The sequence below is a fragment of the Cheilinus undulatus genome, linkage group 16, assembly GCF_018320785.1.
Source record: "Cheilinus undulatus linkage group 16, ASM1832078v1, whole genome shotgun sequence".
NCBI classification, from domain to species: Eukaryota; Metazoa; Chordata; class Actinopteri; order Labriformes; family Labridae; genus Cheilinus; species Cheilinus undulatus.
Window position 1 is genome coordinate 6737287 of NC_054880.1, and position 121896 is coordinate 6859182.

At 42.1% G+C, this 121896-nt stretch overlaps 1 protein-coding gene across 1 annotated transcript; it reads right to left on the reverse strand.

The window, feature by feature from the left end:
* Window positions 1–29344: 29344 nt before the first annotated feature.
* On the reverse strand, window positions 29345–121659 carry LOC121523325 (zinc fingers and homeoboxes protein 2). Its single transcript, XM_041808155.1, has 4 exons — window positions 121545–121659; window positions 60204–63488; window positions 56255–56438; window positions 29345–31314 (listed from the first exon to the last, which is right to left on the reverse strand). Exons 2-3 carry the CDS (start codon window positions 63146–63148, stop codon window positions 56258–56260), a joined length of 3126 nt encoding a protein of 1041 aa, XP_041664089.1. The 5' UTR covers window positions 63149–63488; window positions 121545–121659; the 3' UTR covers window positions 29345–31314; window positions 56255–56257.
* Window positions 121660–121896: the final 237 nt, after the last annotated feature.

Below are 121896 nucleotides of genomic sequence, written 5' to 3' on the forward strand. Positions count from 1 at the left end.
AAAACATTCCATCCTCTGCCTTTGACAGTGATGTCATCCTTTACAGTTCTAAAACACTCCATCCTCTGCCTTTGACAGTGATGTTATCCTTTACAGTTCTAAAACACTCCATCCTCTGCCTTTGACAGTGATGTCATCCTTTACAGTTCTAAAACATTCCATCCTCTGCCTTTGACAGTGATGTCATCCTTTACAGTTCTAAAACACTCCATCCTCTGCCTTTGACAGTGATGTCATCCTTTACAGTTCTAAAACACTCCATCCTCTGCCTTTGACAGTGATGTTATCCTTTACAGTTCTAAAACACTCCATCCTCTGCCTTTGACAGTGATGTCATCCTTTGCAGTTCTAAAACACTCCATCCTCTGCCTTTGACAGCGATGTCATCCTTTACAGTTCTAAAACACACTTCATCCTCTGCCTTTGACAATGATGTCATCCTTTACAGTTCTAAAACACACTTCATCCTCTGCCTTTGACAGTGATGTCATCCTTTACAGTTCTAAAACACTCCATCCTCTGCCTTTGACAGTGATGTCAGCCTTTGCAGTTCTAAAACACTCCATCCTCTGCCTTTGACAGTGATGTCATCCTTTACAGTTCTAAAACACTCCATCCTCTGCCTTTGACAGTGATGTCATCCTTTGCAGTTCTAAAACACTCCATCCTCTGCCTTTGACAGTGATGTCATCCTTTGCAGTTCTAAAACATTCCATCCTCTGCCTTTGACAGTGATGTCATCCTTTACAGTTCTAAAACATTCCATCCTCTGCCTTTGACAGTGATGTCATCCTTTGCAGTTCTAAAACACTCCATCCTCTGCCTTTGACAGTGATGTCATCCTTTACAGTTCTAAAACACTCCATCCTCTGCCTTTGACAGTGATGTCATCCTTTACAGTTCTAAAACATTCCATCCTCTGCCTTTGACAGTGATGTCATCCTTTACAGTTCTAAAACATTCCATCCTCTGCCTTTGACAGTGATGTCATCCTTTGCAGTTCTAAAACACTCCATCCTCTGCCTTTGACAGTGATGTCATCCTTTGCAGTTCTAAAACATTCCATCCTCTGCCTTTGACAGTGATGTCATCCTTTACAGTTCTAAAACATTCCATCCTCTGCCTTTGACAGTGATGTCATCCTTTGCAGTTCTAAAACACTCCATCCTCTGCCTTTGACAGTGATGTCATCCTTTACAGTTCTAAACATTCCATCCTCTGCCTTTGACAGTGATGTCATCCTTTGCAGTTCTAAAACACTCCATCCTCTGCCTTTGACAGTGATGTCATCCTTTACAGTTCTAAAACACTCCATCCTCTGCCTTTGACAGTGATGTCATCCTTTACAGTTCTAAAACACTCCATCCTCTGCCTTTGACAGTGATGTCATCCTTTACAGTTCTAAAACATTCCATCCTCTGCCTTTGACAGTGATGTCATCCTTTGCAGTTCTAAAACATTCCATCCTCTGCAAACAAACATTTCTAGAAAGAGATGGATTTCACATCACAGTGAGAGAGAATTGACGGACATCAGCTGAGGAAACGACCAAGATCAGGGTTGACTGTGACAAACCAGACTAAACCAAACTGGACTAAATCAAACTGGACTAAACCAAACTGGACTAAACCAAACTGGACTAAACCAAATGGGACTAAACCAAACTGGACTAAACCAAACGGGACTAAACCAAACTGGACTAAACCAAACCAGGCTAAACCAAACTGGACTAAACCAAACTGGACTAAACCAAACTGGACTTAACCAAACTGGACTAAACAAAACCGGACTAAACCAAACGGGACTAAACCAAACTGGACTAAACCAAACCAGGCTCAACCAAACTGGACTAAACCAAACTGGACTAAACCAAACTGGACTAAACCAAACTGGACTAAACCAAACCGGACTAAACCAAACCAGACTACATGTGAGTGTTGTCTGACCCCGCCCCTTCAGAGTTTAGACGGCTTTAGAGGCTTTTAGTCAAAGTCTGCTGCTGTTTCTATGTGAGCTTTTTACACTTTTTAGGCCATGAGGAGTTTCTACTTTCAGGACTCAGAAGCAGCTTTAGGTTTTCCCATGTTGACCGGTTGGCAGAGCAAACGGCACAAAACTTTGGCGTTTTGCTTTATCATCTGCAAACAACCCGTAGGATCGGTGCTATGTAAGTAGTCTACATGATAGAAGAGCTAAAATAACAGCAGGCTAAGACTGATAGTTCCTAAAATAATAATAATAATAATAATAATAATATCTTGAATTTATATAGCGCCTTTCAAGAAACCCAAGGACGCTTTACAGGAACACATAGACATGGACAAACTATGTGAGGGTAGGATGAGTGTAAGGGGTGGTTTAGTGAAGACTGTAGGCTGTGGTGAACAGGTGGTGCTTCAGACGTTTTTTGAAAATGTCCAGAGATGGAGCGCTACGGATGTCTGCAGGAAGAGTGTTCCAGAGGGTGGGAGCTGCAGCACTGAAGGCTCTGTCTCCATAGGTTTGGAGTTTGGTTTTGGGCATGGAAAGTAGGCCAGTGTCTGAAGATTGAAGGTTGCGGGATGGTGTGTATGGATGGAGGAGATCAGAAAGGTACTGGGGAGCCAGAGCATGGAGAGATTTCTCTTCTGCTCTGTCTTCTCCTCTTCCTCTCTGAACATGAAGAGTTAATAACTGATACTATAAATATGATCCTTTACTGATGATCCAGACCCCATTAGATCCTTAAAAGACCTCAGAAACAACCCTTGGAAGTGACAAAATGTCCAAAAGCAGAGTCACTAATCCCTTTAAATGCATCCTATGAAATATGAAATGAAAAGAGGAAACAGGGGCCTTAAAAACAGACCAAACCTGTGTAAGACTGGATCTGTTCCTCACGCTGAGAGCATTTATAATTGAAAAGCGTCTCAAAGTGAGTCCAACGATCCTCCTAGGAGTTTTAAGTCGATTCTGGAGCCTGAATATTTATGATCGGTAAAATACAGCGCGGGGATTCGCTCCAGGCTTCACTAAAGTCTTAACAGCTGCTCTGGTGGATCCACTCAGTGCTGACCAGTTACAAGCTGTGGTTTTAATGGGAGCCTCCCAGTATGCAGCTGTGCTTATTATGGGATGTTCCCAGTGTGAATGTGCTGCGCTCTCAGGTTAAAGAATAATAAAGAGCATCAGGATGGCTCATCGTAGGTTTCTTCAATATCTCATCAGACGGGGAAACCGCCTCTCTGTTGACGAGCAGCCGCACATAAACGCCAGATTCACGCGGCGGTTAAACTTTTGATTAAATTTCTCATTACACACGCCCTCCGTCTCCTATACAGGAGCAGGAAGACTGCTCTGGAGCAGGACTGGATCATTTCTGACAGAAACATTGCTCCTGATGTAGGCTAATTAGCTGGACTATCTGATTTAGGGAGAGGGTTTGTGACTCTAATTTTTAAATAAAGTTATTTATCAAAACTTTCCTCACATCAGTAACCAAATGATTATTTCTCTAAGCTCTGAAACTCACATTCTCTCCCTGTGCTGTGTTCCAGGTGTGCATCGCTTTGTTCTAACACCGGCGGTCGTTCCTGGAACTGTGAGTTCATACAGGAGGAGTGAGTGAACAACAGAACGGCTGATTTTATGTTCATTCTAACAGTCCAGAGCTAAAGCTGCAGCACCAACGATGACAGCGCCAAACTTTAACATGAGAACACCAAACCAATGAGATTTAAGGAAGTAGAGAGGAAGGAGCGCGAACACGGGCTGTGACTGTTCAGATTTATCAGGTTACCTCTTTAACGCAGGAGTTCTCTACCTTTTTGGCCCGCGACCCCCAAAATAAAGGCACCAGAGACCGGGTACCCCCACTGTACCTGAAGGTGGTTGAACAGCCATGAATGTCATGTACAGACAAGGCCGTCCATAAGGGGGGATAAAGGGGGAGGTTTCTGGGACCCAGCCAGACTGGGGGTCCATGGAGGTCAACAAAACCATGGTCTATTGTAAAGTTAAGCTGTGAAAACAATGTTTTGTATTTGACCTGAATAAGAACCACTCTTATCAAAGCAACAAATATGCCTCTGCCTCTGGAGTCCCACCAACCTCAAGGTGTAGGATCCTCCAGAGGCTTGCAGTCGTGTATAAACCTACTATTCAGCCCCCCCTAACCAATGCTCACAAGCAGAAACGGTTGCAGTGGGCCCAGAAATACATGAAGACTCATTTTCAAACAAAATTTTTCTTGTTGACTGATGAGTGCGTGCAACCCTGGATGGTCCAGATGGAGGAGTAGTGGATGGTTGGTGGATGACCACCATGTCACAACAAGGCTGTGACATCAGCAAGGAGGGGGCGGAGTCATGTTCTTGGCCGGATTCATGAGGAGAGATCTGATAGGCCCCTTTCGGGTCCCTGAAGGTGTGAAAATGACCTCAGCAAAGTATCTAGAGTTTCTGACTGACCACTTTCTTCCATGGTACAAAAAGAAGAACCGTGCCTTCCGTAGCAAAATGATCTTCATGCATGACAATGCTCCATCTCATACGGCAAAGAACCCCTCTGTGTCATTGGCTGCTATGGGCATCAAAGAAGAGAAACTCATGGTGTGGCCCCCATCCTCCCCTGACCTTTAACCCTGCTGAGAACCTTTGGAGCATCCTCAAGCTAAAGATCTATGAGGGTGGGAGGCAGTTCACATCAAAACAGCAGCTCTGGGAGGATATTCTAACATCCTGCAAAGAAATTCAAGCAGAAACTCTCCAAAAACTCACAAGTTCAATGGATGAAGAATAGTGAAGGTGATATCAGAGAAGGGCTCCTATGTTAACATGAACTTGGCCTGTTCAGATGTTTTTGATTGAAATAGCTTTGATTTCAGTAAATATGACCTCCTAATGCTGCAGATTCAACACATGACCATTTTCAGTTCTTTACAACCTATAAAATCTTTAAAAACTCTTTTGTGCTTAATGATGTGGAACAGTTCATTTTGAGGTTTTTATTTTTTAAAAATTATGGTTATCATTATGAAGTTTGTTCAGAAACATTTGAATTATGCTCTAACAGCTGATGACTTGAAAAATACTCTGTTATTTGCATGAAATATTTAGAAAAATAAGAGAAAAATGTAATTTGCATAATAATGTGGAATGCGGTGTATTTATTTATTTGTATAGTAAATGTCATAAACATTAAAAAAATGCAAAAATTGGTTAATAATGGCAAAAAATGGTGGAAAAGGTGATGAAATTTGATTTTTATGGAACATAAATGTTTTTAAATTGGATAAGTGTTAAAAATGGGCACAAACAGCAGTAAAGGGGCTTAAAAAAGGTTGAAATGGCTTTTACAGTGCACAAAATTGGTGGAAATTTGGTGAAAAATTGATATAAACTGGCAAAAACCTTTTCAGAAAAGTTAACTGAAATGTTTGGGGACTATTTGAGGATATTTAGGGGTAGTGATATGAAATTTGGGTAGGGATTTTTTGGGAGGATTTTTTTGCGGACATTTTCCAGGGAATTTAGGCAGAAATAATTTGTGGGTTTTTGGTACTTTGATTAGAAAGTTGAAGTGGAATTTGCTTTGAAATTTGGGTTAATCTGCCTGGAAATATCTCAGGACTCTTCATTAAATCTTTGGTGAAAATGTCATCTCTTGGTGTTTTTTCATAAGAAGTTTACTGAAATGTTTGGTGATTATTTGACGACATTTCGGGGTATTTTAGAAGGGATTTTTGGAATTCTACAGAAACTCTAAGTAAAGTCTTAAAAATCTGGGGGGAAGTCAGGGGTTGTCTTGATTTAAAAAAAACCTGGAAAAATTTTAAAGGGAATTTCTGAGACCTTAAAAACTTTTTGTAGTAATTTTACATTTCTATACACTCCATTTAAAAAAAAAAAAAAAAAAAAAGTAGATGGAATGAAATGTCGTGTTTTGTAAGCCTGTTGATTTGATTTTTATAGGATACAAATGCGTTAACGTGGCAAAAATTGGATATAAGTGTTAAAAATGGGCACAAACATCGGTAAAAGGGGCTTAAAAAAGGCTGAAATGGCTTTTAAGTGCAAAAAAATGGTGGAAAGTAAGTGGACTAGGATGAAAAATTGATATAAACTGGCAAAAATGGGTGAAAAATTAGTGTAAAAAGTGGATGATGGAGAGCAGAACAGGCAGAAAGTGGCAATAATTAGTTTTGAAGTGGTAAAAACAGGCAGAAAAAAGTGATGGAAAGGGTTTAAAATGGACAAAAATAGGTTTTAAGTGGCACAAACGTGTTTAAATTGGTGTTAAAAGTGATAAAAAAGGATTCAAATTTGGTCAAATTGGTGTAAAGTGGCAACAGTGTATAGCAATTTAAAAATATTCTTAGTTTTTTTTAAGGCATCTGGTGACCCCCTCTCAGTGTTTGGGACCCCAAAGGGGGCCCTGACCCCAAGGTTGAGAACCCCTGCTCTCATATTGATATGAAGACAACAGTATTTCTGATTCTGCACACTTTGAGCATCAACAACAGCAGATCGGCTGGTTTCAGATCCTCGGTTTGGTTTTGTTGTGTTAAACTGAAAGATTTAAATTGGTCCTCTGCGTTTCCACCCTTCCTCTCTCGTGTTTCTTCTCATATTTACCAACGAGCACAAAGGTTGTTTTCTTCAAGCTTCACTTTGGTTTCAACACTGAATTCTGAGAAAACTCTGAGAGCACCAGTCCCTGGACGTCTTTAAATCACAGAGGGATGAATTAAGCAGAGACGGGTTATTATTACTGTGATTATTGTTATCCAGACTCATTCATGAGCAGGTGGACGTTTAAGATCACTGTTAACGCCCGTCAGCACATCTGCACACCACGCAGCTGCTGCAGCAGAAATGGGGATAAATACCAGGCTGATGTCTTCAATCATTCGCCATCAGCATGAATTAGATTTTCTGATAATTTCGGGCTGGAACATCTGCGGCAGAAACAGAAGTGAGGAGGACGGCAACGAGGGTGTCAATGAAAAGTTGGACAAAAAAGTTTATCAACCTTATCCATGCTGAACATGAGACCCCGATCTCTGATAAGTATGACACATGTATGTTTAGGTTTCTTCATGACACACCTCCTGGGGTCAGCGGGTGGTGGTCTTGCGCCCCAGCCGGGGGTGATTAGGCCCCCGACTTGTGTCCCAGTAGTAACCCACGGATCATCCCTCTGTGGCTTCAGTAGCTGATTTGATGTCCTTTTTTCTTGGCTGCCCCTGTGACGCCCAGTCGGTCGAGGACTTTGCAGAGTGAGCGTCCTGCAAAGCCTCTGCGACCAACTTCTGTGGGCTCGTAGAAGGTCCTCCAGCCCCTTCACCAGTTCCTGGTACTTGGTGTGTTTCCTCTCATTGGCTTCCTCAACCCGGTCCTCCCAGGCCACTGTGAGTTCCTGCGTGATCAGGTGTTATTATCATGTCTGGCTGGAGGGATGTTGTTATATGCTGGGGGAACCTCAGCTGTTTTCCCAGGTCAACCTGCAGCGACCAATCAGGGGATGTCTGAGGCCGTGCCCGAGGTTTCTCTACAGCCTTGATGAAGGGGACTGCCTTCTCTGGAGCAGGGTGTTTGCTGGTCCTGATGGCTCAGGCTATAATCTCAGCATCACTGGGCATGGCTCCAGCGATAGCGCCCATCAGCCTTTGGGCAGGAAGAGGAGATGTTCTAAGGAGCCTCTTCTGGAGCAAAGGGGGCAGGAAGGTGTCCCACTCTTGCACCAGACATGGAGGTTTGCAGGGCTTGGGAGGGCATTGTAGACAGCCAACACAAGGAACTGGACGCGATGGAAGTCTGCCTGCATGATGTTTGACCGGGTGACTTGGCGCTGCAACATGATCTCCCACCTTGTCCTCACTCCATGCCGCCGGAGCCCCAGTGCACTGCTCACTCGCTCTTCCTCACCTCTTCCTGGACAAGCTGGCGTCTCTCCTTCTTACTGACCTGGGTCTTTGGGAAGTAGCCCAAGCCTGCTCTTCCTGTTGCCAGGGCCCCCACCAGTACCTTTTTCCTGAGGCGTGACTCTGCCACCTCCACTGCCTTCTCTGCCGTCCACTTTCTTCCATCCTGTACGGCTTTTGGCAAAGTTGTAAATGTTTAGTGTTTGAATCTTTCTGTCTTTGTTGAACCATTCAGATGAGTGGAAAAAGGATTTTAAAAAATCCTGTTCTGATCAAATGTGAAGCTTCCATAAATCCTGACTGTGTTAGCGTTTCTGCAGCCTGTCAGCAAAGCACCAGTTTTACACTTTTTCAGGCTTTTCTAACAAAAATATGTGCCCCTGTCCACAACCCCCCCAAGGATCAGATATAAACTTGTCTTAAAGGGTCAAATATGTGACCCCTAATGTTAAATAGATCTTTAGTTTCTGCTCCATTGTTTTCTCCCCAGAAGTTATTTCTTCAGATGCATGATGGGAAATAATCTCAAAAGGAATCATATTTTAGTCTTGTGGTTAGAGACCCACAGTCTTTATAAAGTCTTAGTCTGAGACTGAAAACTCAGTGTGCCGTGCTGACAGCAAGTCTTAAAGGGATACTTCAACATTTTGGCAAATTTGTCCATTGCCATAATTCCTATAGTCTTAGTAATTGGTTCGTTTCCTTTAGTTGTCGGTGCAAGCTGTTTTTAGATCGGCCGCTGCCGACTTCGGACCTGCTGTGCCAACTCAATGTAAGCAGACGGTATTCCGGCTTTCCCTCATCAAACTCATCAAATACACAATCCAACAACTCAAACACTCTCATGGACAAGTTGTGACCTGCACATTCACCACGCTATGAAATAATAACGTATAATTATGTAACATTACGACACATGAAGCAAATACTGGGAACTATTTCTTGAGTAAACCACTGGGCGGAGTGACACAGTGCAGCAGCCATGTCTGGAGTGTAGTTCCGGCTTTGCATTTAGCTTTAAAACATCTCCGACTCCTAATGTTCCATGATTATTTCATAGCGTGGTGAATGTACAGGTCACAACTTGTCCATGAGAGCGTTTGAGTTGTTGGATTGTGTATTTGATGAGTTTGATGAGGGAAAGCCGGAATACCGTCTGCTTACATTGAGTTGGCACAGCAGGTCTGAACTCGGCAGCGGCCGATCTAGAAACAGCTTGCAACGACAACTGAAGGTAACGAACCTATTACTAAGACTATAGGAATTATGGCAATGGACGAATTTGCCAAAATGTTGAAGTATCCCTTTAAGGCCTGAACATACTCGAGTGTACTGTGAGTGGAGCGGACTACGCGTGGAATGTCTGCAGTCATCAGAGCTTCCACAGTTAAGTGCACTGCCGCGTAGTAGTTTCCTGTGAAATTTCCGCGAAATCCTACATTTCCCACAGTGTGCGTTGTTTACATGTTTTTGTCATGGCGTCCTACACTAACGAAGCCTGCTGGCTTTGCAAAGCAGAGACAAGGTATGTACAGCCATTAAATGCCACAAGAGATGAGGAAGGAGAGTATGCCATGTTGGTGAAGGACATGCAAAGTACTGATGTGGAAAAAACATTTTCAATGGCACGTAAAACGTTCGGTGATCTAGTTGGGTGCCTAGCCCCACTCCTTCTCCACCCTGGGAGTCACCGCTCACCCATCAACACTGCAAAGAGGAACAAAATGCAGGTTGTGTCACATTTAATGCGGGTCGATGTGAAAATACAAGCCGAGCAGTGTTTTGTGTGGCACCAGTACGCGGACCGCAGTCAATGCGGTCGTAAATTTGAAATTGGCGCGCACAGGCCTTGCAGACGTCCGCTTGAGTCTGCGCTGACCTCTGTGGAGTCTGTTCCACGTACGTTCCGCCTGAGTATGTTTGGGCCTTTAGATGTGAGACGGTCTCAGACGTCAGTGTTTTGAAAGTTCTAGCTAAGTCGTCTGGTGTAAATCTGTTTAAAAGCGCTTTAAATAAAATGTCATTTTCACAGGGGGCTAATCCATCCTTATCTTCTAGTATAACAGCAGGACCGTCAACACCCCAGGCTTTCATTAGGGCACAAACGTTCCTTTAAGTCAGTGTGACTCAACCCTGCTCACCCAAAGAGCCAAATAGTTGAAAATTACCTTTGCAAGAGCCACACTCTGAGTGGTGAAAAGTGGCAAAAACAGCTTGAAGTAGCAATAAAAATAAGTTGAAGGGGGGGACCGAGTAGCAGCATTCGGCATGAGCTCCAGCATTTTCAGTGCAAAAATCCTGACTTTTTACCTTTGATGCAGGCTAAGCTGGTATTCAACATTAGTAGAGACGTATATGATGTCCTTGGAGTACTACTGGAGCAAATCAAACAACAAAATGGCATCTAAATCTGCTTAAAAGACCCAGCGGCAAGCTCTTGCTAGCATTGCTGACAAAACACAAGACGCAAGGCGGAAGCCGTGAAGACAGAGCTGCTAAGTCCTACTTTGGCCAAAGCAATGACCACAATCATGGAGAATATCTCAGGAATAATGGAAACAAAGTTCGACTCCTTTCTTCAAAATATCAGAGATATAGTAAAACAGCTGCAGGATAATGTCCAAGCGTGCTGACGAAGCTGAGCAACACGTTTCAGCAGTGGAGGACCAATATCGAGACAGAGAAGCGTGTTTCATACCTGGAAAAAGCCGTGGCATTGCTACAGGAACGGCTGGATAATCAAGACGATTGAGGAAGATGAAAAAATCTTAGGATTGTTGGCTTGCCATAATCCTCGGAGGGCACGTCAGCGCTAAACATCATGGAGTCATGGATCCCCAGAGTCCTGGCACTCCCTACCAGGGCAGGTAAAATCAAACTGGAGAGGGCACACGAGGAGCCGGGTCCCGGACTTCTTATCCACGGGTCATGATTGTGAGGTTCCATAATTTCAGTGACGGGGCTCGAGTGCTGGAGGAAGCTAGAAGGGTGAAAAAAAGTCCAGTTTGAGGGAAACCGAATCTTCTTTTTCCAAGACTTCTCCAGTAGAACTCAGAGGAAACATCAGGCTTGTGACGAGGCCAGGAAGAAGCTCCAGTCAATCGGAAAACATAGCTACGGCCTAAGCTATCCTGCTACCTTGAGGATCACCACAAACAACGCTACAAAGTCGTTTGATAAGACACACAAGGGATATCTCCCTCCATTTTATGGGAGACATGTAAGGCATACTCCCGGGGTTAAATTATATCTTGTGGAAAAAGTAGAAAAAAGAAGAGTCAGGAAAATCAAGTTAAAGGTGGCAAATATGCTCAGAAAGAAGCAAAAAAGGATGAAAAGGATGGAAATGGGGAGAAAAAGTGGAAAAAGTCAGAAGGTAGCAAATATTGGTGAAAAGTTACAAAAAAATGAGTAACAGGTGGCAAAAAAAGGTCCCAAAGTGGCAGAAACAAAAGAGTTGAAAGTGACTCAAATGGGCAAAAAATAAGAAACAAGTAGTATTTAATGGCATAAGGATGTTTAATCGGGCAAAAAAACAGTTAAAAGAGCAAAAATGGGATTAAAGTGGTTAAAAAGAAGTGGTAAAAATTGACAAAACAATGGGAAAGAAAAGGGTATTTATGAGCAAAATGTAGTTTAAATGGGCGAAAAGTGGAAAAGATGGTGAAAAAGGGCAAAAATTAGAAAAAAGTGGCAAAAAAATGGTAAAAAAGGGCTAAAAGTAACCCTTTTTTAAGGTTTGTCAGGGGAATAATATTTAGGAATCAGACATAAAAGCACCATAAATCATCACAAAAGAAAGCCGCTCGTTGAGGATCACTGCTTTGCGTCATGCTAGACCTGGACCTCTTCTCCAGTCCGGACAAACATCAGAAGTCTGTCTGCGGCAGGCGTGTCTATAGGAAGGTTCAGGTTTCGATAACGTGCAGAGAAATCTCTGCAGGCTGATGCAACAATAACGCCTATGAAAGCAGAACTGCATTGTGGGAACTCTCAGTTACACCATGGCCGACTGTGTAATCCTCTCTGAGAGTCATCTCCGGCCGCCGTCCTGCACGCCTCTGACATGCAAAGAAAATGGCGTTTGTGTCTCAGCAGCCAATTAAGACACAGAGGCGTTATGTAAGGGTGTTTACTCCATACAGCAGCATCTGTCTCCCCGCCAGTCACCTTCTGTTTGCTAATTTGACCGCTGATGTCTCAACTTTCTTCTGATTTCAAGAGCAAATGAAGGATTTCAGACGGTGGCAGCGACACAGCTGGGAGTGTGTCAAACATTTTGAGCGACAGAGCAGCGAACAGACGCTCGTTTTGAATCCCTGGAGTGTGCAGAGGAAATCTACGTGTATTTTTCTCACGGGACACCAGAGCTTTTTTTTTTCTCTCTCTCTCTTTAGTTTTTATTCATGCCGGGGAGCTTATCTGAGCGAGCGCCGTGTTTCTCAACAACATCCTGATTCACATTCACACACTTTCACTCCTTCACACCTGGGAGCTGCAGAGTACAAACGCAGGCTGCTGCTGAGGAGCCTCTGAGGGGGGAGGAGGGGGAGACGGGGGAGGGGACGCCTCGATCTGAGTCCCAGGCGGAGGAGGGGGAGGTCTAAACCAGCGGCCCACCGTGTCTGAGGATGCAGGTGTGAAGATTCAGCTCAGGGGAGATTTAATGCAAAACACAAAAAATGTAAAAATATGTCAAATATTCACTCTGAAATAAATAAGAAATGACTAAACCTTTAATATATATCCTGTAGCTACTGTAGCCAGGCCTTCTGATGTTCTGTCTAGATATTAGAGGTCAAAGGTCAAGGTCATTTTGCCTCATACTCTGAGCATGTTAAAGTCTAAATAATAACCTCAGTGTGAGGAGGGCAGAAAAGAGACTGAGAGGGTTTAGAAGCTGGATGAGAGAAGTTTAGAACAAGGCTTTCAAAGGGAGAATAATCCAGTTTTAGTTTAGGGAGGGTTAAGAGACTGGGATTAAAGATGGCGGGAACTCCACCACCACAGCCAGTCTGCTGGTATGACTGGGAGCAGACGTATTCATCCTGCTGGAGCTCTTCTCTCAGGGAAGGAGAGAAAAGAACACTCCAGCTAGAGTGCATGCTCACTCTTGGATTAGAGAACACGTGCACTCTATGACCGCCTCCAGCATGAACGCGGTAGGGCCTTTTTAGCTGCTTTTCTCCCTCATTTTGAGAAAAGTATGAATAAAAACAAAACATCAGATTTCTGTTGAGTAAATTTGCCTTATGAGGTCGTGTTTTTATCGAACAGAGTGCTCAGTTTAAAACCAGACGTCAACAGCATCGCTGCTCTGTACGCGTGATCGTTCTAGTGGAGAGCCCCCTGGTGGCTGAATTTTACGTATTGTTCATTTAAGGGACGGCGTTGTAAATAAGCTCAAGCTACACATGCTGTAGTGTGGCAACAGTTTACCTGCTTCAAACGTGACCTTATACAAATAAACATTAAATAAATAAAATAAAATGTTTGGTATTATTATTTATATATGATCTTATTGACTGTCTCTCTGTCTCATGGAGGTGTGATTATAGATCAGTGTATTTATGCTCAGACGATCTCTGATTTGAAATAAGAAATCTAAAATCAAGAAACAAGCCGTCTGATCACCATTAAAGAATAAAAGGCAAACATCAAAAATACGAGATTAAACTGAGAAAACTGACTTTAGATTTCTGTCTCTTTTTTTCTTTTCTCCGTTTCTCTTTTCTGATTTTTATTCCAAAAGAAATGAAGACAAGAAAACGGTTCATTTTCATCTTATCAGTTTTTCTGTTTGGATTAAAAGAAGGGAGGATTCAGGTACAGAACACTGGGGCTCTAACATTCTTCTCTTCACAACACCTGCACCACGTCACACAAATAGAAGAAAAGAATGTTGTGGCATTAAGTTTTTGTTCTTTGAGCTTCCTTTTTTATCCAAATGTAAAAATGAGAAGAAAACAGAAAACAAAAAATAAAAAACAGCATGTTGTTATCGTAATGTTTCCAAGACTGGATCACTGAACTAGACACTATATAACATTCTTTCATTCAGCTAAAACCCACAGAGAACAGAACATTGGGGCCTTAACATTCTTTTTTTTCACAAAACCTGCACCAGGTCACACAAATGAGAGAATGTTGCATAAACAATGTTCTGTTTTTTGTTTTTATCCAAAGAAGAAGAAGAAAAAAAAATCAGCTCAATATGGAAAACAACAATGGAGAGACAGAAAATGATAAACGACAAACAGAAAATGAAAAATTACAGACAGGTATAAAAAGGTTTTTGTTTAATTATTTTTGTGGAATTAACAAAAGAAATATCAAAGAACTACGGAGCCCTGGAAGGGACATGGGGCAAACGTCAAAAATGATGATGGAAAAATAATGGATGCATTTTGCGAGATCTTGCAAATGTAGATCTTACCCACCTAGAACCCATTTTTCAGCCCACTTGGGCCCCACACAAGGCCCAGTAAGATCTTTCTTCAGGCAGAGATGGGGCCTATATGGGCCCCATACAAACTGCCCAGATAGGCCCCATGTAAAGCCCAGGTAGATCCCACTTGAGGCCCAGATGGGGCCTCCATGGAACCTGCGGACAAACCCACTTGGGACCCATATGGGGCCCACATGGACATGCTGGCTGGGTAATGACGTAGCAGTGACTTCTTCCAGGTCAAATCAACCAAAACAATAGAGGGCCAGCATCCTCATTGAATTTCACTCGGAAATTGGCCTGAAATAAAAAAAGACATTTGATCTGTGCTGAGTCATCGATACGCTGTTCGTATCAGCGGAAGGCATTTGAAGAGAATTTTGGGTGAAAAGGGGACTCTCGCCACGTAAAACTCAGATCTGTCAGATCTGGTCGAATTCATCAGCGAACAGTTGTAATCCTTCAGACAGCTGCACGTATTCTGAAACGAAATCAAATAAACAAGAAATGATGCGTCTTTTTGACTTTTGCTCTTTATGTTGGGATCAAAGAGTTTAATATGAAAAAACAGCTGTAAGCAGTCAATTTGATGGCAATATTGATTTGGGTATCATTGTGCAGGTGTTGTGCTCAGAAAAGCACAACAGAGAATCACATGCCCATCGCTGAGTAGTTCCGCTTCCTGTAATGACATACGGGAACACAAACACCGGCACTGGGTTAGGCACACTCACACTAGGCAATCTGTACTGTGCCTGGGTACGTTTGGGCCTAGAAGTCCAGTACATCTGACCAGCATGAGTACACTCTGCCGTGCTTGGACGCGGCATGCTTCCCTGGCTCCGACACGAAGGACAAGGTAGGCCAAAGCATGGCACGAATGCAAATGAAGGAGCACAAGTGCAGGACCGTGACGGTGTTTGTGTTCCATATATCGTTCCAGGAAGCGTGAACTCCTCAGCGATGGGCATGTGATTCTCAGTGTGTTTTTCTGAGCACAACACCTGCACCAGGTTATAAAATTAATCCTGAAATCATACTAACTGCTTACGCCCCTTTTTTCATATTACATTCTCTGATCCCAACATAAAGAGCAAAAGTCAAAAAGGCGCATCATTTCTTGTTAATCTGATTTCGTTTCAGAAATGAAAACAAGAAAATGAACCATTTTTTCATTATTTATTATTCAATTATCAATCAAATATTAAATGAATGAATGATACACGGACTGAAAATGATAAAGCGTCATGCTTTAAGTTTAGATAAAAAACGAGAGATCAAAAAAAAAAAACAGGTGACGTAACATTCTTTATCTCAGGACGACGGCACGAGTCCTACAAAAGCAGCAAAAGAATGTTACATCACTAGCGCGCCATTTCTTTTCTATTCTCTTGACTCTAAATTTAACCCTTAAAGCTGAATAATAGCCAGAGAAATTATCTGTTTTTGTAACTGAAATAATATTTAACATTCTTTTCAAATCCAAAAACAAAAAAGAGAAATTAAAATAAAATTACATATACATGTTTGGTATCACTTTTGATACATTAAGGTGTTTTTGGCAACCGCTAATCCACTGAAGGGATTTTTTTATAATTTATCTGCCTGTACTAAAAATATTTTAAGTTATTTATTGATCATTTTGATTAGATAGAGTTCCCATAAATGTGTGTATCAAATATAATACAATAGGCATTTAGGGGTGAAGGTCAAACTGCCTGAATCTTTTAGTTTTCTGTTTCTAAATGGTGATTGGAAACTGGTGTGTTCCTAAGTTTGACGTTTCTCATTCAGAAACAGAAATCAGTTCAGAGTCAAACACCCTGACTGTGAGGCCGGTATCTCTGGATCAGTCAGACTGAGCATGTCTGTGCATCTACAGGCAGAGAGGTGACACTTTCACATGAGTGTGACTTTTTAGAACCACGTAGATGAACCAGTCTCCGTATAAAGGTTTGGATTGTGAAGCAGTATTCTGGGAAGGTGACAAAAACAGTGTTTGAAGAGAGAGCTCATATTTACCTGATTTCCCACGGGGCTTGAACACAGCTTCATACACAAAGAGTGTGTTCTGTAGGATCTTTGCAGGTCGATTTATCTGCAGAGACACGAGCTCGCACCCCAAACACTGAAACACACCCTGGATGTTTAAACACACATCAGTGGAGGAGGTGCACACCGCCACGGCGAGAGAGAGAGCGAGCACTCTGAGGCTACGACAGCTTTCAATCTGCCGTGTGCTGCTATCAGCCCTGAATATGATTCCTCACCTTTCTTCTGATTCAGTTTTAATTTTTTTTACAGCCCCCTTCATTCTCATTGTGATTCCAAAGGCAGAGCTTATCTTAAATTAACACCAGCGCTGCGATATCCTCGGAGAATACCGACCTGATATTACAGAGCGCCGAGGACGGCCTCGCAAACGTGGAGAACATCCAGAATGAAGAAAACGCCTCCTCCGCCTGCTCTGTAAAGCGTTGACAGTTTCGAGGCCGTGCAGGTTTATTTTGCCTTCCTCTCCTCCATGGTCTCCTCTTCTTCTGACTGGAGAGGGTTTAGCGGGTGAAATGAGCAGAGGCACGCCGTGTTAACCTCACTTCACCGGATCAGGCTGACTGGAGGACGGGGAGAAAGAGGGGTCAGAAATGTTTGGAGTTTCTTATTTCCTCAGAAATGATTGAGCGCTGGGTGAAAAACAGCAGCAGTGTTCAGAGCTGCAGTCCAAACATTTCCTTTAATGCATTTCTAAGACGTCCAGGAGGGGGCGGTCTTCAGGATGACATTGTTCACTGATGATGTTCCGGTGTCTTCTTCAGGCTGTGGTCTGAGTGGGAAGTGGTCTGGAAGTATTCCAGCTCCTCCAGGTCTTAGCTGTGAATGCAGGATGAGACGTGTTGTTGATGTCGAGGTTTATGTTCAGGAGTCTGTGCAAAGTTGACCGTCTTTCTGTTTGTTTGGATCGATCTGCCCTATGTGGATTAAAACGGTTTGGAGTCTCACAGTGCTGAAGTTAGACCTGCAGCATATCTGCAATGGAGCAGAGCAGAGCCGTGCTCGAGGAGCGTGCCGGCGCCGGACTGGAGCACGGGCAGTGGAACTGCTCCATCTGACTAGAGAGGGAGCGATCTGCTCTGCAGTACGATTTCACTGGCAGACCACGGTGCAGAGGACGAGGTCAAACCGAGCATATGGCCGACCACATCTATCAGGGACGGCTGCTGAAGTGCCTGACTGAAGTGTGTGTTCTGGCAGAGTGATTTTTAGTTGGGGTGTGTAACTGTCCTGTCTCTTAATGTCATGACAACTGAAGGATCCTAAAAGTTTAAAACATAAAACTCTCAGCAGGAAACAGCTAACTTGACACACCAGATCCTCTCATATCTACGATTTTATCTGACATTCACCAGGGAAAGCTCATACAATAAATAACACTGCTTTGGCAAAATATTTCCCACATAAATCAAACTCTAAACTAGTGTGACTCATCCCTGCTCAACCAAGGAGCCAAACTGTTGAAAAAATACCTTTGCAAGAGCCACAGTCTCAGTGGCAAAAGGTGGCAAAAATGAGGGAGAAAAGAGGTAAAAAATGAGTTACAGGTTGAAAATGTGCCAAAAGTGGCAAAAAATGAGTAACAGGTGGCAAGAAGCTGCAAAAATGAGTGAAAAGTGACTAAAATGGGCAATAAAGCTTCAAAAAGATGGGAAAATGGGGAAAAGTGGCATTTAATGGTAAAAAGCAGCTTAAATTGGCAAAAAATTGCAAAGAATTAGGATAAAAGTGGCTAAAACTGATGAAAAATGGCAAAAATGGGATAAAAATGGCAATAATGGTCGAAAAGTTGCTACAGAGGTGGTAAAAATGGGCTGAAAGCAGCAGAAATTGATTAAAAGTGGCAAAAAATGTAAAAAAAAAAAAAAGGGGACAAAAATTTCACATTAGGGCTAGGAAAAAGAGAAAAAATAAAGGTTGACAATAAAGTTTGACCATTAAAATCGACCATTATCCCTCCTCCACCAAACTTCACAGTCAGGTAGCGTTCTCCCAGCATCCTCAGAACCCAGACAGGCCGCTGTGTGCGTCTCTTTACTCCACTCCATCCAGAGCTTGGCGTTGGACTTGGTGATGTGAGGCTGGCATGGAAACCCATCCATGAAGCTCCTGCTGCAGTTTTAGTGTTTACATTAATGCCAGAGGAAGACCAGAACTCTTCAGCCATGGGATCAGCAGAGACTTGGAGACTTTAGCGGTCGTTGACCTGGCTTTGTGACTTACAGAGCTCTGCTTCACGGCTGTTGTTTCTAAACTCTTCCACTTTCTGATAACATCGCTGACTGTGGAATATCCAGCAGGGATGAAGTTTCACCAACCGTCTCACTGCAAAGGTGTCATCATCACAGAACCACGCTGGAAGTCTCTGAGCTCCTCAGAACGACCCGTATGTATACACCTGTGGGAGCAGGTCTGATAGAAACACCTGAATTCAATAATTAACAGGTGTGGGCATACTTCTGTCTACATAGCATATGTCCTGATAGAAAAGAGTGAGGCTGTGGAAACACAAGCATGTTTAGGGTTTACTGGGACAAACTGTAGTGAACCAAACAGGAAGGCTTGGTTTGAATAGACTATCTGACTTTAGACCAGTGCTACTCAACCCTGTTCAACCAAAGAGCCAAACTGTTGAAAAACACCTCTGCAAGAGCCACAATCTAAGAGGTGGACAGTGGCAAAACAGCTTGAAGTAGCAATAAAAATAAGTTAAAGGAGGCAAAATGGTCAACAAGCAGCAAAGACATGGATGGAAATGGGGAGAGAAAGGGAAAAACGGTCAGAAAGAAGCAAAACTGGTTGAGAAGTGACAAGAACATGAGTAACAGTTGGCATAAAATGGTCCAAAGGGGACAAAAACATGGCAAAAAGAGAGTGAAAAGTGATTAAAATGGGCAAAGAGCAGTGAAGAGTGGCAAAAATGGGCAAAAAAAAAAAAAAAGAAACAAGAGGCATTCAGTAGCAAAAGGTAGCTTACTTGGGCAAAACATGGTGAAAAGGGATAAAAATTGATTACAAGTGGCAAAAAAGTGGCAAAAATGGCAAAAAAATAAAGGAAAAAATGGGCATTTAATGTCAAAAGGTAGCTTAAATGGTCAAAAAGTGGCAAAAGTAGGTATAAAAGGGGCAAACATGGCCAAAAAAGTCAGAAAAAGATGGTATTTAATGGCAGAAGGTAGCTTTATTGGGTGACAAATGGCAAAAATGGGCAAAAATAGGAAACAAGTGGTATTCAAAGGCAAAAGGTAGCTTAAATTGGCAAAAAGGGATAGTAGTGGCAAAAATAGAGGAAAAAATGGGCATTTAATGGCAAAAGGTAGCTTAAATGGTCAAAAAGTGGCAAAAGTAGGTATAAAAGGGGCAAACATGGCCAAAAAAGTCAGATAAAGGTGGTATTTAATGGCAGAAGGTAGCTTTATTGGGTGACAAATGGCAAAAATGGGCAAAAACAGGAAACAAGTGGTATTTAATGGTGGCTTAGTTCGGCAAAAAATGGTGAAAAGGGGCAAAAATGGGAAAAAAGTGGGGAAAAATGGCAAAAACTTGCTAAACAATATGAAAAAAAGTGGTATTCAAAGGCAAAATGTAGCTGAAATTGGCAAAAAGGGATAAAAGTGGCAAGAAATGGCAAAATTGGCAAAAATATAGGGAAAAAGGGGCATTTTATTGTTATTTTTTCTTCCTTCTTCTCATATTTTTCTATGGATCCCCCTGGGTCTGAAATAAAAAATGTGATTGGTTGATTGATTGGCATTTAATGGCAAAACATAGGTTAATTGGGTAAAAAATTATTAAAAAATGGGCAAAAATGGGTTAAAAGTGGCAAAAAAAATGGCAAAAAATGGGCAAAAAAATAGGTGAAAAATGGGTATTTAATGGCAAAAGGTAGCTTAATTGGGCAAAAAAATGGTGAAAAAGGGCAAAAATAGGATAATATTTGGAAAAAAGTGGCAAAAATGGCCAAAAGGATAGGAAAAAAGGAGCATTTAAGGGCAAAAGGTAGCTTAAATTGGTAAAAAGTGGCAGAAATAGGTATAAAAGTGGCAAAAAAGTAAGAAAAAAGATGCATTTAATGGCAGAAGGTAGCTTTTATGGGTGAAAGGGGGCAAAAAATGGTGAAAAAGGCAAAAGAGTTACCCTTGTTTTAGGTTTTCTGGGGGAATAATATTTCAAATATAGACATAAATGAGCCATACATAATCACAAAAGAGCCACATGTGACTCCAGAACCACAGGTTGAGTACCACTGCTTTAGATGGACAGCGTGACCTGTTTTAACTCTATAACTGCCTGAATGTGTCACTGCTTACAGGGTATAAAAGTCTCTTTAGATTGCTTTTCTTCTTTGCTATGTGACCGGATAGCACAGCTATAAAGAGCAGAAAACATTGGCAGAAATCACTTCCTGCTCCTACCCAGAGTTCTTCACTGTGACCATCACCTGCAAACCCATAACCCCACCTTTACCTAAGAGCATGTCTTCATGGATTTCTGTCTTCATGGAGCAGAGCAGGCTCAGGTAGAAACGAGACAGAGAGCGGTGTACCCTTTAAAAAGGCTGTGTTTTATTGAAATACAGCAGACATCAACAGATTGTTTTGCTGGCCTGGGCGACACAAACAGGGCGTGAGTTCTTTTCAAACAGTGTAAAAACAAATATCCATGGCTATTTTCTCGTTTAAGTTAAAAACCTTCAGAGACGCTCTCAGCCCGATGTCCAAACTGAGGAGACGGCCCCTCTTTGGGCCCAGAGCTGATGAAGCTCAGCGACTCTGTCACTGTGAGAACCAAAGTGAACCTTTCAGTTCTGATTTGGACTTTAAAAATGCTGGTATGTGACTTTAGAAATGAAACGCACCTCTGGGTTTGAGAGAGCGCTCAGGCCTGTTTGTGTGCCCAGACTGGTTGTTTGATAGTAGCAGTAGTAGAAGAAGCAGAACCTCAGTTATGAAGCAGGGCTGGCCTCAACTCCTCTTTAAAGACAGACGGTGCGTCTGGTTTTCCTAAAAGCGATCACAAACCGACCTCCTGCTCCGTTACTGAGAGTCTTTGCAGCCTTAGCAGGATTCTTAAGAGCTCGGACATTTCAAATCCTTAAATTCTCTCCTCGTGAACGTGGTTGGGTGTGTAGATGGCGTCTCTTTGTTGTGTCTTTATCAGTCGCGGTTTAATCTACACTCAGCTCTCCAGGGAAACACGTCCGACTTCAGAGAGATCTGAAACAAAAATATCTTTTAATCAAAACGCGGCCAAATAAAGGCCTCGTGACTTGTCTTTTTTTATCCCGCCGTTGATGTTTGAAATCTTTTGAAGAGCTCGAGGTGTCTAACCAAACCTCCCTAAAAACTAAGAGTGCCTTTTTGGATCTTTTTTTTTCATTCCAAATGTTTGTTCATGATTGTAATTGTGCAAAAGATTCTACAGGAGTTATCCACAGTGATTTCAAATGCAGCTGGTGCTCAGCTTGCATGATCCCTGTCAGTGCCAAACACACCCGGCTCTGTCATCGCAGAAAGTCTGAATCAAACACGACAGCACGCTCTTTTTTTAATATGTGCAACTTTAAAATCCTCTGTGCAAGTCAAGCATTCATTCATTCAAGCCTAAAAAATCTTTACGATCCTAAAGTGCAAATTTACAATTGCTCTCTGATTGGTCCACTCACCTGCCAATCAGAGAGCCCCCTATTACAGCAAGACAAACCGTCACCTGGAATAATAATAATTCAAGAGCGCATTCTAAGGTTTAAACTGACTTCCTGTTTGGGTATAGACCTGCTTTTATTTTGAAAAAAGGAACTTTGTGTAAATTGAAGATTATGACATGAACTTGGAAAAAGGAGTTTGTTATGGATTGAAAAGGGAATAAATGGATAGGTAAAGGTCTGTCTGAGTTTTTAAAGGTAAATGAGGCATTAAGGAGCCACGGTGGACTAATTTTACATCACTGTAGCTGCAGGGAGACATCACAATTAATCAAATTTAACACACTTTAATGCAGACAGACCTAAAAACACAGAAAAGACTATGGACTGATAAAGCTGTTATTTGATTATTGCTCGTATGAGATGCTTCAATTTATCAAGACAGTCTGGCTGAAGACCGTAAAAGAGATCCTGATCTGAAGGGACTGCCTGGTTTATTAAAGTTTAAATAAATCTCTGACAACTCACAGACCGTTCATCTCAGATTAAACTTTAGGGTTAGGATCCCAAAAGTTGAAAACCGGATTACTAAACGTTAAATTAAGCTGAGCAAACAGGAGAAAAGTTAAGTTCCTCCATGAACACATTCTTACACATCCAGCCAAACAAACCATGACTCTATTAGCTGCATAAACTATGTAGATAATGTAGCTAAAGCAAAACTCACAACGCAACTATGTAAGCTAAGGAGCTAAAGCTAATGTAGCCAAGCTAGATAGCTAACATAGCTAAAGCTAAGCTTACAAAGCAGCTATGAAAGCTATCTATCTACGTTTTCTAAGTGGCTAAGTTAGCTTTAGCTACATTTTCTAAAGCTCATATTGCTAAAGCTAGATGATGTAGCTATGTAGTTAACATAGCTCCATAGCAAAGTTCACAAAGCAGCTATGTAAGCTATATATCTACATTTTCTAAGTGGCTAAGTTAGCTTTAGCTACATTTGCTAAAGCTCATATTGCTAAAGCTAGATGATGTAGCTATGTAGTTAACATGGCTCAATAGAAAGTTCACAAGGCAGTAGGTATGTAGTATTCAGAGCTACGTTAGCTGTAGTTAGGTTTGCCAAATCTATGTTGCTAAAGCTTATGCTGCTAAAGCTAAAATAGCATAGCTAGCATAATTTAACCCAGGATTAGACCTCTGGGCTTGATTTCTGAAATGTTTAGTCTGTGATGTTTGTAACTGGGATATTTCACGAATGAAATGGCCAGACTCTGTTTATAAACCTATCAGTAACGGCATTTCTTTTGAGATATACGGCGCCTCAGATGAACGGTGAGAGCACCCGTTAGAGGTGAATCCAATCTATTGTACAGTTTATCATGCAGGTCGGGAAAAGTTAAAGGAACATATCACAGGGAGGCAGACTGACCCATAAAGCCTTAGTCTGTCTGCAAAACAGCACATCTAAAATTAGTGAAACAATGGAAACCAGACTCTCCTACACAGTCTTCAATGAATCTTTGCATAAAATATCTTTCTAGGTTTTAAATTGAAATTCAAATCCATGTCAGATCAACATTTCTGAGGCTCTATTCAAAGCGAGATGTTGGATTAAATCTAAAAGATTCAAGTTTCTAAAGTCTGAGAGGTTTTTACTCCATGTGATCGATTCTGTCATCTGAACAATCTCGCTGAGTTGCTGCAAAAGGACCCGATCGCTGTTTTAGAAAAACCAGACGCACGCCATAGATAGATAAATATATTTTATAGTGAGCAAACAGAGCGACTTTAAATGAAGCAGAGGAAAGACTCGAGCACACCAGTCCTTCTGTACATGACCTAAAATCTGAGTCTGAATGAGCTCAGGACATCACTAATCTCATCAGGATTATATTTAAAAATATTAAATTATAAATGTTATCAAAAAAACTTGACCGTGCATTCAAACCTGGTCATCCTGTGAAAGTAAAGAGGCGTAGTGATGTAGTGACTATCTGGATCTATCTAGATCAGCAGACGTGTTCCTGTGGCGCCATCTTTGAGATCGAATCTCTGCTCTCTTTTTGTTCAGGAGTAAAAGGAAACTTTATTTTTTAACTGCTTTTCTCCCTTTACTCCAACGTTTCCTAAAAACCCAAAGAGCTCAGACATTTCTTTGTGGTGAGCTCGAGTCGTTCTCTGTTCGAACATTCAGACGGTTAAACCCACGACATTTACTGAACTCCTCAAAGCAAATACATTCAATCATTCATCGGTAAAATATTCACTTAAAAACGGTACACCTGCAAAAATAAGTCTCTGTGAAGCTTTCTAAGGCTGTGCGAACACCAGGAGCAATGCTGCGTCTCTCTCTCTTCCACGTGCAGCGGAGACTTTTAGTGATGCTGAACGCCACAGAAACAATATATGCGGACTCGAAGCGAAGAAACGAGCAATATATCGACAGATTCGGACCAGCTGTGGACGGCGTTAGACCCCCCCCCCCCCCCCCATTGTTGTTATTTCTTCATGTGTTGAGGCCAGCCCTGGTATGCATTTGTAAATACAGTATCTCAGATATATGTAGTATTATCTTTAAATCTGACCAGGACACTACAGCGGCAGAAGCAATACATAAAGAAGCTCATATTTGTTTTTACTATTATTCTTTTTTGTCGGAATGGAACTAGTTTCAACTAAGCCTACCAAGCCAACATGTAGTTATGTATTGAATAAAAGGCTATTTATCTTTTTTTGTAGGTTTTTGTTTTATTACAGGTGTGTACGATGGTGTGCAGGACGACAAAGAGAGACTGAGAAAGAGAGAAGAAGAAGAAAGGGTGTTTTCACGTTCTGGACCATACCCGAGCACGACTGCCCCTGTAGATGGTTTGTAAATCAACCAGGAAGAGGAAAGAAGCAGCAACCATGGCAGTCACTGGTGTCACTAACTCAGTGTTATATGATGCCTTCAAACAGGGTCATGTTTACGCTGTTCAAAAAAGGGGACCAAAAGAATGCCACCATCTTACCCTGAGATTCCACATAATCCGTCTACACACTGTTCAGAACATGCCGATTATATCTCATGTTCAGGCCAAAGTTTTAAACAGCACAGCCTGTGCTCAGGAGCTAGCTAATCTGTTAGCACGCGTTTTACAAGACAGTCGTGATGAGAGGAGAGCCAGAAATAATCTCAGATTACAACAAAGCTACAGAAAAGGATCAGAGCCACTGGAAATACGTTTGAGACCAACCTTCTCTTGTTTCAAATTTTAGAAACAAAGTCAGGATTCTGAGATTACAATGAGAATTACGAGATCAAAGTCAGATCTCTGAGATTAAAGTCAGAATTCTGAGATTAAAATCAGAATTCTGAGATCAAAGTCAGAATCATAAGATTAAAGTCAAAATTCTGAGATCAAAGTCAGGATTCTGAGATTAAAGTCAGAATTCTGAGATTAAAGTCAGGAATATGAGATTAAAATCAGGATTATGAGATCAAAGTCAGAGTTTTGAGATTAAAGCCAGAATTCTGAGATTAATGTCAGAATTATGAAATCAAAGTCAGAGTTTTAAGATTAAAGTCAGAATTATGAGATTAAGTCAGAATTATGAGATTAATTTCAGGATTCTGAGATCAAAGCCTGGATTTTTTTTTTCTTAGAATTAAAATGAAAAATCTGGATTTGAAACATTTTAGTTGCGTTGATCCTCTTCAGGATTCGGGCTACAGACCGGCAGAGAAAGCTGTTGTTTACACGGCCCCTGTCTTGTGGTCTTGTAATTCTTGTGTGATCTTTTGTCACTTCAGAAACGGCATCCAGGGCGAGAGAAGACGCTGCAGTCAGACGAACACCAGCAACCATAACACTGTGGATGTGGAGTATGTGGAATTTCAAGGTGATGACATTGACAGCATCATAAGTTGAAGTTTTCAGGAAGCTCTGAGTTCTCGACGCCTGTTTGAAGGCAGCATTAGTTTATTAGAGGCCATCCTGCTACCAGGGATGTTTTCATTATTATTGGGACACCGGCATTGATCTTCTTACTACTTCTGCATGGAGCTCAGAGGATGAAACGGGGCCGTGCTACACAGACACAGAGGAGACGAGAATCATACTCCAGCATGGCTGCCTTCACATGACCACCTCTTTAAGTGGACTTGAGCTGATCAAACGAAGCAGAATTTGGGGTCAAGCATACCCAAATCTGTCCCTAATGTGAAAGCACCCTAAAAAAAACGAGCAACAAATGTAGAAATAAAAGACAGAAGAGAGAGAGAAACCAGGAGAGGATGAGGAAGAAGGACGAAGAAAAAGAGAGATAGAGAGATTAGAGTACGATTCAGGCAGCATGATTCTGGATTGTGTTTTTACTGTCAGAGCGTGAGTTGTATGGTCGTTACCGTTGAATCCTTCTGCGCTTTGCCACCATTTGAACAGTTTCTCAACTGCTTTTTTGTTGTTTTTTTTCACATAGTTGTTTGTTCCTTATCGGTTTGAACAAAAAATCCACGACAGTCACTTGGTCATACAAGCATGTTCGTCGGAACAAGAAGTGCAGATTGGCTTAAGTTTCGTGTATTTTTTTTTTCCTTTTGTTTTTCTTCAAAAAAGGGTTCCAGACAGAGTGGCTACAATAATAATAATAATAATATAATATAATAATAGCACTTGACTTCACTTCAGCACAGTAAAAAAAAAAGAAAAAAGGTCCAAAGGTGCTTTTTTGTTTTTTAAATCTGATTCGATGTGAAGCGAAGGCCCCCCCCCCCCCCCCCCCCTCCTCCTCCTCTCAGCGGGGCGGTGGCGGGCGGAAGTCCAGTGCCGGTGAGATGAAGAAGAAGTGACTGAAGTATTGCCAACTGGTCCGTCTTTTTTTTTTTTCTGTTTTTCTTTTTTGTGGTCGTCGTAGTGGTTCTACTCTGGTTCAGTACAAAAACAGAGAGACGGAGGAGAAATACAAAATAAACGGATGCTGGCACCGTTTGTTTTCAGAGTCCATCAACAGAAAAAAAAAAAAAAAAAAAAAAAAAAAAAGATGAAGATGAGCAGAAAAATCCAGAACGAGAGAGAGAGGGGAGTTTAGAAACTCAAACCAGGAGGGCTTCGGGGGGACGAGTTGCTCCCATTTTACAAAATGTAACAAATTTCTTTTCCGCAAAATTTTACAAATCTGTAGCAATACAGGAAAAACAAAACAAAACAAACAAACAAACAAATATATCCTATTTACAAGAAGAAGAAGAAGAAGAACCCTTTTTTTAAAGTGTAGTGAGAATGCAGCAGATCCCAGCTTTGGCACTCGGCATTGTTGTTGTTGTTTTTATGGTTTTGTTTGTTTGAATCGGTCGGTTTGTTTGTTTTTGTGTACAGTCGAAGATCGCTGCTGCAGGCACACATTCAGTGCTCCGGTTCACCCTCCTCCTCCTCCTCTGTCCTCACGGCACCACGGGCCGCGCACAGCATCACCTCGGCCACAAACGTCCCACCGTCAGAGGTCGCGACCCACTAATCCTCGTCTCACAAGAACAACGCCGCTGCCGTCGCCGGATTTAGAGCCCAGATTCTTATTTTATGAAATCTTGATCTGAATCTTTGTGAAACTTCTTTAACTGGAATAAAAACGTTTGAAGTTCAAGAAACAAGCATGATTAAAAAGAAAGCTTCGCTCTCATGGTGAATGTTTGGAAAAAAATACACACATTCCATGTTTTAAAGGGAAAGTCTGCAAAGAAATCAACGCTTTTAAATCAGAATAACCTTGACTTCATCATACGGCATTTTCATTAAAGGATTTTTAACCAAATTGGAACCAATTTACAACCAAATCTTAAAACTTCAATAATGTGGAGCAGATGAAGCAAACTGCAGAAATTTACTTTAAAATTACGTTAAATAAAAACCCAAAACCAGCAATTCTACATAAACCATGCAGAAAAAACCAATCCGATCTTAGCCATAACTACCAGGGAAGCCAGAATTCTCCGATACTTTTTGATGCAGCATTCAAAAACATAATTAACGGATAATTTTAAAAAATATTAATGCTGTGTGTAGGAAAGGAATGCATCCTTTAAAAACTGCAGGTAAAATCCTGCACCAGTTTGCCTGCATTTATTTCTTTTGCTCCTCATGTTAAAAATCTGCAGAATTCAAGGCTCATGGGGGCGTTTGCAAATAATGTGGAGTTTTTGTGAGGCAGATGAAGCAAATTCTGCAGAAATTAACTTTAAAATTTACCTGAAAAACATGATGCAAGTAAGAGATTTAGTTCCAAACCTAAAAGCAACATTTCTACCTGAACCACACAGAAAAATCCAGTCGATTTGTACGATTTCACTCAAACATTTCCCCCTTATCTGGAACTCTGATAACTGCTACGGATGCTGAGATTCTCTGGTGCTTTTTGATGCAACAACCACATTTTTAATTGCTCAATAAAATTCAAAAGCACCAAATCTTAATGAAGACATTTATTTTTTAAAATGTGTGTGTAGGAGAGAAAAACTCTGCACCAGTCTGCCTGCAGTTTTTCTAAAGCCTCTAACCTCGATGCTTTCCTGCAAAAGCTGCAGAAGCAAAGTTGATTTGAAACACTCAGAAGTAGATAAAGCAGATTTTATAGAAACTTTAAAGTCACATTAAATTAAGGCTTGAGAACATTTCTACATGAACCAAGCAGAAAAACAAACTTCTCTCAAATATTTCAGCACTAATTTTTAACTATGACAACCATCACAGATGTTGAGATCTCTGATACTTTGGGATACTGCATAGTTTTTAGTCAGGCAGTCTTATTTCTAATCGGTAGATGCTGTATAAAAATCCAGATGAGGAGATTCTCAGACACGTTTTAATGCACCAATCGGATTTTAATTGATTGTCGAAAGCGTTAATTTTGGCAGCTATTTTTAATTTTCAGCACTAATTTTAGTCTTTAAATGAAATGCATTTTCATGTTAGTCACATTTTAGTCCTTTCTGCCCTTTTTAGTTTTAGTCCATAAAAGTCCTCACATTTTAGTCTTTACTTTTAGTCAGTTTAGTTAGTTTAGCATTTACTTTCTTGCCTAAATCTGGTACTAAATCATGGTAGTGTGTTCTCTGCCAAACCTGGGGTCCCTGCTTTCTACAGCTGAGAGGCAGAATAGATACAGATGCATTGTTTTTGACAGATTTACCCACAGTGGAGAAATATCACAGATTTAGAGTATCTGATGAAAACAACATTACATTTTAGTCTAGTTTTAGTCATCTTGGTGAAAACTAAACTTAGTTTTTGTCAGTTTTAGTCATCACAGATTTATTTTTGTTAGTGGTAGTCTAGTTTTTGTCATGGAAAAAAAGGCTGTAGACCAACATTTTTAGTCATAGTTTTAGTCGACCAAATTAACACTGATTGTCAATATTAGAAAGTACTAAAGCTTAATGAAGAACCTCTGTTTTATAAAATGCCTGCAAAGGAGAGCAATAAACCCCTATGAAATTACAGGAAAACTTTTGTACAATTTTTCTTTTGCCTGTCATGTTGATGCTCCCTAAAAAGATTCACATTGATTTTATCACGTTAAATAAAGGCCTAAAAGAAATTGAAACCATATGAAGAATATGACTATCATCACTGATACTGCTTGAGGATGTCAGGATTCTCCGATACTTTTAAAGCATTTTTGTGATTGACTGATGATAGCAAAAAGTACTTGAGCTTCATAAATAGCATCTATTTTATAGAGTGTGTGCATAGGAGAGGAATGCATCTATCAAAAACTGCAGGCAAACTCTTGCATGACTTCCTTTCTTGGCTCACATTAAAGCTGCAGAAGCCTGCATTTATTTTGTCGCTCCCTTAAAAATGGGCAGAAATAAAAGGCTCATGAGGGCGTTTGTAAGTAATGTGGGGTTTTTAAATTCTGCAGAAATTAACTTTAAAATTTCCCTGAAAACATGGGAAACCACGCACAAAAACATGATGCAAGTAAGAGATTTGGTTCTTGTTAATGCTCTCCATAATAAGTTATAGAAGCAGAGTTTTAATGGAGCAGGTGAGGCGAATTCTGCAGGAATAAACTTAAAATTCACGTCAAATAAAGGCCTAAAAAACATGGAAACCGTGTGGAAAACATGGTGCATGTTTAAGGTGTGGTTCCACCTCAAAAGCAACATTTCTACAAGAAAAACTGAGACGATTTCATCACTAATATTTCACTGATACGGCTTGAGGATGTCAGGATTCTCTGATACTTATAAAGCAATTTTTAATTGATTGATGATATCAAAAAGTGCTTAAGCTTCATAAATAACATCTATTTTATAAAGTGTGTGCATAGGAGAGGAATGCATCTATCAAAAACTGCAGGCAAACTCTTGCATGATTTTCCTCTTGTCGCTCACATTAAAGCTGCAGAAGCAATCAGACGCCAAACACTCAAATCTTTTTAATCTCCAAGGTGTTATAAATGAATATTTGTCCTCATTTCTACTGCTTTCTACTGATAAAAGAGTGAACAGTAAGGATCTAATCTGAATGCATTAACTTGAAGAGGTTTTTAAAGGAGCAGTGCTATATTTTTTCTAATCGCTGCATTAGTAAGACATGTTTGCATCCAGCTCAGTTAAAAAGAGCTTTCCATAAAGATGTGAGGTGGTTTTTTGGAAAGTTTAGGGCTTGCATGATCATGCTTTATTGTTGTAGGTGCAGCTAATTCACCTCAAAAAGGTGCCTTGAGGAGTTTTGGGGGTTTAAAAAGAAGCTGAGGACACTTTTAGAGCTTAAATCCCAGACTTGGATTGATTACAACATTTCTGGAACTCTGCTGCGGCTTCTTCTCTGACGTCTGATTCTGCGAATACGAGGTGAAGATGTCTGTGGTATTGTGGCGCTGTTGTTAAAGTGAATAAAGGGGATAAAAAGGGTCGATATGAGAGGGAAATTTCAATTATCTTCACAGATCGAGGCCCTGAATTCTCCCTGCACCCTCCAGAATTTAATTTGTGAGCCTCTGTCTCGTTTGAACTCATCTTGCGGCCGTGAGCCGGAGGGGTCACTTCGGGTCGAGACTCTGACGAGATTACGGGGCCGGCGGAGGAGGATGCTGTGCGTGATCCAGGCTGCGACAATCAAGAGATAAAAATCGGTAAAAAAAAAAAAGAAAAAAAAAAAAACAAAGAAAAAATACAATATCTGATCATTAAAAAAAAACTCTTCTTTTTGTTGCTCCATTCTGCGTCCACCTCATTTCTCCAGCAGCAGGCGCGGCCATGGCGGCAAATCCTGTTCGCACCTGAAATGGACAGAAGAGAGAGAGAGAGAGAGGGGAAGTATTAAAAGCTGTCAAATGTTTTTAGCACAATAGAAATGTCACTTCCACACGACCCGAGATCATTCCCACATTAAAAAAAAACACAAAGAGAGAGGGATTAAAAAGCAATCGCCGTGCCAGGAGCCGGCGTTCGCGGCGGCCGGGTGCTGCTGGGAACTGGGACACGTTGTGAAAGAACGGCAACGGCGGACCTGGACGGGCGGCCGGCGCTCTCTCTCCTAATCCGTGTAAGAGGGAAAGTGTGTTAAAGTTGTGTTTGTGTGGGAGTGATTAAAGGAGGCCGGGGCTGTGATTACACACAAACAGGACAATGGACAGTAACACAGATGGAGGCGCTTTGTTACAAACAAACAAACTACTGTTAATTCTCAAACACTGTCCTTAAAGGGGCCGACAGACGGCCCCGACGCCTCATTCCTCCTTATTTAGAAGAAATCTCTCTCCAAATGTACCAGCATGCATCTCTTCTTTATTAAACACTCATTATTCCACTCTCTCTGAAGGCTGGCTTTACTCCAAGTCACACAAAAAACACACTTCATTTCGAAAATCCTCATTTCTCTTTCTGTGCTGCTCAAACATGGAGCATCCTTCAACATGTGTTCGACTTAATCCAGCCCTATACATCTGTTTAAGACCGGGTTAGAAAATACACTTTCAGCCTCTTTATTTCCCTCAGAATTATGAACGTTTTCTATAACTCTGAGGGAATCACTGAAAATGAGAGCAGGCCCTCCATGAGGCTTTGAGTTTAAATAAAGGTTGAATGATCCATCAGTGAGAAGACTTTTAGATTCTCTGTGTGATGGATATTACACTGAATTAAAGAATAAAATCTGAGCATCATATTTGACTATTTCAAATGTCGTGAAGAACACATTCTACTGATTGTCTTTGGAGTGGGTAAAAAAATGAGACAAAAAAAGGTAGAAGTAGAAAAACTAGGGATAACTGATTACAGGCACGTTTGGGATCAGATATCAGCAAAGAAAATACTGGCAGCTATCAGCTATAAATACCATCATGAAGCTGGAAAAATCAGCCCATAAAGGCTCTAAAAATCTGTCTATATCAGCTGTTATTATTGGCCTACATCCGGTGTTAAACTTCATCTGTTTCCACTGTGACTATTTCCCTATTACAGCTGTTATTATAGGCCCACATCAACTGTAAAAATAAGAATATATCACCTTTTAAATATCAGTCCGTATCAGCTGTAAATATCAGTCTTTATCACCTATAAATATCAGTCTATATCAGCTGTAAAGATCAGTCTCCATCAGCTGTAAATATCAGTCTGTATCAGCTGTAAATATCAGTCTATATCAGATGCAAATATCAGTCTATGTCAGCTGCAAATATCAGTCTATATCAGCTGCAAATATCAGTCTACGTCAGCTGCAAATATCAGTCTATATCAGCTGCAAATATCAGTCTATGTCAGCTGCAAATATCAGTCTATATCAGCTGCAAATATCAGTCTATATCAGCTGTAAATATCAGTCTCCATCAGCTGTAAATATCAGTCTATATCACCTATAAATATCAGTCTATATCAGCTGTAACTATCAGTCTCTATCAGCTGTAAATATCAGTCTATATCACCTGTAACTATCTGTCTATATCAGCTGTAAATATCAGTCTGTATCAGCTGTATATATCAGTCTCTATCAGCTGTAAATATCAGTCTATATCAGCTGTAAATATCAGTCTCCATCAGCTGTAAATATCAGTCTATATCACCTATAAATATCAGTCTATATCAGCTGTAACCATCAGTCTGTATCAGCTGTAAATATCAGTCTATGTCAGCTGCAAATATCAGTCTATATCAGATGCAAATATCAGTCTGTCAGCTGCAAATATCAGTCTATATCAGCTGCAAATATCAGTCTATATCAGCTGTAAATATCAGTCTATATCAGCTGTAAATATCAGTCTATGTCAGATGCAAATATCAGTCTATGTCAGATGCAAATATCAGTCTATATCAGCTGCAAATATTAGTCTATATCAGCTGCAAATATCAGTCTATGTCAGCTGCAAATATCAGTCTATATCAGCTGCAAATATCAGTCTGTATCAGCTGTAAAGATCAGTCTATATCAGCTGTAAATATCAGTCTCCATCAGCTGTAAATATCAGTCCGTATCAGCTGTAAATACCAGTCTATATCACCTATAAATATCAGTCTATATCAGCTGTAACTATCAGTCTCTATCAGCTGTAAATATCAGTCTATATCAGCTGTAAATATCAGTCTATATCAGCTGCAAATATCAGTCTATATCAGCTGCAAATATCAGTCTATATCAGCTGCAAATATCAGTCTATATCAGCTGTAAATATCAGTCTATATCAGCTGTAAATATCAGTCTATATCAGCTGCAAATATCAGTCTATATCAGCTGCAAATATCAGTCTATATCAGCTGTAAATATCAGTCTATATCAGCTGTAAATATAAGTCTATATCAGGTTTAAATATCAGTCTCTATCAGCTGTAAATATCAGTCTATATCAGATGTAAATATCAGTCTCCAACATCTGTAAATATCAGTCTATATCAGCTGCAAATATCAGTCTATATCAGCTGTAAATATCAGTCTGTATCAGCTGTAAATATCAGTCTGTATCAGCTGTAAATATCAGTCTATATCAGCTGTAAATATCAGTCTGTATCAGCTGTAAATATCAGTCTATATCAGATGTAAATATCAGTCTGTATCAGCTGTAAATATCAGTCTATATCAGCTGTAAATATCAGTCTATATCAGCTGTAAATATCAGTCTATATCAGCTGTAAATATCAGTCTATATCAGCTGTAAATATCAGTCTCTATCAGCTGTAAATATCAGTCTATACCAGCTGTAAATATCAGTTTATATTTGCTGTAAATATCAGCCTCTATCAGCTATAATTATCAGAATATATCAGCTTTAAAAAGCTTAGATTGGCCTACATTGGCTGTAAATGACAGCTATAGAAATCTTAAATTGGCTTCAAAGTTTGACCTACAAAGGTAGAAAAATTTGGCTTGTGTGGGTTTAAAATATCAGCTTTTATCAAGTGAAAATTTTTGCCTATAATAGCTACCTTTTGTCATATGTTTAATGTAAATAATGGCTTATATCAGATTTTAAAAGCTTAGAGTACGGGCCTATAAAGGCTAAATTTTGTCTTGTATTTATAGTAAATAATGGCTTGTATCAGCTTTTAAAAGCTTAGCCTATAATTTAAGGGCTGTAAATATATTATATCTCTGATCTCTATGGGAGTTTGTCAGCTAAATAAGGGTTAACAGACCAGATGAGAGAGCTTTTCTTACTGTTCCTTTGAGATGAAGTTCTCTTAAATTTAAATGTACCACCAGATTTTTTGCTGAAAGCTAGGGAAGCTTCAAACAGAATCTCCAGCACCTTTTCACCAGCGTTTGGGGACTGAATGACGTTGGTCTGAAAAACCTGCCAAGAAGAACAGGATGATAATGGACCCAGACTTTGGGGTCAAGTGTACTCAGATCCAGGTCCTGATGTGAAAGTCTTGATGTGGATAGAGTCTCTCCACAATCCTGCGTTATTGTATTTCAGCAGATTTAAAAATGTAAGTAGGAGTCAAGGTGGATATTTTGGTAAGATATGAGGCTAATAAAGTCTCCAGGATAATAAATCCTTCAATAAATAAACCGCCTTTAAAGCTCCACTCTAACAGCGTTTCTCCGTGTCTCACGCTCAGATGTTTCCGCCTGCGTTCCTCGAGCAGAGCGAGGTAAAAAAAAAGCCTTTTCTCTGTTTTCATTCAAGCTCTCTGTCTCTGCTCTGAACTCATATTTCCAAACTAACAGACAAGAAATCATCGTCTGTGAGCTGGAGACAGAAAAAACACCAGCGTTCATCTGGACGAGCCGCGAACAGCTGTCCCATCAGCTGCACAGTCAGACGCTGTTACACAACACCGACCGTCCAATATGGCCGACAGAGACGGCGTTTCAGGCCCTCAGCGGCACAAACGAGAGCTTCAGCTGATGAAGGTTAGGAGATGTAGAAACACTTTTACTATCTAAAGAGAGTTCAATGCTTACAGTTCAGACTTCTGCAGGAACCTGACGGGGTGTTAGTGATGTAAAAGATCATTGCTTCGCTTTTTATTTCAAGTTTTCATCATTCAAATCAAAGATGACTTAAAAAGATTGGCTGAAACTCAAAGGAGCATACTGAAGTAGTCATTGATCAGCCAAGCAGAGCCTGATGAGACCAGATCGGTCTCCACAGGTGCTTCCTGGTTTGACAGCTACCTAACAAACATAACATAGTATGTGCAGGTAGAGGGTTACACCTCTGACCTTTGAAGTAACTAAGTAAGCATCAGTGCTGAAAATCTATGCACTAGCTAATATGCTAGCACGCACATTTCAAATGTGTACAGACAATGTTAAATAAAGCTTTCTAGATCTTTCTGTAGTCCACTTCACACTGCTCCTTTATGGTGCGGCTACAGTAGAGCAAAACTGAAAATGCTACAGGTAGCTAATGATGACGCATTTAGAATATTTCCTGCTAGTCACATGTTTGGGACCAATAGTGTGTCCACATGCTGTAGTAAGAAATGTTAGAATTTATGGGCCGATTAATGGATTCATTGGAACATGAAATAATAAAGTTGCTTACTCAGCTCACAATGAGCGATGAGAGGGTCTGCTCTGGTTTCTGGAAACACTGGTGCAAACGTCTCTGTGTGTTTTAACGACTGATGGTTGGTGAACTGTGATTGTATCCTGCTGATTTTGTTTGGTATTTTAAGTTTTTATGCGTACTGATGTGGACCTCTGGGTCTGGAATAAAGTACATAAAGTCAAAGAGTACCTTCAAAGCTGGGACGATGCTTTTTCATGTATTTACTGGTAAAATAATGTTTTTAATGTTCTGTCTAAATAAAGGAGATTTATACAGGACAGCAGAAATAAACATTTAGATCACTTTTTAGAGGCCATATAAATCAGTCTGAGCACGTGGCTCTGAGGCTACATGTAGCTCTTTTATGTCTTAGTTTGAAATATTATTCCCCCAGAAAACCTTAAATAAAGGGGACCTTGACCTCAGAATTATCCATTACAGTTTGTTCCCCACACTCATACAGCAGGATTTAACTGTCAAACTTAATTGTCAACCTTTAGTTTTTGTCTCTATATTTCCGGCTTTTCGCAAATTGCCTTTTTCCTTTTTTGCCACTTTTTGCCCATGTAAGCTGCCTCTTGCCATTAAATGTCATTTTTTCCATTTCCCCACCTTTTTGCTGCTTTTTGCCAGGTTTTTTTTTCCCACTCATTTTTTTTGCTGCTTTTTGCCAATTGTAGTCACTTTTCACTCATTTTTTGCCATGTTTTTGCCGTTTTGTTACCATTATTGCCACCCGTAAGTAATTTTTTGGACACGTCTCATCCATGTCTGCCACTTTTTCTCCACATTTTTGTCACTTTTCACACAGTTTTTGCCTTTTTCTGCCTATTTTACCCCTGTTCACCCATTTTTGGCCACTTTTTTGCAGCTATTCCACCTCTTAGATTGTGGCTCTTGTAAAGGTATATTTTAACTACTTGGCTCTTTGGCTGAGTAATGCTAATCTAAACATTTAAACTCAGAGCAGGCCTGAGCTCACTAAACACTCACTAGTTTTTAATATTTGTATATTTTAGTCATTTTAATGAATTAAATCAGTTTGACATATGAAGAGATGACAAAGACATGAATTAAGATCATTGTTTGGATGCTAATTTACTCTGACTGGAAATCAACATTACAAACCAACATAATACATCTTTTAAAATTTAAATCAGTAAATAAATGAATGCGGCTTCTTTTAAACACTTAACAGTCCGTGCATGTGCCTCTGCTGTGTTAAACACAGCCGTGATGTGAGCGAGCATCGCTGCAGCGTTTTCGTCATTAAGCCCTCATCTATAAGCTAGGATGGCTGATAAGTTATTACGGGATGGCGCGCTGATTAAATGAAGCCTGGAGCTGCTGTGATTAGTGAGACAGGACAATGGATAGTGTGGAAACACTCACACCAGAGCCAGCTGCAGACATCACACCACCTCAGGAATCTATTTAGCTCCGTCAGAATAACCGGCCTCATGTTGGCGCTCTTTATTTCAGTCTGTCTCTGACCTCATCAGCTCTCTCTGATCTAAATCTGCTGTCATAGATGGACTGATTCTGCACTATTAACCCTATGTTTGCCTTTGATTGGTTTGCTGACCTTCCAGTCAGAGGGCCCCCTCTAATGACAATCCTGTCCCTCTGAGGGGGTCGTGTGGGGGGACTGCAGGAATGTAGGGTATCGGATCCTTTGATACAACCCATCTGGATCCGGTACAACCAAAGGGACATGTCTGGGGTATGCTGGCTGTCCCCTGTCATGATTCGGTTTGGGATTTTCATGGACAGGATCTCAAGGTGGCACAGGTGTTAGCGCTGCTTCCTTGTTGTGAGAAAAGTTCTGGTTCAGACCCGGGTCTGACAGGGCCTCCCTGTGCATGAGTGGGTTCTAATGCTCACTGGATTATGTGGTAGCTCTAAAATGCCCGTAGGAGTGAGTGTTACTGTTTCTGGTTGTTTGTCTTTTCACGTTAGCCCTCAGACTGACTGGTGGCCAGTCCAGGGTCTAACCGGCTCTTGCCCAGTCAGGTTGGGTATGGGAGTATACCTCATCACCGCGTCTACCTTGGTCCTGTCCTGCACAGGCCTCCTGATGCCCATCATCTAGGCCTGCTGAGGTCCAAGTCCAAGTCTGAGGTCGATCTCAGCCTCACAGTCAGTGCATCGATGGATTACGCCGCCACGGTAGGTGAACTGCTCTATGACTTCCACGCTCTCCCCATCCACAGACGCAGATTCAATGCTGGCGTCCCTGAGGGCCTGGATCTTTGTTTTGATCCTAAAGACACTGATCCCAATAGTTCAGCCTCATCATTCAGCATTTTTAGAGCCCCCGTGAGGAGGCCAGAGACCGGCATATGCTCCCACACCTGCTTGACTGCCTGGTGTGGTGGTTTCCCTGCATCACTGCCTCGTCTAGTGTCGCTCCCTCCTTCTATTTAATCCTAATATTTAACCCTCAACACTGCATGCTCTCTCTAAATATGAATATTCTCTTTTGGTAAATTTGGTACTCTTCCTTACTCTTAAACAGTATTTTAATATCTAAACCTCAGCTGAGAGAATTTAGACATCCACCACACACTCAAGGACGATTCAGACAAAATAATGTCTGACAGGCCTTGGAGGTTCATTGTGGAGGCAAATCTGGTCATAAATGTGTCTTAAAATCATCCAGTGTGGCCTGGCTGAGTCCACCACGGTTGGATTGGACCTTACAGCTAATAATCAGATCCACTTTGGAGGAAATGAACAGGACTTGACTTACACTGCTCAGCTCTACGGTCAGAAATGTCACAACGAGAGGAAGAGAGAACATGTTTTTACATTTCTAACGTTAAAAAGAGAAACTGAGACAAATATGGAGCTGAAGATGCCTCTAACATGGAGATATGAAGTTTTAAATTTCAGCTAATCGCTGCACTTTCGACTCAAACATGTTAAATCCAACTGTTTAATTTTCAGATTTCCCATTCACCTTGGCTGCCTCCTCGGAGCACGACGTGATGATTAATAAGGAATAATTGTGGCAGATGTATTTTTCATTGTGATAATGATGTACTGAATGGATGAATAACTTTTTCATGAGATGTTCTGAAGATTTAACGGTCTTCACTCCAATTATGAGAGCTGAATATGAAATGATCGCTCTGAATTAATCAGTGTTTTCTATCGCTCTTCAAGCTTTAACTGCTAACTTTGATACGACTCGTACAGAGGTTTTCTTTGTTCCTCAGAATGGAGAAAAATACAGAGACAGTTACAACTATTCCCACCCTGGATGTTTTACTCTTTTATTGATTTTTATAAATCAATCGTGGTCGATAGAATTTGGCTTGTTTCACAGAAAATGCACCAACAAACCTCTCTAATGTCAAAGTGTGAACAGATTTCTACAAAATAATGTCAATTAGATAAAAACCTGTAATGTAGAATAAGTGAGGGCATAAATATTCCTCCCTCTAGTCAGTCTTTAGTAGTCTCCTCTGTCTGCAGTCTCAGCTCTGAGTCTGTGTGGACAGGTCTCAGTCAGGATCCAGCATCTGGACTCTGGAATTTTACTCCATTCTTCTTTAACAAACGGCTCAAGCTCTGTCAGGTTGATCAGGGATCAGGTGTGAACAGCCCTTTTCAAGTCCAGACTCTATTCTCTCCTGGATTGAGGTCTGGGCTTTGACTCGGCCACTCCAGAACATTCTCCTTGTTGTCTTTAAACCATTTCTGTGTAGATTTCTCTGGATGCTTCAGCTCATTGTCTGACTGGAAAAGAAATCCTCTCTGAGCTGTAGTTCTCTGTCAGACTGAAGAAGATTGTCCTCCAGGATTCATTTTACCCTCTACCTTTCCAAGCCTTCCAGGGCCGGCTGCTGAGAAGCATCCCCACAGCATGATGCTGCCACCAGCGTGCTCCACAGTGGGGATGGTGTGTTTGTGGTGATGTCAGTGTTTGGCCTCAAAGCTCCATTCTGGTCTCATCAGACCAAAGAACTTTCTTCCTCTTGACCATGGAGTCTCCCACAGTCCTTCTGGTGAACTCTAGTCCAGATTGAATCTGAGTTTTCTTCAACAGTGTCTTTCTCTTTGCCACTCTCCCATAAAGCTCTGACTGGTGAAGAACCCGGCCAACAGTTGTTGTCTGCAGAGTCTCTCCATCTCAGCTGCTGAAGCTTGGAGCTCCTTCAGAGTAGTGTCTTGGTGTCCTCTCTCACTAGTCTCCTTCTTGCACGCCCACTCAGGTTGTGAGGACGGTCTGATCTAGGCAGATTTACACATGTGACATATTCCTTCATTTCTTCATGATGGATTTAACTGAACTCTGGGGGATGTTCAGAGACTTGGAGATGTTTCTGTCTCCACCCGCTGACTTAGACCTTTCAACAACCTTTTCTCTGAGTGTTCTTTTGTCTTCATGGTGTAATGGTAGCCAGGATAACTGATGAACCAGTGACTGGACCTCTGCTGGATTAGGTCAGACACTTTAAAGGGGATGAATATTTATGCAGTCACTGATTCTACATGACAGACTTTTATTTCATTGACATTACTTTGTAGAAATCTGTTTTCACTTTGATTTTAAAAGCCCAATCCTACCGACCATGAATGGGTTATAAAAGGGTTAAAAACCTCCAGGGGGATGAATACTTTTATAGGAAATGTACGCTGAATGAGGATGTGACGGCTGAAAGTAAAGACACAGTTCACCAAAATAAAAGTCTCATCAATGTTAAAAATGTAAACAGAAACTTTCAGAGATGAATGGACTTTTTCTTTGACAAATATCTTTTCTCCTCTTTACAGGGTTTTAATTCTTTGAAGTTTTTGGTAAAAAAATAAATTAAAAAAAAAACAGGGTTGGTTCACAAACTCATGCAAACACACAGGCAGACGCACAAAAGCATCATTCATTTCTACAAATCAATACTAAACAAAGTTATATTCACTTTCTCTCGTGCTCTTTAACCAAAAAGAAAATATTGCATTGAAACTGGAGCTGAAAAGAAGCTCAGAAGACATTAAATGTTTGATTTATTGCCCCTAGCTCCCCAACAGAAGAGGAATAGCACTTTTTTCAACATTTAGCAACACAAGATCTGTCAGGACAAATACGTCTTCTTTAGCAGGATGGGGAACCACAAATATCTCTGAGCTTTTAACATCTCCCTCCCTGTCAGATCTGGCAACAAAGGCATCACTTCTTCTGCATGAACACTTCCCTGCTGGGCGCACGTGCATTAATCCATCAGACATTTAATCCACGGTATGCTTTTATAGGCTGTTTGCAGATGGAGCCGTGTCAGAGATCTCCAGATGGGGAACAGGAAGTGGTTTCTGCACAGAGGAGCGCTATCAAAACGCCAAAGTTCTGAGCCGTTAACACCTGCAGGAAAAACATTTCAGTCCCAAACCCAAAACCTCCATCCACAGTAAATCCTGGTCTTTGTGTCTGTCCAGCTTCATCATTGTGATGATTTCTTTGGCACCATTCATATCAACATGTTAAAACATGTGAGAGAAACACACTGGCATTCACAAGTTATGCACACACATTACCACAAAATAAAACCTAAAAATGTGGAGGTTAAAGTGGCGGGGGAAAGCTCAGACAGGAAGCTACAGCGGCCTCTAGTGGCGGGAGGTTCATCACAGTTTAACAGAGCTTTACAGATCGGGATTTCAAGTCTGTATAAAAAATATTGGTAATTGGTTCAACCGACTCATAAATCTCGTTCCTACTGCAGACAGCATAGGGATGCTGGAGCCTATCCCAGCTGTCAGTGGGTGAGAGGCGGGGTACACCATGGACTGGTCACCAGTCAATCACAGGGCTGACATAGAGAGACAGACCACCAGGCATGCTCACACGCAATTTAGAGTCACCAATTAACCTAACGAGAATGTCTTTGGTGGTGGGAGGAAGCTGGAGAACCTGGAGAGAACCCACGCATGCACGGGGAGAACATGCAAACCCAGGAAGCGAACCAGGGAAGCGAACAGCACTAACCCCTGCAGCGGCATGCAGTCAGACTGTGCATAATTATTCAGAAAACAGTTTAGCTCTTGACCTGAATGCATGTGAAAATGCAGAATTATTCCAATTTTTCTGTCCTTTCCTTTGTTGCAGGGCTTTTCTCAGTGTGTGAGAGTGAGCCTCCCCTAAGAAGAACTGATCCATTCGGTGGACCCCCACCCAAAAAAAGGATTCATATTTAAAAAAAAATTAAACAACATTTCAAACATTTATGTCTAATCTTTCAACATTTTTAACATTCATATATTTTGGATATTTTGGTTTGCAGATGTCCTTAAACATCTGCCTTTCCCTCTTATTCAGTTAGAATGCCATTAAAAACCCTTTTTTATATTTTTGGGGTCATTTTACAACTTCTTTTTGCTCCTTTTTCCCCATTTTTTTCACTTTTATCCCATTTTGCCCTTTTTCACCTTTTTTCCACTTAAGCTACCTTTGATCATTTTATATCCCTTTTTTTACATTTTTTTTTTTTGCTTATTTTACAGTCTTTCTGCCATTTTCTTACCATTTTTTGCCACTTTTTGTCCATTTTAACTACATTTTGCATTATAAAACACTTGTTTCCTCTTTTGTTGCCCATTTTTTCCACTCTTGACTGCTTTTTTCCCATTTGAGTCACTTTCCACTCATTTTTTGTCACTTCTCACAAATTTTTGCTACTTTGTGACCATTTTCCCACTTTTTCTCCCCATTTTCACCCATTTTTTTTTGCTTTTTGACCATTTTGCCACCTTTAACCTATTTTTTTTGCTACTTCCAGCTGTTTTTGCCTCTTGTTACCTCTTAGACTGTAGCTCTTTCAATGGTATGTTCAATCATTTGGCTCTTTGGTTGAGTAACACTGCTCTATAGCATAGTCCCTATAGTAACTCTAAGTCTATCCGTTTGCTCTATGCACAGCAGAGGTTAGCAAAGCAAATCACCTTTTTTCTGGTTTATGGTTCTGCGCCTCCCCTGAAGCTCTGTGGCGCCCCCCAGGGGAGGTTCGCCTCACACTTTGAAAACCACTGCTTTCTTGTATTTGCATGGTCCTTAATGTGCAAACGCCTGTAGATGGATGTGGATAACCTGAGCAGTAGCACACGCCGTCCTTGACAGCATTTCCAACAAAATGATGCTGTACAGCCAAACTGGTACCAAACGATGAGGCTGTTGATGACTGTTGATGGCCGTCCAGCCGTGCGTCTCTTCATCCACGGCTCCTGGTTTAAATATAACACTGCTCTCCTTTTCAAACCTTTGACTTCATACTCCGGGTGAATCTTTGATTAAAGCTGACCTCCTCTGCCTCTTACAACACCTCTTGGCAGTCCAGAGATATCTGAGCATTTAGACATCAGGTGGTACTCGTTCATATTTAGTGCAGACACACATAGCTCAGACTGATACCTTTATCTAGACCACATGCTAGCATGTATAAAAGTGCCCGGTTAACTGAGGTGATCAGCTGTATTCTGCTAATAAACTGTGTTTTTATGTCCGTCCTGTCTCACTCAGAGTGATGGGAACTAGAGCTTTTTTAGAGATCTCGATGTTTTTGTCTCAGCTCAGTGATAAAAGTCGGTCTTTCTGGCTTTTCATTCAGTAAAATTACGATTTCAGAAAAAAGGAACCATCTGTTGAAAAAGGAGCCAGCTCTAAGAACCAGTTCATCCGTGAAAGACTCATCGCGACTCCCTCATAGCATGTCATTTCAATCTAACCACTTTTCCACAGGATTTATCAGCTAAATGTAAATTGGTGTTTCCTTTAAAAGGATGACAACATGAAGGAGAAAAGCTGTTAAAGAGTTACTGCTAGCCTTTTAGATACCGAGCCACGGTGACAGATCCACACAAATGATCAATCAGCTGTTGTTAGAATCAGAGACAGGAAGTTCTGATATCAGGCGTTTTGAGTCAGTAGAGGAGGAGAAGTTGCAAATGTCTCGTTGCTTTCAATAACTGGTTTCACAAATGTCCCTCTCTTGCAAGATCAGGCATAAAAAGTACATTTTCTTTGAATGATCGCAGAGATTCTGTTGTCTCCAGAGACTTTCCTACACATGTGGCAACAAAAATCAATATTCTCAGACGTACATGCACAGCCACAGAAATATGTCTTAGCAAGATAAGGCACCATGAAAATCTCTCAGCATATGACATTTAGCAGCTCTGAACTCTGCCTCATGAGATCTGGCAACAAAGGATATCTGGCTTTGCCTAATCAGGCAAAACAGGAAACTCTCAAGATCTGCAACGCTTTTATTTCTTCATCAACAAGATCTCTGAATGCAGATCCTTTGTTTTATTTTCCCTTCACAATATCTGAACACACAAACATCTCTCCTCTCACCAGAACTGGCAACACAGTGATTATTTACTAAATCAAGAGGAAGACATTTCTCCTCTGGCAACACCTAAATGTCTTCAAACAAGATCTGGCAGCACAGGCGTGCTTCTAAAGAGATCTGGAGACATGAACTGGAGCTATTTTCTCCCAAGGTCTCACAACAAAGACATCACCCATCACATCTCTGCTCTAATGATACCTGCCACACAAAGCTCTCAGAAGGCAAGATCTGGCAACACAGAGAGGTCTGCTGGCAAAGACATGGGTATGACCTGCTGGAGGATCTGTGAAAAGAATCTGGTCCCCTGGGGGATCTGGAGACACAGGTATCACCTTTGGTCACAAGATCTCACACACTAAAATCTCTCTCAAGACAAGATCTCACAGCGTCTGGATAGACAATCTGGACACACCCTCTCTTCAGTAGAACCTGTCTGAACCTGTCAAGGCCACTTTTAAGGCTTTGGAACTCCAGCCAGCCACACTGAGAGCCATTATCCACCAAAGGAGAAGACTGTGAACAGTGGTGAACCTTCCCAGGAGTGGCTGGTCTACCAACATGACTCCAAGAGGACATGGGCGACTCATCCAGGACGTCCCAGAAGAACCCAGAGCAACATCTAAAGACCTCACTGACTCAGTTAAGGTCAGAGGTCATGATTCAGGTCAGAAAGAGACTGGGAAAACCATTCTGCTACTTATTTAATCCCTTTTCATTACTTTAGCCATATTTTTAAACCAATTTCTGACACTTTTTTTAACCCATTGTTGCCACTTTTAGCCGCTTTTCATCACTGTTTCTGCCCGTTTTTGCTACCATATAACCCCTTTCAACACTTTAGCTGACCATTTTAGCTAACCTGTGCCTTTTAAACCCCTTTAGGATGGCTTTTTGTCTCTGAAACCAACTGTTGCCATTTTTGCCATGTTTTGCCCATTTTTGACACCTTTTTCACTTTTGCCATTTTTATCCCATTTTGCCACTTTTACCCTATTTCATCACTAGTAACACATTTTTTTGCTAGCTTTTAACCCATTTCAATACTTTAGCTGTCAATTTGCCACTTTTTTTTTTTTAACTTTTTTTTTTATGGCCATTTTTAAACCTTTTTGGACCATTTCGTCCTCTGTCACCTATTGCCACGTTTTGCCAATTTTTAGCACTTTTTTCCCCTTTTTGACACATCAAACCAATTTTTGTTCCGTTTTAACTGCTTTTCACCACTGTTTCTGCCCATTATTGCCATATTGACACATTTTTGCCTGTTTTAACCTTTGTTTCGCCACTTTTTATCTAATTGTTGCCATTCATTTTTTTTTTGCTACGTTTGAACCCCTTTTAATACCTCAGCACAAAATTTAGCCATTTTTAACCAATTACTAACCTATTTATTTTCACTTTTTTAACTCTGTACCCAATTGTTGCCACTTTTAACCCATTTTGCTTAATTTTGCCCACTCTTGATACTTTTTAACTGCTTTTCACCATTTTCCCACTCATTTTTGACCCATTTTTCTTTTCTTAAGCCCTTTCTGTTTCCATTTTTTGCCACCTTTACCCATTTTGCAACTCTGTAACTACTTTTTATCACTTTTTCTGCCAGATTTTTTTTTTTTTTTTGCCACTTTAAACATATTTTTGTCAAATTTTCCTCTTTTTGGAATCATTTATCATCTTTCCCCCAAATTTCTCTCAGTTCCTTCTACTTTGATGTCTGGCATCCTGGCATTGGTGCACATCAGGACTTAGCTATAAAGTCTGAAAATACTTTACAAATGTTCCCAATCCACACTGTAAAGATTCAAATAAAATAAAATTCTGTTTTTAAAAATTATGAAAAATGTTATATTTACCTAAATGAATAAAATTTTATTTTTGGTTCTGTGATAAGAGTGGCTATCTAAGGTTAAATATAAATATAAAGCTTATCTTTAAAATGGACCATGATTTTCTTTACCTCCACGGGCCCCTCCATGACTCTGGGCCCAGAAAGCGTCCCCTTTCCCCCCCTTATTGGCGGCCCTGCTCTGAAGACCTCCACGGGCCCCTGCATGACTCTGGGCCCAGAAAGCGTTCCCTCCCCCCCTTATTGGCAGCCCTGGGTGGGGGTATGAGTTAGCAATGGCACTGAGCCTTACTGATCGAAATCTAAGTGATTCTAGCAGCTCTTTCTAACCAGATACCAACATTTAAAAGACGAACATGTGAAGCGAACCATGGGATGCTCTATTTTGTTGGTACTGAAGGTTTTATGGAGGGCAGAACCTGACGGCTAAGGAGGCTGGAACTAATCTTTTGCTAAGTTGCTGAGAAGTTCAGACTTTCTTAAACGAATCTTTGGCTGCTTTTCTTATATCAGGTAGAGAAATAGTCACTTCCACGTCCTTGTTTTTTGGCACTGGGTTTGACGATCTCCGCCTGTCTGGCTCTGGATGAGCTTAAAACAAAAACAAGTTGGGCGTTGGGTCCCGCAGAGATGATGCCAAACGGTGTGAGGAATAAATAAGAAAGATTAAAACCAGATTTCAGGATATTTCCTCTGAGAAGAGGGTCACAGGAAACCATTTTACAGGCAGAGACGGAGTCATTCCACTCATAGAGGACGCGGCGAGTTACTGCCGCGGTGGTGGAGCGGTGCTAACAGAACGCCATATTTGCCTTTATTATTTCCAGCACATATTGAACGCTGCGGAGTTGGTGAGTGACTCTTAAACTAGAGCAGCTTTTCCCTCCTCAGTGTTTGTTGGATTCCAGCACCCACCTGCCACCGTCAGTAATCTGTGAGCCAAAGTGATCGGGAGAGCAGAACTCAGCCGCCGATGATAAACTGGCACCTGAACTGAGCGTCTGGCTCGGCAGACGAGTGTGTGGCCACAGCCACAAACTGCCAGAGTTTAGATAGCAGCTCGTGGTAATTTATCATCCTGCCCACAAACCCAATCACATCGAGCAAAAACAAGCCAGCACGCTCTCCCTCTGCCCGCTCAGTCTACTGTAACAGCACGCTTTCACTCGCCGTAGCGCCTGCTCCCAACGCCGTTACACTCCGGATATCAAATATGTGATATTATACATTTAATCTCACTATATTTGAAAGAAGAAACCACATTAAAATATGGAAATAAGCTGGAGAGCAGACTTTAGGAACACCAAGTCCTTACTCTGCTGTTTGAATGATATTCATTTATTTTGAAGGCAAATCAGAAGATTTATTGATTTTACATTAGATCGTAGAAAGTGGAGTAGAGCTGCTGAATACAGCAGAGTCCCCACTTTTAGATTCTTTCCAGGACTTTCCATGGTTTTTCCAGGACATCCTCTCTGACATTTAGTCGGTATAACAGGAACACAGTACTGTCTGTACAGCTTTGAGCTCCAGTCCACACATAGGACAGGGTTTTTAAAATTAGAAGTCTTTTTGTAAACAGGATTTTAAAGATTTTTAGACAATCAACACCAAGACACTGACTGGATTTCAACCCTTCATGGGGCAAGGAACCACACATCCTCCTGAGACCCTGTATGCACATATGAGGACAAAAATAATTATTTCTGCTCTCAGAATTTTTTTGAGATAATGTCAGCTGAAGTTAAGAAATTTACTTGAAATGTTGGGAGATTTTTTTTTTAAGATATATATTTTGGGGCTTTTCAGTGCTCTTATTGGACAGAGGAGGACAGTGGAAAGAGTTGGAAATGGGATGAGGGTGGGGACAGACATGAGGCAAGGTACCACAGGACGGGTGCGAACCCCGGCTGCCGGTAGCGCATTGGACCACTAGGCCATCTGTGCACCCGAGTGACTTTGTTTTAAGGGCCTGAGCACTGACCAGTGTGAGAGCCCTGTCGAAACTGAAGGAATTCTTATTTTTTTAGGGTCACAACTTCTGCATTTCTGGGGGCCTTATCATGCTCCAAAACTCACCAAATTTGGCGGCTTGTTAGATTCTGGTGAAAAATTCCATCTTCTGGTGGTTCCATTCATCTCGTTTAAAAAATGGCCCCAAAACCTGGTATTCAGGTGCCCCGTCCACAAGTTTGAGCAACATGCATGAAAATCGGTACACATGTGTATCATGACCAGAAGAACAAACAATCCTCTTGGGACCATCTTCTAAATGCACAGGAAATGAGGTCATAGCCATTTTGTGCCCAATTTTGTAAAATTTTTGACAGATTCACAGTCCTCACATCTGATCAAACAAGTACAAGGGGACTTATCTCCTGGACTCCAGAATGGGTTTCCTCAACCAGGCAAGATGGACACCTAAAGTTATCAAAAGCTAGTTTTTATGATGCTGGAGTTACCTTGCTGGCTGAGTTTTTCATGGGTTCTTCTGTTGTTGGGGTTTTCTCTTTCTTGTGATGTTTTTGTTGTTTGTGTTTTGTTTTGTAACTGTGATTCTGCTTGTTGTCAAAGCACTTTGTAAACCTCTGTTTTTAAAGGTGCTATACAAATAAAGTTTATTATTATTATTATTATTCACCCCAGGGTGTAGCGGTTATTAGCCGCCAAAGTTGGATGACCATTCTTGGCACTGTGCCAAAAATCTTTTTCTTAATAACTCAGCAGTGATGATGTCAATCTTTGTGAAACTTTACAGGTTTGTCAATACCTCCACTGTGAATACGTCCATGCACAATATATCTCATTTTGTCACAGCGCCCCCTGCTGGAAACAAAAACTTACTTTTTTTTTTTACATATTGTGTCCTCATTCCTACATGGTTGGTCCAATCTTCCTCAAAGTTGGCATTGTACAATCACCAAATTTCATATGCATGATCCTTGTTGGTTGCTCATACCAAACATATGATTTTTATTAGGAGGGCGTGGCCTAATGGCTCAATGGCGCCCTCTACATTATTTAAAAACATCAGCCCCCAAAGGAGGTTAAACCTAGGACTCTAAAAATCGGTACTCATAAGTATCATCACTAGACCTACAAAAAATCCTCTTGGGGCCATCCTCTAAAATGCACAGGAAATGAGGTCATAGCCTTTTATGGGCTAATTTTGGCCATTTTCAGTGATTTTACAGTCCTCACATCTGATGGTACTTGTCCCGGGGGACTTATCTGCTTCACTCCAGCATGCTTTTTCCTCAAATTACACAAGTTGGAGTTATCAGCTTGTCAAATGCAGGACTGTTCACCAGTGGGCGGAGCCGTAATAAGGGCCCAAAATAATGATTTTTTTTGCAAAGTTATTCACTGAAAACTTCGGGGGAGATCATTCTATGGTCTTCAGCGTGTTATGGCGACACAACAGTATTACATTGAACACGCCCATGTGAAAACAGCTCATGGCGCCCTCTACTGCCAACAGGAAGTGATGCAAATCGGTCATCTCTGTATTTGTCTGAGTGTGTTGAACCTATCATGCTCTGATTTTAACCTAAAGTACTCAATATCTGTCCCTACATTGACATGTTTCATTAACACATGCACCAGTGGTAGTGGTGGCCATTTTGATCCTTCGCCATCAGACAGTAAGTGGGTGTAATTCTCTTATGAAACATCCAATTGCCTTCAAATTTCACATGTATGATCAGGGTCGATCCCTCTACAGATTTTAATGTTCATTTCATGCTTTAACTGTAGTGCCCCCTAGTGTAAGACGTCAGAAGTTCCTTGGACATAAAATGCCAACTATTTTTCAATTTTACATGATAAATAGTCCTTCCCTCATCACTTCTACATATCAGCATACGCCTTTGTCACTCTGCCACCTACTGTTGATGGGCAGTACTAGTAGCCTCACCCCAACCTGCGCCAGGGTGCGAGGGCCCTTCAGTGCTGTTATTATTAAAAGTTTTTATTATAACTATAATAAACACTCGGAGAATGTTCTTGATTTTTGTCTCTTTTTCCACAGGTGGAAAGTTTGTCAGGTGGTTTTAAAGTTTTCCAGGGTTTTCAGGATGATGGACCCCCTTTGGTGTTCTGTGGCTCCTGGAAATCTTTTTAATGTCCAAAAGTAAGAAGAAATAAACTATTACCACGGTGTTTTTATTCGACTTTATTACTTTTTTCCTTGTCACGTTTTTGCCATTTTAATTCCTTTCTTTCTCTATTTTAGGCCATGTTTGGGGCTTTCATTCGGCAGTAAAAAGAGAGAGGGGGGAATGATGTGAAGGAAAGGAGTCAGATTTAATCTCAGGCCTAAACCTCTTAGACATCAGTCTCTCTACATGAGGCATTTAAACTTAACCTTACCAGTGCATTGGACTTTTAAAAAAAAAAAATATTTATCAAATATTTTTGTCGGTGTGTTGTACTACTTGTGACCAGAAAAAGTGAATTAAACTTGACCTTGCAGCACCTTAGGCTAAGAAAACACTTGCATTCTTTTTCCAACAGTAACTTTAAGAATTAAATGTTGTAAGCATAATTTTTTATCATCTATTTTGTTTTTAAGAAGTGTAAATAATGTGAATTTTATGATCTGATTCCTTAAAAAAGTCCAGACTTGAGTAGAGACAGAGACGTGGCTGACAGGAGGAGGATTTACTTGCCGTGGTCACTGCGGCTCATTTAAATGCTGCTTATTGATTTCTGATTTCTGCTGTCACTCCGGGATTCTGAGACGTCCTAAAGGAGTGACAATCCTTCAAACGTGACGGTGTCAGCAGTTGATTCTGCGCCGTTTTTACGCCCGTTTGTCTTGAGGAATTTATTTGAACAGATTCTATTTTGATAAGCGGCGTGGAAACATTAAAACTTTCAATCTTCTGTCAGCCGAGCAGACAGCCGAGGGATGAAGCGGCAGACTCTGTCGTCACTCTTTGCCCCAGGCGGAGGCTTTTATCTATCAAACTTTACCACACCGGGGGGTCTGCTGCTATTTTAGGCCTCCAATAACGGTGCTTTTTTTTCCAGAAATTTCCCTGAAGTTTGTGTTTGTTGCTGAGCGGTGGGAGCCAAAACTCACACAGCTACACACACAGACGGGGACTGGCTGGAGCGGGTTTTGTTTGTTGCCTGGGATCGAGGTGTTGGCTTCAACACTGACAGACTGGGGAGAGGAGGGGGGGAGGGGGCACCGGGGACCAGCAGGGCCATGCTGAGTTAAATTACTCTTTTACAAACCTGCAGACAAACATTTTATTATTCTGACCGGGACGAGGAAGAGGAAAAATCCTCTTTTAATCATCAAATATACAAATATTATGGAGACGGCTTCATGACAGATCAGAATCAGGAGCAGGGCTGAGGTTTAAAGTTTAGAAACAATATTATTTAAAACATTTCATCAGGACTGCTGCACACTTCTCCAAAAGTAAATGTGAGACTGTTAAGTCTATTTTAAGACCAACAATAAATATTAAAGGTGTTGTTTTTGTTTACGTTGTTGATTTTCTCACTGCTGCTGTCTGTGAGGCTGCTGCTCTGAGTGGCGTACGAAACTTTCTCTACATTTTTCTGCTCTTAAACGAACCGGCCAATAGGAAACAGGTAGAGGATGGACCAATCATGTTTGATCTGCCCGTTGTTGCTATGCTGCTGTCCAGATTTGCTTTGATCTCTCTAAAAAAGACCCAACATTCGATCCCATACACATCAGTGACTTCAAAGCTCTATAACTTCACCTACAGACGTCATTGTGGTTTTAAAAATGGGTCTAATAATTCACACATTTATGCTGGATTTACTTTTCTGCTATCTTTTACAGATTTTGAATCATTACTGTAAAAGTCTGATGATGATTTCTGGCTCTGACTTTTACAATGTTGTTACCAATTTTCATCAACTTTTAAGCCACATGAAACTATTTCTGCTTTCATTTGTACCATTTTTAACACATCTTTCATTTTAAAACTGGTTTCTGCCACTCTTATCACATTATCACTGTTTTTTAGCTAACTTTTAACCCTTTGCACAACTTTTTTTTTTTTTTTAACTCTAACCCATTTGTGCATGTCTTAGCCACTTTAACTCCATTTTTCTCCATTTTTTAGACATATTCCACAGATCTTTTCTGCCACTTTAACACCTTTCTGCCACTTATAACTTCTTTAGCCCTATTAACACCGCCGCCACTTTTAAGCCATTTTTCTTATCGATGATACTTTTAACCCATTTTTTTCACACTTTTATTCAATTTAAGTCAACTTTTTGCCACTATTAACTCAATTTTTAACTTTTGTCCCGCTGAGCCCTCAGATATTTTTAAACCATTGTGTCTCTCCTGTAAAAGCTTGTAAAACATCGACCCTGTGGTGTAAATTTTGGCAGCTATCTTAATTTCAGTCTTAGTCTTTAGATAAAATGTCTTTAGTTTTAGTCACATTTTAGTCATTTCTATCTTTTTAGTTTTAGTCTAGTATTAGTCGACAAAAACTCAAAAAACATTTTACTCTAGTTTTAGTCCATAACAAGTCCTCACATGTCTTTAGTTTTTACTTTTAGTCCAAGCATTTATTTTCTTGCCTAAATCTGGTACCAAATCATGGTAGTGTGTTCTCTGTCTAACCTGGGGTCCCTGCTTTCTACAGCTGAGAGGCAGAATAGACACAGATGCGTTTTTTTTTGACAGATTTACGCACGGTGGAGAAATATCACAGATTTTGAATGTGCGACAAAAACTACATTACATTTAAGTCTAGTTTTATTCATCCTGATGAAAACTAAACTTAGTTTTTGTCAGTTTTAATTGTCACAGATTGATTTTCCTTAGTCTTAGTCTAGTTTTTGTCATGGAAAAGAATACTGTTGACAAACATTTTTAGTCCTAGTTTTAGTCGATCAAATTAACACTGCAACCCTGTGGTGCACAGTCAGGCTCTAAACATCTTTTTCTTCGGGACAACCTGGGCTTTAAGGACATGTTTGCTGCAGCAGTGTCACTGGAATTTGAAACAGTAATGGGACTATTAAGACCAAAGAAAAAAAGGAAAAAGTTTTTATGTCTTAAATATACAGTTTTTGCCATTTTTAACCCATTTTGGAGGTTTTTGCCACTATAAACGCATTTTGAAGGGTTTTGCCACTTTTAATCTATTTTGGAGGTTTTTCGCCACTTTTAATCCATTTTTGAGGTTTTCGCCACTTTTAATCCATTTTGGAGGTTTTTGCCACTTTTAATCCATTTTGGAGGTTTTTGCCATTTTTAATCCATTTTGGAGGTTTTTGCCACTATAAACGCATTTTGGAGGTTTTTGCCTCTTTTAATCCATTTTGGAGGTTTTTGCCTCTTTTAATCCATTTTGGAGGTTTTTGCCACCTGTAATTCATTTTGAAGGTTTTTGCCACTTTTAACCCATTTTGGAGGTTTTTGGCACTTTTAATCCATTTTGGAGGTTTTTGCCATTTTTAATCCATTTTGGAAGATTTTGCCATTTTTAATCCATTTTGGAGATTTTTGCCACTTTAAACCACTTTGCAGGTTTTTGACACTTTAAACCACTTTGCAGGTTGTTGCCACTTTTGACCCGTTTTGGAGGTTTTTGGTTCTTTTAAACCATTTTGGAGGTTTTTGCCACTTTAAACCACTTTGCAGGTTTTTTCCATTTTTAATCCATTTTGGAGGTTTTTTCCATTTTTAATCCATTTTGGAGGTTTTTGCCATTTTTAATCCATTTTGGAGGTTTTTTCCTTTTTTAACCCATTTTGGAGGTTTTTGCCACTTTTAACCCATTGTGGAGGTCTTTGCCATTTTTAATCCATTTTGGAGGTTTTTTCCATTTTTAATCCATTTTGGAGGTCTTTGCCACTTTTAACCCATTGTGGAGGTTTTTGCCACTTTTAACCCATTTTGGAGGTTTTTTCCATTTTTAATCCATTTTGGAGGTTTTTGCCACTTTTAACCCATTGTGGAGGTTTTTGCCACTTTTAACCCATTTTGGAGGTTTTTTTCCATTTTTAATCCATTTTTGATGTTTTCGCCACTTTTAATCCATTTTTGAGGTTTTCGCCACTTTTAACCCATTTTGGAGGTTTTTTCCATTTTTAATCCATTTTGGAGGTTTTTGCCACTTTTAACCCATTTTGGAGGTTTTTCGCCACTTTTAATCCATTTTTGATGTTTTCGCCACTTTTAATCCATTTTGGAGGTTTTTGCCACTTTTAATCCATTATGGAAGTTTTTGCCATTTTTTATCCATTTTAGAAGGTTTTTGCCACTTTAAACCCATTTTGGAGGTCTTTGCCACTTTGAATCCATCTTTGAGGTTTTCGCCACTTTTAATCCATTTTGGAGGTTTTTGCCACTTTAAACCACTTTGCAGGTTTTTCGCCACTTTTGACCCGTTTTGGAGGTTTTAGGTTCTTTTAATCCATTTTGGAGGTTGTTGCCACTTTAAAACACTTTTGAAGTTTTTGCCATTTTTAATCCATTTTGGAGGTTTTTGCCATTTTTAATCCATTTTAGAGGTTTTTGCCACTATAAACGGATTTTGGAGGGTTTTGCCACTTTTAATCCATTTTGGAGGTTTTTGCCACTTTTAATCCATTTTGGAGGTTTTTGCCACTTTTAATCCATTTTGGAGGTTTTTGCCACTTTTAATCCATTTTGGAGGGTTTTGCCACTTTTAATCCATTTTGGAGGTTTTTGCCACTTTTAATCCATTTTGGAGGTTTTTGCCACTTTTAATCTGTTTCTCCAGGTTTGACACTCTTAACTCAGTCTTCCCCCCTACTGACCATTTATAACACTGTAAATTTTTATTATCACTCAGAGCTCCTTTTATTTTTTCAATTTTCCCACTTTTGGAGGTTTTTGCCATTTTTAATCCATTTTGGAGGTTTTTGCCACTTTTAATCTGTTTCTCCAGGTTTGACACTCTTAACTCAGTCTTCCCCCCTACTGACCATTTATAACACTGTAAATTTTTCTTATCACTCAGAGTTCCTTTTATTTTTTCAATTTTCCCACTTTTGGAGGTTTTTGCCACTTTTAATCCATTTTGGGTTTTTTTTGCCAATTTTAAATCCATTTTGGAGGTTTTTGCCACTTTTAATCCATTTTTGGTTTTTTTTTGCCAATTTTAAATCCATTTTAGAGTTTTTTTTCCATTTTTAACCCATTTTGGAGGTTTTTGCCATTTTTAATCCAGTTTGGAGGTTTTTACCACTTTTAACCCATTTTGGAGTTTTTTTTGCCACTTTTAACCCATTTTGGAGATTTATGCCACTTTTAATCCATTTTGGAGGTTTTTGCCACTTTTAATCCATTTTGGAGGTTTTTGCCACTTTTAATCTGTTTCTCCAGGTTTGACACTCTTAACTCAGTCTTCCCCCCTACTGACCATTTATAACACTGTAAATTTTTATTATCACTCAGAGCTCCTTTTATTTTTTCAATTTTCCCACTTTGAAATAATTTTAGTCACTTTAACCTATTTTCATCTCTTGTCCAAACATTTATTCCTTACTGAAGTTGTCACAGTTTCATTTTCTGGCATCCTGACGTCAGACATTACTGTCCTGCTGGTTTCTTTGTCCACCCACATTGTTAGCCTTACCTAAAGCAGGTCATTCTGTTTGAAGAGAAGGGTTTACATGTTGAAAAAGGCTGTATTCTACTTCAGCAGTAAGGAATAAAAATATTATTTGTTGCTCTGATAAGAGTGGTTATAACTCAGGTAAAAATAAAATATGGTTATCAAAGCTTTAGAATGGACCACCATTTTTCTGACCTCCACGGGACCTCTATCTGGCCCCCACAAAGCTCCCCCCTTTTGGGCAGCCCTGCTGGTGGATGCTGTTTTAAAGGATTTTACACTCCAAGCATTCATTATTATAAATCAGATGACTTCAGACCAAGTTATCTGCATTTCCTCTCTGATAATCCAACAATAAACCACAGAAACAGGACCAAGCAGCCCTCAGAGGTGGAAGTGACCAAACAAAGACGGTCCATGCAGCGGACCACGCCTCACCGTTTATCCAGTCAGCCTCCCAGACGAGTCCTCGGACATCTTCCTCTCCCGGTCCACCAGCAGCTCCCGTCCTCTCCTCATGTGGCCGTCCTCCAGCCAGCTCCCGAACACGTCCCGCACTCCTCCCATCACTCCCCCGTTCTGTCCCCCGTTCTTCAGCTCCGCCGCCGTCTGCTGCCTCAGCCTGTGGAGCCGGTCAGAGGTTAGAGAACAGGCACAGCCAGCAAATAGAATAATTCAATCAAATGTTTACAGATTCATGTTGGATTTAATATTTAAACTAGTCATGACTGCTGAGCAATCACAACAGCTGTTCAAATAAAACTCATCTACAAAGTTTGAGCCGGAGCCTCGCTGCATCCTGTTTCCTCCAGGTGAACACCTGAACGCCGTCTAGAGTCAGGCACGTACTCAGAGATGTTAAAATCTTAGAGTGGAACACAAACTTCATATTCTTCTATTTATTAAAGAAAATAAAGAGCTGATAAACGTCTAAATCTGTGTTTTTAGGGTTTTCCAGTGTCAGGTGTCGATGGTTTCTAAATCACTGAGGGACTTTAATGATCATAATCAGATTTAACACAAGGGGGTCATAAGTGGGACAACTTAATTAATTCTAATGAGAAGAATGGAATAATCAAAGTTAGATTTAATTGTGAAGGAGGACATGAACTCAGCCGTAGGAGTGAAGAAGGAGACTCTCAGAACTGTGTCAGACACGGCAGTGAAACTGGGACAAAGTCAGAGCGCCATTCGATGCCGCCAAATAATTCAGATTTATAAAATATAAACATCATTTCATCTGTGAACTCTTAAAGGAGAGAACCCACTCAATCTAAACACAGCCTGCAGTTTTTAAAGTTAGACAAACAGATGAGGGTAATTTAGAGGGACATACAGTGCCTTTACAAGTATTCACCCTCTTTTACACTTCTTTTGATTTTATAAATCAATCATGGTAAATACAATTTAGCTTATCGAAATTTTAGTGCAATAAAACTACATCTTGTACCTTTAAAGCATCAAAAATCACACCGTCTTCATTTTGACCGTGTATTTTACTCCTTAAAAACATTCTGTTGTGTAAAACAATCAGAGCCAGGAGGATTTTATGTCGAAGTACTTTCATACTGCGGTGTTTTCCAAAACGTGAGCCTAAACCTCGAGCTCGCTCATGGGAGGAATAAACGCTCGCCCAAATGATTCCGGAGATATTGGTTTCCCAGATAATGGCTTTGTTATTCAGAGAAAGTTTTCCCAAGCTCCTAGAAGAGAAGGTAGACTAAATAAAGTCCTGTACTTTTCTAGGTTAATGTTCTGAAAACCATGTTAATGTGGCAACAAGAAAACAACAACACCAACTCCCCGAGGGGAAGCAGGGACTTGTTTTGGATGTTGAGGTCACCAAAGAGGTGTCGGGGGTAAGAAACCGTGCTGAGCTGCCGGCAGAAGCACTATAAAGGCACAATATTGAAGAGATGACTACTAGGAAACTAAAGCCAAGGAGATTCAAGAACAATGAGGTGCTAGATTGTCTAAAGAGTATGAAAAATCCACCGCCATAACCAAAGATGGCATCGCAGGTAGCGAGGAATCATGGGAGTGATTCCCTGTTCTCCACTCTCAGTGACAACGAACTCTGAATGAACCGAATCTCCATCATGGGGTATAAAGGTGCTTCTAAAAAAACAGAATATCATGGAAAAGTTCATGTTTCCGGGATTAGTCCCTAAAGCTCACAAAAAAATCAAACACTCCCTACCTCTAAATGTTAGACTATTGTGGTAAGGTTCAATTTACAAAGCCTACCTCAGCTTTAATCCTCTATCTCTGGTTCAGTTCACACAACCACCATCATGGAGAAGACTGCTGACCTGACAGTTGTCCAGAGGACAATCACTGACGACCTCCAAAAGAAGGGTCAGCCACAGAAGGTCACTGCTGAAAGGTCAGGCTGTTCTCAGAGGCTGTATCGGAGATATTTAAGGAGGGTCAGCCACAGAAGGTCACTGCTGAAAGGTCAGGCTGTTCTCAGAGTCTGTATCAGAGATATTTAAGGAGGGTCAGCCACAGAAGGTCACTGCTGAAAGGTCAGGCTGTTCTCAGAGGCTGTATCAGAGATATTTAAGGAGGGTCAGCCACAGAAGGTCACTGCTGAAAGGTCAGGCTGTTCTCAGAGGCTGTATCGGAGATATTTAAGGAGGGTCAGCCACAGAAGGTCACTGGTTAAAGAACAGGCTGTTCTCAGAGGCTGTTTCAGAAATATTTAAGGAGGGTAAGCAACAGAAGGTCAGTGGTTAAAGGACAGGCTGTTCTCAGAGGCTGTACCGAAGCATATTTATGGAAAGTTGACTGCAGGGAAAAGTGTGGTAAAAAAAGGAACACAATCAACAGAGTTATACTCTTAAAGCCCTTGCATATTACCAAGGCCATGGGAAAATACTCTGTTGAAAGAATAGCACAGTCCACACATCTATGACAGAGTAATGGGTGGATGTGGCAAGTGAGTATGGCCTTGGTTGCTGTCTGGTAGTAGGGTTGCCACGAGCCCCTCTTCTTTCTGTGAATGTCCCATTGGCTACCAGACAAACCAATATGGGACCCACAGTTCCAGCCTGTATACAACCCATATGAGGCCCACCTGAATGTGTGGGAGGTCTCTGACCAGCATTTTCCTATGGGTTGCATGGTGGCCCCACCTGTAGTTGCCCATGTAGACCTTTAGCTTGAGCCTATCTGGGTTGAAGTTTGCAAGGTTAATTACAGGTGGACAGGCCCACTTGAGACCCATGTTTGCAGCCTGTACTGAACCCATATGGGGCCCACGTGGACATGCTAGCTGTTCAGACATGATTCATTAATATGAAATCAATAAAAAATATAACTAATACTTGACAGCTAAATTTGGGCAGGACTCAGCTCCAAGGGAAAGAGTTGCTAACCCCTGTTCTTATTTTTACCACATACATACTGGGTCCTACAAACCAGGGTTACTCAACCCATGGCTCTTGAGCCATATGTGGCTCTTTTGTGATGATCTGTGGCTCATGTTCTAAATTTAAAAGATTATTCCCAAGGAAAACCTTACAGAAGAGAAACTTTGGTCTCAGAAATTATCCATTGCATCCCACATTAATAGGCTTTACTTGCCAAAATTTATTTTTTGTCTGAATATTTCCATTGCCCTTATTTGCAATTTTTTACCCCTTTAGTCTAATTATTCTAGCCGCCTTTAATCTATTTTTGCTGCTTATTTTTTTAAATTATTTTTTTGCTATGTTTTTGTTGCTTTTTGACAATTTTTGACACCTGTTACTTATGTTGTCACTTCTCACCCATTTTTACCATTTTATGCCAATTTTTCCCCTTTTTTACCCATTTCTGCTGTTTTTTGCCACTTTTGCCACTTATGACTTCCTTTCATTGCCACATTAACTGTTTTTGCCACTTTCGCCGCTTAGATTGTGGCTCTTGCAAAGTTATTTTTCAACAATTTGGCTCTTTGGTTGAGCAGGGTTGAGTAAGGCTGCTATAAACAATGATCTGAATTCAATTTCAAACACATTAAAACAGGAGTTCCCAACGTTTTCAGTCCATGATGTCAAAAATAAGACAGTCAGAGACCAAGGGCCCCAACCTTAGTTTCAGGTGGTTAAATTGTATGATCTTGCACGTAGCATGGCTGAAAAATTTCCATTTAGGGATTTCAGGTACACCTTACTTACTGTTAAGCATGATTCTACCTTAATAACTTCGGTTTTATTTTTTATTGAACTTGTTTAAAAATATTTCTTACAATAAAGGATAAAATACACCACTTTAAATCATTTTAAATTTCTCTTTTCTTTTGGAAAGCATCTCACAACCCCTCTTTCATTATCTTAACCCCCCCCCCCTTTGGGAACCACTGCATTAAACCATAAAAATCAAAATCTTGTGAATACAGTACCTTCCAGCGAACCGGTCTTGGAGCTCATCATGTTGTGGACTGTTGAGACTGTTTGCTCGCTGCTCCATTGGCCATCCATACTCGACCTCAAACACCTTACTGCTGCTGTTGTTCGTCAGCGCTCCTTCCTGAAAACGCTGGAGGATGCTGGGAGGAGCGTTTTCTGGAGAGTGCACAGGTTGCACCTGTCCTCCATTAACCCCGTTCTTGTGAAAAAGTTCTGTCAGCTCCATATTGCTGCTCTGCAGCCGGCTGTCATTGAACCAGCGAGCGAGCTCGGCGCGAGCTAACCCTGTCCGAGCCTCCAGCTGGCTGATCTCCTCAGGGGAAGGCCACCGTGTTTGAGCAAAATCGTCCTTGAGGAGAGCCAGAGATCGGCTGTCAGGAGGCACTAAGCATGAGTTCTGGTTGGGAATGGAGGGAGCAATGGTGCCAGGAGCGATGATGGGCAGAGAGTGGGATGGTGGAATCTGGCTCTTCAGATGGCCCACGGGGATGCTGGGTTTGTGAATCCCGTTCAGCTGAAGGTTCTGTTGCTGCTGAAGAAGTTGTTTCTTAGTCATAGCAGGAATGCCGCTGGGGCCCATCCTCTTTGTGCCCATGGAGTTGAGAAGGGCTTGTTCAAGGTTGTCTCGTAGCGCACGGCGCTCCACAAACCAGCTGTCGATTTCCTGGTGAGACAGGTGGGTGGTGGTCGCCAGATTGTCCACGTCGCTGTGTGTCGGGAAACTGTTCCTTAAGAAGTTCTCCTCCAGGATCTTCAGCTGATCTGCGGTCTTTCCTTTCATTCTCTCCAGTAAAGGAAACTGAGTCAGGACAGAGGACTTCTGTTGAAAGTCCAGTTTTGATGCCGCTTGCTGCTCTGCAGGGTCTAGATGTGTGACTCCATTGTTGGGACCATGGCCGGTCTGACTGTTGGACCATTTCCCATCCATACGGGTTGCCCCGTTGGCCTCTGCCAGAGGAGTGAGTACTCGGTCTGCTCTGGGGAAGCTTGCTCTCAGCTCAACTCCTTGTTGCTCCTTCAGTTTCTTGCTATCCAGGGGGAACCCTGGAATCTGTGATGAGGCTTTAGCTGGGGCCCGGATGGACTGGATGATGGTGGGTCTCCTTATCTGTGGGGTAACAAGAGGAGGCGAGTTTGGCAGCTTTGAATCAGCAGCTGGCAGGTGGGGACTCTGGTGGATCTCTTTGGGGGGTATGGTTGCAGTTAAAGGGACAAGTATAGAGTTCTTAAACGGAGGTGCAAAGATCGGTGGGGGGGCTATCATTGGCCTTGTTAAGGACTCTGGGAATACGATGGAGGGAATAGACACCAGGGGCTTTGTCTTTGGGCTTCCTACCGATGAGTGAATCTTCCCTTTAGACAAAGAAGATGGTGATGACAACGACGATGGCGGTGGCATTAAAGGCACGGTAGCGGATGGCCTCTTCATATCTGTGGTGGCCAGGGGAACTGCTACAGGTCTCTTCATCTCCATTGGAACAGGAGGTGGAGCCATTGGGAGGCGGTCTTTTTGGGGAGGGGGAGGTGGTGGAGGAGCCATAAGGATCTTGTCTTTAGGGTCCCCAGAGTGGGGTGCAACTGCCATGATCGGCCTCTTTGCGTCCGGGCCGTACACTGTCGTCAAGTGTGTCCGTTTCACTGCAGCCGGCGAATTTGTGCCAGCGTTTCCACCAAATCCATTTGAAGATGTCCGCACATGACTTGAGTGTCCGACTGTCGTGTGGACGACTAGCTGCTTGGCAGACGACTTAGAGGTGGGGCTGGTAGGCAGGACGGTGAATGTGTGGTGAGCAGGAGGGATGGAGCCATTGAACATCTTCTTCCTGGCTTCTTCGACCTCCTCAGGGGACCAGGTGATTCCTTGTTTCAGCCGCTGGGTGGTGAACCAGACCTTGATCTGTTCCTCCGGGTGCTTGGAGGCCGCCGTCAGCCAGGACAGCTCTGCATGTGTCGGGTAAGGGAACTTGTTGAAGGAGGTGATCAATGTCAAGTTGTCATCTAAGGAAGGGTTATATTTGGTGGTGTTCAAGGGAACAGCTATTTTTGGTACAGAGTTGAAGTTGGGCGGGCGCTGGAGCATGGGGGTGACATGGGAAAGCCCTTGCAGGATGGTGGGTTCAGGGATGATGACTGTTCCATTGATATTGACGGCCGTGATTTGATCCTTCTGGATCAGGCCGTCGAGCTGGCTTTTCAGTTCGCTCCCTTGATAGAAAGACTGGATGCTGTCCGGGCTTTTCACCGTCGTTGATATGCAGGGCGGAAACACTGAAGTGCTTTCACCCTGCTCATTTGTCTCTTCACATTCGTCTGAATTGTCCTTGCCTCCGATTGTCTGCTCTAAGATCGTCTGATTGTTGTTTTTTATCCTCTTGAACTTGAAGTTCGTCTCCCCTGGGTGCTGGCTCTCGTTGTGCTCTGTGAGCGAGTCGAACTTCTTGGTGTTGAAGTTGCAGACGGCGCAGAGGTACAACGGATTGAGAATGACGTTGGGGTGGCTTGAGTCTACGTGCTCTTTGAAGTCATTCAGGTTCTGCGTTGAAAACGGGCAGTATTTGCACTCGTAGCCTCTGGGCTGCTTCTGCTGGGACGCCGGGTCTGAGTCCGTTTCCTCCTTGTCCTCTACAGGTTCTACGTCTTCAATGACAGGGAGTTGGTTTTCCTTACCCAACTCTTTATCGTCTTGTTCTGACGGCTCAGGTGTCTGGATTTCCATTGTTTTTGGAAATGTCTGCTGGTCTGGATTCTGCGGATTCTCCAGCTGGAGATCTGGACTCTTTTCTGCAGTGATTTCCGGTGATTCTGATCCTTCTTTCTCTGTCACATCTGTTTCTGTTATCTCCATATCCTTTACCTCCTCAGGGTCTTCTTTGTCTTCTGGCCGGTCGCTGACGACCCGGACCATGCAAGGCGTGGACGACTTTCTACGACTGGACATGATGGCTGCTGCTGCGGCTGCTGGTGGTTACGGCGTTGCTGGTGTTGCTGATTGCGTTGAAGATACTGTTTTAGTTTTTTTGGCTGTTGCTGCTGCTGCTGGTGCTGGCTGAAGATGTCAGCGTGTGAAGCGGACCTTATTGTGGAGGGTCAGAGCTGATGGCCGTGGATACTGATAGGCGGGGGGAGCTTGAGTCTCCAGTGTGCAAGATGGAGGGCGAGAACCGGCTGACGGTGCCGGCCCAGGACCGGGTGTGCAGTGGCGTCTCCCGCTCACTGGCAGTGTCAGCTACCGACCTGGGCGTCATGGGAGGGCATCACAGACAGCAGCGGCGCTCAAGCTGCGAGAAGGCAAACAGAGAGAGAGAAAATTACATGTTAATATTGTTTGTGTTCAGTGAGCTGTGCTGCAGTCACTTGGGTAAAGACTAAAAGCAGAGAAAAATACATGTTAGAAAAACAAAGAGAGAAGTCATGTTGATACTGCCTGTGTGTGATGTGATGTGCTGAATCCAACAGAATAAGACAAAGAATGGTAAAAAATGCATGATGGGCAATGACAGGAGGGCAAAAACACACAAAATGCTCTTTTATAAACCCATGAACGGCACTTTTGCTTGAAACGCTCTATTTTTGACAGATGTGAGATTAACATATTACCAGGGATGAAACAGAGACATATCAGCAGTGATTGTTTTTCTCACTGAGGTCAGTTTTACATGAAGTATACGCCGCGTTTGTTCTCTCCTCAGCTCTCCATCACATGGCTTTCAAAGACAGAAACTTGGATTCTAAAAATGCCCCGAAAAACCTAAATATTTCTCCACTACAACGCTAAATATAATATGCAACAAAGCTTCCAAAGTTTTGCAGAAAAGCATCCAAAAAAGCTGGGATGCATTTTGATCAGATTCAGCAGAATGCAAGCATGACATAAACTATTAACCAACATACGGCGTGGAAAAATAATATTCATCCTGGTTGGCAAACACTGAACATCTCTAGGAGGTGAGCAGAAGGCGATCGGATGTATTTATCCAGATAAAAAACATCACAGTCTTGTCAGCGATTGATGAACGGACAACAAAAACAATGGAGGTATTTTTGGAAATCATTCAAACTCAACTATATTTTAGGGACCGATACAGGCGTCAGAGTTTCAAACCAGAGAGATTTTTTTGATTGTGATTCCTGAGGAGCTGTCACAGCTGTAGTTTGCATTTTAAATTTTACACCTGAAAGCTGAAACAATTAGTGATTGATCAGGCTTTAATGGAGAGATGGATGATTGATCAAGTATCATTTAGAAAGAAGAAATTTGCTCTACTTTCCAAATGTTTGGTTTCTGGCCCCCTTCACTTTTTTTAATATTTTGCAGTCTGATGCAACAGTAAAAAATAAGCATTTTAATTCTCATTAATCTAAACTCAGAATCCCGTCATGACAAAATGAAAACAGAATTTTAGATTTTTTTTTGCAAACCTGAAAATAAAAACTGAAATATCCTATTAACACCAGTATTAGAGTAAATGCAGCTCAGGTTTCTCCATGTCTCTTTTCTGAGATGTTTCTACACCTTGACTGGAGTCCACCTGTGCTAATATAACCTGATTGGACATGATTCTAAAGGCTCACACCTCTCTCTAGAAGGCCTCACAGCTGACAATGATACCAGAGCAGAAACCAAGGGTCAAAGGTCAAAGGAGCTGCAGAGCTCAGAGATGGGACTGTTGACAGGCACAGATCTGGAAAGGACTACAGAAACATTTCTGTTGCTCTGAAGATTCCCAAGAGAACAGCGGCCTCCAGAATTCTCACATGAAGAAGTTTGGACCAACCAGGACTCTTCTAGAGCTGGTCGCCATCGAGGGATCAGAGAGGAGACCAAGAACCATGGTCACTCTAACTGAGCTCCAGAGATCCTGTGTGGAGATGGGACAAAGTTCCAGAAGAACAACCATCACTGCAGCCCTCCACTGATCTGGGCTTTATAGCAGAGAGACTAGACAGAAGATTCAGTGTTTAACACATAAGCCTGATTAGCATTTTCCTAAAAACTCCTGAAGGATGCTCAGACTGTGAGAAACAAGATTCTCTGGTCTGATGAAACCAAGATTGAACTGACTGGCCTCAATTCCAAAGCTTATATCTAGAGGAAACCATGCACCCCTCATCAGCTGCTCAGTACCATCCCAACAGTGAAGCATGGTGGTGGCAGCATCATGCTGTGGGGGTGTTTCTCAGCTGCTGGGACTGGGAGACTGGTCAGGGTTGAGGGAAAGCTGTATGGAGAAACATACAGAGATATCCTCAGTGAAACCTGTTCCACAGCACTCAGGACCTCAGACTGGACTGAAGGTTCACCTTTCTGTAAATGTTCTACAGGGGCCCAGCCAGAGCCCTGACCTGAACCCTATCCAACATCTCTGGTTAGACCTGAAAATGTCTGTCCATGGATGGTCCCCATCCTACCTGACTGTGCCTGGGAGTAGGGGTAGACCGATTATCAGCCTGGCCAATTATTGTTGCAGATATTTAGCATGTAGCTAAAGCTGAAGTAGCTGAAGTAGAATAGGGGTTTAGTGTGAGAAAAAGGGGCAAACAGTGGCACAAATCTGCAAAAACATTGCAGGAAAGGGTTGAAAAAAGTAGTGAAAGGAGTTAAAGGGTAGAAAAAAGAGGTGAGAGTGGTAAAGATTGGTTAAAGGTGGAAAAAGAAACATTGATGACAAGGGGTCTAAAATCAGGCATGAAGGTGAGCTGTGTATCAGAACCCAGTGACACAATTTCAGGTCCAATATGAGACCATTGTCTGGGTTTATCAGGGGCCATTCTCTGGGTTCATCAGGGGCCATTCTCTGGTTTATCAGGGGCCATTCTCTGGTTTATCAGGGGCCATTCTCTGGGTTCATCAGGGGCCATTCTCTGGTTTATCAGGGGCCATTCTCTGGGTTTATCAGGGGCCATTCTCTGGGTTCATCAGGGGCCATTCTCTGGTTTATCAGGGGCCATTCTCTGGGTTTATCAGGGGCCATTCTCTGGGTTCATCAGGGGCCATTCTCTGGTTTATCAGGGGCCATTCTCTTGGTTCATCAGGGGCCATTCTCTGGGTTCATCAGGGGCCATTATCTGGGTTCATCAGGGGCCATTCTCTTGGTTCATCAGGGGCCATTCTCTGGTTTATCAGGGGCCATTCTCTGGGTTCATCAGGGGCCATTCTCTGGTTTATCAGGGGCCATTCTCTGGGTTTCTCAGGGTCCATTCTCTGGGTTCATCAGGGGCCATTCTCTGGGTTCATCAGGGGCCATTCTCTGGTTTATCAGGGGCCATTCTCTGGGTTCATCAGGGGCCATTCTCTGGGTTCATCAGGGGCCATTCTCTGGTTTATCAGGGGCCATTCTCTGGTTTATCAGGGGCCATTCTCTGGGTTCATCAGGGGCCATTCTCTGGATTCATCAGGGGCCATTCTCTGGGTTCATCAGGGGCCATTCTCTGGGTTCATCAGGGGCCATTCTCTGGTTTATCAGGGGCCATTCTCTGGTTTATCAGGGGCCATTCTCTGGGTTCATCAGGGGCCATTCTCTGGTTTATCAGGGGCCATTCTCTGGGTTTATCAGGGGCCATTCTCTGGGTTCATCAGGGGCCATTCTCTGGTTTATCAGGGGCCATTCTCTGGGTTTATCAGGGGCCATTCTCTGGGTTCATCAGGGGCCATTCTCTGGTTTATCAGGGGCCATTCTCTTGGTTCATCAGGGGCCATTCTCTGGGTTCATCAGGGGCCATTATCTGGGTTCATCAGGGGCCATTCTCTTGGTTCATCAGGGGCCATTCTCTGGTTTATCAGGGGCCATTCTCTGGGTTCATCAGGGGCCATTCTCTGGTTTATCAGGGGCCATTCTCTGGGTTTCTCAGGGTCCATTCTCTGGGTTCATCAGGGGCCATTCTCTGGGTTCATCAGGGGCCATTCTCTGGGTTCATCAGGGGCCATTCTCTGGGTTTCTCAGGGGCCATTCTCTGGGTTTCTCAGGGGCCATTCTCTGGGTTCATCAGGGGCCATTCTCTGGGTTCATCAGGGGCCATTCTCTGGGTTCATCAGGGGCCATTCTCTGGGTTCATCAGGGGCCATTCTCTGGTTTATCAGGGGCCATTCTCTGGGTTCATCAGGGGCCATTCTCTGGGTTCATCAGGGGCCATTCTCTGGTTTATCAGGGGCCATTCTCTGGGTTTCTCAGGGTCCATTCTCTGGGTTCATCAGGGGCCATTCTCTGGGTTCATCAGGGGCCATTCTCTGGGTTCATCAGGGGCCATTCTCTGGGTTCATCAGGGGCCATTCTCTGGGTGTATCAGGGGCCATTCTCTGGGTTCATCAGGGGCCATTCTCTGGGTGTATCAGGGTCCATTGTCTGGGTTCATCAGGGGCCATTCTCTGGGTTTACCAGGGGCCATTCTCTGGGTTTATCAGGGTCCATTGTCTGGGTTCATCAGGGGCCATTCTCTGGGTTCATCAGGGGCCATTCCCTGGGTTCATCAGGGGCCATTCTCTGGGTTCATCAGGGGCCATTCTCTGGGTGTATCAGGGTCCATTGTCTGGGTTCATCAGGGGCCATTCTCTGGGTTTACCAGGGGCCATTCTCTGGGTTTATCAGGGTCCATTGTCTGGGTTCATCAGGGGCCATTCTCTGGGTTCATCAGGGGCCATTCTCTGGTTTATCGGGGGCCATTTTCTGGGTTTATCAGGGGCCAGCCAGCTCTGTGGTCTGCTTCTGATTATCCTCTGAGCTTTCTGTGAGTCTTTAAAGGTAACTGAGACTTTAAGGACCAGTGGTGGACTTGTTTTACATGACTGTGGTTGCAGGGAGAAGCAGATGTGGATGAACTTAAGTGTGCTGAAGTGGAACCTGATTAACAATGACTAACTGTTGACGGCCCTTTTATAAACATCTGATTTATGGAGCCAATCAGCTGTGGTCCAATCCCAAACATCCAGCTGCATCCTAAACTGTCAGACGTCGGCGTTTACCGACAAAGCCAGGGCCAGAAGTTAAAAATAACGGGAGTGTGACTGACAACTTGAAGCGCCCGAAAATTACAACGACTGCGAGTGCCACTTAATCAGGGCACGCTGTTCCAGGCCAATCACATGTAAATGCAGAAAACTGAAGCGTCCACGGCGACTACAAAAGCAAGAAAAAAAGTCTCCAAACTCCAAAAGCCATTAAAAAGACATTAAGCGTCTTTCATAGACTCGGGCAAAGACAACTTCACAGGATAATTACCCTGTAATCATGTAATAAGAGAGACTCAGTGATGAGATCTCCTGACAGCTATCATCCACACAATGGAGCAGAGAGAGAGGTAAAATCAGACGCAGAGAGGAAGAGGAGAGGAAACGGCAGGTATGGATAAATACGAGGAGAGAGGCTGAAACTAAAGGAGGACAAAGGGAAAACGCAGGTAAAAGGAGGGAGGAGATATAGGAGATAAAGGGGAAGAGATAGAAAAGTTTGAAGCTGATGAAAGCGACCAGGCACAAAGCAAAAGACGCTTTAACTAGGCCACGGCCTGGCAGACAGAAAGAGAGAGACGACGGCGAAGGAAAGAAAGAAAGAAGACGGCGAGGAGATAAACATAAAGAAGGAGGAGGAGAAAGGGAAGGGCAGGAATAATGCAAGCGGCAGATAAAAAGAAGACAGACGCTCCACTTGATCGAAAATTCCTCCAGAAAGTTGAAAAATATTGCAGATAATTTCACAAAATGAGGTTTTTGGTGTGTTTTCTATCAGCAAAGTCGAAGCTTTGAAAAGGTATCCCAATCATTTTAAAGGGGAGAGCACGTTTGCCAAAAAACGGAGAGTATTTCAGCACTTAATTAGCGTTGGGCAAGCTGTTATTATTCCCAAGTGACACTTAATGTTGGACATACTTCATGCTCTCGCTGCCTGGATCGGCTCTGCATGCACAGGAGATGTATTTTATAGTTTGAGCGGATCCAGAGCCCTGCTACAACGGCTGTGTTGTGCAATGAGACTGAAATAATCTCATGATTTATTAAACTCATGCATTTACATCACTGTTTACTGCATATTCTTCTAATGAAAGCTGAAATCAAACATCTAACCATTGATTGTTCAGAGCTGCTTCTACTGGATCTGATATTTCTTTAAAGATGCAACACTCTGGTCCCTTTCAGAACTAGAAAACCCAACCAAACCTGATCCAAAAGGGACCTGAAGACACTCGAATCAGCTTGGAGATTTTTAAGACTTGGCACGGACACAAACGCCAGCAGCGGCAGCAGCAGCAGCACGATTCTCGGCTGATTAAAAACCGCTCTAGTTAAAAACACTTTCTGTACTTTCTCTTGCACTTTCAGTAGAGTTTGCGCTCTCCTTTTCTCTCTCCAAAAACCTGCAGCAACACAGCCTGACCTTCGGTGACCCGGTTAAACTGGAGATAAATTTGGACTTGGCCCAGCTCAGGTCCTGGGTCAGGTCGTTGCTAGGAAAGGAGAAAGACCCTGAGGATGAGCGCGGAGCATCCAAAGCTTCAGAGTCTGAAAGTTGGCTCAGATACTTCCTGTTCTGTCTCAGCAAACTTTCTGACTTTCAAACTTTTCTTTTGTTGAATCTGTAGGTTTCGAGAAATCCGCCTGGTGGTTAGGCGCCTCTGAGAGTAAAGGACGGGTGAGTGCATCCTAATCAGAAATACAAGTTAGCTCTTCTCTTATGTTGCAGGACTGGTCTGACCCTTTAATGCGGCAGCATTTCTTTCTTCTATGATCCTGAATGGCTCCTTTCTGTTTCAGGTTCTTACGTTTGTCTGTTTTTATGTTAGAGCCTTCTGTGGCCTTGGTGGATGCTCCTGTTGCGGGGGGCGAGTACGGCTTTATTCCTGAGCTGAGCCAAACGATCCAGATGTCCCATCACAACGAGCGAGACTGGATGGACATCAGATTTGTCCCGGTGTTTACTGGGACAAACCAGACTGAATAAAACCTGACAGCTTTGAGAAAATGGACCACATGTGAGCGTTGTCGGACTCTGCCCCATCAGATTTTAGATAGAGGATTTTAATTTGTCTTTGCACTTCAATCCATGAAGTCTTGAGGGTAAGAATAGAGCCGAAACAGTGACCTTTGACCACTATTTGGAGCTGCAGCACTGGGCATTTAATCCTCCCTCTCCTCAAGTAAATGCAATCAAAGCGGTTCCCTTGTATGCATGCTCTGGTCCATCTCTGGTGTCCCAGGAACACAATTCTGCTCCCCTTTACCTGAGATAAACACCAACACCAGCTGCAGCCAAACCCTTTCTCATAGATCCACACAGGAGGACAATCATGCAAAGCATCCGGTCAACTCCACAACCCAGCTCTTGATCCTGCAGTAAATCATCACTACATCAACATCCCGTCTCATCTGCTGGTACAGGCTACAGGTCAGTGGTTGCTCAGGGGTCCACAGAGCTCCTACAGCACCACTGATGAAGTAAAGTCTACTTTTAAAGTGGAAAACCACAGAGCTTCATCTAAAAACCAACTCAGACCCGGAGTTTACACACTGGTCCTGCATGAACAGGTGTAGTGGACAAGGGCGTTCCTCAGTCAGAGCAAAGCTAGATTGTGGTGCAGGTAGAATATGTGGAAATCCAGGGTCTGCAGGAGATGTGAGCACAACCACGTCTGAGTACGAGGCCCTCATCTGAAGGCTGGGCTGTGAAGTCTACTGTCTCTTCATCCTCTGAGCTGAACAGTAGATGTGGAAGTGGGAAGAGGGTCACTGGAGTCTTAAAAACAACATCCACTGTTGCAGAACGGACTCTGTTGTCTGCAGGGAGCATGAACAAATGGGGTCGCCATGGTCGTCTTTGGCAGATTTGCCCACCAATCAGACTGTAAATACAGCAGCACGCTCAGGAGCAGCATGGTAGTCCTGACCGGGAGGAGACCACCTGAGCGTGGTATAAAACTATGGATCCTAACGGCTCTTTGTCTGCGTGTCTGATGGTTGCAAAGACTGTTTTCAGCCTCGACTGTTTCCAGTAAATTGAGAACATGAACCGGAGCTAAAAATGCTCATAGTTATCTTTTATAGACGTGGAAATCTGCCAAATCCTGCTGATTTTTTACAAAGATGGACTCAGAGAGGATAATAAGAATCATTGCTCGCAGTCTTGAAACTAAAACGCTTCTATTTCCATTCATATTTTCCACTTCTGATCACGCTGCTTTGCTTATAACTCTTTTGCCAGCTGCTTCAAGGGGAGAAGTGATGAAAACAGCGAGATAAAGCGAGAGGAAAAGCAAAGAGTGTGGGCGGAGTTGAAGAGAAGAGAGCAGAGAGCACATGTATAGGAAGAGGTGGAGGGAGACGAGTGTGTAGGAGCCAGAGAGAAAGAGAAAAAAGTGAGGCAGATCAACAGAAAACAAGCTGAAGGAAACGGACGAGAGAGTGTAGGAGGAGAGACAGAAACGAGACGTTCAGAGAGAGCAGAGGAAAGAGGAGCGAAGGATGTAGAGAACAGGCAGACGGAGCTGCAGGCCAGAGCTGCAGCGGCGGTCTCGCTTCGTGTCGATGAGGAGCAGCGCTGCCTCTGCCAGCTCCACCGAGAAAAGGAGGAGAAAGAGAGGAAAAACCACAACAGTGTCATGTTTTGCTGCATCACTGGATCGGCCTCCAGGACTCCGGGCCAACTTCTGACGAGGGGAGTCATATGCCGCTTGGCTGCGTCCCATTTTGTCGGGCTCAGCTTGCCTCCGCGCATCCTTGTAATTACTCGTACAGTATTTGTGGAGAGGGAATTGTTCGGCGCTCCGTAATTATGGAGGAAATAATAAAACTGCAGCGGTGACAACAGTCATTTGCAAATTACGAAAGCAGCAAATTTTCCTTTTGAGAGGCAGATGTGATCAGATTTTTTTTCTTTAAACAAACAGAGAAAACAAACCCGAAGCCCCTTTTCCTCTCCATAGCGGCAGATCTATTCAGCCTGATCAGGACCAGAACTCCAGGCCCTTTAAGGACTGGATTTCCTCAATAAATATTCCTATTCTTTCTCTCTCAGCCCAATTAAACCCCCGTTTGATGGCTCCACTCTAAAATGAAGTATTGTGCAGTTATTTTTAATTTTTGGTGTAAATCTGTCGTCAGAGATATCTGATGAACAAACTCCTCCAGAGTTTTCAGTCCCATCCAGCTCAAACTTGGTCCGATTACAGAAAAGTCCTCGATGATCCAAACCTGGGATTGTTGAAGGATGTGGTGCTGAATCACGCCTTAGATCAGGGGTGTCAGACTCAACCACAGCGGGGCCAGAATCTGGATTTAGCTCTAACCTGAGGGCCCAACTGGGTCAACATTTAACCATAAAGGGTAAACCTTATTTTCACAGGTAAAACAATGAGGGGGAGAAAAACTGATGATTAAAAAAAAAATAGTGAAAATGATAAGTTTAAAGGCTCAAAATCTGAGATAAAAAGTCAAACTATTAGTTAAAAAGGTCAGAACACAAAATCAAAAGTTAAAATAATGTTTTTAAAATGCAAATATATGAGACAGAAAGTAAGAATCAGCAGTTTAAAGGTCAAAATATGGGATTACAAATCAAAGGAGTAAAAACAGGTCACAATATTAGAGAAAAAAATAAATGTTTAGTTAAAGAGGTTGAGAGATAACTTAAAATTTTATATTGTGAATCTAAAGTGTCAAAAAATAAGATTAAATCATGAGTTTAAAAGGTTGTAAAATGGGATTACAAATCAAATGTAGGAGTTGAAAAGGTCACAAAATGAGATGAGAAAACAAAATCATGAGTTTAAGAGGTCAAGATATAACTTAAAATTTAAGATTGTGAATCTAAAGGCTAAAAATATGAGATGAAATTCTAAATTGTGAGTTTAAAAAGTCAAACATGGGATTAAAAGTCAAAGTTAAGAGTTTAAAAAGGCAAAATATGAGATTAAATTTGAAATCATGATCTTGAAATTTTAAAATATGACTTGAAATTTAAAATTGAAATACAAAAGTTCACAGTATGAGATAAAAAGACAAAATGCTAAGTTTAAGACAGAATTTAGAGATGCAAATTGAAAATATTAAATGAAAACACAAATGAATTTCTCTCCTCATTCCTTACTTCTATCTCATGATTGTTACTCTTTACTTTTTCACATTTTTACAACTTAAAAAAGGGTATTTTAAAAATTGAAGGTTAAATTCTTTCTTCTGAGTTCTGATTAAAATATGATATGATCCTGTGGGCCGGGTAAAACTGCACCACGGGCCGGATTTGGCCCCCAGGCCTTGAGTTTGACACCCCTGCCTTAGGTCAAGTATCCGATGCAGACATAGAGGATAGAACAACATTTGATGTGATTTGGTGCATTCTGCAGATAAGATAAGGCAGGATTCCCTGAGGGGGGTCCTGAAACAATGATGGGGGTCCCAGCAAGGCTAAATAAGAACAAGAGGATCCTCCCAGCAAGCTGATAGGCTGACAGCGACTCTACAGCAGACGTCAGAACCACTAAAACAAGGATAAAGAAAGATGCTGAGTCATATCTGGGCCTTCACCTCTGTGGTGTTTGAATTAAAGAGAGAGCCACTCCCCATCCTTTTACCACATCCTACCTGCATGAGAGAGGTGTTCTAGTTAGCATCCACACCCAGAACAATCATGTTTCACTTCGGGGGCGGGGTTAGCGCAAGACCCCTGTACCGCCACTGCGAGACGCTTCCTGCTTTGCAGGGCCTTCCTGTGTGGAGTTCCTGTGTGGGAAAGAGGCGACCAGTAAGGGTGAGCTCCGCCTCTTTCCCAATGACAGCCGAGACCCCCAACGGGATAAGCAATGCAGACGAGGGATGGATGGCAACTCTATATGGACAAAAGTATTTGACCACATGTCCATTCCACCAACAGGGGCTGTAGTGTCATAGTATCCAGATCCAGCTGCCCCCTTTAGCAGTTCTAACAGCCTCCATTCTTCTCTGGAGGCTTTCCTCAACATCCTGGAGTGTTTCTGTGGGAATGTGTGTCCATTCATCCTGTAGAGCATGTATGAGGTCAGGCTCTGATGTTGGACCAGTAGGCCTGGCTCACAATCTCTGTTCCAGTTCATCCCAAAGGTGCTGGATGGGGTTGAGGTCAGGACTCTGAACTCATCAGACCATGTCTCTCTAGTTCTTCTCTGGTCTCTAGTCCTTCTCTGGTCTCTGGGCCACAGCCATGCTGGGATAGAAAAGAGTCTTCCCCAAACTGTTGCCACACAGTTGGAAGCGTAGCATTGTCCAGAATGTCTTAAGACTGGCCTTCACTGGAGATAAGGGGTCTAGCCCAGACCCTGAGAAACAGTCCCATACCATTATCCCTCCTGCACCAAACTTCACAGTCAGACAGGTAACGTTCTCCCAGCATCCTCCACACCCAGACGGGCCAGTGTCAGTTTATCCTTTTACGATACGATACACTTCATTGTCCCCTCAGGGAAATTTGTCCCCATTTATTTCTGGTAACCCACTTCAAACAAGCTACAAGCACCACGACCAACAACGTTGTTCTCAGATCTGTACTGTCCTGGCTGGTTCCAGTTTCAGACTTCAGACTCAGTCTTTACCAGACTAAAGGAAGCCACTCCCCCTCTGTCACAGAGACTTCCTCTGCTCTCTCGACCCCGGGGGCCTTCAGTGACCGTCTCCAAACAGCAATGACAGTGACGTTTCCATCCAGTCAGACAGTAGTATGCTGTATGTGAGGCTGCCATCCCATAATATACTACAGTATGACACCAAACAATAATACTGGTCTGATGGTCAGCCATGTTAGATACGATGTTAGACACGATACTGGACCGATTTACCACCGCAGGAAGGAAGCTCTTCATCGTCTCTGTGTGACTCAGCTCTGCTGACAGTTATCTATAACAGGGGTGTCAAACCCAAGGCCCGGGGGCCAAATCCGGCCCGTGGTGCAGTTTTAGCCGGCCCACACGATCACATCAAATTTTAATCAGAGCTGGCCCGCAGGACTGGGGACTGCAGATTTCCTCCAGTATAGAAATGTAAATTTAACCTTGAAGATTTGAAATATCCTTTAAGTCGTAAAAACGTGAGCAATAAAGAGTAAAAATCATTAGTTTGTGTTTTCATTTTCAATGACCGTCTTAAACTTAGCATTTTGACTTTTTAATCTCATATTGTGAAATTCTAGATTCCAATTTTACATTTCAAGTCATATTTTAAAATTTCAAGATCATGATTTCAAATTTCATCTCATATTTTGACTTTTTAGTCTCACAATATTAAACTTTAAGTTTTATCTCGACCTCCTGAACTCAACATTTTGTTTTATCTCATATTGTGACCTTTTTCAACTCCTTTGATTTGTAATCCCATTTTTCAACATTTTAAACTCCTGATTTTTACTTTCCATCTCATATATTTGCCTTTTGGAAACATTATTTTCACTTTTGATTTTTGGTTCTGACCTTTTTAACTAATATTTTGACTTTTTTTGTCAGATTTTGAGCTTTTAAACCAGGGGTCATTACGTATCTCTGCACGAGGGCCAGATTTAGACTGGACAGAAACTCTGGGGGCCAGACTTTGAAATAAACAAAAATTAAATCAATATTTTGGTCTGGTTAACATATTTTTATCTTCTTTCTAAACACAGGACATTTTTAGTCATTACCAGTGAGACCAGTCCCCGTTATCGATCATGCAGCAGACCTGACAACAGAACTAGCTGAGCCCCAGAAAATCCCAGAGAAGGGGCCCTCCACCACCATGATTCAGCACCAGTATTAACTCATTTTAACCCTTTTTGCCTCTTTTAACCCAACTATTGTCATTCTTTAACCCATTTAAACCACATTTCCTGCATGTTTTATCCCCTTTGTGCCACTCTTTTATCCATTTTCTTTACTTTTTCATTTTTTTTTTCATTTTTAACCAATTTCTGATACTTTTTGCTCATTTTTCCCTCTTTAACCACTTTTTGCCACATTTGAACCTCTTTTCACCACTTTATCTGGTCCTGCCAACCTTAACCCTAAAACTATTTCAGTGTTCATTGTTTGTGGGACAGATTTAACAGCTGCAGACATTTAAAGCCAAAGGATACTCTTAAAACCACAGCACCTTCTTTTCCTCCTTTTCTGAAATATATGATTCTTCGGGGGCCGGACAGGAAGCTTTGGGGGGCCTGATATGGCCCCTGGGCCGCCAGTTGATGATCAGTGCTTTAAACTTATCATTTTGATGTTTTTGGTGTTCAGATTTCGGCCCCTGCTGTGTTGAGTTTGACACCCCTGACATAAAGTCAAATCTCCAATGACCATCACACTCTCTAACCTCTAAGCCTCCACCCTGCCTGTGTGTATCTGCAGTGGTTCTGGTTACAGACTGAGCTCTGTCCTGCAGATATCAGTAGATTATGAAGCCTCTCCTGCTGCATGGTCTACCTTTGTTCCACAGTGATATTAAGCCTGGACACTGAACGCTGATGTGACTTCCTCTCTTTATGACGTCTGACTCATAAACATGAATGCACAAAGGTTTAAAGGCCCGTCTGACCGCGCTCTGATCTCTAATTTGATCTTCTTCACCACAGAAAGCTTTCGCCTCGTCTAAATCCTCCCAAAACCAAACTCAGCTCTGGCACGACACCCAAACTTCCCCCTGAAAGTGACACCGCTGTAACCGGAGTGGACAGGCCCGGGTGAGGCAGGGTTCACTGCCGATCTACCCACACCAACGAGGAAGAACGGATCAGATTTTCACCTCCACCAAGGGCAAAGCGAGCCATCAGTCTAACCACAAACTGCAACCATCCACCCATCCATCCGTCTCTGTCAGGGCGCTGTAGGCAGTTCGGTTTGCACGTCGAGGCGAACAAGGGCACGGCGGAAAGACAGAAAAGAGGAGGCAATAAAACAACTCCCAAAAAGGAGCTAATGAGGAAATATCCTGGGAAATGAAGTGACAAATTAGGAGGACGGACGGAAGATCAGAAGGAGCCGGTCGAGCTAATAGAAAGTTTAAAGACGTTTTAGTGGAACAAGGGCAAACTGGATGGGACGGGGCGCTGGGGGAGGGAGAAGAGGAGGAAACAAAATCACTGAGGAGAAATACCCAAACCCAAACTTCTTATCAGCACAAGATTTGAACTAAGACGGCCTGGAAATCCAATAAAAAACCAACTTTTTAATATTTTCAGACTAATTTTGATGGATTTCTTTGTTTACCTAAAAAAACCACAAACTCTTGGTTTGAGAGGATCCTCACTTCTCGTCAGTTTAACCCTCAAGGCCAAACTTTGCCAAAGTTTTGGACTGTTTAGACAGCTCTCTCTCGCTCTCTCTCTGTTTTACTTGAACGTTAGAAACTGAAAGCAAAACTCAACATGTTCTCCATAAATCTTTTGTGCTTCTTGATGCTTTCAACTGTTAAAATAAGGTGTTTACAGCACCATCTTTCATTTCATTTAACATCCAAGACCTTCAGCACGCACCGCTATAAAAGACATACCATGGTCAAATCTGATCTTTTGTTCGCCATGAAACAGGAAGTGCAAAACTCACTAAATCTACTAAGGGAATTTGATGCGTATCTGTGCAACAGATATGAAGGTTTACCATGACACCACTAGGAGGTGCTATAGCTGAACCTAAAGCCTGTCGTATGAACGTGTTCAGGTCTAGACCGTCATCATCCACATACAGTCTGGGTCAGATATGATCATGCACAGGCGTTGGTTCAGCGGATAGGAGGCCCCAGTCCTAGACGCCCTGGTCGCGGGATCATTTCCTGGTCTCTGTGCTGTCTGGTGCATGTCTTTCCCAACTCTTTCTCCCCATGCCCCCTTTCTCTTTTCAGCTATCCTATCCAATAAAAGGCTAAAAAGTCTCGTCTTTAACCCTTACAGCTCACAGCTATTTTTTCACCATCATGTCTCGTCTGGACTTCTTTCTTAAAAAGCTTGTAAAACATTAACCCTGTGGTGAACAGTCAAACTCTAAACATCTTTTTTTTTTCAGGACAACCTGGGCTTTAAGAATATATCTACTACAGAAATGTCCCTTAAATTATGAAAAAGTTATGACTCTAAAGACAAAATTAAAAAAACAAATTGGAGTTTGAAGCTCAAAGATTTTCATTGATAACACACAGTAAACAACAGTGATGAAGCCTTTTCTTTGCACAGACTTGTTCTTCATCTCTTGGGGACAAAACAGTGAAAAAATAAACATTCTGAGATTGACGGTTTTCAAAATATCTACATAAATACAAGAGAAGGTCCACGCGATTTTTTGCAGTCAGATTCATTTGTGCTGTTCCTTTAAGCAGGAGAGAAGCAACTGGTTGACTACAGCTCCCACAATGCTTTGCATCTAAACACTGCCCTCAACAAGTATGGCACTGCCCACTAAAGAAAGCGAAAGTACATGATCGAAAATGGATTAAAAATGGACAAAAAGACGCTTGTTATCAGATCTAACGCCGTGAATTTAATATTCAAAGACCCCGAAAAGTCATCAAAGTTCTGGGCTCGCTAGAACGGCGTCCTTAAGGGCTACGGAGACATTGAGGGTAGCAAACAGACGGCAAAATGGTCAGCCTTCAGAGGAAAAAAGTGTCGATGACTTATGGCTCAGAAGTTATTAACGTTTTTCTAAACTGTGTCGCTTCTTGTTGTACTCGACAACTCTGTCTTCAGAGACCCTGGGAAGTCAGCCAAGTCCTGGGCTCACTAGAAAATGTTCTGTAAGAGCTACGAATGCATGAAGAACATATTTAGAAAGGCACAACACAGAGCTTTCACAGGAATAAACAAGTTAGTGCCTATGACCTACGGTTCAAAAGTTACCAAGCAATTTACAAAGGGGTGTGCCTGTGGCATGGATCCATGCCGCTGGAGCTCTGAGGGTTAAAACAGATATGACCATGCACGCATAAGGACAAAAATTTGAGGGCTCGCCATGACCACGCCATTCAAGTTTTGTTCACCATTTTAACAAGTTTTCATCATGATGGTCTTCTCTACCTGTGTACCAAAATTTAGCTTGATTGGATGAACACTGTTGGACTAGTTAATCCTAGAAGGAGCACTACAAATGACCAGAAATATGCAGATTTTCAACTTTTGAGCCAAAATGGTGGACTTTCTGTTGGGAATTCACCATGATCATAAGAGACTTTTTTGTGCATCTTCAGAAGCTGGATAAGCTCACAAAATTTCATCTTTCTAGGTGAAACTTGCTCCAGGGGCTGTATTTCTGCAGACTGCTAGGGGGCGCTATTCAGCCAATTTAAGATGCCAATTTCTCTGGCCAATGAAATGTCAGAATGTTCATGCACGTGCCAAATTTCCTGAGCTTCCAGTGCATGTTCAGAAGGGTTTGACTGGGGTCCTGGCCTTAACTTTGATCCATGTGAATGTGATCTGTGATGAAAGTCTGATCAGACCATCAGCGTTTACTCTCCCGCCTCGCTAACATGAATGAGGGAGGAGGAACAAACGCAGGGAGTAAAGGAGCATCTCTAACTTATGAAGCCTGTGAAACTAAAAGCGTCCTGATTTCCAGTCCCCATGACCCCCCCTCCCTCTTCAGGCACATCATGTACAGAAACCACCATCTGCATGTCTGTGAGTGTGGATGCTAAATGATTGATCAAAGGAGGCCTTTGTGTGGGCACCTCGTGGTGCTAATGCATCATTAACACAGCTGGTAGTATGACCCAGCTCCTGAGAGAGCGCCGGGCTATTTCCAGCAGCTTCCTCTTAAGCTTATAGAGATCCAAATCTCATGGCTGTTATATAAGAGTTCACAAAATGTACCGAGAGGACGTCACCGCTCGTTTTACCCCGGGTTATTATAGCTGGGCCGTTTATAGGAGAGAAAAGAGGACTGAATGTTTTAACACTCGCTGCAGTCTGTAGGATTTACTGAAATCACTGCCTCCAAAAATCTGTCCTCCTCAGACGTAATCGGCCCGAAAAGAGTGGGGCTGAAAAATTCACAATATCACTGTGAATACCAGCCTTTACACAGGATTTACCTTTAACACCTAAGAGCAAAGCTAAACCAAGGATGTCTGAGAGCATGCTGCAGACACTGGAACCAGGTATGTAAAGCCCCATTATGTAATAATCCTAACCATAGGACTTAGTGTGGGCCCCAAGGTATGCCCTACCCTACTGCCTTGCCCTAACTCTAACCGCTTGGTGACTTATGCCTAAACCTAACCCCCCTTCAGGGCTCTAGACTAAACACCTACCCTGCTACCTTGCCCAAACCCTAACCACTTAGTGACTTAGAAAATGTGGCGTTATTACATGATGGATGGAAGATGTATTACCTTATTACATAATGTGGTGCTGCAAGGTACATTTGATTAAAAAACTCATTAGTGTTCACAGTCACCTCACAAGTCCAGATGAGCATCCTATTTTAAGATTTTAAGCGACAAATATGCAGAAGTTTCACACTTAAACATCTACATTAATTTAAAAAGGACCAAACCATGGGGAGTTCTTACACTATCTTCAGTATTTCCAACAGTTTTCAGATCCAGATTAAATATTCATACTTGTCTGATCTATAAACTCTACAGACGGACTCTGGTGAGGCCTGGATGCTGACTGATGGTCAGAGGAACATGGTGTGCTTTTCCAGGCCTGATCCAGCTCACTGAAGACTGCGTTGGATGGGTTGGACCAGACCCCGGGGAAACTATCCCGTCTTTACGTACCTCGGTTTTGAAGTCACGGTCCGGTACGTGTTTGATACGGTGATTGAAGTGGATAAATCAAATTTAATTTAATTTTTAAATTAAACCTTATTAAAATGAATAGGCTGAATAAATTACATCTAAATTATAAATAATGCTGCGGCCTCCCTCCAAAAGTTCTTCAATGACTAAAAATATTAATAAATAAATACATTTTTGAATAACTAGGTTATTTTAATCGATATATTGACATATTCATACCCATTCTTTAAACAATAAAATTTCCCAGCCAACTTGAACGTATCATCACACAACTGCAAGTTAGCTTGTTAAGTATGCAAATTAGCGTCTTTTTTGCTGATTTCAACACGGACTTCAGCTCCGGACTACTTTTTTAACCAGTGGGACCGACTACAAAGTTTGGGAGAACTTTTCACGGCCCATCTTGGAGGATAAAGAGGTCAGAGCCGTGTGAAATCTGAGGATAACTTTACCTATGACACGGCTGCAGAGGCTGATAGTTGAAGGTAAAGTTAATGTGACTCACAGAGCCAGCCCACCAGTGCTAACAGGTGATTTAAATGAAGCCGGCGGCTCTAACTCCACGCACGCCATCACTCTTCTTCGTTTGTTTTTGTAACTGCTCCTTCTTCTGTAATGGCGGTTGCTGCCAGCTTTTAGGATCATTCCACACCTGGACTGAAGTGAGGACTCGACTTTTTTTTAATACTCACTCAGACGTATTCGTCGTATTACTGCGTGCACCGAACCGTGAGGGTCGTACCATGACTGTACAGGACGAATACAAATACCGTTACACGCCTAGTCTTTTTCAAAACGAAACGGCAATATATCGTTTTCGTCTCCGTGTGACAGGGCTTCTATAGGTAGGGTCTTTTCCAGTCTCACAGAGCAGAGCTTTGAGTAGCGCCAAACTTTGAAACAGCTACCAAAATAGCAACAGAAGAAGAAGAGGAGGAAAGTTTGAAGTAGAAACAACGGCCAACTCTTGAACAAAGCAATGCCCACTGAAGCTCAGCCGTTTAGCACCAATGACCCGAAACGCCACCTCATCAGCTCTGGACACGCCGCTCAGGATTCCCCCGCCGTGCCGAGTCAGACCAAGTCAAGGTTGAACGTATCATTGAGGTTTCCAAGGTCACGACCTCTGCAGCTTTTCTGAGGTTTAAATAAAAACTGATGCAACGCCAAAAGAACGACACGCTCCTCTAGAACAGCCAATGATTGTGTGCTCGCATGAAGTCAGTGCTCTTTCTGACAGTTAGGGACGCAGCGGATCGTCAACAAAATCCAATGACCACATTTGTCAACAACGATGATTGGCTGGATGTTTTTATCCATGCTGAACACGATCATGGCAACGACGTCCAGCATGGTAACTGATGAGAAGTGAGACATCCCACCTACCTAAAACCTTTGCTCAGAGCTGCATGCTGAACTATCTCTACGGACGACACTTCTGCTAAAGAGAGTAGACGTGTCTGTCTGCAGCACTGAAGCTAACGTCAGCGCTAACTCTGCAGGTCTAACTCCAGCAGCGAGACCTGAGCGGAGTCTGGCTCCGGTCTGGAGAGGTACGGATGTTTATGGTTGCTCTCAGAGCTGAAAGTGAACATTCACCCCGCTCATCCTCTCATGCACTATCCACACATGCAGCATTTAACTGATTAAACTATTTTGGTGATTAAAGGGGTAATCAGTGATTTTTTCCTCTCTTAAATGTGTCTGTGTCTGTTTGAACAGCGTCATTGTCTCCAGACTCTGGTCATTTAAACACAAGCATCACACTGAAGAACTCTGCATCAGGAAACCGTGTTTACTTTCTATTCATCCTCTGCAGGCCCTGTGAGGGCCCTTATTGGGTCCCAGCTCCTCATGTTGAGCACCGCAGCCTGAGGCTAGACGGAGTTTACAGCATGAGATAAGTCTGCCAGTGTGAGTAGCAGCAGAGTGAAAAGACTGATGAGAACAAAGCTGGCGTTTCATTGGCAGAGAACCTTGAGACGGTCTGAAGTCGCGGCTGATCGGCGGGATAATTAGAGCGCCGCTCGCACTCCTGCAGACGACGACGAGTCGGCGAAAAACGCCGCTGTCGCTGAAGCCCCAAGGTCAAGCCGCCAGAGCCCACATCAACATCAGTGTACTCTTCCTCATCCACCTCTTCATCTATTATACTCCTCATCCTCATCCCTCTATCACTGATACTCATCTTCATCATCCCTCTATCACTGATACTCATCTTCATCATCCCTCTATCACTGATACTCATCTTCATCATCCCTCTATCACTGATACTCATCTTCATCATCCTCTATCAATGATACTCATCTTCATCATCCCTCTATCACTGATACTCATCTTCATCATCCTCTATCACTGATACTCATCTTCATCATCCTCTATCACTGATACTCCTCATCCCTCTATCACTGATACTCATCTTCATCATCCCTCTATCACTGATACTCATCTTCATCATCCCTCTATCACTGATACTCATCTTCATCATCCTCTATCAATGATACTCATCTTCATCATCCCTCTATCACTGATACTCATCTTCATCATCCTCTATCACTGATACTCATCTTCATCATCCTCTATCACTGATACTCCTCATCCCTCTATCACTGATACTCATCTTCATCATCCCTCTATCACTGATACTCATCTTCATCATCCCTCTATCACTGATACTCATCTTCATCATCCACTATCACTGATACTCATCTTCATCATCCTCTATCACTTATACTCATCTTCATCATCCTCTATCACTGATACTCCTCATCCCTCTATCACTGATACTCATCTTCATCATCCCTCTATCACTGATACTCATCTTCATCATCCCTCTATCACTGATACTCATCTTCATCATCCCTCTATCACTGATACTCATCTTCATCATCCTCTATCACTGATACTCATCTTCATCATCCTCTATCACTGATACTCCTCATCCCTCTATCACTGATACTCATCTTCATCATCCCTCTATCACTGATACTCATCTTCATCATCCCTCTATCACTGATACTCATCTTCATCATCCTCTATCACTGATACTCATCTTCATCATCCTCTATCACTGATACTCATCTTCATCATCCTCTATCACTGATACTCCTCATCCTCTATCACTGATACTCATCTTCCTCATCCCTCTATCACTGATACTCATCTTCCTCATCCCTCTATCACTGATACTCCTCTTCATCATCCTCTATCACTGATACTCATCTTCATCATCCTCTATCACTGATACTCATCTTCCTCATCCCTCTATCACTGATACTCATCTTCCTCCTGATTTGTTTTTTTATTGTTTTTAGTTTAGTGAAATGGTTCCTTAAGTTTTCTTTAACCCTTTAAGTTTTTCCTAATCTTTTTTGTGTTTAACTTTCTAAAAACATTTCTGTGTTTCATAAAATATTTTTTGCGTTCATGAATGGTTTCTTCTCCAGAAAATTTAACTATTTTTATATTGCATTCCATGAATTATTTTTAATTTAGCAGAATGTTTTTCTTCCATGAGTTATTTTTTATACTTGTGGTTCTATTTTTCAAATATTTTTACTTTCCGAAAATGTTTTTGTTTTTTGAAATTATTTTTGTTCCACTAGATTTTTTTATCGATTAATAATTTTCTTTATCTTTTGTAAAATCATTTTGTTTTACACAAACATTTTTGGCCCTAAAACTCCATAAAGAATATTCTGTTGCACTAAATTTATTCATTGTTATATGAAACGTTATTTTGCATGTTGGATGAAAACATTTCTGCATGTTGTGAATTTCTGTTTAAATTTCTGATTTTTTTTTCATATCATTGATTTTTTTTTCTGTTCTTTAAATGAATGAATAAAAATCTTCATATTGAACAAAAAATACAAACAACACAATAAAAAATAAACCAACAAATGAAAGGGAGTCCAAAAAACTATCTTCACCACTCTCTCACTTTTCTTCTTTTACTCGCTTTATTTCAACAAATTCTCAATTTTATTTCCAGTTAACGTATATGAATATTGAAATAAATAATAAATATTTCTTTATTTCTGAAATGGTTCATGAAGTCTTCCTTAAATCTTTATCTTTTCCTTTCAAAAGTTTCGTCTTTGAAATCAACCATTTTATTCAATACAAAGTAATTAATGAAATATTGTTGATTTTATTTGAATTATGAAAATAATCAGTAACCTTTTTTTCATCACTTCCATATTTTGTGTTTGGGGAAATATTAAAAGAAATCTTTCATATATATTTCATCTTTCATATATATATTAATAAATATTTTTTAGTTTTGTAAATTATTTTTAAACTTCCTAAACATTTTTCTCATGAAATATAAGCCATTTAGTATTTTGAGGGAAGTTTTTGAATTTTTAGAGTTTTTTGCACATTTTTAGACTTTTACAAATGTTTTTGCATTTTATTAAATATTTTTAAGTTCATGATTTTTTTCTTTTTTTTTTTTTTGGTTCATTTTTTATTGCATTAAATATTTTTGTGTGTTGTGATTTTTTTTTAAGATCATTGAATACAATCAGTGAAAATCTCTTTTTTTTTCTTTTTTTTGCTGTTGAAGGAATTTTTTTTTTAAAGGTTTATTTTTGGGTCTTTTCATGTCTTTATTAGATAGAGGAAGGACCGTGGAGACTCGGAAACAGGGAAGGAGCGGGGAGAGACACGCCTCAAAGGGCCACAGGCAGGATTCGGACCCGGGCCGCCCGCGTACACGGGTAACGCCTTAAACCACGCGACCATCTGCCAACCAAAGGACTTTTCTTTTCAATGTTGTACCAAACACTTTGACATTGTTGGAATGTTTTTTAGATCTCATGTATTTCTTATAAATCTTTTAAGATTTTTTTTTTGCATTGTGTAAAATACTTTTCGCCTTTTGGCCTTGTGTAAAATGTTGTCGAGTTTGAAATATTTTCATTTTTCTGAAATATTTTTTGCATTTTTTAAGTTTTTTTTTTTCTTTTTCTGTTCTTGCTACCTTGAAATATTTGTGTTTTGTTCGAATTTCTGTTTGTAAAACTGTTGGATCTAAAGAAACCTTTTTAGATTTCATTGAACACTGTTGTGTGTTGTGAAATTGGTAAATTGCATTCTTATTAAAAAAGGTTGAATAGAGTCGGTGGAAGCTTCTGGCATCAGTGAAACTTTTTAACCTTCAGAGGATTTTTACTTTATTTTTATTGAAGTTGACTGAAGAGACAACGGCGTCCTTCACTGAGGTAAAAACACAACCGAGGTAAAATCTGAAATAGCTTCAAAACTTCAAAATGTGGTGAAATAAAAAACAAACCTGCTTCTGCCTGTGGTATGTTAGTGTGTTTATTTTCTGTTGAATGAGAGTTACCGGCGTTTAAAACGTTCCCCCCTTATTTTTACTTTGACGCCTCCGCGCCCACGGCTACGGCCTGAGGATTTCTGTTTTTGCGTTCTCTGCCGTTTCTGTGGAAGTAAAATCTCAGCAGCGTGTGGCGTGGTTATCCTCAGACTGTAGATCCACTCGGACTCAGGTAGGAACCGGGTCACGGTAAAACCAGCCCAGGCCTTTTCTGTAGTTTCCACTGCTCTACAGTCGGCTGATAAATGAAAGGCATTAAAAGCCCACGCCATTAGACGATAAACCAGCGTCTGACTAATTTCCATGTTCTTCTTGGTGTTAGTATTTGATCCTTGGAAGATTTCCTCCCTCCTCACGTCTTCACAGATGTCCTTTCTGCAGCTCTCGTGTGAAAATATTGTGATTTTTTAATGCCAACTTTTCGTCAGATCTCAGAATTGTTCCACCCTCACAATCAGCTCCCACATTATCTACACCTGACATTATAAATCTGCTGCCGGAGTCGGATTATGAAGCGATGATGCCTGGGTGTCACTTTAATTTCATTCTCACTTAGCTTTCATTTCAGCTCTGATTTCTGTTGACATTTGAATAAATAAAAGTAGACGGAGGAAAAAACATCAGGAGAAGGAGACAAAGTCGGGTTTTAAAAACTGTGACGATGGAAGCAGCTGCAGGAAATCAGCCGCAGGAAACGACACGAGGTTGGACACCAGCAGAGATTTAGATCCGGGTTTGATAACCTGTACACATTAAACTACACTCATACCTTTAATGACAGAAACGGCCAGTCTAAGGCTCTCAGCGTGGAGATTCTTCTGGTTTTAATGACAAAACTGCAGGAAACTGCTGCACATTGTTGGAAATTGCAGAAAAATGCAATGCTCAGTGCAAAAGCAGAACTTTTGCATCTTCATGAGACGCCATAAGGAGAAAATGTGAATAAATCTCTCCAACGTGCTGCAACTTTGTGTCTAACTTTGCAGTCTTCTTTCTAGTATCAGTCATTTAAATATAAGACGTGACTTTTAAAACATGCAGAAATGTAAACTTTTAAAGTTCTAAATCTGGAGAACCCCAGAGCTCAGTAGAGAAAGCCAGACTTGAATTTGAGATTCTATTCTTGCAGAGATCCAGCGTAAAAACCGTCGTCTCTGCTGACAGAGCTGAAGCAGTCAGGTTTTTAACTGGACACAGCTGGGACGCTCACGCTGAAAAGGACAGAGAGCCTCCAAAAAACACATTTCTCTGACTTTCCTGCCTTCACCGTGACCTTCATGCCATTTACACTCGCTCCGTTTGTGTCCTGCTGCTCATAAAAGCCGCATGCCTCCTCGACTCTGCAGCAGAATCGGCCAATCAGCTCGTCAAAGAGGCGAAGACACAACGTCCACTCCAGGACCCTGGCCACGAGAGACAACAGAAGGGCTGAGAGATGATCGGATTTTAAAATCACCATAAATTTACTGGATTATCACCGTTAACCACGATTTATAACAACAAACGCTAAATCCATGCCGCCAGCGTCTGGGCTTTACCTTGGCGTATATAAACTAAACACTCTTTAACACACTCAGTTCACTAAAAGACCTTTAACTAGGAACAACTAAAGGACTGAAAACAGGTCAAGTTCATATTTAACAGCTAGCAGCATATTTTCAGAAACCAGTCGGGATGGCTCCTGGAAAAAAATAGGGATGCACCGATCCACTTTTTTTCAGTTTCTATCTGATTCCGATATATACATATATATCTATATATTTATTATTATTATTATTATTATTGTTGTTGTTGTTGTTGGTATAATGTGTGAGGTTACATGAGGCTGTAATAAACCACCCAGCTCCTCTTATTAAAAGAAAAAAAAAAATATATATATATACAAAAATAAATGGAATTTTAATGTATTCCAAACAAATTTATGTGAACTACTACTAAAAACTAAATATCAACATTATCCAAAAAACAGGCCTGAAATCCCTGTCTATAATGCGCTTTAATGAACCTCCCGCCACTAGAGGCCGCTGTAGCTTCAGTTAATGGCCGCAGCCTTCCTCTCTGACCCTTTACTGGATGTAAACAATCAGAAGCTCAGTGGTGGCTAACCTGTTAGCGTATAGCAGGAAGACCACGGTATGACAGCTTTCCAAAGTAGTGAATGGAAATAAAGGGGTATGTGGGCTGTCGAGGGTTAAGCTCATGTATGACTACTCACCCGAAGTGAAAAGACGCCAAATATCAAAGCACGATATTAATCTGCAAAGAGGAACGAAGGCGGGCGGCGCTAGCTTTCGATGCTAGCACCGGCCGTTATCAGGCTAACGTCACACCCCCTCTTCTTTGTGATTCTCATCTTTAGACTAGTTTTAACTGTTCTAAATATAGATTTACGTTTAATCTGCTAGGTAATTATACCACTAAGAACACCCTCACTAATTCTAGCTCAGTTACACACAGACTGTCTGTTAGACTGCGGTGCGTTCATGGTCTATCGCAACCTGTAGGATGGATTTGGATCGGTCACTTGGATCGGCGCCATCAGTCAGATATCCGATCTATTAATTACGTCTATATCGGACCAGATACCGATATTGGATCGGATCGGTCCCATCCCTGGAGAAAAAGGCTGAAACCTCCTCTGTTGAACTGTAAGAAGTCTGCAGGACTGCATGTACAAAATGACTATGGTCCATTATTAAGCCTGGTTTCCACATCAAACCTACGCTGCAGCGACCCCTACTGTTGTGAGCATGACATACTCTCCATATGTTTCTGTGTCTGAGCCGTGCTGCAGCAGAGGTTCTCAACCTTGGGGTCGGGACTCCACTGGGGATCGTGAGACACTGAGAGGAGGAGAGGAGGTCTTCAGATGCCTTAAAAAGAACTAAGAATATTTTACACTGTTGCGACTTTACACCAATTTTGCAACTTAAAAACCATTTTTGTCATTTTAAACCCTTTCCACCAGTTTTTTCTGCCTGTTTTTGCCAATCCTAAACCAACTCTCCTCCTATTGTTGGCTCTGTTGTCTCATTATTGCCACTATTAACCCCATTTTTGCCAGTTTCTGAGAATTTCTGCCTCAGCTATTATATTATATATTTTTGCCACTTTTATGTATTTTTTGCCATTTCCAACCCATTCCGCTACTTCTAAAATCTTATTTATAATCCAGGAGGCATCTGGACCAGATGCCCAAGCCACCTCATCTGGCTCCTCTCAACGTGGAGGAGCAGCGGCTCTACTCCCAGTCTCTTCTGGATGGCCGAGCTTCTCACCCTATCTCTAAGGGAGAGCCCAGACACCCTGCAGAGGAAACTCATTTCAGCTGCCTGTATCCGTGATCTCCTTCTTTCGGTCACTACTGACAGCTCATGACCACAGGTGAGGGTGGGAACGTAGATCGACCGGTAAATCGAGAGCTTTGCCTTCGCCAACTCAGCTCGTTCTTCACCACGACAGGCCGATGCAGAGACCGCATCACTGCTGACACCACACCGATCCGCCTGTCAATCTCCCGTTCCATTTTTTCCTCAGTCCTGAACAAGACCCCGAGATACTTGAACTCCTCAACTTGGGGCAGGATCTCATTCCCAACCTGGAGAGGGAATTCCACCCTTTTCTTGTGCGTGAGGCTGAGTGGTACCATTAAATATAAAATACCACAGCTTTACTTTACAATGGACCATGATTTCCCCCCTAATGGGCGGCCTTGTCTCCACATGACTACTCAAGAGTGTTCCTGGCTGTGGTCAGCCACCTTCAGGTACAGTGGGGGTCCCCGGTCTCTGGCACCAGTAGGCAAAATGAGATCAAGTTTATTTTTTTCATGGACAAATCCAGAGAGCGTTCATGTCCAAAGAAGAAAAGTTCATTTTCACCGTGTATGACGATCATTAAACACATTTGTAGGTATTATTTCTGTGTAGTAGGTATAACCATAATAAAATGTCTCATCCTGACCAGAGTTCCTGACTATTACATGTCTGATTAACCCTTTATGCTCTGCCCCCCCCCCCACACACACACACAGACAGCAGGAGCCCCAACCCTCAGACATCCTGAGTGCAGCCCTGCTTTAAATCAACGACTATCCCGACAAATGCAAACACTGAGTGAATAAACGAAGCGACGCATAAATCTGCTGACTCACAAACAGAAAGGCTAAAATCCTGCTGACCTCCAGCTGTCATGGCGGACGAGTGCGGCGCCGTCCCCGTTCAGGAAGGCAGCTTGAACACAGAGCAGATATTCCACCCATCCTGCCCCCGTCGGCCATGAAATATGAATGAAGCACAATTAGCAGCTTTGGAAAACTTCATCAAGGCCGAGGCCCGCGTCCAAACACAGCCAGGAAATAAATAAATAAAAAAACAACGCCACCGTCCTTGGACGCCACGACAAACCACAAACATGGGGCAGAGCAGCAGATAAATAATCAGAGCTCACAATGGAGCAGAAATCTGAAAATACTGACTTTTGACTCCTGGGAAATTTATTTCAAAGAACACTAAACTTTATTTTTCCTCCCAAATTCTTAAATTTTCCATTTCGGATCACGCCACCTTGGCCTTCGTGACTCTCCTCGCCATCCTCCCCGTCCTGACGTTTAATGGATGCAGTGACTCATTAAAAAGTGAAGGAGGGGGGGAGGGGGGAGGGAATCGGAGGGGGGGGGGGGGGGTGCAAAATAATTAGGAAAGAGACGAGAGAGAGCGGCGGTGCTTCATTTCCATGGCGTCACCATGGCAACAGCAGCGCAGGAGAGACAGCGAGGTGCCCTTCTGCCGTCGCAGCGCCGAATATTAACCAGGCCTGTATGCTCAGGTGCTAATTAGGAGGAGAGAGAGGGGGGAGGGGGGAGAGGGGAGGGAGGGGAGGGGGGAGGTCAGGAGGGCGCAGGAGGAGAGGAACAGGTGGTGAGAGGAGGAAGACAAGGGAGATGAAGAAGGTCAGGAGGAGGAAAGGAAGAACGGAAGGAGAGAGGGAAGACATGCAGGGAGGAGAGAGAGCGATGAAGAGGAGGGAGGGGAGACAGGTGAGAAGGAATGAAAGAGGGAGGCGGTGAAAAATGAGACCAAACTGAGATGAGACGGGTAAATTAAAGGAAAAGGAGGATTTAGGAGAGGGAGGAGGAGCGTTGACTCCTCGGTGAGACTCCAGGGTGGGTCAGGACGAAGGATCCGTGTCTGTGATTAACTTTGGGTACCGGGTGAGTTCTCAGGGATTTAACTGATGCAGGAAACAAACGCTGGAGCAGGGAAACAGGAAACAGTCCTAGGGATGCACGGTGCTGAAATCCCCAAACGTACTCTAACTGATACGATAATACCCAGACAGTCTGGAACGTTTATGTTCCGCACCGTACTCTAAATGTTCAGGGGTCACGGCGGGCCTCCTTACACGTGTGGCGCCCTACAGAGCTGGGAGAAGTACTCGCCTCTTTCCTCAATTCTGAGCAAATACAAATGTCAGTTTTTAAATTATTTCATTTATTAAGGAAAACGCCATCTAAACCTACCCGGCCCTATGTGATTATCCACACCCAGACCTGATTACTGCCAGACCTGCTGGATCCAGAATCCCTTAACTAGAACCAGTCTGAGAGTGAAGGAGGCTAAAAGATCTCCAACATCATCATAGAACCACCTAAAGAAGAACAGACGAGGAACAAAGTCTCTGACATCCATCAGTCTGACAGGGTTACAGAGAGCCATTACCCACAAATGGAGAACACTGTGAACAGTGGTGAACCTTCCCGGGAGTGGCCAGCCTACCAACATGACTCCGAGAGCACATGGCCGACTCATCCAGGAGGTCCCAGAAGAGCCCAGAACAACATCTAAAGACCCTCAATGGAAATGATGGAATGTTTACAAACTTTGATGATATCATCAGAAGGTAGAGGACAGAACGTTGGTAATGCTGGAGATGTCAGATGACAGCCTGGAGGCAGACTGTTGACCCCTGACCCTTTAAACCCCTAATCTGATATATCTCAGAAGGGGAATAAACATTAAAACTTTCTAAATTAAAACTGGGTTGAACTTCCGTTTGGGGTGAGATGAACGGTTAGGAGATGAAAAGTAAAAAGTTCAGACCTGACCTGCAAAACCTGATTAGAAAACATTGAATAAAGTCGAGCAAACAGTCTGCTAGCAGGAAGCCATTCTAACACAGTAAACATAGCTTATGTAGCTCCTTTAGCTGCGTAAGCTACGTAGATAACACAGTTTGCAAAAGCAAACTTAGTTATATAAGGAAACTGAATAGCTAACTTAGCTACATAGCTACCATAGCTAAAGCAAAGCTCACAAGGAAGCTATGTAAGCTATATATCTAAAGACACTAAACATCCTGTTGCAAAAGCAAACTTAGATATATATAATGGATCTACATAGCTAACTTAGCTACATAGCTACCATAGCTAAAGCTAAACTCACTAAGCAGCTATGTAAATTACGTCGGTAATATAGCTAAAATTCAACTCACAAGGCAGCTATGTAAGCTATGTATCTATGCAAAGGCTAACTTAGATATTTATAATGGAGCTATTTAGCAAAAGCTAAACCCACTAAGCAGTTATATAAGCTACATAGGTTACATAGCTGCAGCTAAGCTCACAAAGCAGGTATGTAAGCTACGTAGACACATAAGTAGCCAGATGAGCTAAAGTTTTTAATAAAGCTCATGTTACTACAGCTAACTTAGCTTCACTGGCTTATTTAGTAATGTCTATTAAATATCAAGCATAGCTATGTTAGCTTTCGCTAAAGCTAACAAAGTTGAAGACAGCCAACCACCATCTACGACCAGAACCCTCTCAAACAGCTGGCTAGAGGACAGTCAACGTAAGGGGAAGATTGTTGGCTGATGGACAACTCATCCAGGACATCCCAGAAAAACCCAGAACAACATCCAAAGACCTGCAGGCCTCACTGACTCAGTTAAGGTCAGAGTTCAAGATCCAACCTTCAGAAAGACACTGGGCAACAATGGCATCATGGGTGACTTCCTAGGTCAAAACCACTGCTGAGCAAAAAGAGCACAAAGGCTCGTCTCACATCTAACTAAAAACATCCTGATGATCCCCAAGACTTCTGAGGACTGACCCACACATCTCATATTTGACTAAACGTAATCTTTACAGCTGGATTATTGAATTTGTTTGGATCCCAGCAATGTTGGACAGAATTTACTGTCTAAATTTTGGACATTAAATCCAACTTTTTAAAATTGTTGTGGTCTTAAGGTGTGCCTCTCTAATTGGCTCCTATCTGTTGCTCTCACCAGGAGAAAACAACATCTGGACTCATTATAGTCACTAAATCAGGCCTGAACCACCACAGCAGAGGCCGGATCATTACGGTGTGAGCTGCCGTTAACGGCCATGGCTGATATCAGCCCCCTGATCCAGAGCGGCACTGGAGGAGGAAGGTAGTTAGAAAAGAGGCGTGTCTCCTCACAGCCAGCTAAACAGTTAAGTGAGGAACAGCAGCAGGTTCTGCAGACAGAGAGGAGGGCCGGTCTGGGAGTTCCTGTAAAGGGGGGTAGGCAGGATCCAACCTCCGTTATATGAATCCTGCAGGAGTTTAAAAAGCTGGATGATGATTCTGTTAGATGATGGTGGATACTGGCAAAACCAGGTAGACAGAGCGACCTCTTCTCCCCTCACCAACATGGCTGAGTCCTGCTCTGCCTTTGCTAGTAGCACATGGTACTGTAGCGCTGGGCGCTTTCACTTTTAATCATGGTTTTAGCTTACCATGATCATAAAAACAAGATATGTTTGGAGGACCAATCACTTCACATCCCCACAAACACGCTGGTGGCAGCATCGTGCTGTGGGGATGCTTCTCAGCAGCCAACTCTGGAAGGCTTGTAAAGGTAGAGGGTAAAATGAATGCAGCAAAATTTATCTGATTCATTCTGACAGAGAACTACGGCTTGGGAGAAGATTTATTTTCCAGTAAGACAATGAGCTGAAGCATCCAGAGAGGACGGATGGACGGATGGATGGATGGATGAATGGTTGGATGGAGGATGGATGGTTGGATGGATGGATGGATGGATGGTTGGATAGATGGATGGATGGATGGATGGATGAATGGTTGGATAGATGGATGGATGGATGGATGGATGGATGGATGGATGGTTGGATAGATGGATGGATGGATGGATGAATGGTTGGATGGAGGATGGATGGTTGGATGGAGGATGGATGGTTGGATGGATGGTTATGGTTGGATGGATGGATGGTTGGATAGATGGATGGATGGTTGGATAGATGGATGGATGGATGGATGGATGAATGGTTGGATGGAGGATGGATGGTTGGATGGAGGATGGATGGTTATGGTTGGATGGATGGATGGTTGGATAGATGGATGGATGGATGGATGGATGAATGGTTGGATAGATGGATGGATGGATGGATGGTTGGATAGATGGATGGATGGATGGATGGATGAATGGTTGGATAGATGGATGGAGGATGGATAGTTGGACGGATGGACGGATGGATGGATGAATGGTTGGATAGATGGATGGAGGATGGATAGTTGGATGGATGGATGGATGGTTATGGATGGATGGATGGATGAATGGTTGGATGGAGGATGGATGGTTGGATGGATGGATGGATGGATGGATGGATGGTTGGATAGATGGATGGATGGATGGATGGATGAATGGTTGGATAGATGGATGGATGGATGGATGGATGGATGGTTGGATAGATGGATGGATGGATGGATGAATGGTTGGATGGAGGATGGATGGTTGGATGGATGGTTATGGTTGGATGGATGGATGGTTGGATAGATGGATGGATGGTTGGATAGATGGATGATGGATGGATGGATGAATGGTTGGATGGAGGATGGATGGTTGGATGGAGGATGGATGTTGGATGGATGGTTATGGTTGGATGGATGGATGGTTGGATAGATGGATGGATGGATGGATGGATGAATGGTTGGATAGATGGATGGATGGATGGATGGTTGGATAGATGGATGGATGGATGGATGGATGAATGGTTGGATAGATGGATGGAGGATGGATAGTTGGACGGATGGACGGATGGATGGATGAATGGTTGGATAGATGGATGGAGGATGGATAGTTGGATGGATGGATGGATGGTTATGGATGGATGGATGGATGGATGGATGGATGGTTATGGATGGATGGATGGATGGATGGATGGTTATGGTTGGATGGATGGATGGAGGATGGATGGTTGGATGGATGGTTATGGATGGATGGTTATGGATGGATGGATGGATGGTTATGGATGGATGGTTATGGTTGGATGGATGGATGGAGGATGGATGGTTGGATGGATGGTTATGGATGGATGGTTATGGATGGATGGATGGATGGTTATGGATGGATGGATGGATGGATGGATGGATGGTTATGGATGGATGGATGGATGGATGGTTATGGATGGATGGACGGATGGATGGATGGATGAATGGTTGGATGGAGGATGGATGGTTGGATGGATGGATGGATGGATGGATGGATGGTTGGATAGATGGATGGATGGATGGATGGATGAATGGTTGGATAGATGGATGGATGGATGGATGGTTGGATAGATGGATGGATGGATGGATGAATGGTTGGATGGAGGATGGATGGTTGGATGGAGGATGGATGGTTGGATGGATGGTTATGGTTGGATGGTTGGATAGATGGATGGATGGTTGGATAGATGGATGGATGGATGGATGGATGAATGGTTGGATGGAGGATGGATGGTTGGATGGATGGTTATGGTTGGATGGATGGATGGTTGGATAGATGGATGGATGGATGGATGTATGGTTGGATAGATGGATGGATGGATGGATGGTTGGATAGATGGATGGATGGATGGATGGATGAATGGTTGGATAGATGGATGGAGGATGGATAGTTGGACGGATGGACGGATGGATGGATGAATGGTTGGATAGATGGATGGATGGTTATGGATGGATGGATGGATGGATGGATGGATGGTTATGGATGGATGGATGGATGGATGGATGGTTATGGATGGATGGATGGATGGATGGATGGTTATGGTTGGATGGATGGATGGAGGATGGATGGTTATGGATGGATGGTTATGGATGGATGGATGGATGGTTATGGATGGATGGTTATGGTTGGATGGATGGATGGAGGATGGATGGATGGTTATGGATGGATGGTTATGGATGGATGGATGGATGGTTATGGATGGATGGATGGATGGATGGATGGATGGTTGCGATGGATGGATGGATGGATGGATGGATGGATGGATGGAGAAGTCGAAGAATTAAAGAAGATCAAGGAAGGAGGCAACAAAGGGGGGAAAGTGGAGGAGAAACATCTGAGTGAGGTAGAGAGAAGAGATGAGGAAAAAGGTCAACAGCGTGAGGAGGAGAGAAAGAGAGAGGGGCGTTATAAAGGAGACAGAGGTGCAGAGCAGATGAGGAAGAAACTTAGGAGGCTGTGGAGAGGAGAAGAGTAGAGAAAGGAGAGCTCCTCTGAGCCCAGCGGGATGATCTGTTCTGTTCAGAGAGGTCGGAGGAGGACAGAGGAGGAGACAGGAGGAGGTGAAGATGAGGCAAGGAGGAGGAGGAGGTGTGGATGCAGAGAGCCGTGTCAGTAAATCATTCATGAGCCACTCCCTCTCTCTGTGTCGTCACGTGTGTCTCTGTCCAGGTGTGCCCTCCTTCTTCTTCATGTGTTCGTTAAACGTCTCCATCCATACGTGCCTCCTCTCTCTCCTTCCTGTCCTCCTCCTCGCCCCGGCTCCAGTCACATTTAGCGTGTCTGATGAATCCTCCCGTGTATATGCGTGTCCTCAGAATCACGTGCAGGCCTCTCCCAGTGAACGCGTGCATAAACGTCTCCATATGTGAATGTGTCTTCACGCCCTCGTGCGCCGTGTCCTCGGCTCACACTGCCGCCGTCTCCATCCAGCCACGAGCTGCTATAAGCCTGGGAGACTGCGTGCTCCGACACAGACTTACATTCAGCTGTATATAGGTCAGAGCAGCCTGTCCATGCTGACGGTGACTGCGCCGCCTCACAGGCCTCCGCCACACATCATTTCACTTCAGATGTCATCAGGAGACGTTACAGGAAGTTAGAAAGGAGAGAAAAGTCCAGATTTAAGAGAGACAGGACGGAGCATCAACAGCCATGTCAAAAAGTAAAGAACAACCAGGACATGTCCAAATTCTAATGGATTCTTTAGCTAACAACTGTAGCATCCACTGCCAGAAGGCAATCTATGCTAATGTATATCTGATTCACATTAGCACCAATGCTAACACTATTTACTTACAAGAGCTGTATTTCTTTTAGTTAATTTAACCTTTAAACTCTTAACTGACAAATCTTTTACATAAATTGATTTTATTTCTCTTAGTTGCTTTCATCATCATCAAAGTCAGTGGACAGCATGATGGGATGTCTGGGCTGTTCTCCCTCATTTTTGCTAAATAGTAGGCCATGGTTGGCAAGTTTTGTAGAAGTGGGTGGAGCTGGTGAAGAGTGAAGGAAACGCTCCTAACTAGCTCCACCCACTTTTGCCAACAAAGAACATAAGGGAAAGACTGTTGGTATGAACAAGAGTACTGAACCTTCCCAGGAGTGGGCAGCCAACCAAAATGACTCAGACACCAGTATTCATGGCTACCATTACACCATGAAAACAAAAGAACACTCCGAACAACTCAGTGAAAAGGTTATTGAAAAGTCTAAGTCAGGGGATGGAGACAGAAACATTTCCTAACATCCCCCAGAGTTCAGTTAAATCCATCCTGAAGAAATGAAGGAATATGTCACATGTGTAAATCTGCCTAGATCAGACCGTCCTCACAACCTGAGTGGGCGTGCAAGAAGGAGACTAGTGAGAGAGGACAACAAGACACCTATGACTACTCTGAAGGAGCTCCAAGCTTCAGCAGCTGAGATGGAGAGACTCTGCAGACAACAACTGTTGGCCGGGTTCTTCACCAGTCAGAGCTTTATGGGAGAGTGGCAAAGAGAAAGACACTGTTGAAGAAAACTCAGATTCAATCTGGACTAGAGTTCACCAGAAGGACTGTGGGAGACTCCATGGTCAAGAGGAAGAAAGTTCTTTGGTCTGATGAGACCAGAATGGAGCTTTGAGACCATCAGACAAGACACCAAACACTGACATCACCACAAACACACCATCCCTACTGTGGAGCACGCTGGTGGCAGCATCATGCTGTGGGGATGCTTCCTAGCAGTATCATGCTGTGGGGGTGCTTCCTAGCAGTATCATGCTGTGGGGGTGCTTCTCAGCAGCATCATGCTGTTGGGATGCTTCTCAGCAGCATCATGTTGTTGGGATGCTTCTCAGCAGCATCATGCTGTGGGGATGCTTCTCAGCAGCATCAAGCTGTGGGGATGCTTCTCAGCAGCATCAAGCTGTGGGGATGCTTCTCAGCAGCATCATGCTGTGGGGATGCTTTTCAGCAGCATCATGCTGTGGGGATGCTTCTCAGCAGCATCATGTTGTTGGGATGCTTCTCAGCAGCATCATGCTGTGGGGATGCTTCTCAGCAGCATCATGCTGTGGGGATGCTTCTCAGCAGCATCATGCTGTGGGGATGCTTCTCAGCAGCATCATGTTGTTGGGATGCTTCTCAGCAGCATCATGCTGTGGGGATGCTTCTCAGCAGCATCATCATGCTGTGGGGATGCTTCCTAGCAGTATCATGCTGTGGGGGTGCTTCTCAGCAGCATCATGCTGTTGGGATGCTTCTCAGCAGCATCATGTTGTTGGGATGCTTCTCAGCAGCATCATGCTGTGGGGATGCTTCTCAGCAGCATCAAGCTGTGGGGATGCTTCTCAGCAGCATCAAGCTGTGGGGATGCTTCTCAGCAGCATCATGCTGTGGGGATGCTTTTCAGCAGCATCATGCTGTGGGGATGCTTCTCAGCAGCATCATGTTGTTGGGATGCTTCTCAGCAGCATCATGCTGTGGGGATGCTTCTCAGCAGCATCATGCTGTGGGGATGCTTCTCAGCAGCATCATGCTGTGGGGATGCACAGCAGCTGGCCATGGCAGGCTTGTAGAGGTAGAGGCTAAAATTAATGAATACAATCTATGAAAATCCTGGAGGACAGTCTTCTTCAGTCTGACAAAGAACTACGGCTTGGAGAAGATTTATTCTCCAGATGTTTGATCCTGACTGAGACAGATTTATAAACAAACATCCACAGAGTTAAATACTTACTATAGGCTTGCACACACTTTAACTAAACCACACCCATACCTACCACTGCTTTGATATCAAATGATGCTGATTGGTCATCCTCTGACCAGGAACAGACATATCAGCTGATGATGGACAGAATCTGAACAATCTATCGTATTTGCAATATTCTTCTCCATCAGAATCACAATCACATGAAACTTCTGTTGTGAATTAGCATCTTAGTTTAATGCATCATTTTGAGGAGATTAAATATTTAAAATCTGGTGCTGCAGCGCCACCTTGTAGCCTGAGTCATTTCCACTGTCCCTTGCTCTTTTTGCCCTCCAGGACCATTTTATTATATTTTACATTATTCATATCATTACAGCAGCCAAATATCCCATCTGCAGAGCTGATGCTGTAACCTGCAGGAGGCTTGAAGTTAAACCTTTAGCTTTAATTATGTTGGTAAGGTTAGAGTATCACATCCTACAACTCTAATATTATTTATCAGCCTTTTAGCTCAGTTCAGAATCAGTAATAAGTTAACCCTTAGTTCTGCATCCTGCAGGTCAGAGCCATCTCTGCAGTCTGGATCCTGGAGGCTCTTTGGATAAAAGGTTGCACCAAACGGCACATTTTAATGACAAGTTAAATCCTTTATGGGGATTTGGTGGCAGGACTTATAACTTTCTATTTAAAACCCATTTTATTTTTGGCTCTTCTTTTGTAGGATAAGCTCCAGTGTATACGGCCTCAAGTTCATACCGGTTGGAGATGATGGTGAAGGTATTTTAGAGATTTCACACAGACAGTAGAGAGTATCAGTAGAGAGCCAAATGGAGCTAAACCATCATGTTATCCAGTAAACTCTGGCACGTGTTGTTTTAAATGTCTCCTGGCTGGAGTTTAAATTGTCACAATATTGAGTTTTGGTGTGGTTTGAAACCAATAATCATGTCGGTTAACTGTCACCTCGACATCTCGCTGCACAAATAGGATTTCTCATTATTCATGCTGCACACAAAACAAAAAGGAGCTGAATTATACATTTACTCTTCCTTACCTGGCAACAGCTCTTCTTATCTGTCTACCACACTCATATGTTTATTGTTTTTTCTACTTTTGAGCAGCTGCACTGGAGCATTTTATTCCCAAACCTTCATGTTTCCAAACTTCTATTTAGGAGCTCTGAGGAAGGCAGCATGAATTCATGGAAGGACTGGAAAATCACATATTTAGCTGAGGATAATGCATGATATACACTTATTGATCTCCAAATCAGGTTCATCTGCTAATTAATGCAAAGATGTAATCAGCCAATCAAAGAGTTGGTTTAAAAAGTAGCCTAAAAGATCTCCAACACATCATGGCACCATCTAAAGAATTCAAGAACAGATGAGGAACAAAGTCACTGACATCTATCGGTCTAAAAGGGTTAAAAAGACATTTCTGAGGCTTTGGGACTCCAGCCAACCACGCTGAAAGCCATTACCCACAGATGGGGAAAACTGTGTACAGTGGTGGACCTTCCCAGGAGTGGCAGGCCAACCAAAATGACTACAAGAGAACATGGACGACTCATCCAGGAGGTCCCAGAAGAACCCAGAACAACATCTAAAGACCCCTAAAGATTTGGATAGAATGTGTATAAGCTTGGATGTTATCATCATCAAAGGCAGTGGATGGAGTGTTGATGAAGCTGGGGATGGTGGGGAAAAGTGGATGGAACTGATGAGAACAAAGGACAGCCAACGTAAGGGAAAGTGTTGGTGTAACAGGAGTGGTGAACCTTCCCAGGAGCGGCCAGCCTACCAAAATTCAGCCACACTGGAGGGTTTTCCAGCATGAACGGCCTGTTTAAGGTCACACCACAGCATCTCAGTCAGATCTAAGTCCAGACTTTGACTAGATCACTCCAGAACCTTCATTTAGTCTTTAGTCCACTCAGAGGTGGACTTGCTGGTCTGTTTGGGATCATAGTCCTACTCCATAACCCAAGTGGTCTTGATCTTGGGTCATGAACTGATGGCCGGACATTCTCATTCAGGATTTTCTGCTAGAGAGCAGAATTCATGGCTCTAGTGGTCCAGGTCCTGGTCCAGACCATCACACTACCACCACCATGTCTGACTGTTGGTTTGATGTTCTTCTGATGAAAGGCTGTGTTAGTGTGACTTCAAATTTAACAGCTTTTCTCCCTCATGTTCTCATAAGCATGCTTTAAAGGTGCAGTGTGTAAAATTGGGACTATCAACATCTAATAGTCAATTCTGGAGTGTGATGATCATTTCTCTGGTGATAACTGTGGGAACCAGTGAAGTTTAAAAATCAATACATGCTTAACTGTTATTTGATTCCTTCTATGGTGCCATAGAAACAGGCAAAATGCAAAAATCCAAGATGGCAGCGCCCTTGGAGGGGACCCTCCCTATGTACGAATAAAAGGCTTATTCTGAGTTAATTTAAAACATAAATTTAAAAAATGTGTTATCAGATGTCAACACTAATTTAGATCAATCTACTTATAAATGTTATGTTTCATTTTAACCAAGCTTGTTTTGCTAAATGCTACTAGGCTAAATATTACACACTGCACCTTTAAAGGACGCTCTGATAAACTTTAGCTAATAAATCTGTGGGGTACTGGTTAGACTGGAATGACAACTGTGGGTCTGGACTGGCCTGTGTACGAAAGGCAAGGATGGTAAGTCATCCTTAGACAATAATATTATCCTTTGAAGATGATGTCATCCTTTGACAATAATATCATCCTTTGAAGATGATGTCATCCTTTGACAATGATATCATTCTTTGAAGATGATGTCATCCTTTGAAGATAATGTCATCCTTTGAAGATGATGTCATCCTTTGACAATAATGTCATCCTTTGAAGATGATGTCATCCTTTGACAATAATATCATCCTTTGAAGATGATGTCATCCTTTGACAATAATGTCATCCTTTGAAGATGATGTCATCCTTTGACAATGATATCATTCTTTGAAGATGATGTCATCCTTTGAAGATAATGTCATCCTTTGAAGATGATGTCATCCTTTGACAATAATGTCATCCTTTGAAGATGATGTCATCCTTTGACAATAATGTCATCCTTTGAAGATGATGTCATCCTTTGACAATAATGTCATCCTTTGAAGATGATGTCATCCTTTGACAATAATGTCATCCTTTGAAGATGATGTCATCCTTTGACAATGATATCATTCTTTGAAGATGATGTCATCCTTTGAAGATAATGCTATCCTTTGAAGATGATGTCATCCTTTGACAATGATATCATTCTTTGAAGATGATGTCATCCTTTGACAATGATATCATTCTTTGAAGATGATGTCATCCTTTGACAATGATATCATTCTTTGAAGATGATGTCATCCTTTGAAGATAATGCTATCTTTTGGAAAAAACATAATAGACTTCAAAGGGTGACGTCATCAAAGGCAGATGATGGAATGTTTGATGTTGAATTGTCTTCCCTCCATTTCTGCCAAACAGTCGGCCGTAGTTGGAAACTTTTGGAAAAATGGGGTGGAACTGTCAATGAGTAAGGGTTAGGGTTCCAGAAAGTTCCTCTTCTGTCTGGTCAATCCACAGAATATTTTCCCAGAAGTCTTAAGGACCATCAGGATGTTTTTAATCTAATGTGAGATGAGCCTTTGTGTTCTTCTTGGTCAGCAGTGGTTTTGGCCTTGGAACTCTCCCATGATGCCATTGTTGCCCAGTCTCTTTCTGAATCAATCATGAACTCTAACCTTAACTGAGTCAGCAAGGCCTGCAGGTCTTTGGATGTTGTTCTGGGTTCTTCTGGAACCTCCTGGATGAGTCGTCCATGCTCTTTTCTGCAAAGAAGAGTGGGACAACATTCCTCCACAGTGATGGCAAAGACTCATTGAGAGTTGTTGCTGCTAAGGATGGAACAACCAGTTATGACTTTTTCATATCGGACCAGGTAGGTTCGGATGGCTTTATTGTCTCTATGACTGGAATCATTTAGAAACTGACTTTTGTATTTACTCAGGTTATCTTTGCCTAATGTTGAAATTAGTTTGATGAATTGCAGAAAATAAAAAATCAGGAAGGAAATTTCTTCTTGTATAAAAATATGCCAATATGTATCACAGAAAGAAAAATGTTCACAACATTTTCTATCGTACACCAGTTTGGTTAACTTTTTCAAAACATTTTTTTAATAAATGTGTAATAGATTGATATGCAGTACCTTAAAAAGTCCACATATTCCCCAGCCCTGAATGAAGGCTGTCCAAATTCTCAATTCTTCAGTCGTTTTCACTGCCAAGTTTCAGAACGATCTCGTCTGTAATTTACTGCAAAATGTCATCAAAAGTACAAAAGCTTAAAAAACATGTTGGACTCAAAGAGTCTGTTTGAATTGCACAGACACATTGGCAATGTTGTTGTTTATAGATGTTATTACCTGTTTTTGTGGTCCAGGACTTCTATTTTTGTTGCTGTGGAATCAAAAAGGTTTTATTTTGACTGATTTTAATGGGATAATGGAGAAGTTTGAATCCCTGGTTTTGTGGCAGATTGGAGAAATTACCCACTGAGGGGTGCTTCAGAATAAAAGCACAAGTTGAAGTAAAATTGAGTTTGAACCTCTGAAAGACAGCATCTTAAGAAGTTGTACAAAAACCTTAGAAAGACTTGGAAATCTCCTTTTCAGTGATGCCAGGCATGCAAACCTTCATCTCCATCATTATTTTGCTTTCTACCTCTGAATCTTTCAGTCGTCCTTCCAAAAAAGCCTTGAGAGGCAGGTGCATCAGTGCAATCACTCGCTAGTAACTTGGACTTTTGTGATCTCGACATCTTCAAGAGATGATTGAAAGACGAACCAACGTTCTTAAAGAAATGTTTTGTTCCCGCAGAACTCCAATCATAACCTCGTCCAGCACTCCAAGAAAGAAACGAGAACACCAGACCGCTCACCAGAGAGTCTGTTTGCCTTCAAAACTGCTAAAATTTTCCTCTAAGAATCCAGAATACAAATCAAAAATTATCACTAGAGCAAGACAGGAATGATAGCAGCTACATCAGAAACAGCGCAGGCATCAGAAACATCTATTCTAAGTTACGTACATGCGGCAGCGATGGCGGCTGTGCTGCACGTGCAGAGGGATCTACATGTGACACCATAGTGGGGGGAGCAGCTACAGATCCTGCCAATAAGCAGCAGACTGGATGTACAGGACTCAATTAGCGGGGTTTAGATTATCTTAATGTAGAGTCCTATTTAAAGATGTTAGTGTTTTCCCTGCATTGACAGCACCTGGGTGGGCCACCAGTATTATTTCTGCCACCCAGGTATATTTGCTGACCACTCTTTCTTTTTTAAATCATTGGCTATCATCTGCACAGTCGAGACACATCGGCTACTGCATCCCTATAAATACTACAGCTGAGATGTGATGCTAATGTTGTAAATTCAGCTTCAAATGGCGCCGCTTCTGCAGCTTCTTGCTGCTGATATCATTCTGTACTCCTGAGCTCTAGGACGACGGTTGTGATATGATAATACATCTTCATCTATGAACTTATCTTAAAGGGGACATATTTTACCCCTTTCAGACAAGTTTATATCAGTCTCAGAGGTCCCCAAAACATGCCTGTGAAGTTTGTTGCTGAAAAACTCCAGTTTGGATATTTGCATTCCTCTGTTTCAGCCCTGCTCAGAACCAGCTGTTTCTGTGTCTGTGGCTTTAAATGTTACTGAGCTGTCTGACTCCGCCCCTGACCACACCCCTCTTAGGAAAGGGTTGTGTCTTAATGTATGTGGCTCTCCTGATCCTCCTCTCAGCTGCCAGCTCAGGAGAGGAAGGCGGAACTTTCTTCTAAGTGGGGAGGGCCAACCAAACATGGGGGCGGGGCTAACTCCCCACATGACATCATGAGGGGAATATCTGAGAACAGCATGTTTCAGCACATACTTTCTGAAAGGTGGAGAAAGAGAGGGGTGGAGGGAATGGATTTTCTGGTACTTGAGGAGATTGCGGACAGGCCAGGGTACATTTTTGTGTTAGAAAAGCCTGAAAAAACAATTTCCCTCTCCCAGTCTTCGTCATGATTTCTTTGTCTTTTCTGCACTGTCCCTCCCATTTGGATGAAAACTGGCTTTTATTTCAAATCAACCAAAGGAACTCGATTGAAAGTTTTGATGGCATGTCAGTCCAGTTGGTTTATTTCGACATTTATATTGCTGAGCATCTCCATCACAGCCAACATTCTTAAACTCTTAAAACAACATTTCTAGTTTCACTCAGAGCCACACAGAGTCCCTGTGTTGATATATTTTCTATTTTTTTTTGCAGTCTTGAGCTAACTTTACATCCCCCATGTTTGGATGAAAACTAGCTTTTATTTTGAATGAGCCAAAGGGACTGCACTGACAGCATTTTAACACTAATATAAAGAGCAAAAAGGAACATTTAAGGTAAAAGCGGTTTATGTAGTGTAAGAGGCATTAAGCTGTTAAGGCACGGGTGTCAAACTCAAGGCCTGGGGACCAAATCCGGCCTGAGGCGCAGTTTTACTCGGCCCACAGGATCAGATCATACTTTTTATCAGAACTGGCCCGCAGGTGTGAGGTCTGCAGATTTCCTCCAGTAGAGAAATGTAAATTTAACCTTGAAGATTTAAAATATCCTTCAACTCATAAAAATGTGAGAAAGTAAAGAGTAAACATCATGAGATAGAAAGTAAGGATTGGGGGAGAGAAATGTATTTGTGTTTTCATTTACTATTTTCAATTTGTATTTCTAAATTCTGACTTAAACTTAACATTTTGACTTTTTATCTCATACTGTGAACTTTTAGAGTCCAATTTTAAATTTCAAGTAATATTTTAAAATTTCAAGATCATGATTTCAAATTGAATCTCATATTTTGCCCTTTTAAACTCCTAACTTTGACTTTTAATCCCATAGTTTGACTTTTTAAACTCACAATTTAGAATTTCATCTCTTTTGACCTTTTAGATTCAAAATATTAAATTTTAAGTTATATCTTGATGTCTTTAACTAAACATTTTGGTTTGTGACATTTTTCAACTCCTTTGATTTGTAATCCCATTTTGGACAAAACTCATGATTTTTACTTTCTATCTCATATATTTGCATTTTGAAATCATTATTTTAACTTTTGATTTTGTTTTCTGACCTTTTAACTAATATTTTGAACTTTATCTCAGGTTTTGAGCCTTTAAACTTACCTTTTTTTACTTTTTTTAAAATCTCAAAATCATCTATCATCACTTTTTCTCCCCCTTAATGTATTACCTGTGAAAATAAGGTTTACAGTTTATGGTTAAATGTTGACCCTGTTAGGCCCTCAGGTTGGAGCTAAATTCAGATTTCGGCCCCTGCTGTGGTTGAGTTTGACACCCCTGTGTTAAGGTGCCATTGCTGTTCATGTTGTTTTATTAAATTTTGAAATAAACCATGAAATCATCGTTCCCAGAGTCAGCGGTGCTTCGTTCAGAGATATTTGTCAAACTTCCACTACTGAACACGTCCACTCATCAACACACTGAGGCCTCTGCTCTGCAAGGCTTTAGTGAAGCCAACCTTTATGAGTTTGGATTTTTGTTTTGACTTCATGGAAAACTACATTTCTAGTCCCATGCAGGGTCCCTTTGAGTCTACCTAGTACTTGGTCTTTGTTGTGATTTATTTTCTATTGTTTTGCACTGTCTTTAGCTACGTTCACGTTCCCCCATGTTTGGATGAAACAGACTTTTATTTTGAATGACCAAACCATGAAATCAGTTTCCAGAGTCAGTGGTGCTTCATTTAGAGATATCTGTCAAACTTAAATCTTTCTAAGCTTCTGCTACTGAACACCTCCACTCCGCTCTGCATTTTTAAAGTGAAGCCAACCTTTAAATTTTAACTCTGGCATCACGGACGTGAAAGATTCGCTTTGTAAACATGTGGAAAAAGACCAGTTCTATTTCAATCAGTAAAATTTAGTCCTATCCTAGACGTCTGACTCGGCCAATCACAGCCCAATAAAACGAGCCCCCTGACTTTAGGAGATTACAGTAACATCCCTGACTGCTTCCTTCCTGCTGCTTTTTCGTATCATCGCCGTTCGAGTAATTCCCGCTCCATCCAGCGCTGCTGTAGCTGCCAGTCGCTCCAGATAAGACCGCCTGAGAATGCAAATGTGAATGTAAATAACCGTCCAGCGATGGTACTTGTGTGTATAAAAGCACCGCTGGAGGTGAAATGTATTCTTCAGCGGTGAGGAGGGGGGAGAAAAGGCTTCCTGCTCCCGCTCTGAATAGGCAGGACGGCTCGCCTCGTTGTAGAGAATTCCATTAGCGCTGGTTTCTGTGGAGGGTTTTACTGTCACATGCTGCCTCTGAGGGTCTTTACGGCCTGCCAAGAAACATTTCAGCAAACCGGCTGTGGAGGGAGTCCTGCTGAGGAGGAGAGAACGAGCTCGAGACGCCACAAAAGGACTTTTAATAAACTTTTATCAGTCACAGTGCTTTGCTCCAGACCACATTCATGCCACTCCATTTCCACTTTAAAGGAGCGTTTACACCGCTGCAGGTCTGCATGTGAAGCTGATGAGGTTTCTGGAGCCTGTCTGAGGTTAAATCTTTATGTTTACGGCCTCATTAAAGGCTGCGAGGTGTTGGAAGTTAAGGTGAAGTAAACGTGTCGTAAGACTCAAAAACGTCACCTGTCAGATCGTTCTGCGGCCTGTTAACGACGGTGACAAATATCTTTAATCTCTGGATAAATTTAAACATGATCCGGCAGCTTGAGCTGCTTACTGACATAAATCTGAAAGCTGTAATTGTTTTTCTACAAACCCCCATTGTTTAACATGCTGAGTGTGTCTAAGGACTTTAATATGTTCACAGCGTTATGGAGGAAAGAGGAGGAAGTGACTTAAAAACAACGGCACTGAACGACACGAACAGGGCTCTGAGTCTGACACATAGACCTGACACTAGACGTCTCTCTCTTCACTTCATACCAACTTATCTGTTTCTATTCATCTACTCCGAACATCTTTAAAATCTGTAAAACTGCAACTGAGAGACCACAGCTTTGGAGAATAAAGACTCATTTAGACAATGCACGGTGAGATATAAAAAGAACGCCATGGATGCTGCCGGTCACATGATGATAAATCATCGCCCCGTACCTCGCTCTCTCTCCTGAATTCCATCTCTCTGCAGCTCGCCACCAAAGCCACAATGACGTGGTCCTTGGGCGGTAGTACGGTACCCTGTGTTTTAAAGATACACTATATGGACAAAAGTATTTGGCCACACCTGTTAACTACTGAATTCAGGTGTATGAAATCCTCACCAGTCAGCTGTCAGTGATATTATTGGAAAGTGGAAGAGTTTAGGAGCAGCAGCTCAGCCATGAAGAGGAAGACTATGTAAAATCACATAGCGGGACCAACAAAGTCTCCAAGGCTCCATGGCAACAGCTGCATGCAAGCCTCACACCACCAAGTCCAATGCCGAGCATCAGACGGAGTGGTGTAAAACTCACCGACACTGGACCATCAGGATCTGGGTCTGGAGGATGCTGGGAGAACGTTACCTGTCTGACTGTGAAGTTTGGTGGAGGAGGGATAATGGTATGAGGCCGTTTTCAGGGTCTGGTCTAGACCCCTTATCTCCAGTGAAGGCCAGTCTTAATGCTTCAGCAGACCAAGACATTCTGGATGATGCTATGCTTCCAAGTGTGTGGCAACAGTTTGGGGAAAGCCCTTTTCTCTTCCAGCATGACTGTTGAGTCCTGACCTCAACCCCATCCAGCATCATTGGGATGAACTGGAACAGAGATTGTGAGCCAGGCCTTCTGGTCCAACATCGGAGCCTGACCTCATAAATGCTCTACAGCAGTGATACTCAGCACGTTGCTCTGGAGCCACATGTGGCTCTTTTAAGCCTTAATTTGAAATATTATTCCCCCAGATAACCTTAAAAAAGGGAACTTCGACCTCAGAAATTATTCATTGCAAGTCAGTACTCAGTTTGTTCGCCACACTTATAGAGTAGGCTTTATTTGTCCGACTTAATCGTCAGTCTTCATTTTTTTTCCTGTATATTTCCATATCCCTTATTTTCAATGTTTTTGCCCCTATTTTTCTTTCTTTTTTTTTGTCGAAACTTTTCAACCATTATTGCTGTAAGCCCATTTTTAACACGTCTTTTTTCCACTTTTTGCCCCTTTCTGGCCACTTTTATCTCGTTTTCACTATCTTTTTGCCACTTGTTGACTATTTCAGCTGCCTTTTGCCATTAAATGCCACTTTTTCCTATTTTTGCCACTCTTTGCTGAGTTCAACCAGTTTTTCCCACCTTTTTGATGCTTTCTGCCCATTTTAATCATGTTTCAATCCTTTGTTGCCACGTTTTTGCTTCTTTTTGACTATTCTCGCCAGCTGTAACTCATTCTTTGGTCACTTTTCACCCATTTAAGCCACTTTCTGCCCCTTTATCCACTTTATGTCCCCATTTTTGCAACTTTTCTCTCAGTTTTTGCCTTTTTTAAGCCAATTTGCCCCTTTTCACCAATTTTATACCACCTTTGTTGCCACTTTTGAACTTTTTTTACCACCTTTAACTGATTTCTACTGCTGCTTCAACACGTTTTTGACACTTTCCACCACTTAGATTGTGGCGTGTTGTAACAGTTTGGCTCTTTGGTTGAACAGGGTTGAGGACCACTGCTATACAGAATGAATGGACATACATTCCCACAGAACACTCCCGAATCTTGTGAAAAGAGTGGAGGCTGTTAGAGCTGCAGAATGGGCCAACTCCATATTAGAGTACATGGATATGAATACGATGGCATTACAGTCCCTGTTGGTAGAATGGACATGTAGCCGAAAACTTTGGTCCATGTAATGTAGCCGTATCCAGTTAACTACCATTGCAGTAAAAAAAAAACAGCAGCATTATTTATGATGTTATAAAAGTGATGCCAGAGCTGCTAACCTGCTACCTAATCTAGACCACAGAGAACATCAGACTGACCTCCTACCTTATCTAGACCACAGAGAACATCAGACTGACCTCCTACCTAATCTAGACCACAGAGAACATCAGACTGACCTCCTACCTAATCTAGACCACAGAGAACATCAGACTGACCTCCTACCTAATCTAGACCACAGAGAACATCAGACTGACCTCCTACCTTATCTAGACCACAGAGAACATCAGACTGACCTCCTACCTAATCTAGACCACAGAGAACATCAGACTGACCTCCTACCTTATCTAGACCACAGAGAACATCAGACTGACCTCCTACCTAATCTAGACCACAGAGAACATCAGACTGACCTCCTACCTTATCTAGACCACAGAGAACATCAGACTGACCTCCTACCTAATCTAGACCACAACCACAGAGAACATCAGACTGACCTCCTACCTAATCTAGACCACAGAGAACATCAGACTGACCTCCTACCTAATCTAGACCACAGAGAACATCAGACTGACCTCCTACCTAATCTAGACCACAGAGAACATCAGACTGACCTCCTACCTAATCTAGACCACAGAGAACATCAGACTGACCTCCTACCTTATCTAGACCACAGAGAACATCAGACTGACCTCCTACCTAATCTAGACCACAGAGAACATCAGACTGACCTCCTACCTAATCTAGACCACAGAGAACATCAGACTGACCTCCTACCTAATCTAGACCACAGAGAACATCAGACTGACCTCCTATCTTATCTAGACCACAGAGAACATCAGACTGACCTCCTACCTAATCTAGACCACAGAGAACATCAGACTGACCTCCTACCTAATCTAGACCACAGAGAACATCAGACTGACCTCCTACCTAATCTAGACCACAGAGAACATCAGACTGACCTGCTACCTAATCTAGACCACAGAGAACATCAGACTGACCTCCTACCTAATCTAGACCACAGAGAACATCAGACTGACCTGCTACCTAATCTAGACCACAGAGAACATCAGACTGACCTGCTACCTAATCTAGACCACAGAGAACATCAGACTGACCTGCTACCTAATCTAGACCACAGAGAACATCAGACTGACCTCCTACCTTATCTAGACCACAGAGAACATCAGACTGACCTCCTACCTAATCTAGACCACAGAGAACATCAGACTGACCTCCTACCTAATCTAGACCACAGAGAACATCAGACTGACCTCCTACCTAATCTAGACCACAGAGAACATCAGACTGACCTCCTACCTAAGGCCCATAAATTCAGGACTTAATGTTCCTTTTTACAGATGAACTGAGCCTGCACCAAACTGTGATCCAAAGACCGAGGTATGAACCTGACTAAGACCCATAAACCCCCAGAAATGAGACCTGAAGGAGCAGTGGTTTTACATCTCTGTGGCTGCAGGGAGACGCTGAAACGGACATTGGTATATGAGATCAAATAATAATAATAATAAAGGAGCTGGATTAATCCTGATTAATGCATTAGTGCAGACATAAAAACATGCATTTATTGTCGTTTCTTCATGAAGAGCGTTTTAGGACTTGAAGAGGTCTGAGTTTATCTCCCAGACAGACCTGAGCGACCTTACAATCACATCTCAAAAAGCTGCAGACGCCGCACGTCTTTGCTCTTATCCCCATTCCATAATTATCCCGGCTTTTGGGGTATTTTCTCTGTGATTGTTTCAGCTTTATCTCTCCACAACAACACAAAGTTCTTATCTGACTTATGAGAGATCTGGAGATTAACAGCAGCACACCTTATCTTGTTTACTGTTGTGTTTCCTCCATCTGCCTCTCTGTTTCCATGGCAATATTAAAATATTCTCAGATTGTTAATTCGTGTGTGAATCAATCGGATATTGCCAGCCGATGCTCTGATTGCATTGATTTCTGCAGAGCCGTGGCGCATTTGTCTCCTGTTTCCATCGCCATCACGGGCGCCCCCCTTCCCTTTTATTTCTAAAAACTTGATCCGTCACACGCAGAGGTCACAGCAGGGATTCGCCGCGCTGCTGAAGGGCTCTCCAGCAAAGCGGTTTGTCCACATCGGGGGCTTGAACCTGTGAGGAAGCCCCTCTCTGAGCTCCCCGCTCCAACCCGGGGAAATCAAGGTTAAATAAAGAAAATGAAAGCAGAATAAATAATGAGCAGCGAGCGGGGTGTGGAGCTGCATCTCATCTGCTCCTGTTTTCATTTAGAGCTGGGACGGCACAAAAAAAAACAGAGAAGAAGAAGAGAGGAGGGGGGGTTGAAGGGTTGGGGGAGGAGGAGACGAACGAGGAGACAAATTGAGAAACACGGGGTCGGTGACACGACACAAACACACGTTTGCTCTTTTCATCTCAGTTTTATCCACATTACATTTTAATCTGCTCAGAAAAACACCTCCATCTCCGTCTGATGGCCCCAGGAAACGCTCGATACTCAATCTGAAACCTTAAATATTTCACTTTTTCTCTTTTTGTTCAGGTTTTTTTTTTTTTACCTCACTCTGCAGGATAAAGACACAGAAACAAGTCTGAGCTCATGCAGAAAAGATTCACGTCAGCAATCAGTAGAAAGTCTGGTTTAGGTTCAGCATTTATCCTTCTGAAATAAAGTTAAAAACTGGCAGAAATCATTACAAACACAGCCTTCACAACTGCTGCTGAGACAACACCGGACTTCAAGTTCAAATTCTTAAACACAGACAGGAGTTTGGCACGCGTTACGCTGAAAGGCATAAATGAGAGAAAAATCACTGAGCAGCTTGGACTTCAACTTTTACTAATGGTGAACGCTAGCCTGGCCACACACTAGATTATTTTATAATCTGGACTGATTCTAAAATCTTTTTTCACCATATAATTATCTGAATTCACACAGACAGCTGCTGAGATCTCATAGAAACTCAGGATCAAACGTGACAACAAAGACAAACAAACATGGAGGACCACTGAAATTTCAGCTGGCTGTCGTGGCGGCCGTTAGAGTCACAGCAAGAAAACAAATCAAAAAAACATTTTAAATCACCTCAAGAGGAAAAAGTTGACTTTAAAATTGGAGAAGTGATACCACCTAAACACTTTAAATCAGGTACCCGAAAGAAAACAGGAAGAAAAGAGGCAGAATGACAAAGTTCTTTTCAAAGAAGAGTGAGGGCACATGTCTCAAGAAAGCAGGGACAGAGGGCAAGATGAGAATGATGGAGGAGAAGAAAGCAGGGACAGAGAGCAAGATGAGGATGATGGAGGAGAAGAAAGCAGGGACAGAGAGCAAGATGAGGATGATGGAGGAGAAGAAAGCAGGGACAGAGGGCAAGATGACGATGATGGAGGAGAAGAAAGCAGGGACAGAGGGCAAGATGAGGATGATGGAGGAGAAGAAAGCAGGGACAGAGGGCAAGATGAGAATGATGGAGGAGAAGAAAGCAGGGACAGAGAGCAAGATGAGAATGATGGAGGAGAAGAAAGCAGGGACAGAGAGCAAGATGAGGATGATGGAGGAGAAGAAAGCAGGGACAGAGGGCAAGATGAGGATGATGGAGGAGAAGAAAGCAGGGACAGAGAGCAAGATGAGGATGATGGAGGAGAAGAAAGCAGGGACAGAGAGCAAGATGACGATGATGGAGGAGAAGAAAGCATGGACAGAGAGCAAGATGACGATGATGGAGGAGAAGAAAGCATGGACAGAGAGCAAGATGACGATGATGGAGGAGAAGAAAGCAGGGACAGAGAGCAAGATGACGATGATGGAGGAGAAGAAAGCATGGACAGAGAGCAAGATGAGGATGATGGAGGAGAAGAAAGCAGGGACAGAGAGCAAGATGAGGATGATGGAGGGGAAGGAAGTGTGTTTGTGTGTGTGTGTGTGTGTGTGTGTTGGGGTGTCTGTGTGTGTGTGGGTTGGGGGGTTGGGGGGGTTAAAACCACCTATGGCTGCAAACTAGTAACCATGAAGGGGAGGGGGCGGAGCATGTGGCTGTCCTGGACGGAGGAGGTAGAAACATGGAATTAAAAACAGAGCATGAGCAGCCTGTTTGACATGTCCTCTTATTTGAAGCAGAAAAAAGCTGCAGAGAAACTCTAGCATTTGTAACAGGAATATGAACTTATCACGAGTCCCTGGATTTAAAACAACAAACCAGCAGAGTGTCTTTCTTTCTTTTAAGCTATTCAACTATTGAAACATGACGACCTGTATAACCATAGATCACTAGTGATTTATAAATGATGAGTGAGGAAAACTGCTGCATTTAAATGGCAGAAGGCCTGGGAGCACGCTGCATGCAGAGCACAGTTCAAGCTTCCTCTGACTAAAACATGTCCTTCTGTCGTACATTTTTCCCTCCACAACAGTTCGACTTATTTTAAAAAGTCCAAAAATTCAGTTTAGGCTGAAACATCCAACTTCTGCTTTCCAGAGTTTTAAACCACATCTCACGGCCTGGTGTCAAAGACGGATGACCCTTTGACCTTTTTAAACCAGACGCCCACCAGGTTTGGTGAAATCAGCCAATAAGATTCGTTTCTTTGGTTAAGTATTCACACCACGGCTGATTTTAAATTCAGGAACAGACCAAGACCAGAACTTTGCATCTAAAAGAGAAGAGCCAAGTGAGACAGCAGAAGGAAGTGAATTTTTCTGTGGATATGTGCAGCAGTGGCTGCTTTATTTAGAGATCATCTCTTTAGCAATAACTCCACACACTGACTGCTGTTCTTTGACTTATTTAAAGCTTAATATTGATTGGCACTGGACTGCTGGTAATACTGGACACACATAAGATACATCCTAAAACCAGAGCCCTGCTCCCAGTTTACCCCTATTTACAGGGTTTTCAGACAGATACGCCTTTAAAGGTCAGATACATCATGACCTATGACCTCAGCCATTCCTATTACATCAGCTGAAACAGCGGCTTAAATGGGTTTGTTCTTCCTGTTATAATCCCATGAACTTTGACCTTTGACACAGTCAGAGAGGCAGCTGTAAACCCTGTAGCTCCGTACACTCACCCTTACCTCTGCTAAAGCTACATTACAGATAAACACACGAGATCTGACAGATCCTTCACAATAAAAGTCTGACAGATCCTTCACAATAAAAGCCTGTCTGTCTGATAGATCCTTCACAATAAAAGTCTGACAGATCCTTCACAATAAAAGCCTGTCTGTCTGATAGATCCTTCACAATAAAAGTCTGACAGATCCTTCACAATAAAAGCCTGTCTGTCTGACAGATCCTTCACAATAAAAGCCTGTCTGTCTGATAGATCCTTCACAATAAAAGTCTGACAGATCCTTCACAATAAAAGCCTGTCTGTCTGATAGATCCTTCACAATAAAAGTCTGACAGATCCTTCACAATAAAAGCCTGTCTGTCTGACAGATCCTTCACAATGAAAGTCTGTCTGTCTGACAGATCCATCACAATAAAAGTCTGTCTGACAGATCCTTCACAATAAAAGTCTGTCTGACAGATCCTTCACAATAAAATTCTGTCTGACAGATCCTTCACAATAAAAGTCTGTCTGTCTGACAGATCCTTCACAATAAAAGTCTGTCTGACAGATCCTTTACAATAAAAGTCTGTCTGACAGATCCTTCACAATAAGTCTGTCTGTCTGTCAGATCCTTCACAATAAAAGTCTGTCTGACAGATCCTTTACAATAAAAGTCTGTCTGACAGATCCTTCACAATAAAAGTCTGTCTGACAGATCCTTCACAATAAAAGTCTGTCTGACAGATCCTTCACAATAAAATTCTGTCTGACAGATCCTTTACAATAAAAGTCTGTCTGACAGATCCTTCACAATAAAATTCTGTCTGACAGATCCTTCACAATAAAAGTCTGTCTGACAGATCCTTCACAATAAAAGTCTTTCTGTCTGACAGATCCTTTACAATAAAAGTCTGTCTGACAGAACCTTCACAATAAAAGTCTGTCTGACAGATCCTTTACAATAAAAGTCTGTCTGTCTGACAGATCCTTTACAATACAAGTCTGTCTGTCTGACAGAACCTTCACAATAAAAGTCTGTCTGTCAGATCCTTCACAATAAAAGTCTGTCTGACAGATCCTTTACAGTAAAAGTCTGTCTGACAGATCCTTCACAATAAAAGTCTTTCTGTCTGACAGATCCTTCACAATAAAAGTCTTTCTGTCTGACAGATCCTTCACAGTAAAAGTCTGTCTGACAGATCCTTCACAATAAAAGTCTTTCTGTCTGACAGATCCTTCACAATAAAAGTCTGTCTGACAGATCCTTCACAATAAAAGTCTTTCTGTCTGACAGATCCTTCACAATAAAAGTCTTTCTGTCTGACAGATCCTTCACAGTAAAAGTCTGTCTGACAGATCCTTCACAATAAAAGTCTTTCTGTCTGACAGATCCTTCACAGTAAAAGTCTGTCTGACAGATCCTTCACAATAAAAGTCTTTCTGTCTGACAGATCCTTCACAATAAAAGTCTGTCTATCTGACAGATCCTTTACAATAAAAGTCTGTCTGATAGATCCTTCACAATAAAAGTCTGTCTGCCATCCCTGGTTTGTTTTACACCAGAATATTTAAACATGTTTTCTAATCCAGGTACTGTTAATGTTAAAAAGAAGAGTGTCTGTTGAAGATTATCAGGGACACTGAAATTCATTTTAACAACCTTTATATAATTCTGGGAAAGAGGTCAGGATTCCTGCATTGGTCTAAGAATTGCATGAAAAATGAACAATTCTGAGATGTAAGATGAATTCTAAATTTGATCTGAGTATTCTGAATAAAAAAATCTAACTTTAATCTTGATTTCAGTGGATTTCTTGAAATAAAGAGAAATTTCTGTGACGAAGGTCAGAATTCTGAAGTTAATCTCAGAGTTTTGTCTTTCTTCTCAGAAATCAGAGAATTCTTCATTCCAACTCTAATCCCTAAATTCTGACCTTTTCTCCTCAAAATCATAAATTTAAAGCCAAAATTCTGTCTTTTCCTCAGATACCTGATGCTTATCTCAGAATTTTGACTTCAATCTCAGAATTCCGAATTCTTAAAAAATTCTGAATTCAAACTTTAATCCTACAATTCTGACCCTTCTTCCTCAGAATTATGATTCAGATCTAACAATTCCAACTTCAGCCCCAGGTCTTTGGCCATTTCTTCTTCTGAGATAAAAGTCAGACTACTGAGAAAAAAAGAGGTTAGATTTGAATCCCCGAACGCCATTCCTTTTGTCTCAGAATTCACACTTTAATCCGAGGAATCTGATCTTTGGTCCTTAGAATTCTGAGATTAATGTCAGAATTCTGACATTTTCCCCAGATTTCCGACTTTAATCTCAGAATTCCAGCTTTATTCTCAGGATTCCAGCTTTAATTTCAGAATCCAGCTTTAATCTCAGATTTCCAGCCTTAATCTCAGAATTCCATCTTTTATCTTAGAATTCCATAATAATCTCAGGATTCCAAATTCTATCTGAGATGTCTGACCTTTCCTTCCTCTGAGATAAAAGTCAGACTACTGAGAAAAAAAAGAAAGACAGAATTCAGGTTTTAATGCCTGAATTCAGATATTTTTTCAATTTCAGTATTCAAATTTAATCCCAGAAATCCGACCTTTTGTGTTTAGGATTACAGTCAGAGTTTTATCTTCTCCTCAGATTTCTGACTTTCATCCTAGTTTTCTGATTTTAATCCCAGAATTCCAACTTCAATCCCAGATTTCTGTCCTTCTGTCCTCAGAATTCTGAGACTAAAGTCAAATCTCTGAGTTTATCCCAGAAGAAAGAAAGATCAGACATCTGGGATATCTGAGAAAACGGAGTTCTGACCTAAATCTTAGAATTTCAATTCTAATTCCAGAAGTCTGACTTTTTTCCCCTAAGAACTCTGAGATTAAAGTTGGAATTCTGAAAAAAAAAAGACAGAATTCTGACTTTAATCTAAGAGTTCTGAGAAAGAAGGTCAGATTTCTGACTTTTCTCTCAGAATTCCAACTCTAATCCCAGAATTAAAATTTGAATTCTGGGATTAGAGTTGGAATTCTGTCTTTTTCCTCAGAATTGGGATTGTTTTTCCCAGAAATCTAAAAATTCCTATTCCAGTGGCCCCAATCCTCTTCAGTTTCAGCCCTTCCTGTTTTTAATTTGCACAAAAATGTCGGCGACTTGAAAAACATTTTTCCCATGTTTCACTGAAACCCTGACAACATGGAGCAGATTTCCTGCCGTTCCTGATGAATTCATTTCTGGTCTCCATACCAGCGTCAGACACAGATGTAGTTGGTACTTTTTAAACACGATCATGAGAAAAACACAGACTCAAACCTCTGGAATGAAACTATCCAACATAAAGACAGCCTTTTTTCTTTGTTTGTTAAACTGAGAGTTTGAAGGATGGATCCTGACCGTCTGCACTGATCGTGACGTTAAAAACCCTCTGGAATTTAAACTATCCAACATAAAGACAGCTTTATTTCTTTGTTGTGAAACTTTAAACCTCAGACCCGCTCTGAGGACGGATCCTGTCCATCTGCACAGAGTGGAGTTATGGCGTTTCTCATGGATCCTGGTGAGTTTGGTTCATTTGGTCCACATTAATGAGGTCAACATTCCTCGAAAGAACTTCTTCTTCTGACTGGGAGGGAACAGAAGAACCCCGTGTTCTCCCTAATGAACGTTAACTGGCTCTGGAAATGTTTGATTCCAGGTGTTTGTGCCGACAAGTCTGGTTCTGATTCCTGCAGCCGCTCCACGTTTGGATGTCTGTGACGGCTTCTTCTTCTTCTATGTTTTATTTCCTCGCTGTTTGCCGGCTGTTTCAATCAAAAATAAAGTGATTATGAATATGCAAATTGAGTCATTTGCTAATTGTCGCAGCCAATCCCTCCCAAAAATTAAGCCGAAATTTTTGGAAAAACTCATTTTGCAGCTTGAATGAAGGCTGCCTGTCAGTCAGAGATGTGGGTCAAAGGTTTAATGGCTGATTAAGAACGCGTGTGGGCGTGTGCGTCGCTGCAGAGCGTCCTTCAGTCGTTCCCCTTAAAGAAGTCCCACTTTTCTGATAAAATAACTCAAATATGGATCATTAGGAGAAAATTCCTGCAGAATTTGTTTGCAGTCTTTACACCGCAGAGGCTCTCTAACACGGAGCGCCATCGCCGGCTGTTTCGAGGGAGGAAAGAACGCGACAGAACCAAGGAGAAACAGAGGACAAAAAGGGAGGAAGGAAGGAAGCAGGAATGATGCCAGGAAGGAAGGGAGGTAGAGGGAAGGAGAGAGCTAAGGGCAACTTCAAACTACACATGCAACAAAATGTAAACCACTGATCAGCAACAGACGCCGAGGACCACATCAGGGCCCTCACAGCTAACCATCGGCCCCCAGAAGTTTAATAAATTCATTAAAAGTGAGGATATTTTTGAGGTATTTAGTTTACCTTTTTATAATCCCTACAGCTATTAAAACATCCCCCAAAACTCCTGAGACGGAGCGATTTGATCAGGAATGACTCAGTGTTTGATAAGTTTTACAGAAATCCTCCAATCAGCCATTTTTAAACATGAATCATGATGAAAACGCACAAATCAGCCATTCTTCTTTAAAACTGCATCAACTCCCCACATCAGGGTCTTTGAGAGAAGAAGAATCAACAACAAAGACCTGTCAACCAATCAGAATGCAGCATGTAGCCTAGAGATGGGTGGCACAACAGCCCCAGAAACATGAGGATAAAATACCTCAATCGCCCCCTTGTGGCTGGCTGCAGTATAGCTGATCTCAGAGCAAAAGGATAAAAATCGCCTTAATTTAACCCTTTGGGTGCCACAGTTTTTTCAAGAAAATATTCAATTGCGATATCAAGACTTCAAAAGGCTGTAGCCTGAAAGTGGTTAGAGATAGAGGCATTCTGTAAATGGGGAAAATCTTCAGTTTGACCAAAAGTTTGTGATGGGAGTAAATTCACTCATCTAATTTGCATATTCTGATGTCACCAGGCGGCCTCCACCGCCACGGCTTGTACCACGTCTGCCGCTACCTCCTCGGTTGTTTCCATTCTCGCTACCTCCGTCACTATTCACGTTTTGACCACCCCTGCAACCCCCACCATGTCCCCACCTCGGCCACGGTGAGGAAAAGCATCGGCTTCGGTATGTGCTGCTTGTGGACTCTCGTGGCACACGGAGTCGCCATGGCTCCGACACACCGGCAGTCTCAGTCTCACCGGACAACTGAACATCGTGTTTTGACCACCCCTGCAACCCCCACCATCTCTCCATTGCTTGTCGCAATTTGCGACTTTGGCATTTAAAGGGTTAAAAAATGAAAACAAAAAGGGGCAGGAGGGTTTCCGGGTCAGGGACCTCAGGATTCCAACTTTACTTTTTGCAGATGATGTAGTTCTGTTGGCGTCCTCTCTCTCAGTCAGAGATCACCCTGGTGAAACACATCTAAATAAAAGGACCACAGCTGATGGCGGTAATGAGCCTCTTCACTGTCAGACCCCCTCAGGGTCTAGGGTCACACTAGGCATGACCTTTGACATCACACTCCAGCAGGATTCACACACATTTACATCAACACTCCCCTACTCAAGACCTGACCCCTACTCAAGACCTGACCCTGCTCAAGACCTGATCCTAATTGAGACCTGGCCCTACTTGAGACCTGACCCTACTTGAGATCTGACCCTACTCAAGACATGACCCTAATCCAGACCTGACCCTACCTAAGACCTGACCGTACACAAGACCTGACCCTTATCCAGACCTGACCCTAATCAAGACCTGACCCTAAGACCTGACCCTACTCAAGACCTGACCTCAAGATCTGAACTTCCCGGAGACCTGGCCCTACCCCCTAACCTACCCTGAAGCTTTTCCTACCCCAATCCGTGACGAGTATTTTCAATCAAAATTAGATGCGATCAGGAAAAGAGCAAAGTTTGGTCCCATACCACCTCCTCTGTACAACAGGGGAAGCTTGATTTCAAGTCTGACGTGGTTTGGCCAGTCTGTGTTGTGATTGTGGAGAAGTTTCTACTCACCCAATATCGCCATCAACTGTTGTTTAACGGTGTCAGCGTCACAGAGGGCTCTGAGCGTGGATATCTGCAGCCAGACTATCCCGGCACACTTTGGTTAATCCTCGTCAGTGTCTCCCTGCAGCAACAGAGATGTAAAATCAATCAGTCAACGCTTTTTCGTATATAAGAGCCTTGGCCCCCCCAGGACCCACACGAAAAAGTGACTTCTGGTGTAAAAAAAGAAACATCTATTTGAACTGTTTTCATTGTTCAAAGCAGAACAAAACTGCCCAAAGCACAAGTGTTATTACCAAAAGACCTTTGTATGACCATTTTTACGGGTTTGTCATTATTTTAGAAAGTCTGAGTGAAC

What these genes read in the sequence shown, in the direction of transcription:
- LOC121523325 (XM_041808155.1), bottom strand. Translation starts at nt 63,148, where the DNA reads ATGTCCAGTCGTAGAAAGTCGTCCACGCCTTGCATGGTCCGGGTCGTC. An exon ending in CAAGACCGGTTCGCTGGAAG is followed by an intron (nt 56,439 to 60,203) that starts GTACTGTATTCA and finishes CCGGCTCCACAG; the next exon opens with GCTGAGGCAGCAGACGGCGG.